We start from the raw sequence: 144,179 nt of genomic DNA on the forward strand, positions 1-144,179 counted from the left end.
TCCCTTTTGTGACTTTTTCCTGCCATTCTGCCCCACTATCGTCAGTTCTCCATACCGCAGCGGGGTGAGCTTTAACAATAGTAATCAGAGCTGGCCGGTCTCCTTCTCAGCCCCCCAGTGGCTTCCCCATGTTGTCGGGATAAGATCCAAAGTCCTTCCCAGGGGCCCCACGCCCTGGAAGACCTGGCCCTGCCTCTGTCTCACCTTACCCCTGAGCTCTCGCCTTCCCCTCTTGCTCCTCCGGGCAGACTGGCCTTCTCGCTGTCCCTTGAACCCTCTGGCTCAGGCCTGGCTCAGCCCGGGCTCTGCCTGGGGCACCGTCTGCCCCAGAGACTCTTCCCTCAGATCTCACACAGCTCCCCGCTCCCCACCGGCGTCCATCTCCGCTCTGTCTCCTCATTAGAGAGGCCTCTCCTGCCATAGCCTCTCCACCCCTCACTCCATCTGCGGACCCTGTCTGGTTCCTACGCGTGCGTGATGGTACGCATCACACAGGGCCCATTGCACGCGGGCTTCCTGCGGCCTCCTTCGCTAGAGTGCGCATGCTGAGGGCGGGCCTTCGTCGGTCGTACTCATTTCTGCATTCCCACAACCTAGAAGACTGACACATAGTAGGCATTCAATAAATGTGTTAAATAGATAAACCAATGATAAAACAATTATATAAATACTTGAAACATTTTATTTTCATTTAAAACACATACTTGGTAATTTATTTGCCAACATTTTGACCCAGGCCCAAAGCCTTTTCTTTGAGCCTGGTGCCCTCATTGGGGATCCTTGCTGTCTCCTTTTAACCTACATGTTATCTGCAATTTCAAATTTCAATTTCTTTGAAGTGGCATGAGATAGTAAAGACTTGAAAAGCACTTTCAGTACAGAATCCTTCCATATTCTTCTTATTTTCCCCTAATCTCCCCTACACTTACTTTAAAGCAAATCTTTAAGTCAACTTCCTTAATTGTGCCTTTTCAAATCATTCTATTTAGTTTTCAAAGAAACAGTTCTTTCTGTTTACACTCATTATATTGGTTTACATAATATTTAATTGGTCAACATATACAGTTAGATTACTTAAGTACAATAACGTGTATTACGGGTATAAACTGGTTTAGAACAAACACCACTCAACTCAGAGTCATGCCGGTGAACTGGAGAGCCGCCATGTGCACTGGGCCGTGGGCACCTGCCAGCCAGTTTGCTCCAGCCAGCCAGCTTAGAGGAGGTCAGAAAATAGAACTTCTTCTGTAGTATAAAAATCCCTGACACAAGCACATGGCCATTCTGATGGAAACTGATATGGACCCCACAGAGGAGAATAGGAAAAGCAAAATTAGGTCAGCTAACTGCTACGAGGATCCAAACAGCCTAGGCAAGAAATTTCCTTCTGTCCTCCTGGCCAAGAGTCCCACGTGAGAAGGAACTGAAGTTAGTATGAGAGCCATAATGAATGTTGGGTTTTGGTAAATAAAATTATCCTGTATCATTGGCTAGTAAACTGAACTTAGTTCTCATTCACTAGTCAGAATGACTGAACAGTCATTCTCAATTCCTTTGTGGTCCTTTAAATCCTGAATAAATTAATCCCGTCAGATATTTTTAAAGACAGACTTCTGACCCCAGAGTGAGCCTAACTTTTAACTCTCGCTTTCCCCACTTGGTAACATTTTATCCAACCCAGATGCTCAGTCACCCTGTTCTTCTGTTCATGTGTCACTGACGTGCTGATGGAGAACTTGGGCCTCAGCTGTGGATCTTGTCCAACAGCACTCCCCATCCTTCACTCAGTGAGACCCCCTTCCTAACGGCCCACGGCTGGGATCCTGGCCCTGTGGGGTAACTCTCACGCACACATTGGTCACGAGGTGTTATCATCCTCCCTGCTCCTCAGATGTACGGGCTTCAGAAGCCCAGCACCTTCTCTCTGCTGCACCCTGGTCCACCGCGTGCACCTTGGTTCAGATAGCCTAGGCAACTGTGGGATCGGTAACGAGCTCTGAAAGCAAAGTTAAATGTTCATGATCCTGCAGGCATTTTAGCTACAGCTTTCAAGGCAGCTTCAACTCCTTCTTTGGAATGAGAAGGATAAAGGTCAAGGCCAAGATCCTTTCCTTTTGGGCACTCACACGTATGTTGATGACACTTGCTTTCATCAAACCATAGCTATGGAGCAGACCCTCCCCTTTTCTGGTGCATTGGCAAGTCATTTTGTTAGATGCAGACGTGAGCTGGTTCTACTGTTTTGACTCACATTATGGGGTCCATTTCTGAATGACCTGATAATGGTGACATGCAAGAGAGACCTGGAAGCACACAGAAAGGGTCGTCCTGGTGGCAAACCCTGGACATGCCACGTAGACCCCGTTCATGAGTGAGAAGCGGCTGGGGAGGAAGATAGGCGCTTCCAGCCTGCCTGAAGGGCACATACCCTTCACAGACTTTCAAACCAGATGCCAGGCAACATTTAAACCATGTAACCACTTCCTCTGCTCTGAGTCATTTCTCATCATTTGGCTTCCTTTGGAGTTTACTTAAAGGGATAATATGCCGTACAGGCCAGTGCACATACATGGTCTGTTTGGCAGGTATGTTTTTCATTATAAATTAATAAGATGACGTTCAGGCCTCTCCATTTCACTCTCATCACGTGTCCATCTCTCAAGACCAATCACCTCAAGAGTTCTGACAAGACAGTCTCTGAACCTGTGAGGCTGAAGGCCAGATCCCAGAGTGAACACCTCTGCAAGGCTTCCCAACGTCTGGTCAGCCAGTCTAGCTGGTGAGGACACAGAGCAGTGGTTCCTAGCCCCGGTGCCTTGCTGTTTAAAAGGATATGGACACCCAGCCTCAGCCAAGATCAGTTAAAAGTAGAATCCTTGGAGGCGAGGCTGGGACAGTGGCTTTTCTTAAAAGCTTCCAGGAGATTCTCATGAACTGCCGGAGCTGAAAACCACTGGCTTAGTGTATGTCTCTTTCTAAGATGAAGACAGAGCCCGTGGATCCTGGAACCAATTTGAAAGGTCCTCTGATCTGGATTCTGCTAAGCACTTGTAATGTTCCTAGTTAACATCTACTGAGGGCCTAATAGGGGCCAAGCACCATGTTATATACAGTGTCTGAAACCTAAAAACAACCCTGTAAGGTAGATATCATTATCCTCATTTTTAAATGTTTTATTTTATGTTTTCGCTAAGAAAAGAGACTCAAAAGGTTAGGTAACTTGACCAAACCCCACACAGCTGATTAAGTAAAGAAGCCAGAATCTCAGTCCGGGTTTATCTGATTCCCAAGTCCAAGGTTTCCCCGGTATGCCATGTTGTCTCGTAGGCTTTAATGATCCTAGGAACTGTTATTCGAATGTTCGCATCAGTAGTGCGTTTTTCCAAAATTCCGTCCATAGAAAATCCAGGCTGGGAAGACGCTTTCTCCAGAGGCCATTGATGCGAAGATAACTGCCTGTGTTGAAGAGGCCCAACTCATTTATTATCGTAATCTGTTTCGTAGAACAGCAAACTAGAGGATAATTTTGAGCTAAATTACATTTGTGTTTTTAATCAAGGGGCCAAGGTTATTGATTACGTAATAACCCATCCTCTCTGTTTATTTTAATCCTTGAGAAAACAATAACTTCCCCCATTAAACTCACTCCGACCCTGATTTTGGAGACACCGCAGTGCCTGAATCTGACAAGACCCATGCGTGAACAATGGCATCAGGTACATAAAATATCGAAAGGGAGGGTCCTGTAATTGCAGAAGGAACTCCTGAGATATAAAGAACCCATGGCATCACCTTAAAAGCACTTGTGGGGAGAGGCCTCCCCTCTCTCACCACACCCCTAGGTGGATAGCCCTGTTCCTGAGTCATCAGAGGACAGGCTACACCAGCTCTTGGGTCCGTAACAAGTGCTGGGAGACCCAAGAGCTTGGCTGAGTTATCCAAACCCTGCCTCACGTGGAACTCTGCTGAAGTCACACATTGCTTTTATAAACCAGAGAATGAGGCTTCAGCAGTCAGGTCAACGATGACCACAGTGCTGGAGGACGGTATCCACAGTGTAGGTGCAGGAAGAATCCTCATAACAACACAGATTGATGCCCCATTCTGACGTTTTACTCAGCTTTATAAGTTTGTGATGATCTCTCCATTTTGCTCCCCTCGGGGCACTCCCAGCCTGAACCCTGAAATACTCTCCCATAGAAACAGCTGATAAATATGATGTTTAGCACGGTGCCTCAAGTTTCATGGAGGTTCATAAGTATTTGTTGAGTAAATGAGAGAGGTGGGGATGGAGGTGGCATGTCCCCAGGACGTTGGTAGGGACTTTTTAAACATTTATTGAATTATTGCATTATATAAATCTCACAACAATTCCCAAGTGAGGAAATTGAGCTCCAGAGAGCACATGGCTAATAAGTGGTGGATCCAATTTTCGAACCAGTTCTGTCTGCCTTCGAGCCTCATGCTCTCTTCTCTGTACCACTTACTAAGAGTATCCCAAGAGAGGACTTTTTGTCTGTCCAGAATGGTGGGCTCCAACCTTTGCCCAACTGTTCCCCTGTATAAGCTCTCGGGCTTGGCCCCTCAAGAGTCAGCTCAATACATTCAATCAATATCCATCTGTCTGCAGGGCACTGGGTCCTGCGCTGCCAGGGATGTGCTGGACATGGCCCAGCCCTCAGGGAGGTTGAAATCTGGTGGCCAGGCTAGCCCAGGTGCACAACTGCCAAGCTTGGCAGGTCAGGGGCGATGAAAGAAAGCAGTAATTACATCCAGCTGAAGAATCGGTGCGGCTTGGTGAAGCGGCTGGCGTTTGGGCCTTGAAGGAGGAGTGAGAAATGAGGGCACAGGAAACTGCATGCTCAAAGGCCTGAGAGCAGAAAAGCCAGGGACTCGGAGGGCGGTCTACTGTGCAGGCGTGTACTCCAGGCCCAGGTTCTCCTGGGTCCAAATCCCAGCTTTGCCACTTTGTTAGCAGTGTGACTTCGTCAGGAAGTCACTCCACATCTCCATTTCCTCCCTGTAAAATAAGAAGCAATTCTGTTTAACTTCAAGGTTCCTACCCTTTCCTCCACACCACTTATGAACAAGCTGGAGTTAGAGTGCCCACAGGAGGGAACCGTCCTGTGATGTGAGGGTAGAATGAGATCATGCACGTTACGTGCTAAGCCTGATTCCCGCACACAGAAGTGCTCCATAAATGTTAGCTGTTATTTTTATTATTTGAGGGTACATCAAGCAGTCTGATTTGACTGGAGGATAGAATATGGGTAGAAGCATCTTTCCACCCCCAGCACTTAGCACATTGCTTGGTACATATTAGACACTCATTATAACATAGTCCCTTAACCTCCTCTCTGACCCTTCCCAGTAAAACAGAGGTCATAACACCTATTCCAAGGGGTGGAGGTAAAGATTAAATGAGATGATATACCTGAAAGCATTCGGCATAATACCTGGCACATGGTAGGTGCTCAGGAAATGCTATGTGAATCAGAGTTCCTCCAGGGTTAACTCCAGGCCTTCTAGTCCTTTCTGAAGCAAGAAGGTACAAGTTTAGTATTTCTCAAACTAAAATCTAGGAAATGTGTGTTCCATGGGATGCTAATAGTGTTCTATGAAAAAAAATCAATGCCTGTATCCTCCTTTCTGAAATGTATTACAATAGTCATACAAGAAAAATATGAAATGTTCCTATATGGTTGTCAGTATTATTTTTCAATAAGGTGCAGCTAAGACATGGAGAACCACAGTGATTAAGACAGTAGGTCCTGAGAACAGGACTAGACAGGCAGATCAATGACACCAAAGAGAGGGCCCCAAATAGCCACAAGTTCATATGGGATTTCAGGACACGATAGAGATGGCACTTCATCTAATCAATGGGGAGAAGAGGTTTTATTCAATGAATGACATTGGAACAATGGGCTGTTTGATTTCCTTCTTCACTCCTTACATAAAATATTCTATGATGTGCACAGAAAACAGATGTAATAATTTTTGTCATTTTTTAAATTCCCACCTAATGAATATTCATACTTTTGCACTCAACAAAAAACTTGCTATGTTTAAGACACAGCAGTAAAGCCCCTCACGTTTAGGATTCCCAATGAATCAGCCACCCGACCTCACTCCGCATCACAAACTCATTCACATTTCAGGGCTCGTGCATTTGTCGTCTACTCCTGTGCCCAGAATGCTCCCCACCTAACTCTTTGCTGACGATTTCTCATCGTCCAAGTTCTGCTCAGATGTCGCCTCCTCAGAGAGGCCTTCTGTGTCCACCCAATCCACAGCAGGCCTCCCCCACTTCAGTCCTTCTAGCACATCGCCCTGTTCACTCCCTTCCTGCACATCACAGTAGCTAATCATTCTGTCTTGTTTGCCCCCATTAGAATGTACGTTCCATGAAGGCAGTCAGTCTCATTCACTTTTTTTTGTGTGTGTGTGTGAGGAAGATCAGTCTTGAGCTAACATCCATGCCAATCCTCCTCTTTTTGCTGAGGAAGACTGGCCCTGGGCTAACACCTGTGCCTATCTTCCTCCACTTTATGTGGGACGCCGCCACAGCATGGCCTGACAAGCAGTGCATCAGTGCGCGCCCGGGATCCAGGATCCGAACAGCGGAGGGTGTGCACTTAACCGCTATGCCACCGGGCCGGCCCCCCTCATTCACTTCTTTATTGCCTGGAATCATGCTGTGCACAAATTAAGTGCCCTATAAATATTTCTTGAATGAATCAAGGAATGAGTGACCCCCTTCAGTTTAAATATGTCCTGAATGACACCTTTTTTTCAAGGAGATTGACATATTTTTTCTACTTTTAACCATAATGGAACCCTCACTAACAAACCTGTTTCCAGTCTTCTGTTTTATTTTTAAATATCTACCCACCTGTGCTTGGTTTATCTCTTGTATATTTTGAGTTAAAGAAATTTTACTTACTGGAGGACTATATTTATATCTCCTTGAAAAGGCACTGATTTGTAACTTCAGCAAATAATATGTTGGCTGATTACATTTAATACTTTGACACCAAAAGATGACAGATATTGCTTCCAAACCAGTTTATTTATTGACTTTTGGATGCATTCATAGCCTGCGGGACCCACATTCAGTTCGTGGAGGACTGCCAAAGGGCAAAGGGGCTCTATCGGTCAGTGTTCCATCTACACAGATTGCAAAACGTGTGTGTCTGTGTGTGTGTGTGTGTTGCTTACTATATGCAAGGCAGCATGCCCTCTCCCTGCTTCTAATTTCTGTGCTCATAGCAGCATCAGACCCAGAGAGAATTATCCACTGGAAAGACTAATGACGAGTGACTGTGAAACTTCCTTACATTCTGTGACCAAGGCAAACACCTAAACTTGCTTCCAATGCCTTTGACTATTGGCATCTCCGAGGGCCAGAATTCCTTCCTTGGTATTTACCTTTTTCCTCTGTGCCTTCTGTTTTCGCCTTGAACTTTTAGTGAGAGGCATAACCAAAATACTTTTTTAAAATAAATATCCTGATATGCTCTGTAGATGACAGCTGTCTTCAACAAGGTCCAACAGAAAGGAAGTGTGATGTTGACTGTGGCATATTGTATTTTCCAAAGATGGCCACACAGTATCCCCAACCCACCTGCCCTTCTTGCAGTGTGACCCTGACATCCCTCCCACCACGTGAGGGAGTATGTGTCCACTTCCCTTGAATCTGGGCAGAGCTTTGGCGCTGCCTCAACCAACCTAGTATGTCAGAAGTGATGCTATGTGACTTCTGAGGGGAGATCATAAAAATGTCATGAACTTCTGCCTTGCTCTCCTGGGGTGCTTCTTAGAGTCCAGCTGCCATTCTGTAAGGAAGCCCAAGCTAGCCCATGTGGAGAAACTGTATGGACAGGCAAAGTGTAGATGTTCTAGGTGACAGCTCAGCTGAGGTCCTGCTTCAATCTTCAAACCCAAACACTAGCTGCCAGTCACTCCCAGCCTGGGGCCCCGATATCAGGAAGCAGAGACAGGCTGTGCCTGCTGTGTCCTGACTCAGACAATTTATGAGCATAACAAAATGGTTATGGTACACCATTCAATTTCAGGGTAGTTTGTTAGGCAGCTATATTACGTGGAAAACTGATTTAAGCTCCCACAGTTCATAATTTCAAGATGCTATCTAGATGGCCTATGAAACACCATGCTAACTTAGAATTTGAAACATTTAAAACAACCAAGCCCACTAAACAAGCATCCAGTGTATGGAAAATTAAATACCCATTAAGATGAACTGTAATGACAGAGGGATATGTTGGTGTATTTATTTAACATATTTTCCTTGAGCAACCCACCATGTGTCAGGAAAAAAGCAGTGGGCAGGACGTATTCGTTGCCCTAAAGGATCCTACAGTTTAAGGGGGAAGGACAGGGAAGTAAGTAGGCAATTACAATGCAGGAAGTAAATGCTAGAGGTATGCCCAAGGAAGCCAGGGACTCCCAGGCATGGAGCTCTGGGAGTTGGGAAGGCTTCCTACAGGTGATGAGAAGGTAGCTCAGCATGGCTGACACACTCAGGACAGACAGAGGGAATGCAGGTAAGAAACAACACAGAAGGGATAAAAAATCAGCAAACAGGAAATCTGAACAAGAGGTGACAAGAGAACCCCCTCTCCACCTCCACCTCCACCAACTATCCCTGGGGATAGCGTGTGGAGGAGGAAGGAGGTGCTGGCGGTGGTGCCAGGTTCCCAGCAAGGTGGGAGAGGTTTGAGCTATTTCTACTTACATACCACGGGTCCTGATGCTCTCATCAGGCTGAAGGACAGGGGGACATCCAGGTGGCCAAAATATGGATGGACACACACACACACACACACATATATATAAGGTAAATATACCAATATGGCAAGACTGGCTGTCTCTTGGTTGTGTGAATTATGGGTGAGTTTTTTCTTCGTTATATCATGTTTTGTGTTCTAAATTCTAATGAGAAAATATTGCTGCCATAACCAGGGAAGAAAAAGCAATGACAGTGATCACAAATAAAAATTTTAATCAGATCCTCCAAACACTGAATGTGCAAAGCGGGGGTAACCCCTTGCCTTTCACTTATTTCACTTCACTTGCTTTCTCCTCCCCTTCCCAGGCCAACTTCTTGAAAGAGCAGTTGACCCTAGCCCTCTCTACTTCCTCTTGCCCATTCACCCACATCTCTGCACCTGGCTTCCACTCTGCCACCCCACCCCAAGGTCAACGGTGACCTCCTTATTGTCAAATCCAAGGAGCATGTTTTTATCCTCATCTTACTTCATTCTCCAGCATTTGACACAGTTGACTACTCTCTCTTCCTGGTTTCTGTGCTAACATCCTCCTCCGGTTTTCTCTCTGCTGCCTTTCCTGTGTGCTTCTTGAGTTTCCTTCTCTCACCCCTCCAGTCTTCTCCAGGACATCATCGGGGTTCCACTCTACACCTTAATCTATATCTGCTTCCTGGGTGATCTCATCTAAATTAATGGTTTCAAATAGTGACTAACGACTCCCAAGTCCATCTCTAGCTCAACCCTCTCCCGAGTTCTTGCTCCAGACATTGAACTGCCTACTGGGCATCTCCATTTTGTCATATCGCAGGCACCTCAAGCTCAATAAGTTCAAAATCAAACATTATCACTCCCCCAAATTAATTCCTCCCATGCTCTCGAAGTGTAGGTGCCATTAACCATCTAACTACTCAACCAGCCAGAAATTAGGAAGTCCATTCATCCATTCATTCATTTATTCATTCACTATTCACTAGGCACCTATTCACTATTCACTAGGCACCTGTGGACAAGATGGACACATCCCTCACAGCCTTGTGCTCACAATTTAAAATCTAGGGAGGTGGGGCGGGTGGTTTGCCAGTGGTGGTGTGGGGGGCTGTAAGCCAGTAGACAGGTACACAAGCAGCTACCTTATAGTGTGGAAGTGCTGTAATGGAGCAAATGCTGGAGACTGTGGAAATGCTTAGGGGGGGAATCAAACCCTGATTTTGGAAGATCAAGAAAGACTTCCTTGAGGTGGTGACATAAGCTGAAACCTGAAGGATGACAGAGTTTCCAAGGTAAAGAAATTAGAGGGTGAGGAGGGAGTCTTACAGGCAGAGAAACAAGTGCAAATGCTTCAAATGCTTGGAGGAGAGAGAGAACATGCACATTATATTCCAGGGACTAAAAGTAAATCAGCATGGCAGAAGCCTAGATTTTGGGGAGAGAGAGAGAGAGAAAGAGAGAGAGAGAGAGAGAGTGTGTGTGTGTGTGCGTGTGTGTGTAGGGACGGGGTGGCAGTGATAAGAATGAGCCAAAAGGGTGGTCAGGAGCCAAATTATCAGGGACGTTGTCAAAGAAGTTGGATTTTACCCTGAGGAACATGGAACCGTTGAAGTGTTTAAGCAGATGAGCTCTTTCAGCAACTATTCAATAAATGAGTGCACTCTAAAAAGAGCCCTCAAGTTTCACTCTGGAGAATGAACTTACACAGGCCAAGACTAGAGGCCAAAAGGCTGATTAGGAGGCACAAGGTGATGGTGGCCCGGACCAGGGCCATGGACTAGAGATATCAGAAAGTAGATAGGTTGAGGAGAGTCATAGAAGGTAGTTCTGCTAGGACTTGGTGTCTGAATGTATGTTCAGGATGAAGATAAAGGAATGGAAGATGATTTTCAGCTTCTGACTTGTGCACATGGGTGAAAGATGGTGCCATGACTGAGTCAGGGAACACTGCAGGAAGGACGGGTCAGTGTTGGAGCAGGAGGGGGACTGAGCAAGTTGAGTTGGAGGTATCTGTGTAACAACTGTGGGGAACTGCCAAGGAGACACAACTGGATATATGGGCCTAGAACTCAGGGCATCTGGGCTAGAGGTAAAGATTTGGCATCAGATGATTGAAGCCATGGGAGTCGATGAGGTTGCCCCAGAAGAGTGTGAAGAGAAGGGAGCTAATGGCCTAGAAGAGAACGCTGAAGAACACCAACATTTGGGAGCAGAGCAGAATCCTTCTTCCTGCTGACTTCCACAGATAATTCTTCAATCACGTCCTAGAGATTCTACCTCAGTATCTTGTGTCCCAATCCCCCACCTCCATTCCCAATGCCATCACCTTGTTCATGCTCTCATGCCTTCTCAACTGGATTACTGCAATCTTCTCTTTCTGTTGGTCTTCTTCTAGTCAGGAGGAATCTACTTCTACACTGTTACTAAAATGATCTTCCCAAAACGTCATTCTGAGAAATTAGTCATCTACTTAAAATTCTTTAAAAATTCCCTATGTCCATTTTAGGAAAATCCAAATTCCTTAGCTTGATAAATTAGGCCTCATGGAATCAGAACCCCACCTTTCTTGCCTCTTATTGCCAACTCCATTCTTTGCTCTAGCCATACCAGCTATAATTCCCAAATATGTAATCTTTTCTGTGCCACTGTGCCTTCTCACAGTCTTCTTTATACCTAGAATGCCTCCCCCTCTACCCTCTCTTTGATCTAAACAACCTTACTTCTCCTTGAAAGCTCAGCTCAAGTGGCATTTCCCCTGGGAGGCCTTCCCTGCCCTGCAATGATTTAGATGCCTTCCTCTGTGTTCCCAGGTTATCTTCTTTATGGTCCCATTATGCCTCTCAACCCTCTGTATCATTGCAATTAACTATTGATTTGTCTGTTTCACTTCACTGAACTGCACATACCAAGTCTTATTCAACTTTGTGTTCTTGGAAACTGGCACACAGTATGCACTCAATAAATATGAATTGAATAAATATGTAATTGCTAAAATTTATCAAGCACTTTCAACATAATCCTCACAACACTATGAGGTAAGTAGATATCCACAATGATCTCCATTTTTTAGATGAGGACCTGAAGCACAGGGGTTTACTCAAGCTAACCCACGGAGTGGTGGGGCTGGGATGGGAAAGTGGTCTGCCTCCAGCACCTGTGCTCTTAACCACATTATGCTACCTCTACTAACTCCTTCTTCTGCACCCAAAGAACATTTTACTTGTATTTTGTCTTGTTTTTAAAACAAATGAACTCTTCTACATTGTAAGCTCCATGAGAACAGAAATTGCGTCCTAGTTAACTTTATATCCCTTGCATTAACTGATACGATGTTTTTCACTATGCTATGATGCTACTCACGGTTCTGGTGGTCTAGTGGTTAAGACTTGGGTTGTTTTCCAGGTCAAGGAACCACACCACTGTCTGTTGGTTGTCATACTGTGGTGACTGCATGTTGCTGTGATGCTGAAAGCTATGACACCAGAATTTCAAATACCAAAAGGGTCACCCATGGTGGACAGGTTTTAGTGGAGCTTCCAGACTAAGACAGACTAGGAAGAAGGACCTGGCCACCCACTTCCCAAAAACTGGCCATGAAAACCCTATCAACAGCAGCAGAGTATTGTCTGACATAGCACGAGAAGGTGAGAGGATGACGCATAAAGACCGGGCAGGGTCTCGAGGAGTCGGAATCAACTCGACGGCACTAACAACAAATCATGCTATTCAACAGGTACTTAATAACATCTATTCAAAAATATCTAAGAAATTAGTGTTGGGTTTCAGCCTAAATTTCTAGACAACACCATTTGAGGAACTGTTGCCAGGAAATGTACTAGGAGTATATTACATGTATCTCAATTCAGTTTTACAACATTCCTACCAGATAGTATTACTTTTGCCATTTTATAAATGAGGAATGTGGACTTAGGGAGGCTATGCAACTTGCTCAAGGTGGCAGGGCTGTGAAGGGCTGGCTCATTGTCTACTTAAAGTGTGTATGATCAGCTCGACATACGAAGGAGAAGGCAATCAACACTATGGTCACCAATTGATCATCAGTCCAGATCTAGCTTGGTGCCGGGAAAGATGCCAAGAGACCTGTGTCAGAGAAACCTGACACATTGCCAAAGCTATCTCTGACAATTCCCTTGGAGAGGCTGGTAGCAAATTTGATACCAATGAGCCATTGCACACCAGGTGGGGCTGGAAGACTGCACTGGAGTCACCCTACCTCCTGTGTGACTGCAACTCCTGCATCTAACAGAGAGTAGCATCCAGGTTCTGGGGCAGGTCCATCAGATTTCAGTAGACTGGCTTTAATCTATCCAGCAGTAAATTCACTTCACAAAACTTCTCTCCAAAAATTTTCAAGTTGTCTATGAACTGCATTTTTTTTTCTTGTCCTAAAGCCTCTCCAGGGTCCTTAAAATTTACCATCTTTCCACAGAGGAAAGGAAGTTGTTTCATGCCAGAGCAAATGATACAGATACAATTAACTTCCAGTAAAAACTTTCACAAGACAGCCAACATTCTTCAACATGAGGCTGCTAATTTTATCAATCTGTCCTCAGTTAAATGCCTCAAAATCACTGCAGACTTTGTAACACAGTCTCTGAGTTCACCAAAACAGTCATTATCTCAGAAGCACAACAGTCCTTTCAACTATTTACCTAATCTCAAGTTCCAATGTCAAAGCTTTGCACTGCGGCACGTGGCAGAGAGGCTGACAGGCATATCCTGAGCCCATGAATCCCAATGATGCACATGCCATCACGACTGGACCTCCCCAACCTGCCAGGCAATGTCAGTTTGTCAAAAGCAAATGCCTGTGCACAGACTGTGGGACATTCACACCGTGGAACACTAGGATCTAACCTCCAAGCCTGGTCCTCTCCCTGTGTTCTCAGCAAAAGGCTCCTCTAGCTCCCTGGTTGTACAAGCCAGAGAAATCTAGGAATCCTCCTTGCCATGCCTCTCTCCCTCATCCCCTGCTGGCCAGCCCACTGCCATGTCCTGTTACGCTGAGGCCTCATCACACACACTCTGGCCCCCTCCACACCACAGCCCAGGATTACCTTCTAAAAATACAAACCGCCCCACCGCTGCCTGCTTTGGCACAGGATCATAAACCTTACCTCAGTTTGTAACTTTATACTCAGTAATGTAAATTCATGTAATTTCAAATCAGTTCTAATCAACAGCTTAATATATACTAAAATGTAGAGTAAATATGACGTATAGAAATCCAGACACTACATTGCCCATACTTTGTGCTCACAATAGGAATTTAAAAAATACATCTGTTGAACACAGCGCAACAATTGATACGACTTTCAGAATGATAAATATATGTAATACTGGGGATACAGGTAAGATGCTTACTTGAAGTTATATCTTCTGAAGATTTCATTATTACATCTAATAATCTCATTTATTGACGTGCAATTTTGTAAGTCTACCTTCCTCCTCATTCTATCATCATTTTTTCTTCCTTAAAATAAGTACAAAACTCTGGCAGGTTATAAAAAACTAGCCGGTAAAAGTCCAGCCAACAAAATATTCATTTTTGCAGCATAAAATAAACACCATTTACAAAATAGTTTCTACTTGAAGGGAAAAGCTACCAGCAAGCAAGTTTCAGTAAGCAAGTTAAAAACAAAACAACCATTGCATTTATCATCCCAAAATGTGCATAGACAGTATATTACTGTCTTGTTTCTGGGCCTTGCGGTGAATGGCGAAAGACTTTGTGATGAACTGGCCGAGTGTAAGAAAATCAAAATTCCATTTTATTCTTCTGTAGTCTTATTCATAAAGGACCCAACGTGCACTTTCCAGGATTCGTTAGGTGAGTATTGCACAATCATGCGAGGTGAGTAGGTCATCCCTCAGTCACCTTTTAACACGTCTCCTATTAAGTTGACCATGATTCAGAGGTTCCTAAATCCAAAGAACCTGTATGTTGTTCAAAGGAAAGTATTTTGAGAGATAATGGCAAGTGCTTTATTTATGCAGGGTAGATTCACCCAAGGCCATCCTGCCTGCTCAAACCGAGGCAATACAAACTCAACTTCTGCCACCTTTGAAATCTGGAGACTGGTGTGTATTTTCCAACCCCCCTCCCTCTTTTCAAGTCATGGAATGGTGATGGGACGCTTCCCATCCTAATGACCAGTGGCAATCTCAATTCTTCCTATTGTAAATGATAGCACTCTACGTTCAACTATTTTAAAAGACAAAAGCCAGTGTGATGTAGAACTGTGAGCCCTAGAATACAAAATCCGGCTGGTGTTTACCCTCAGTCCTCACTGCCTCAACTAGGAAGAAGCCTAAGGTTATCTACGCACAACCTTCCAGCCGTCTAAGAACCCCACCTACAAACAGTCAAATGGCATCAGCTTAAAACTTTTTTTCCCTTTTCCTAGTTTTTATCTGTCACCATACATATATGCCCCTTTACCCCTCCCCCTCCCCCTCTGGTAACCAGTAATCTGTTCTTTATCCACGTGTTTATCTTCCACATGAGTGAAATCATACAGTGTTTGTCTTTCTGTCTGGCTTATTTCGCTTAGCATAATACCCTTAAGGTCCATCGATGTTGTCGCAAATGGCATGATTTTGTCTTTATGGCTGAGTAGTATTCCATTGTATATATATATATATATATATACCACATCTTTATTTCTTAGCCTGTCGCCTTCTCCTTCTGCTGAACAACCAGAAAGCTCTTTCTTGTACTTAATATGGCCTCTTTGCCCTTTCCACATCTCTGTTCCAATTCAACCCTAGAAGCAAAACATCCTCTAGATGGCAATCCTTCAAATACCTCATATAAGGACAAGTGTTCCATCCCCTCTTAAGTTTTCCGTGACCATTACTTAAATAATTTGTTTTGACAACGCTCCCATCACGTCAACTCCAGATTGGTAGTGACCTTAATAGAAACACGATCTAGAACTTCAGATGAGTTCAACCCAGGGAGTCCCAAACCTGGATGATTAGAATCACCCGGGAGCTTTTGAAAACTAGATTTCTCATCTCCAGGGAATCAAAATCTCTGGGGGTGGATCTCAGGAATCTGAACATTTGTAAAATTCCTTCAGTGATTCTGCTAATCATCCACATTTGGGAATGACTCATCAAATCAGTATAATGGGACTATTTTTTTTATCTTAAAAGCAAGTTTTGCTTGCTTGATAACAATTTTGAGGTATGAAGTTTTAATTAAGTCTTACATCAGAGTTTACAGGGCAAATCATTTATAGTAGGTGAGGAAATTTAAGAAAGGAAGCAATTATTAAGGTGAATTATAGTAAGTGGCATATGATACAGACTAATGTAAGCTTGTTTCCTCAGGAGTCAGGGGTCCATAGTGGCCACTTGAGTGGAATTTCTGAGAGTAATCTGGAGCCTTTCCTTAGGAAAACAAGGGGCAAAAAATAAGTATTTGAAGCTGGCTTAAAAATTCTATTACCAGGGCTGACCTGGTGGCGTAGTGGTTGGGTTCGCACATCCCCCTTCAGTGGCCCAGGGGCTCGTGGGTTCGGATCCCAGGTGCGGACCTGCACACTGCTCGTCGGGCCATGCTATGGTGGCATCCCACATATAAAACAGAGGAAGATCAGCAACGGATGTTAGCTCAGGGCCAATCTTCCTCATAAAAAAAAAAAATTCTATTACCAACCAGTATCATGAGTTAATATTCTTAAATTCCTATTATACTTAGTATTCCTAGTCTCTTTGACTGTTTTTGATTTCCAGATTCTCTCTTTGGGCCTAACAAAGAGAAGCTGACTGCATCTTCGTGATGTCAATCATACCTTTCTACTCCACATTTTTCCACCTATTCTCTATACTTGTGTATGTTTAAGTATACAGCTGATTTTCATAGCAATCTGTTTCCTTTGACTCCCTCTTAGATAGTAAATTCCTCAAGGGCAAAGACTATGCCTTCAACCTTCTTAATAGTGATCTACAGTGAGCATATAAGTATTGGTTATTTGTAACAATCTTTTGATATTCTCAAACTCTTCCAAAAAGTTGAAGAGGAGGGAACACTTCCTAACTCATTCTATAAGGCCAACATTACCCTGCTACCAAAGCCAGACAAAGACACTACAAGAAAACCACAGACCAGTATCCCTTATAAATATGCAAGCAAAAACTGTCAACAAAATACTAACAAACCAAATTCAGCATCATATTAAAAGGATTATACACCATGACCAAATGGGATTTATCCCCAGAATGCAAAGATGGTTCAACATATGAAAATCAATGACTGTAATACATCACTTTAAAAAAATGAAGCAAAAAGACCAACAGACCACATCTCAATGATACAGAAAAAGCATCTGAGAAAATTCTATACCCTTTCCTGATAAAAACACTCCAACTAGAAACAGATGGAAACTTCCTCGACATGATAAAGGCCATACATGAAAACCCCACAGCTATCATACTCAATGGTAAAGATTGAAAGCTTTTCCTCTAAGATCAGGAACAAGGAAAGGATGCCTGATTTCACCACTTTTATTCAATGTACTGGTAGTTCTGGCCAGAGCAATGAGGCAAGAAAAAGAAAGAAAAGGCAACCAAATTTGGAAAAGATGAAGTAAAATTATCTGTTTACAAATGACATGATCTTATATGTAGAAAATGCTAAAGCTTCCACCAAAAACTACTAGAATAAACAAATTCAGCAAAGTTGCAGGATATAAAATCAACACACAAAAATCAGTTGTGTTTCTATACACTAACAATGAAAAATCCAAAAAAGAAATTTAAGAAAACAATTCCATTTCCAATAGCATCAAAAAGAATAAAATACTTAGCAATAAACTTAACCAAGGAGGTGAAAGACTTGTATACTGAAAACTATAAAACATTGCTCAAAGAAATTAAAGATGACACAAATAAATGGGAAGACATCCTGTGTTCATGGATTGGAAGACTTAATATTGTTAAGATGACAATACTACCCAAAGTGGTCTACAGATTCAATGCAATCCCTATCAAAATCCCAACAGCAATTTTTGTATAAATAAAAAACCCATTGTAAAATTCATATGGAATTTCAAGGGACCCTGAAGAGCCAAAACACTCTTAAAAAAGAACTGCCAAGTTGGAGGCCTCACATTTCCCGATTTCAAAACTTACTACAAAGATACAGTAATAAACAGCATAGTACTGGCATAAGGACAGACATACTGACCCGTGGAATAGAGGCCAGAAATAAACCCTTGCATATATGGCCAAGTGATTTTTGACAACGGTGGCAAGATCATTCAATGGGGAAAGAACAGTCCTTTCAAGAAGTGGTACTGGAAAAACTGGATATCCACATACAAAAGAATGAACTTGGACCCTCACCTACACCATACACAAAAATTAACTCAAAATGGATCAAAGAACTAAATGTAAGAGCTAAAATTATAAAACTTTTAGAAGAAATCATAGAGGAAAAGCTTCATGACATCGGATTTGGTGATGATTTCTTGAATATGACACCAAAGGCATAGGCAGCAAAAGAAAAAATAGATAAATTGGATTGCAATAAAATTAAAAACTTTTGTGCAAAGGATACTATCCATAAGAGAAGACAACTCACAGAATGGGAGAAAATATTTACAAATTGTGTATCTGAAAAGCGATTAATATCTAGAACTTATAAAGAACTCCTACAAATAAACCACCCAATTTTAAAAAACAAACAACTCAATTTAAAAAAATGGATGAAGGACTTGAATAGACATTTATCCAAAGAAGATATACAAATGACCAATAAGCACATGAAATGATGCTTGACATCACTTATCAGGGAAATGCAAATCAAAACCACAATGTGATATCACCTCACACCAGTTGGGATGGCCACCAAACAAAAAAAAAACAAAACAGAAAATAACAAGTGTTGGCAAAAATATACAGAAACTGGAACCCTGGTGCATTGCTGGTGGGAATGTAAAGTGGTGCGGCCTTTGTGGAAAAAAGTATGGTAGTTCCTCAAAAAGTTAAACATAGAACCATATGATCCAGCAATTCCTAGTATATATCTAAGAGGAACCAAAATCAGGAACTCAGACAAATACTTGTACATCCATGTTCACAGCAGTACTCACAATAGCCAAAAGGTAGAAACAACCCAAACATCCATCAAGAGATGAACGGATAAATAAAATGTGGCATATATACACAATAGAATATTATTCAGTCTTAACAAGGAAGGAAATTCTGATGCATGCTACAAGTACATGGATGAATCTTGAAAACATTATGCTAAGTGAAATAAGCCAGATACAAAAGGACAAACCTCATATGATTGCCTTTATATGAAGTACCTAGAGCAGTCAAATTCATAAAGATATGAAGTAGAAGTTACTAGAGGCTGGGGGGGAGGGCGTGGAAATGGGGAGTTATTGTTTAATGGGTACAGAGTTTCTGTTTGGGAAGATGAAAAATTCTGGAAACGGACAGTGGTGACAGTTGCACAACACTGTGAATGTACTTAGTGTCATTTAATTGTACATTTAAAAGTGGTTAAAATGGTAAATTTTATGTTATGTGTATTTTCCACAATAAAAAAATATTTTGATAATGACGGCCATGGTTAAGAGCTTGGCAATCAAGTTATACCTATTAGAAACCTGGATCTACCACTTTTCAGCTGAATGACTTTGGGAAAATTACTTACCCTCTGAAGAGCCTTAGTTTCCTATTTTGTAAAATGAGGATATCACTACCCCACATAAAGGTTGTCATCAAGATTAACAACAACAAAAAAAGTAAAATGCTGAGTTTTGGGCCTATCACGCTATCAATTCAAAAATGATGGGTTGTTATTTTAGCAGCTCTGGAGATAAACAAGGTCGTAGATCATCATAGACAACACACAAGTGAAAAGAGGTGGAAAATAGCACACACAGGGACCAGGTAACAACGGGACCTGGAAAAGGGGAGCAGCAGTCTTGGCTTTTCAACAGTTCATGAGAAACCCTCTTGAATACAGAGAATTTCTTTTACTAAAAGTTCAATATGAAGTGTGTGATACAGATGCTTAGAAAAGAGAATTCGATCTTAGGTCCCCACTGACAGTCCAATTCATCTGTGACTGCACTTCTTCTAAGAACGCTCTCTCAGAGAGATGAATAAACAAGAGTGCTTCCAAGACAGGGTTCCCAAGAGTGACGAAGGGTGGATGACAGATCCTGGCAAGATAAGTAACTGTAAGTTACTCAACAATGGAACAGGCCTCAAATACTCAAGTACAGGTTGAATAATTACATGTTACAGGTTTTACAGGAGCAATTACTGTACTGGAAGGGAGGAGGAGTGCTAGAAATAATGACTTTTAAGTCTTTAAAAATCCCTCTAAGATTCTATGATTCTGAATGTAAACTTTTAAACTTGGGATTTGGGGCAAGACAATGCTACTACATAAAGACAAATGCAGGATGCGTGCTGATTAAATGCAGGCACACAGGGAATGCTGTTCTGGGAAAACCTCTTTGGATAACAAAATAACTTTTGAGCAAAAGCAGTAAGACAATTTCCAAAGTGTATACTTCTAATTCACAAATACATTTTAGGCAAAAAGGAAAAAACACACTGAAAAACCCACAAGCACAAATAAACCAACTTTAATAGATATTATTTTGTATTTATATAGTGCCTTCTTCAAGAACCTTAAATGCTTTACAGACATTATATCTAATTAATCCCCACAACAACCCTGTGAGGTAGGTATTACTCCCATTTTACAAGATAGGGAGACTGAAGCACAGAGAGGTTAAGTGACTTGCCCAAGGTCACACAGTTAAATTCACTGAAGAGCCAGGACCTGAGCGCCTTAGCCTCCCAGCTCCCAGTTAAATACCTCATGAGAGAATCTTTAATGAAAAGTATCTTTAAACAAAGTATCAAGAGTAGTATGTTATGAAAGTGAGGTCTCTCTACTGCCATCAAGGAAAGAAAAAACCCTATACTGATAGTTAGAGGCAACAAGACCCATATATTATACATTTTCTCTTTTTCCTTTTCCTAAAGTCTCATGGCTCCTGTCTTAAGCAAGCTTCTAAAGGTAAAGTTTCCAAGACAGAAGCCATATGACTTAGAAGTGAGACTTAATTTAGAATATTTACTTTCAGTTATGATAATTTATAGAAATTTTTATTCCAATATACAATATGGGACAGCCATCCCAACAAACATGTACACAATTAGAGAGCAATCAGCCACCATTTATAACTGAAACTCGCCCCTCATTTCAATCACAGGCAACCAACAGACAAGCTCACGGTGCCTTCTATATGGGTCACTTTTCTTACTATATCCGCATTTTCTCTCCAACCCTAACCCTATATGTTTTTAAAATATACTGAGTTTCTGCTAAGCTTCGAAACATTGTACATAGATGCAGCTGCACTAAGAGTAAAGGTCAATTGAGAACCATCACCCCAGAGTCCCTCCCCTGACAAATCATACTATTAAATATGGTGTGGATGTGAACAGTGTGTGACTACCACGGAACTCAATACAAATGCTATAACTTGCTTACTATGCAATTCAACCTTGGCTTTTACTGTATGTTTTAAATGCAAAATGTAAAAACAAACACAACATAGTTTTTTAATGCTGTACCTTTACGCAAATGACTTCATCTTTCTTTCTTAGACATGCTGTGGCCCCCAAGGAAAAACTGACTCCCCTTCACTGTTCTCTTCTCTGTAGTGAAAGCTGCAGAAATACAGCTTTAATTCCAAGACAATTTGGTTTAAGCCCTCAAAATAAAAAATGTATCCACTTCCATGCTATGACCTTCGCACATTCTTGGTTGTGACTCCCTGTGCAATGCTGGTAGATCAGGCAGGCTACGCAACTTGTACAAAACCATTCCAGCAGGGTATGGCTTTAGAAACTATACCTTAAAGAGCAATTTGTCAAAATACATTGCAATTTTCTCGCAGCACATCTGTTGAAACAGCCCAATTACCTAAGTGACCCTGTCAAAGATCTGTGCATGGAATGAATAGGTGAAGTCATTTCCTGAGCTAAAAGATACAGATAATAAATGTTAATAATAGCAGCAGACAAAAACATTCTTTTTTGTTGTTTTTCATATTTAACAGTATTAGTAAAATAAGTTTAGAAAATTACAGCAATTAAAAAAAAATTACTGCCTGAAAAGACTTTGATAAAAGAATACCCAAGGCCTGATTGCTATTATTTTGAATATATATTCAATTATTTTCTGCAAGTTACATTTGGCCACTGTCAGACAACTTACCGATGCATGGAAAAGTGTCAAATGCACTGGTTTACACAAATTTTACATTACATATATTACTTCTCAAAACTCCCAACAGAAAGAAGTCTTTAACAAACACAAAGTTTAACTTCTGAACATTCTTCCAGTAAGATTTATAAAGGTGGAGGAAAAAAACAAAAACTTGCTTTGTATGTTTCTGGTCTAGTTCATTAAAATTTAATATTCGAAGGGTTTTTAGCTAGCCACCCACCACAGGCTGCTGGGGTTATGATGATTAGTTCTTTCCGGGGTAAAGAACGGCATTTGAAAATAACATGACTGCTATGACATGAATTTTCCAAACACGGCTTCAACTTGAAACCTTGGAGTATCTGAGAATTCTAAAGACTGGTACACCACCACTGACCAGAATTTCTTTCATCATTCCAACAACTAGAGGGAATTTTTGATAGTTTTTTATTTTACTGAAATTAAAGCTGAATAAAACAACTGACTTATAAACTATAACAAAAGGACAAATATTTAGCCAGAGATATCAGTTCCTCCTGAAAAAGAATATTTACCTCCTCTCACTGCAATTTTTCTTAAGGTATCTTACAATTTAAAATAGAGTTTAAAATTCACCTTAAAAATAGAAACAAACAAAAGGACTAGTTAAACGGACAAAAGCTAATAAAAATATGCTCAAATTTACTGACAGAATCATGGGCACTTCATACAATACTTAGACTCTACCAGTTTTCAGTAAAATAAATAAGGAAAAAAATTATAATTACAAAGCCAGTCTTTCCCCTTGGGGAAACAAAAAGCCACTTTTGACCAATTGTTCCCTACATATACATATACTGTATATTATTATAAGCTTCTTCAGAGAAGCAAAACATATTTGTCCTCCTGACACTGGGTTCTAGTATCTGTTAGTTTTTTTACATCAGGAAGGCAATTGCAAGTGTTGGGCCCAAAAGTATTTCTGGTTTACGCTTGAAAAGACCACCGAATATTCATTCTTTCCATACATATTCAACACAGGCAAATTCATGCAGTGTGCTCAATATCATCTCCCTAAATTACCAATACAACCTAGCACAGATTCCTATTCTTTCAACTGCACCCCCAAGGAGTTCAAATCATTTTTGGTGCAATTAACAAAGAGAAAATGCACGTCAATTACTGGAAGGCTGTTTTACAAGAGGAGCTGGTATCTCTGATTTCACTTCCTTGTTGTATGGAACTGCGCAGACAGCATGATACCTGAGCAAAGAAATCAACTACCATGATAGGAAGAGTCTGTTAATCCATCGTCTTTGCTTTATTGTGTGCAAAGTGTGCTACTGCCCCCTGAGCTTCCTGCATTTCTCTTTTCTTGAAAAATCAGTGCTTGATCCTTTCCAAAATAACCAGAGAAGAAATGAGGCAGAAAGTATCTCTTCATCACGGTTCCCCCTCAGTCTCGAGACTGATAGAAAAGGATGTAACCAGACTCAGAGTTCTTTGAGATATCTGATGTCAACCCGTAGAATTCTTCAATAGCTTGTGCATCTATTTTCTGTGAGGCAAAATGTAAACATTAGTACATAAATGAGCTCTTTTAACTGCTTAAATACAGCAAAATCTTGAACATTTCTTAGAATCATGCCTTTCATGTTCTCATTTATAAAACAGCTCTGCACAACCAGAATGGTGTAAATAAAAAAGATCGATAATACCAACTACTGGCAAGAATATGGGGCAAGTGCAACTCGCATACACAGCTGGTGGGAATGTAAAATTGTACAGACACTCGGGGGAAAACGTTCAGCATTATCTTCTAAAGTGGAACATAACAACTACCCTTTGATCCAGCAATTCTATTTCTAGGGATAGGCTGAACTATATGAAACCACTAACTGTCAACCATTTGGCGCCTACAAAAATGCCTATTTCATATAGTCCAACCTAATATACACCCAAGAAAAATGAGTGCATATGTCCAGCAAAAATGTGCACAAGGATGATCAAGGCAGTTTTATTCACAATAGTCAATAATGGACAAAAGCCAAGCTTCTAACTTGGTATACTCATACAATGGAAAAATCACATAGCAATAAAAAGGAACTACTACTACTATAGGAAACAAGAATGAATTGCACAGATGCAATGATGAGTGAAAAAAGCCTGCCACAAAAGAAGTCATACTGAACAAGTCCATTTATATTAAAACACAAGCAAAATTAATCATAATGATAAAAGTCAAAACAGTGGGTTCCAGGGGACAGTGTATAGAGGGGAGAAAAGCTGAGGGTACTGACCAGGAAGAGGAACGGGGAGCTTGCTGGGGATGTACTATATTTTGATCTGGACGGTGGTTACAAGTCTGTGTGCATGTGTGCGCGTGTGTGCATTCACATGCAAAAATTCAAGTTACTGCTTAACATCTGTGTACTTTACAGTATGTGTGTTATAGGTCAGGATATTTATTTTTTAGTAATAGAGGACTTTTTTTAAAACTAGCTCTGCTGTTTAAAGCTCTCTCTTGTTTTATTCTAAACATTTTAAAGGTTAGCTGACCATTCAAGCATTGGGATTGGATATCAAGGAGTAAGAAGTAAGAATTAGACTACAATCTGAAGACCCAGACATTTGTCTGATATTCATCACCCGTCATATATGAATGAGAAGCTGAGAGAAAAAAACAAACAGTAAAATATATACATAACTTTGAAGAAAATAAGAAATTAAGAAACTACTTACTTCTACAATGTCGTCGTCAAACAACAGCCAAAAATCATGACTCTTAACTATTGCAATATAATGGCCTCGATTGGGACCACTAAAACAGAGAAAGAAAAGTTAACTTCATACAACATTTATTATTAATATTACTCTTCTATGCCCTAAATTTCATGTTATATAAAGTAGAAAAAGTGAAACAGATGAAAATACTCCTTATCTACTCTTTCCCAAAAAAGATAAAGCTGCATTGATTTGAACTGGCATTCTATTTTAAAATCAAACAATTAGTACTCTACTTTGAGAGATATAACCAGTATTCTATTTGTATAAAACTATACTATTAAAATTCTTTATTGTCTTAGTAATAATTTTTACATTATTATTTTTGGAAATTTTCAACTTTGCTTCTATGAAAGATTTAAATAAATTTTTCTAGCATTTTGGGGGGAGCAGGGGGGTCACAGCCAGAACGTGCTGAGTTAAACTACAAAATAACGCATGTACAATTATTTCTAAGTCTCACTCCCTTGGCAATAGTTTTTCTCTTGAGGAAAGATCCTATGTGATACTTGAAAAAGCAAAGATATCAAATCCATGGTTCTGAAATCAAGCTCTAACTTCAAAAACTTCTTTAAAAACAAATGACATTTTGTTAGTATAATTAGTGCTATCTTTAAGTACCCTACTCTTAGCACCATTATAATTATAATTGCCTCTGTATCTCATTTTAAACAAATCTGGAATACAAAAATCTAGAAAGGTGTAAAAATAAAGATGGGACTACTTCTTTTAAAAGAAATTCTTTGCTTTTTAAATGACATGGAAAAGATTTTAACATCTCCCAGTTTAAGAATGATTCATTATAAAAGCTTATATATAATTTTTAAATTAAATTATAATTCAATGACAATTATTATAGAATTTGAAATAATTTTTAACACAAATTATTGTTTATGGTGAATACTATTTTAAAAGTAGCAACCTCAGATATTAGAATAAGCCACCTCCCATGTTTCCTATATCTCAGATCCTCTGATCCTGTGGTAGAGATGAGTATCTCACGTGACAAAAATGACACAAACACGAGTTCTTTTTCTACAGAGGAAAACACCTCAAAATTTTCCTAAAAAACAGCTTTTGGGGGCCAGCCTGGTGGCGCAGCGATTAAGTTCGTGCACTCCACTTCACTGGCCTGGGGTTCACCAGTTCAGATGCCGGGCATGGACCTATTCACCACTCATCAAGCCATGCTGAGGCAGCGTCCCATACAGAAGAGCTACAACTCTACAACTATGTTACACAACCACGTACTAGGACTTTGGGGAGAAAAAAGAAAGGGGAAAAAAAAAAAAAACAGGAAGATTGGCAACAGATGTTAGCACAGTGCCAATCTTCCTCAAAAAGAAAAGCTTTCAATGCTAAAATAAGTCCATTTTCTTCATTTCTAAGGGATTCATCTAAAGAGTCTTATGTTTTATAGTGAGAGGGTAAGAAATGAAAAAAAAATGACTTTTTTTTAAGGGAGTGAAAATAAAGAAAAATCACAGAGAGGCTGAGGAATAGAGCCCGAGAGGTAAGGAGGCAGGTGGGTTGAAGACCAGTAGGTACAAGACTGAAAAGGCGAGGCAGCTTATTCCTCTGGCAAAGAGCTAGGTTGAAGAAGGGTAGAAAAAGTTAATTACAGAAACTAGTGATAAGATGAGGACTGAGGCTAAGAAACTTACACCCAAGGAAGTTGTTTATTAGAGATTTGCATTCTGACCATAAGACCCACTCAGTTCAAGACGCACGATGCCTACTGTGTGCACATGACTGTGCTGGCTGCTGCGGGGACTGGAAAGACACCAGCAGTTCAGTGGATAACTACTCCAAAAACACAGGACAGGGTAAAACAGGGTGTGAAAGCAGAGCCACAGGGGAAGTCAAACGGAGGAACCTCATCCAGGGAGCGCTGAGGAATCAAGAAAGGTTGGTGACACGGTGGAGTTGGGTTCTGAGATGGGCTTAAAGGATAGTGTTTAATAATTTAGCAAACATTTGTTGGAAATCTCTACGCCAGACAGCAGGGATACGAATGAGCGCACTGAACTGGCACAGACATGCTGAAAATGAGATTCCTCAACAGTCAAAGGATACGGGCAGATGTAAGCCCTCTATACTCTCATGTGAAGCATGTCTACAAATAAATCTTGCAAATAAATTGAAAAATGAGGAGAGGTTTTAAAATATTATCAGTGTTTTGTTAATGAACAAATTATTTCCTAACTTAAAAAGTGTCCATTCTCACAAAGGAAATAGACATATAAACTGATAAATAAATATAAGACAATGCAGGCAGTACATTATGGCTAGCAATATGCATCTAGTAGTCATGTGAATTCAGAGGCACAGTCCCAAATGGAGACTGAGGCTGCAGAGAAGAGCACCAAGACAGATGTCCTGCGAAGTTTAAAAGGCACAGGAGGGGACAAGAAAGAGGCATGAGGCAGTTACAGTGAGAGATGAGGAGGAAAGAGCAGGGAGGGGGCCTGGTTGTGATCTCAGAGTTCAAGATCTTGCAAGCAGAGCAATTCCAAAAGATCTAGCATAATTTAAGTAGAGTAAAACTGTCACTGAATTCGAGGAGGCTAAAGAATGGTAAAGTTAGAGTATGAAAAGGCAACATTATTATTGTTATTAAAACAGTAGCAGCAGCTAAGTGGTTTACATTTCCCTTTTGATCCTAACAATGGAGTGAGGTAGTTAACATTATTTACATTTTATAGAAGAGAAAACTGACATTCAGGAAGTTCTGTATGAAGTCACGCTGACCATAAATGGCAGAAATAGAACTGAAACCCAGGTTTTTCTGATTCTGGTCGGAATCACTACATCAAGTTATTTAAGTTATCTGACATTGTTTTCCTCCGTTCAGATAACTTTAGAAACAGAATGCTCCAAAAATGGAAAAGAAAGATAATTGCTGAGGATAAAAGACGGGGAGACAGGATGACACAGACAGCAGAACGCTGGGAGGGAAAGCTGAAGATGAGAAGGCTGGGACTGTTTAGTTGCATAAACCACACTGTTAGTACAAGTTTCCCAAAACCAGGAGGAAAAGGATGAGTGCTCTGTTTTAAAATTATTGCAGGAAATTCTAAACAGCCAATGAAGACTGTATGTTCCAAATTCAAATTTTTATGTGATGCTCTGCTCTTGTAGTTTGAGAATTTTTTGAGCTACTTTATGAATTAAGATACACAGAGTGAGATATCACACAAAATTGGCTAATAGGAAATAAGATTGGTAAAATCAGAAAACTTATCTTTTTTGTGTGTGTGTGTGTGAGGAAGATTAGCACTGAGCTAACATCCATTGCCAATCCTCCTCTTTTTTTCCTGAGGAAGATTGACCCTGGGCTACCATCTGTGCCCAGCTTCCGTGGGACGCCACCACAGCATGGCTTGACAAGTGGTGCATCGGTCCGCGAGCGGGATCCAAACCTGCGAACCCGGCGCTGTCGAAGTAGAGCGTGCGAACTTAACTGCTACGCCACCGGACTGGCCCCAGAAAACTTATCTTTGAAGATTATTTCCAAAGCCATTTTAAATGTTTTCCACAACCATTAACATGATGAACACAATCAGTTTATCTCAGAAACAATTTATTTTGCAAAATCTATTTAGGCAGCATCATTTTTACCAATGACCAAAAAAAAAAAAAGAAGAAAAGAAAAACTAACAGGCCTTAAAGTTCTCTTAGAGTAATATTTAAATAATATGAATAAAAATCAAACCCAGACAATAATATTTTAACACACAACAGTTTTAAGGAGGAAATGATAAAATGTATTGTAACTGAAACATCCATTTTGAAATAAACTTATCTTGATACTAAAGCACTGAAGGATAAAGAACCTCTAAAAGGTCCCCATTCACATCGCCCACAAACATCCTGAATGCGCACTGCTCTGCTGACCCAAACCCTCACCACCGTGTCCCACAGTTGCAATTACCTTCCACAGTGAACCACAACGGCAACAAGGTCGTACATTCTGTCAGGATTGGTTGCATCGCCTGAAGTGTTAAATAGACGAAGTTCTAAAGGAAAAACTACCCGGTAAGAAAGTTTTGTATATCGATGAAGTTGATCCATATACTTAAATCTTTTCAGGTGTAGAGCTAGAATCATGGGCAGTTTTTTAACTTTCATCCTATTAAAATAAACATGAAAACAAAATTTTATAAAAGATATTCACTATGTCCTTAAAAGAATTATCAAACTTTATGATTCAATTAACAAATAGTTAATGGTCAGTTTTAATAGCCCAGAATTGCCCACTTTTGCACATTTAAACCAATTATTTTTATATTGGCAAAGCAACATCCTGAATGTCCTAAGACTACCCCACCCCACCCATCATCACCGAAACACACAATTTGACTTGGCACTCGATATGGCTCCAAAACAGACAGAATGGCATCAGTCCTTTGGTAAGAAACCTTTATTTCTGAAATATAGGTCTCTTATGATAAGGCTAAATGCACATGATGCCTTGATCAATGGAGGAAAAACCAGTTCCTTAAAGCTGCTAATTCCTTCAGATGTGAGTGGAGACTGAAATCCATTTTTTCTATCAATCTATATAATTCAATAACAGACTAAGAATAGGAGACAAAGAGAAAAGCATTCAAGACCATTCCACTAAAGGTGTTCGCCAAAGATAAGAAATAACTCCACATTAGGAATATGACTACATGTATCCTATAAAGGAAGTAAAATAATCTGGAAATACAGCAGTTATGTTTTCAATTGTGAAACAGAGCCTATCCTTCACATTCTAAGTAATCTTTACCATGCCCTTAAATGCTCCTTCTCCCTGAGATTACCCCTGCACTCCTCCTTCAGCTAACAACAGTCTGTTCTTTACAGGCTCAGCCCGACTCCTCTACCATCTGGCACAGATACCTGCTCTCTTCAATCTTCCATCAGCACTTTACAGAATCACTTTCTATATGCAGTTTATTACACTATAAAATATTTAGATGATTATGGGTCTTTCTCTTCTTTTAGGGTCTGAACCCTTGGCAGGTAGAAATAATTTCTTTCATTTTATTTCTCCACTATCTAGCAACATGCCCGGCACATGAAGGATATTTGACAAATACTGCAGAACTAAATCCTGTATGTGTTCAGTGAAGCGAAACACTTCACATAATTAAAAAATGAAATTTACTAAGCCATTGCCTCCAATGAAGTAGAAAAAAATCATTTTATAGCATTATACTAAATCTGCGTTCCACAGATCTTGAATGTGGTGGGTAGCTTATTATTCTGGAAATATTTACTATTCTACTAACCCGGCCTTTGAAAAACATTAGCAAAAATAAACATAAACACTTAATCATTCCTGGAAAGCAATCTAGCAATACGAATTAAGAGCCTTTACTGCCTTTGCCTCAGTAATCCCGTTTCTGGAAATTAAATTAAATATATCATCTCAACTATAAGACTTCTGAGAAAAATTCACTTCTGGAGTTATTTTATATCATGAAAAACTGGGAAAATGCTAACTATTCAATAACAGGAAATGGTAAAATAAATTACAATACAAACATAACAGAATATTATACAATTTTACGCAACGTTGATGATGAAAGTTTCTAAATGGCATGGGAAAATACTTATGGAAAGTAAACAAGTCAAGATAGAAAATTATATACACAATAATCCAACTATCAAACATCAGATATTCGATTAAACTCACACAGAATTGCTAAAACAAACTCTTTCAAAACAACAAAAACAAAGTATCCTTTGAAAATTTCCTGAGAAGTGTAGATCCAGAAAAATTTTCTCAGCATTAAACGAATATCAGTGTAATAGATTGCAGTCAGTTAAGATTAGGAAGAGGAGACAGACGTGGCCTGGTGGTTAGGAAAAATGTGCTTTTAGAAACTAAGCAAGAGGGGCCGGCCCCGTGGCTTAGGGGTTAAGTGCGCGCGCTCCGCTGCTGGCGGCCCGGGTTTGGATCCAGGCGCGCACCGACGCACCGCTTCTCCGGCCATGCTGAGGCCGCGTCCCACATACAGCAACTAGAAGGATGTGCAGCTATGACATACAAGTAACTACTGGGGCTTTGGGGAAAAAATAAATAAATTAATTAATTAAAAAAAAAGAGAGAAACTAAGCAAGAGCAGAGGGGAAAAATAAGTCTAAATGGAGAAAAGAGAAAATATCTAAACGCTAGCTGATAAAACATGTTCGATCAGACATGAAAGATATGAATCCTACTGGCAGTGTTTCCTCCCAAAGGAGGAACTGTCAGCTACCACAAAGAAGCCAAACGCTTGTGGGGATAAACATGATAAAGTCAAACAAAATATTTGTGGACCTATATTCTAAAGATGAGGAGAGATATGTTACAAAATTTTCCTTGTATTGAAGTGGTTCAGGAAGAAAAGAAGAAAATTGCTTAGACACACATGCAAGGACTGTGAAATTTATTATGTAGATTTTGCAGCAGGTGAAAGAAGACGTTGATTTTCTGTTCAAAACACCAATTGTACCAATACATTGAAGAATTTATAGGATTCTGCTTTTCCTTCCATTCAAACTTGTATGGAGAGAGGTTACACTAGGGAGCTCTTGATCCATCATTGTTTTTAAAAAAGTTGTCTTAGAATGTTAATGTCTTCTACAAAAGACAAATGTGTTGAAGAAAACAATGGGAAGACAGAGAACATTTTTTTCCTTTTTTGGTTATAAAGTTTGAATTAAACATTGATTTTCATCTTCTGTAAACTGACTTATAAATCAATTTTCTACTTACATTTTTTAATGGCATTTATCCACTACAGAAACGATTAAAATTTGGATGAATTAACGTTACATATTTTCTTGCTTTTACATCTTTAAAACAATAAGTTGGGGCCGGCCCAGTCGTGCAAGTCGTTAAGTGCATGCGTTCCGCTGCGGTGGCCCGGGGTTCGCCAGTTTGGATCCCGGGGGGGTGCACCAACACACTGCTTGGCAAGCCATGTTGTGGTGGCATCCCATATGAAGTGGAGGAAGATGGACACAGATGCTAGCCCAGGGCCAGTCTTCCTCAGCAAAAAAAGAGGAGGATTGGCAAATGTTAGCACAGGGCTGATCTCCTCACACACACAAAAAAAAAAACCAATAAGTTATGTTCATTTTGCACTCTAACTTAAGAGGTGTTTACCTTTCTTGATAATACCTAATTATAACTTAAAAGTATAAAAAAAAGTAGAAGGGGGGCCAGCCCGGTGGCATAGTGGTTGACTTCACACGCTCTGCTTCGGTGGCCCAGGGTTCGTGGACCTACACACCGCTGGTTAAGCCATGCTCTGGTGGCATCCCACATACAAAATAGAGGAAGATTGGCATGGATGTTAACTCAGGGCCAGTATTCTTCAAGCAAAAAGAGGAAGATTGGCAACAGATGTTTGCTCAGGGCCAATTTTCCTCACCAAAAAAAAACCCAAAAAGTAGGATGGAAAAAGACATAAATACTAAAAAGGCAGCTGGCTTTGTCTGATACTAATATCAGACAAAGTAGACTTCAAGACAAGGAATATTACTAGAGATAAAGAGAGAGATTTCATAACAAAGTGGGCCAATTAATCAAGAAAACATAATCTTAGGGCCGGCCCCATGGCTTAGCAGTTAAGTGCGCGCGCTCTGCTACTGGCGGCCTGGGGTTCAGATCCCAGGTGCGCACCGACGCACCGCTTCTCCAGCCATGCTGAGGCCGCGTCCCACATACAGCAACTAGAAGGATGTGCAACTATGACATACAACTATCTGCTGGGGCTTTGGGGAAAAAAAGGAGGAAGATTGGTAATAGATGTTAGCTCAGAGCCAGTCTTCCTCAGCAAAAAGAGGAGGATTAGCATGGATGTTAGCTCAGGGCTGATCTCCCTCACAAAAAAAAAAGAAAGAAAAGAAATTGTCTAAAAAAAAAAAAACATAATCTTAAAAGTCTATGCTCCAAATATCAAAGATTCAAAATTTGATAGAATTAAAGAAATAAACAGATAAACACAAAGAGTTGAAGTCTTTAACAGACTTCTCTCACTAACAAAAAAATCAGTAAGAATAGGGAAGATACAAACAATCAAATTATGGGTCTAATTGATATTTACGGAACACTCCATCTCAAACAGCAGAACGTGCATTCTTCTCAAGTACAACTGGGACATTCACCAACATATTGGACAATGTAAGAAGTCTCAATAAATTCCAAAAGACTGAAACTACACGGTATGTTCTGTGACAAAAATAAAAAACAAAAAATATCCAGAAAACCACCAAAATATGGAAACTAAGCAACATACTTCAAATAATCCATGGGACAAAGAGAAAATCACAAGAGAAATTAGAATAGATTTTGAAATGGATGATAATGTAAATACAACATGTCAAAATTTGTGGGAATACAGCCAAAGCAGCATTTAGAGGTAAATTTATAGCTTTAAAATGTTCATATTATAAAAGAAAAAGGGTTTAAAATCGATAACCTAAGTCTCCAACTTAAGAAGCTAGAAAAAAAATGGCTAATGAAACCCAAAGCAAGCAGAAATAATAAAATAATAGAAAAGAAGAGAAATCAACAAAATAGAAAACAAAAACAATAGAGCATTTAAAGCTATAAACTTCTAGCAAGGCTAATCAAGGAAAAAGAAAGAGAAAACACAAGTAGTCAATATAAGAAATCAAAGATGGGCTATTACTATAGACTCTACAGACAATGAAAGGATAGTGAAGCACCATGGGTACCACCCAGCAATAGAAAGGAATAAACAACTGACACATGCAATGACGAACAGGCCTCAGGGGATTATGTTGAGTGAAGAAAGCCAATCTCAAAAGGTCATATACTGCATGATTCCATTTATAGAACATTCTCAAAATGACAAAATTGCAGAGATGGAAGGGACACTAGTGTTAGGAATGGGAGCAGCAGGGTGTTGTGTGTGCCTATGTATCAGGCACAGGGGAGATCAGGCACAAAGGAGACCGGACAGTTCTGTACCTTTACTGTTGTGGTGTTACACAAATCTACATATGATACAATTGACAGAACTACATAGACACACACACACACACACACACACACACACACGAGTACATGTAAAACTGGTGAAATCTGAATAAGTCTATGGATTGTATGAATGCCAATTTCCTGGCCTTGCTACTGTAGTCTAGTTATGTAAGATGTTACCTGTGGGAGATGCTAAGTGAAAGTGGTGCACGGGACCTCTCCTTACCATCTCTGTACCATTTTTAGAACCTTCTGTGAATCTATAATCATTTCAAAATAAGTTAAAAAAATTAAAAACAACAAAAAAATAAGGGAATATAATGAATAACATTATGATATTAGATAATTTAGATGAAATGGACAAATTCCTTTAAAAAACACAATTTACCAAAACAGAAGAAATAATAAAAAATCTAAATAGTTTTGTATCTATTTGTAATCAAAAATCTCCCTTTCAAAGGAAACAAACAGGACTTTTTCCTGTTTCAAAGGAAACAAACAAAATAGCATCACTGATGAATTCTACCAAGCATTTAAGAAAGAATACCTATCTTATACAAACTCTTTCATAAAAGAGGGAATGATCCCCAACTCATTTTTTAGCTCAGCATAAACCCAACACCAAAAGCTGACAATGGTATTACAAGTAAAATTACAGACTAATATTCCTCATATTTCAGACATGAAAATCATCAACAATACATAGCAAATTTAAGCCAGCAATATACAAACCCCACTTGGTGATGAAAGAATAGTTATACTAAATGAATTGATGATTTTTTTCTCAAGTTCTTTCTAAAAGTGAAATGGAAAGATTATACTCCTAAATTAATAAAGTAATAAATATGTAAAGTGCATTCACAATCATTAATTTATAGTGTATTTTTCCTTCTAAAGAAAAGCATCCTCACCTCAAATTTTCTACAAATTTTAGATCTCTGCAGAAAACTTATGCTGATTAACAATGTGATTTTTAAAAACAAGCATGTCCTCTTCCAACCTAGTCAAAGTATTCATCCATGAGACCAGGAATGAGTAGACTACAGATATTATTTTCTTAGCAAAAGTTTACTGTCCATATTATATACCACGTTACAGACTCAATGACTGCGGCAGCCACTATAACGAGAGAGGGTGGGGTTATGAGGAGGGAGCACAGCACATCTTCCCTATTTTGGGTCCTATTCCCCAGAAGCACACCGAGACACGAAGTCACGTGCCCGACATTTATCAAAGTAGTGCTCCCTGGGTGGAGTGAGGGAAGCAGGGAGGGGAAGGGGAGGGAGCCAGGGAGGGGTTCCATCTCAGGCAAAACCCCACGCAGCACAGCCTCAGCCTAGGCCCACAGGGGAACCCGGGACTGAATTTCACTGCAGATGTCTCTCCACCACAGCAAGTCAGCTGGGCTTCCACTTTTCACCTGTCAGTCATAGGCACAAAGGCCAGAGGTGAAAGAAATTCACAGAAACTTCCTTCTGCTGTAGCCCAAGGGGCATCCTCTAAAGAAGAGCCAGAAGTGAAAGCACTCCAAAGGAGTGGGGTGGGAGAGCTGACACAGTCTGCACCACTCCCTAACCAGAATGCTGGCTACTCAGCCGCAGGCAGCTGACCCCACCCACCATGGAATGTAGGCCCAGGATTCCACCGTGGTCTGCTGCTTTGATTTTTTTTTTTTTCCCCAATAGCCAGAAACCATTTTTTTAAGTAAAATTTCCCATTTGTATAAACTGCGTGAGCCAAGCAAAGAGGTCCACAGACTGAATTTGGCCCAGAGGGCACTAATTTGCCAACTCTGCCACAGAGAAATTTAATATCCCAGCACAAGCACATGAAAACTAAAATTCTGTTAGTAGAGAAGTCTTGACCACACAGAAAAACTTAATAACTGTACATATATAAAATTCTGCTCTTTTAAATTGTAATGTCAACAAGGACTAACTGGGGCAAGTGCGCTGAGGGGTGAGAGGGGAATATAATGCTATGACTAGATGTGAGGAAGATACTAGGTGACTGAGACGTGAGCGCTGAGAGGGAAGTCAGACAAGATGAGGGAACCTGACCTCCAGCATGTGTTACAAATGAAGGACAGGTCAGTGGATGGTTGAGGTCCACGGAGCGTCCCACCCAGCAGATGGCACAGAGCATAGGCACTATCTGGAGATGCTGCCAGGTATGCAACCAGGCACCATCAACCTGTCAAAAGACAGAAGGACCCAGACTAACCAGAAACACAGGTCAGATTCAGGACTATAATGGTGAGTGCTAGGATCCGCATCTTGACGTCCCCCTTTAAAATTCATACGCTGAAATCCAAATGCCCAACGTGATGGTATCAGTAAGTGGGGTCTTTGGGAGGTGCTTAGGTCATGAGGGTGGAGCCCTCGTGAAGGGGATCACTGTCTATATAAAAAAGGCACCAGAGACCTTGCTAGCACCATTCCACCACGTGAGGACACGGGGAGAAGGCACTGGCTATGAACCAGGAGGAGGGCCCTCACCAGAACGCGACATGCTGGTGCCTTGATCTTGGACTTCCCAGCCTCCAGAGTTGTGAGAAATACATTTCTGTTGTTTATAATCCACCCAGTCTACAGCATTTTTTTGTAGCAGCCTGAATGGACTAAGATAAGGTGTGTGTGCAAGGAGTGGTTGGGGATATCGACTACGAGGCAAATTCCTCTTGCTGAAAAGATCCTGCCATGATATTTACTATATAGGTAACCATGACAAGACCTGGATAAGGAGTAAGATACGGATCTAGTTATGAAAATGGATCAAAAGGGAAGGACTTGATTTCAGAAACAGGAAGACTCTTGATTACTAGATCTAGGGCAGATAGAGATGGACATGTGACCATGACAACTTGATGCTGAGTCACCTGGGCTTTGCATGAGTCTTCAATGTCTAGTAAAGACAGGATTGATTCTAGAAGTGGGCTAAGCTGAATATGGCACAGACAGAGCACAGGAAGTAAAGAGAGAGGAAGGATGTGTAGGCAAGGAGCCAGGCAGGTTGGCTCAGCTCCCAGTCCACTGTCACTCATCATCAGATCCCACTCTAAGTGAGAGAGGAGTGACAGAAATATTGCTCTTTAAAATCTTGGGCACCACTCCCACCCCAATGCCCAGAGGACAAGAAAATACTACCTGAAACACAGCCATCAAATCCTTCCTCATTCCAATTCCCCAGGGACATCACTCCACTTTTACCCATATGCTGTATCCTCCTGCTGGATAGAAGTATCTGATTGTTACATTCACATTTACTGAGCTAGTATTTTTCCTGGACAGTGCCATATATAGTTCAATAGGCATGCTACAGAAAAGGAGTCTATGTGTAAATAAATTCTGGAAAAAGCTAGATGAAAAGATAAATTTCTTCTATTCTGTGGACCTTCTCAGAGTCTACAATATAAAGCATGAATAAATAACTAAAAGAAATTCTATTATATAGCAAATTCACTTGATCATGGCACATTAGTAATCATTTCCAGAAATCATTCCTCAGTGTTCCCAGATTGAAACCTTTTTGTAAAAGAAGACGCTGTCTTAATATTAATACAAACATAGATATATTATGAATGCAAGTCGAACCACATGCATTTTTTTTATTATGGTAAAAAACAAGTAACATAAACTTTACCATCCTAACCCTCATTAAGTGTACAGTACAGTAGTGTTAGCTATAAGCACATTGTTGTGCAAAAGATCTCTAGAACTTGTTCATCTTGCAAACTGAAATTCATTCCATTGAACAATTCCCTTGTTCCCCTCCCTAGCAACCACCATTTTGCTTTCTGTTTCTAACAATATGACTACCTTAGATTCCTCTGATAACTGGAATCATACAGTATTTGTCTTTTTGTGACTGGCTCACTTCACTTAACATAATGTGCTCAAGGTTCATCCATGCTGTAGCACATGGCAGGATTTCCCTCTTTTTTAAGGCTGAATAATATCCCATTGTACGTATATACCACATTTTCTTTATCCACTCATCTGTCAATGGACATTTAAGTTGCTTCCACCTCTTAGTTATTGTGAAGAGTGCAGCAATGAACATGGAAGTGCATGTATCTCTTTGAGATCCTGTTTTCAATTCTTTTGGATATATACCTAGAAGTGAGAATGCTGGATCATATAGTAGTTCTATTTTTAATATTTTGAAGAACCTCCATACTGTTTTCCGTAGTAGCTGAACCATTTTACATTCCCACCAACAGCACACAAGGGTTCCAATTTCTCCACATCCTCACCAACACTTGTTCTCTTTTTTTGATAGTGGCCATGGTAACTGGTGTGAGTTTATATCTTATTGTGGTTTTGAATTGTATTTCCCTGATAATTGGTAATGTAGAGCATCATTTCATGTGCTTACTGGCTATTTGTATGTCTTCGTTGGAGAAATGTCTATTCAAGTCTTTGCCCACATTTTAATCAGGCGATTTGGTTTTTGTTGAGCATAGGAGTTCTTTTAACATTTTGGATAGTAACCTCTTATTAGATATCTGATTTTCAAATATTTTCTACCATTCTGTAAATATTCTGCAAATATTTTCTTCCACTCACGCCTTTTCACTCCGTTTACTGTTTCCTTTGCTGAGCGTAAGTTTTTGAGTTTAATATAGTCCCATTTGTCTATTTTTGCTTTTGCTGCTTGTGCTTCTGGTGTTATATTCAAGACATCATTGCCAAATTCAGTATCATGAAGCTTTTCCCCTATGTTTTTTTCTAAGAGTTTTATAGTTTCAGGTTTTATGTTTAGGTCTTTAATCCATTTTGAGTTAATTTTTATATATGGTATAAGATAAGGGTCCAACTTCATTCTTTTACATGTGGATATCCAGTTTTCCCAACAACATGTGTTGAAGAGACTTTCCTTTCTCTATTGTGTAGCCTTGGCACACTTGTTGAAGATTATTTGACCACATAAGCGAGGGTTTAATTCTGGGCTCTCTAATCTGTTCCATTGGTCTGTATGTCTGTCTTTATGCCAGTACCACACAGTTTTGATTACTGTCGCTTTGTAATATGTTAGGAAGTGTGAGGCTTCCAGCTTTGTTTTTCTTTCTCAAGACTGTTTTGGCTATTCAGAGTCCTTTAAGAATCCCCATATGAATTTTGGATGGTTTTCTTCTATTTCTTCAAAAAATGCCATTGAGATTTTGATAGGGATTGCATTCAATCTGTAGATGGCTTTGGGTAGTATGGCCATTTTAACAATATTAAGACTTCCAATTCAGGAACACAGGAAATCTTTCCATTTACTTGTATGTGGCTTCTTCAATTTCTTTCACAAACACTTGATAGTTTTTAGTGTACAAGTCTTTCACTTCCTTGGTTAAATTTATTCTCAAGTATTTTATTCTCTTTGATGCTATTGTAAATGGGGATTATTTCCTTAATTTTCTTTTCAGATTGTTCATTGTTAGTGTACAGAAATACAACTGGTTTTTGAGTGCTGATTTTGTATCCCGCACCTTTGCTGAATTTGTTTATTAGTTCTAACAAGGTGTTTTTCCTTTAATCTTTAGGGTTTTCTATATATAAGATCATGTCATCTGTGAACAGAGATAATGTGACCTCTTCCTTTCTGATTTGGATGCCTTTTATTTCTTTTTCTTGCCTAATTACTCTGGCTAAGACGTCCAGTACTATGTTGAAAAAAAGTGGCAAGAATAGGCATCCTTGTCTTGTTCCTCATCTTAGAGGAAACGCTTTCAGTTTTTCCACCATTGCGTATGATGTTAGCTGTGGGCTTTTCATACATGGCCTTCAATATGTTGAGGTAATTTCCTTCTATTCCTAGTTTGCTGAGTGTTTTCATCATGAAAGGGTGTTGAATTCTGTCAAATGCTTTTTCTGCATCCACTGAGATGATCGTGTGATTTTTGTCCTTCATCCAGATAGAAACCTTTTTAATTCAAATTGATTTTTGTTTCTTTAGTAAGAACTATGATCTCTATATCCAACACATGTTTATTCTGTTATCCTTAGACTAAAACTATAGACTTTTAGAGCTGGTAGGGACCTTAGAAGTCGACCTCTAAAGTGAGAAGTGAGACCCAAAGTGAGACCCAAAAAGACTAAATGACTTGCCCAGTAGCACACCGGAAGTTATCAAAAGGATTGATACTAGACCCTAGTAGAAAATAGATAATTTTCTGTATTGCTGTATTGCTCATGAACTTACACATAATTTACCTAAGGAAGTACTCTAAAAACTGTCTGAAAATATGTGTGGTGTGAGTGTATGTGTGTGTATATACATACAAAACATGTTCATCAAAGCACCACAACAGTGAAAATATGGCAACAATCTAAACCATTCGATTTAGACGATTGGTAGATTATGATATATCCATACAAAATATACTATGCAGCACCTTTTAAGAATGATATAAAAGTATATTTTCATTGACGTTTATAATTTATTAAGTGAAAAAGTTACAAAACTGGATAGAAAGTTTGATTCCATTTCAAGAATTACATGTGTACATACATATGCATTTAAAAAATCTAGGTCAGAGCCGGCCCCGTGGCATAGTGATTGAGTGCACGCACTCCGCTGCTGATGGCCCGGGTTTGGATCCCGGCCGTGCACCAACACACCACTTGTCGGGCCATGCTGTGTCAGCGTCCCATATAAAGTGGAGGAAGATGGGCACAGATGTTAGCTCAGGGCCAGTCTTCCTCAGCAAACAGAGGAGGACTGGCACGGATGTTGGCTCAGGGCTGATCTTCCTCACACACACACACACTCTAAATAAATAAACAAATAAATATTAAAAAAAAAAAATCTAGGTCATAGTGGCCAGCCTGGTGGCATAGTGGTTAAGTTCGTGTGCTCTGCTTCGTCGGGCTGGGATTTGCAGGTTTGGATCCCAGGCGCGGACCTACACACCACTTATCAAGCCATGCTGTGTCCCACATATAAAGTAGAGGAAGATGGGCACAGATGTTAGCTCAGGGCCAATCTTCCCCAGCAAAAAGAGGAGGACTGGCAATGAATGTTAGCTCAGGGCTAATCTTCCTCACCAAAAACATAAATAAATAAATAAAAATCTAGCATATATACAAAAATGTTAACTCTTTTATGAATAATGATTCTTAATTGATTTATACCTATCTATATTTTCTAATTTCTTTACAAAAAACATATATTCTTCATGTAATTTAATAAAAGATCTAATATTAAATAATATATTAAAATCTCATGGATGTCTTTAAAACAAAGAGCTTGACTCTGTAGACAATTCCTAATTACTCATGTATGGTTACTTGTCATTCTATGTGCTCATAGATGGGCCTTCCTCCTTGTAGCCAAAAAAGTTTGAGTTGCATTCCTCTTAGCTACATATAGTCCTTAACTCTAACTTCCTTAACCAACAGTCTTAGGTAATTTTTATGATATTTTCAGGATTAATCTAATACCATCAGCCCTCACGCTTATCTGAGGTGCTCCAGAGTAGTCTGCACTAATGAAAGGGAAAATTGAGTAATCTGTTTTGATCACTTGTGTCCATTCCCAAAAACACCTCCCTTCTTAGTAGATACATCTGGGTCCAAAACCAAAACAAAAATATAATCATTTAAAAATCTAAGTTCTTCCACTTCCCTTCATGAACATTTCAGTTTAACCATTAGATGGGGCAATATAAGGGAGACATCTGTGCAGGCAGGGGAGAGGGGAAGCCCAAGCAGAGTAAGGAGCACGCCCAGATGAGACAGAATCGTGTATGTGTGTACGCAGGGGAGGGGGGTGATAAGACTGGTTACCCACGGGGGCACTGACGAAATAAGCGAATATATAAAGATAAGGGGAGCCAATTTTTACTTCAAAGAAGGAAATTACAAACATTAAAAAGGGGAAAACTAGAATGAACCCTATGGTGTTGGCTGAAATTGGAGATATCGTGAGTTCATGGTTTTCCAATATAGACAGATCAACAGATGAGATAATACACATGTAAATATGCATATATGTATACACACACACAAACACCCTCTGTTCACAAAGGGGGCTCAGGAACAGTGACATCCCCATAACAATGGGTACACCTATACCAAGGTCCTGGTTTCTAAACATCATTCTCCCCCTAAAAGGAACCAGGGCTCCTTGGAGAAATGGCTGGTCCCAGGGTGGAGGCAAGGAAAGTACAAAATGAGCCTGGAACATCTTGTTCTACCAGAAAGTAGAGAAGTGCTCAAGAATGATGGGACATGTCAAAGAGACACAGGAGCCCGCTCGAAGGGGCTCCTGCTGGCTAAACCAGGGATAATCTGAACATGAAAATAAATAACAATGATAATGGATCATAACCCACTGAATAAAATAGGACTCCCTGAGTCTAAACTGAGATTTAAAAAATGAAAATAATTGCAAGTTTGATGAGGAATGCGGATGTCTACAATCTCAAAATACCTCCACACAAAATACTTATGAATTACAAATGAGGAAAAGCATAGCTTAACAGTGAAGAACGCTGGGAGACATCACCTTACTCTAGTGTTCACAGATAACAGCACCAGCAGGCATGTGCAGAAAAGAGAGAACACAGCAAGCTTCACACTAGCCTTACAAAGGCCAGCTTGCAGGGATGATCCTTGGGAAACATCTGGGAACTTGGATTTGGGGAGCGTTCCCACCATTTCCTAAATGATAAGTGTGTCTCAATGCGCCTAAATTGTTCATGCAAACAATATGGTTTATGCTGAACACCTACTTTCCTTCTGGGGGTCTGGAATTTTCTGTGTGCTAGGCAGAGGGTGCCTACATGACCAGCCCCCAATTAAAACCTTGGACACTGAATCTATAATGAGCGTCCCTGGTAGACAACACTTCTCCCATGTTGTCGCATTTGATGTTGGAGGAATTAAGTGTCTTGTGTGACTCCACTGAGATAGGACTCTTGGAGGCTTGCCTGGCTTTCCCCTTTGCTGACTGTGCTTTGCTACCTTTCTATGCAATAAATCTTAGCTGTGAGCACAACTATATGCTGAGTTCTGCAAGTCCTTCCAGGGCATCACCAAATCCAGGAGTGGTCTTGGGAACCCCTAATACATGAGACATATCAGAATCGTGTCCCACTTAAGAGGATACAATGAGAAGAACACAGCATCACTTCAGTGAGATTCCTGCCCAAAATACATAACCTGAACCTAATCATAAGAAAACATGAGCGTGAACATGTTTCATGAAAACATGTTCCTCAAAGAGGAACAATTCTACAAAATAATTTGTTATTTCTTAAAGTGTCAAGATTACTGAAGTCAAGAAAAGACTAAGGAATTATTCAAAATGTAAAAAGACTAAAGAGACATGAATACTAAATGTTATGTGTGATTCTGGCCTGGATCCTTTTTTCTATAAAGTACATTATTGGGACATCTGATGATGATAAAATAAGGTCTATGATAACGGTAACATGTCAGTGTTCCTTTCCTGATCTGAACGGATACACTACATAGGAAAACTTTCTTGTTGATAGTAAATAGCTACTCAAGTGTCCAGGATCATGGGACATCATATCAGGACCCTACTTTCAAATGGTTTAGGGTAAAAAAAAACATTCTTGGTACTGTTCATGCAACTTTTCTCTGAGTTTGAGATTGTTCCAAAATAAAAAGTAAAATAATAAGGATGATGATGATGATTCCATTTGTTGATACCCAAATCTAGTCCTTATAATAATATACTAAGAGAAGGTACAAAATCCTAGGTAGGAATAGCAGAAACAGGGTAGGGGTGAGGAAAGTACTTGCCCCCTCATCCTCCCTCACCAAGAAAAAAGTTTACATAATCAGGAGAGCTTCGAAGACAAACGTTTTAATGGCACTGGCTTAGGATAATTAAAGAATCACTGAACATAGAAAATCACCCAAGGGTCCAGAGCTGACTACTGTTTATCTAGTAACTACTTAATGAGTCTTAACCATTCGTGATAAAATTAAGAAGTTTTACTCATTGTAAATTTTCATAGATCACTTTCAGCTGGAAAAACCACCTGTAACATCCATTACCAAAGAATCACTAAAAAATTCCAAAAACACTAAATTACCGTTTGTGTGCTTCCTGTTTGCTGCGACATTCTTCACAGTAATATTTGTATTCACTGCATAGAGTTTCTGTGTTGCTAAAACCCCTGTGTAAAATTCAAAATAAATTTATTTTGTCTATACCAGAAAATCATGTACTCATTTAAAAATATTCTAAACCAAAGATATTCATGAAATTTCAAAATAAATAACTGTACACTTACCTTAAGCAGTGAGTAATTGATGTGTTTTGTTCCACGTCAACAGAAAGGTCTAAAAAATCTTCATCTTTGCTGCTTATCTGTAAAAATAGGAAATTACCTTTGATTTCTTTAAATATCAGTAAATCACTGTTCCAAAACGATAGAATTAAATGCATTCTATTATTAGTAGTAAGTATATGAAGAATTCTTTTTCCTAAGTTGAAAACTACTTGAGTAGGATTATCCAAAAGGACGCTGAGTAAGTGACTCTCATCATACGTAGAGGGACAGCACCATGCACACCTAGAGCTGAGGACTGGCAGAGGCTGGTATGACGCGCAATTCCATCACTTTCCAAAATCTTGGTGTTACTGTAAAGCATGAAACAAACTGTACCATAGACACTAATTCTTATAAAAACATACGCCAAGACTTAATGAGAATGCTTGGCAAAGGACATGACACCTGCACTGTCATATCATTTAAGAAAATAACTTAGCTCACGATGCCAAATTATAATCTTCATTTATGACCTTCTTTTATTTCTCCAAAAAAATCTAACATAAAGCTCTGTTTGACTTACAGGTAAATGTTATAAAAAATAAAGTTATTACTTATTCATTTGAATTGGATTGGGACAGAACTTTAGACAACAATTTCCTAGTATTCCTTCAATGACTCCATGCCCAAGGTGAGCATGCAATAAAAGACAGGTCTGACTCAGTTCCCTTGTGCCTCTCACCCACAACTCTACACCCAGTTGAGTAAATGCCTTCCTCTGTCAATACCACATCAATGTTATAAGCTCAAGTATCATTAATTTATGATAGATTATGTGGCTATATAAATTACAGATCTATGCAAATATGAGTAAACAGGAATACTATGTGTACAAGGTATCTAGTGCACTACAAGATAACTCATCTGGGTCTCAATAGATTCAGTGAAAAAGAGGGGGAAGAAAGGCAACTCAGAGAAAAGAGAACATGATGTGCGTAAGGAAAGATAAATAGCCCACTTTGATAGGAAAGTGAGCAGGGTGATAAGACATAGTATGGTAGAGGTAGGCCAAAGCCAGATCAGGCAGGGCCTTACATGTAGGCTAAAGAGAAAGATTGAAGAATCTGGTGTTTCTCAAAGTGAGATTTGTGGTTCTCAGACACTACCTCAGGGGTTTTCATTTTAAATTTTTATCTTTATGATAACATAAAAAATTGACATAAGGATATTCTGGATCATTTGGATATATCTGAGTTACTGTGTTTATACTGACAATTGTGTTGGTGCCAGGTGATCACCAACTGGGGCAGTATTTAACTTTTAAAAGTGTAAACACCTCTGGTTGTTGCTGGACTGCTTGCTATGTCCTAATGTCAGGTCACACCCAGGATCTGGAGATACGAGTCTAAAGATCAGTGAAGTCTAGGTGGGAGACCTGGACTGGGAAATCATCAGCACAAGTGGTAATGAAAGTGAATATGAGCCTCCCAATGCAGAGTGAGAAGCAGCCAAAAATGAAACCCTGGAGGACACCTACACTTAAAGAATAACGAGAAGAAGAAAAGCCAAGGGATGAGATCAAGAAGGAACCATCACAGAACAGAGAACACCAACAGAGGGTGTTGTTACAGAAACCAGCCTCCTACCCAACTGAGATATTAACAACTGCATTATTAAAATCTGCCATACAAGCACTGTCTCTTCCAAGAAGCCCACCCCAAACCTTCACAAACTTTCCCACTCCCACCTGGATTAGGTCTACTATTCTCCGGCTCCCATGGCATCTTGTGTTTACCTGAACCATACCACATTCTACTGGAATTGTCTGACTACTTATTGATCAGTCTGCACTACCCGATGAGTATCCTGAGGTCAGAAACTTTGTCTTATTCATCTTCTGCCAACCTCTACCCATCTTCTACCTGGCATAGTTAGTACTTAAATATTTGTGCAAAACTAAATGAAGAAATGATATACGTTCACTCTTGAGAAATTCTGAATTTCATCCCTCTAGCTTAGTTTGATAAAGACATAGTACTAATAATCATTTAATGAATCTGCAAGATGATGGTTTAGATTTTGAGGAAATATTCTCAAGTTATACCCTTAATTCTTGGGAGACTATCTGCAAATATATATTACAGGTCACAGGAGGATCTAGTGAAGAAAGGGCGGAAGGATCACTATCCATCCACTACAAATCAAATTAATAACATTTGAGCACTAACAAGAATTGCTGATACCACTTTCTCCTTCAAAAACATTTAATCCCCAGGGCTGGCCCCATGGCCTAGTGGTTAAGCTTGGTGCGCTCTGTTTTAGCAGCCCAGGTTCAGGTCTCCGGCACCAACCTACACCACTTGTCCAAGGCCATGCTGAGGCGGCGACCCACATACAAAATAGAGGAAGACTGGCACAGATGTTAGCTCAGGGAGACTCTTCCTCAAGCAAAAAGAGGAAGACTGGCAACAGATGTTAGCTCGGGGCAAATCTTCCTCAGCCAAAAAAAAAAAAAAAAAAAAAAATTTTAATCCTCATTCCCCATCACCCCCCAGTCTACAAAACAAACTTCAAAGGCCTTAGCATGGCATCCCAAACACCTCCACACAGGTCCTAAATCTACTTTGCCAGCTTCACTTATCACTCTATATCTCAACATGCTAAGCAAATTCACCTATTTTCTGTTGCATTGAAGAAGACTGAATTATATAACCTATTTTCTAACAGAGACCAAATTCCATTATACCAAACATCAATCAACTGCCAAATTCTCTGATTATACCTACTATTCCAATTGAAATAGTGCTCTAATAATTGGGCAATGTTTCCTAAAGCTTGGAATTCAGTTATGATAAAATTTTTCTTCGTAAGATACAGCTATAAAACTCATGTTAAAATAATTGAAGTTGATTAGATTGAATAAAGATGAATACTGAGCCCAATTTCCAACATCAAATATTTCCCAAACAAGCCATTAATGCAATTAACTGACAGCCATAGCAACGAACAAAACACACGCCAAAGAAATCCTTAATCTAACCCCAAAACACCGTCAGAGGCCTGTCAATGTATTCAAGCACTCAGTTACACCTCTTTCACTTGATCTCAAAGATGCTTGCCAATAAAAATATATTTAGAAAAGAGAATTTTATTCATTTACCAGTACTGTGTCCTTTATTGTTTAAAATTACACTATTCACAATGCTTGTTCTAGAAATGCCTGGTTATAGTTAAAAAGATCAACGCATAATCAACAGTCAATAGATCACTCATTGGTGTGGGTTATGATTCTATTTAAAGACCCTATCTTTTTCACTCATGGTTGAACCAAAAAGATCACTATTTGCTTAAAAAAAAAGAAGAAAGCAAGAAAGAAAACACAATACCATTTACATTAGCACCAAAAAAAAAAAAGTGCTTAGGTATAAATCTAACAAAACATGTACAAGATCAATATGAGGAAAACTACAAAACTCTAATGAAAGAAATCAAAAGATGTAAATAAATGTACAGTCCATGTTAATGGACAGGAAGACTCAATATCATCAAGATGTCAGTTCTTCACAACTTGACCTATAGATTCAACACAATCCCAATCAAAATCACAGCACATTATTTTGTGGATAATAAATCAGTTTCGAAAGTTTGTATGATTCTAAAATTCATAAGAAGAGGCAAAAGACCCAGAACAGGCAACACAATATTAAAGAAGAACCAAGCTGAAGGACTGACACTACCCAGCTTCAAGACTTAGTATAAAGCTACAGTAATCAAAACAGTGTGGTACTGGGGAAAGAATAGACAAATTGATCAATGGGACAGAAGAGAGAGCCTAAAAATAGACCCACACAAATATAGTTAACTGATCTTTCACAAAGGAGCAAAGGCAATTCAATGAAGAAAGGATAGTCTTTTCAATGAATGGTATTGGAACAACTGGACATTCACACACACAAAAAAATGAATCTGGACACAGACTTTACATCTTTCACAAAAATTAATTCAAAATGGAGTATAGTCCTAAATATAAAATGCAAAACTATGAAACTCCTAGAAGATTAACATAAGAGAGAATCTAGATGACCTTGGGTTTAGTAATGACTTTTTAGTCAACATCAAAAGTATTTGAAGAACACCAAAAGCATTTCTATGAAGTACCTTTATTAAAATTAAAATATTAAAATTAAAACATTAAAAACTTCTGATCTGCCAAAGACACTATTACGAGAATCAGAAGACAAGCCACAGACTGAGAGAAAATATTTGCAAAAACATATCTGATAAAAGACTAGTATCCAAAATATACAAAGAACTCTTAAAACTCAACAATAGGAAAATAACCCAATTTTAAAAATGGGCCAAAGACACCTCACTAAAGAAAATATACAGATGGCAAATAAGCACATGGAAAGATGCTCAACATCATATGTCATTAGGGAATTGCAAATTAAAACAACGAGATCCCACTACACACATACTAGAATAGCTAAAATCAACAACAGTGACAACACCAAATACTGACAAGGATATGGGGCAACAGGAACTCTCATTCACTGCTGGTGGGAATGCAAAATGGTACAGCCACTTTGGAGGACAGTTGGGCAGTTTCTTACATAACTAAACATACTCATGCCACATGATCCAGCAATTGTGTTTCTTTGTACTAACCAAAGGAGTTGAAAACTTATGTCCACGCAAAAATCTGCACGTGAATGTTTATAGCAGCTTTATTCATAACTATCAAAACTTGGAAGCAAGCTAGATGTCCTTCAGTAAGTGAATGGATAACTATGGTACATCCATACAATGGAATATAATTCAGCAATACAAAGAAATGAGCTACCAAGCTAGGAAAAGACATGGAGGAAATAAATATATGTTGCTAACTGAAAGAAGAAACTCTGAAAAGGCCACATACTCTATGATTTCAACTATATGACATTCTGGAAAAGGCAAAACTAGGGAGGTAGTAAAATAATCAGTGGTTGCCATGGGTTTAGGGAGGTGGGAGGGGTGAATACATGGAGCACAAAGGAGTTTTAGGGCAGTGAAACTATTCTGTATGATACTGTAATGACAGACATATGTCATTACATATTTATCAAAACAAATAGAACCATGGAACAGACAACACCTAGAGTGAACCCTAAAGTAAACTATGGATTTTAGTTAATAATAATATATGGATATTAGCCCATCAATTGCAACAAATGTACCTCACTAATGCAAGATGTTAATAATAGTGTAAAGTGGTGAGGAGGAGGTATTTGGGAACTCTCTGTACTTTCCACTCAATTTTTCTGAAGTCTATTAATTAAAAAAAAGACAGTTCCTTATGAGTCTCTGCCAGTGTTATCTGATTTAGTAAACCAAGTAGACTATGTTATTCTTCCAAACATCCATAAAATATTTCTCTTACTTTTCTTGCTTGTGAACTCTCTTTCCCAATGGACCATGCTACTCTCCTATGCTATTAAAAACTAGTAGTACAATTGTCATAGTAAAGACTGGATCAGGCAAATATCATCAGTGGATATTAAATCTTAGAGGCGATTTCGATGAGGAACAAGACTTTTGTGTCTCCCCAAAGACTGCCTACTAGTTACAGGGGCATAAAAACCAGTCATCATGAAGTGGAGAAAATGAACAACACCTAGAATGGGAGACCAAAATTAATTTCACCAGTGAGGAGCAGATGGATATTGTGTGCCTACATGTGATACCCTGAGAAAGACACAGCAATAACTATGAATTATTCCAGCCAAGAATGTATAACCTGCATCTAATTAGAAGGAAACATCAGACAAACTCAATATGAGGAACGTTAGATTAAAAAAAAAGAGGGGAGGGAGGGGGACATATTCTTTAAAAATGTATATGTCATAAAAGACAAAAAAGACTATGGAAATGTTCCAGATTAAAGGAGGCTAAAAAAAACATGATAACTATATACAATGCAAACTACTACTCAACTCTAAACTGGATTCTGTACTGAAGGGGAGGAAATGCTATAAAGGACATTATTGGCTCAAGTGGCAAAATTGGATAGTGGGAGGCCTCATTAAGTATGAGTTTAATCTTTCATTCCTCAAGTGAGAAATAAGATAACAAGGTAAGAATGTAACTGGAGTGCTGGGTTATCTGATCCTACATGTAATCAGTTTTCACGCTTCTTCCATACTGTTCATCTTTACAAAGGATCCAGCAAAGTAGGTATTTTCCTCTCCCTGAGTATACACAGTGTGCTTTAGTTTTTATTCCAACCATAAACAATAAACATAATTGTAGGAAAAGGAAAAACCATCAGTATAACTCCCTGACCTATAAGCTTCTGAAGAGCTTAACTAAGACACATTAATTTCCAGAACATGGCTCTATGGCCTCATATTTTGAAACGAAAGCCAATAGTTCAAACTGCGGTAAGTGTTCTTCTATCACCTCAAGTATTCACTGTTAATAAGCAGCATTATGAAAAAGCATAGATTCCTTTCAACTGACAAGTACATCTTTAACATTCATTTATATTATACCTAAGAATTACAACTTTCAAGTTCATCTCTCTCACTCATCCTCAAAGAACTTTTAATATAATGAATCAAATTTGTTCTATACAAAATTTTATGATATACTTACAGTTTCACAAGTAAGACATCTGGTTTCATTAGTTAATGTTCCCTGAAAGATCTCATGAACCCAAGTTGGGTCTGGTGTGCTGTTGTTATTTTCACTGTCAATATTACCATTAGGTAAACGGCCATTTTGTTTTTCCTGCTTTCGCTCTTCTTGTAAAATATCAGCAATTGTATTTAGCAGGTAATTTAAGAATTCATGGGCATCTTGCTGCATGTAGTTGTCAAAAAGCTCTAAAAATAAAAACATATTAGAGAATTATTTTAGAATTAAATAACTTCATTAAAAAACTAAATTTAATGCAGCATTATTCACCACAGCCAAGAAGTGGAAGCAACCCAAGTGTCCGTCCACTGATGATTGGATCAAGAAGATGTGGTATATATATATAACGGAATACTACTCAGCCATAAAAAAAGACAAAATCATCCCATTTGCAACAACATGGACGGACCTGGAGGGTATTATGTTAAGTGAAATAAGCCAGAAAGAGAAAGACAAACACCGTATGATCTCACTCATATATGGAATATAAACCAACACATGGACAGAGAAAACTGTAGTGTGGTTACCGGGGCAATGGGGGTAGCGGGTGGGCACAAGAGGTGAAGGGAGACATGTATATGCTGATGGACAAACAAAAATGTACCACCAAAAATTTCACAATGTTATAAACTATTAAAACATCAATAATAAATAAATAAATAAATAAATAAATAAAACAGTAACTGACAGTTTTTTTTTTTGGTGTACGGTTCTACAAATTTTAACACACGCATTGACTTATGCAACAACCACCACAATCAGGATACATAACAGTTCCATCGGCCCAAAACACTCCCTTGTTTTGTATTTATGTAAACACCATTTATTTATATAAATATACAAATATATTTATATAAACAAAATACCTGTTATATTTAAACTCGCATCTCATCCATAACCACTGGCAACAACAAAAAAAAACCTAAATTTAAAAAAGAATATCTAGGGCCGGCCCCGTGGCGTAGTGGTTAAGTGAGCACGCTCTGCTGCTGGCGGCCTGGGTTCAGATCCCGGGCACGGACTGACGCACTGCTTGTCAGGCTATGCTGTGGTGGCGTCCCATATAAAGTGGAGGAGGATGGGCATGGGTGTTAGCCCAGGGCCAGTCTTCCTCAGCAAAAAGAGGAGGATTGGCATGGATGTTAGCTCAGGGCAGATCTTCCTCACAAAAAAAAAAAAAGACTATCTAGGGGCTGGCCTGGTGGCGCAAGCAGTTAAGTGTGTGCACTCCGCTTTGGCGGCCTGGGGTTCGGAGGTTCGGATCCCGGGTGCACACCGACACACCGCTTGTTAAGCCATGCTGTGGCGGCGTCCCATATAAAGTAGAGGAAGGTGGGCACGGATGTTAGCTCAGGGCCAATCTTCCTCAAGAAAAAAAAGGGGGGGGGGAGGATTGCATCGGATGTTAGCTCAGGGCTAGTCCTCTTCACAAAAAAAAAAATATCTAGTATTCTAGCAGAACTAAGTACAAATGTTTGGTATTGTTAGTAATGTACAAGAAATAGATATATTTCTTATGTAAAATTATGACTGAGTTTAGGGAAAAGAAAGTTAAGACGAATGAGAATCTTTTTTTAAGAAAAACAATACTAACTGATTGATGAGAAAAGGGCAAAACTCATCCTCAAATATTTACATAACATACTGAGGAGATAAGAAACAACTGCTTTTCATTAGCTCATCTAATATTGTTCCACAAATATTACGACATGGCCATGTTTTAAAGTGGAAGCTGGACGACCTGTTGCCAATGCCAAACCAAAAGCAGGAAAACCACACAGAAAATTTGTTAAAATTATAAATTACTGGGCCATCCATCCTAGAGATTCTGATTTAGTAAGTCAGAGATGAGGCCCGGAACCTGGGACTTTTCAAAGCTCCGCCAGGTGACGCTGACGTGCAGTCAGGTTTAGGAAATAACAGTATCATGAATTACCTATTTAATCCACATAATCTCTAAGGCCCCTTCCAAACGTGAGATTGGATTTTATAACTCCATGAAACGTTCCCTGCAGCTACACAAATGAGCAAAGATGATGGAAATACTGACAGTTGCTAACATGAGCGCTTTACCCTGTGCTTAGCATTACACACCCCAAGACTGAAGAGGAAGGGCTTTAGAGGCAGCATCTCATTCGATCTTCTTAACAATCCTGTGATACTGTTACTAACGCTATTCTACAAATGAGGAAATGGGATCAGAGAGGGTAAAGTCATGCTGCTAGGAACAGCAGGGCCAGGACTCACACCAGGCAGTCTGGCTCCACCAAGCTGCATACCAAGGAGCACGCCAGTGGGACCGAGCCACTCAAGAGCACCCAGGGTTCAAGAAAACGCACTGAGAACATTACCGAGTTAGGACATTTTACCTTTAGATCTTCGATGCCCATGTGATAAATTCCAGAAAGATTACCGTTTATATTTCGTAAATGAAAGCATACAAATTTAGAAGAAAATTTAGGGAAAGCCTTTCTAAGATAAAATAAAGTATTACATCTTAGAAGAGCTACAGAAACGACTACATAAAATTAAGTTCTATGCATTAGAAATCACTTCAAAAGTTAGAAAGTGAAATCTGAAAATTATTAACATCTTCAACATATAAAGAGATTATACAAAAGAAAACACAAAGTGGGCAAAAGACTTGAAATCAACAATTTATAGAAACACAATTCAAAAGGTTAAGAAACATGAGGAAAACTTTCAACCCCAGGGTAATCTAAAAGATTTTGATTTTCCTGTCTGTAAAATGGAACACCATCTTCCTTGGCAAGGTTATTGTAAAAATAAAATGTAGACAAGTGAAAACATTCATTGTGGAGATATTTTGTTAAAAGAAAATAAAGAATAATTTTAATCTTGGTGTCAAAAAGACCTTTAAAAAGTATTACATTTAAGGTGCAGCTACTAGAGCAAGACTTTGGATTCACATTACAGTTCTACCTCTAATTATATGTAAGTCATAGGCAATCTACTTAACCTCTCTGTTGGATCTCAAATCAAACATAATGCAGCTGGAGCCATGCTTCATTTCTCTGCTCTAAGTTTGTTCTGAGGGGTTTGATTAGTCTTAAACAAATGCCCTATGTTATTTTTAAGAACAATAAAAGCCCTGAGTCTTAGGAGTTACTACATTAGCCTACGTGGATTTAACATCTAACTGATCTTTAATTTGATGTACTGTGCGTCCACTGGTTTCCACTCCATCTCTCTGGGACCAAGCCAAGTCGTGTCCAGAACCCTCAGACAGCTCTGCCACTGGACCAGTCTAGGCCAAAGCTAAGACAACTGAAGTCCATTACCTTTTAACCTTGCCTCTCAATCCAATAATCCTCTATCCCTGAAAATACTACTCCACCCTCAACCCCAGTCTCCTATCCTCTACTACTCTCATTCGCTTATTGTATCTTATTTCCTTACTCATCCTTGGGATTCTCTTCTTTTCCAACCCTTCCTGCTCTCTTCTAGGAACTGCTTTCTGTTCTAAACTCCCCATCTCTTCAACCTTTGACATTTTCTAGCTCCCTGCTGCCACTGCTAAACCATTACACTTTCACTTGCATATAAAACCTTTCCCTCAATCAAAAAAGCACTTAACATCTGGCCACACTACCCTTAACCCTCCTCCTTCTACAGTCATCTGCCAACCTGCCCTCATCCACTGATACCCTGATTCATGGTTTCTCTGTCCACCCTGACTCCTGCACTAACCTTGACACTTTCAGCGTCCAGGCAGCTTCCTTAAGGGCACGTGGACACTTTAAAAATCAAGAGCTCTCATCTCTCACTCACTCACCCATCCCCAGGTCACAAATCTAGAACCACTCACCTGAGGAGGTCCACTAAGATAAGGACTGGAAGGAAATTACGCTAGAGTTGATTAGGGGGCTTTAAAAAAGTAAAAATAAATTGGAAAAGTCATGGAGGAATCCAAAAAGAAGGATAATGGGGGAGGATCAGTAAAAAGGTTTTATGAAGACTGCTAAGGGCCTAGCTAAGGTGAGAGAGGAATAACTAACTCTGACAGATCTACATGCTGGCTCAATGCCACAATCTGAAGTTGTCTCATTGTTCCCTGTTAAATTATTTTAGCATATATCCGTGTTTTTCAAAATAATTACTTTTTTTGTCAAGCAAAAATGTGCAAACGCTTCTGTTTTTTAAAAACTTGAAACATCTTTTTTTTGGATGTTCTTTTAGCACAGAACAATGACTTCATCTTCACAGGACTACCTCAACTGACTTGAATGCTCTGGAAATGAGACGCAAAGTAAACCAGAAGATACTCTTTAAGTATTTTGTGGAAATATTTAAAATAATTTATAGTTCATTTTCTATATAGTGTACTAAGTATGCCAGAATCTTGCAGTCCCTAAGAGCAGCCACTACAGTTTTAAAAACATCAACCAGGACCACATAAACATCAAAACAACACCGACTAAATGGCCTCAGGACAATCCCTGTAAACTGTATTATATCTCATTTCTAAAATCTTGGTTTTCTTATGGTTTGCTTTCTTCTCTGCTAAGTAGCATAATGGGAAAGGTGGACTTCAGACTTGCTTTGGCACATTAAACAAATTCACTCATTCAACAAATATTTAGTAAGCACCTACTATGTGCCAGGAACTGGATTACGAGCTGGGAATACAATGGTGAGAAAAACAAATGGGCTCCCTCCATCATGGAACTGACAGTCTAGTGGGACAGACAGTTTCATTATCAATAAATGTATATGAAATGTATATAAACTGTTAAAGTCCTGATATAGCTACAACATTAATGCAAAAAAATTAAAACTAAATCACTGCTTAAAAGTAAGTTATGTTTTCTTCAAAATTCAGAAATAGCTATAGCTTTCATTACACAAAATGCTTTTTGGAGAAAAAGGAATGAAATGAATATGGGAAATTATTTACTCAAATCTATTTAATAGGTGTTATTTTTGAACAATCAAATTTCCTCACTTGAGGAAGACCAATACTTAAACATACACACATATATTTATATTTGTATCTCTCCACAGCACCTGAAACATTGCTACGGACACAGAGGTTCCTTGAGAACAGGACCCTTTCTATCTTATACACGGCTGTATCCTCAGCACTTAGAACCGTGCCCGCCACATATTAGATGTGCTTGACATTTTCTGAATGAATGAATGAACAGCAGGAGTTGAAACAACTAAAATGACATGAGAAAAATAAATTTGGCCCAACACAATTTGAACTACGGACATTGCTAACATTCGGTGAGTCGGAGCACACAGCTACAGATGCCAGCTAATCTAACTTTCAAGCCCAGCTTAAATGATCCCAAGGTCTCCAGGTGAGTCAACTCTTAACTAACATAGAATTAGATCACCAATCTGTGTTTTAATTCTTCTAAAATAATAGAGAGCCTATGGGAAGTTAGTAATTTTAAACACGCCTTCAGTTCTTACCTAGATAACCGCCAATAGCCTCCTGGCTGGTCTCCCCGCATCCTCTCATGCTGCCCACCCCCACCCTTTCCCATGGCCATGCCACACAGCAGGAGAGGGATCTGTTCCTAATGCACATCAGAACGTGCCACCCATCTGCTCAGATCCCATCTCCAATGGCTTCCTAATAAAATAAAAGTAAAACCCAAGTTCCAGGCCCCTGCCTTTCTCTCAAAAGTTTATCTTCAACTTACTCCGCTCCAGCCACGTTAATTTTCTTGCTGTCCTTCAAGCACTCAGGGCAACTGCAATTTCTGTTCTAGCTGCTTGGAACAACTTTGCCTCAGATCTTCAAATGGCTTGTTTCTCAGTTCAAATCTCTGCACTAATGTCACTCATCAACTCCCTCATTCTCTACCCCCTTTCCCTACTTTATTTTTCTTCACAGCAATGACACATTATATTACATAACTGTTTGTCTTCCCCACTAGAATCTCAGCTCCCTGAAGGCAGAGGTTTCGTCTTATTTCTATATCCCTAGGTCCCACACAGTGCCTGGCACTGTAGGAACTAAACACATAATAATCAATTCACACATTCAGTTAGTTTCCCATCATCAAAGATAACATATTTACAGAACAAGTGTTATCACACTGGGCTACAGTCCTCTCATGCCATGATTAGGTAACATGAATTGAACTTTTAAAAAAACAAAAATCCATTACTGATATTAAAACAGATTCTTTCCAAGGGATATCAAAATGATTAGTAATATAAAGCAATGGTGGTTAAAACAATATGGTGCTAACATCTACTGACAATATAGAACATGAAGTTTTTAACACAACATGGAAGGAAATTCATTTAAGAACAGCCCAACAGTGAAAGTTAGTGGAAATACTGAAATGGGCAACATACTTTCCAGAGATTTAAAACCAGCAAACAAAATCTCAGAAGGGATAACCTATTAAATCCTCTTTGCTTTGTATGCTCTTCTTTATATAATTATCAGGAAAAAAAATCAAAAGCCAAAAATATATTTCAAAATATACTTAACAAAAGCCAGCAGCATCAAATAATAAACAAGCTTTTCTACTAAACATTGTTTATGAAGTATAGAAAAATGAAACAAAACTTCTGAGAAAATGGGTTTGGAATATGCATTCTGGAACCAGTCTGATTCACCAAAGTATTTAAGAAGTCTACTGTGCATCAATTTACTCTGCCTAAACACACATAAAAAATTCAGAAAATACTGAACTATTAAAAAGTAATAAACACTGTAAAAATATCCCAGCTTTGACAAGCAAACATATAAAACCATAGATATTTAACAGCACGGAACTTTCAAAACACAGTAACTTGAACTCTGTTTAGCATGAGAGTCAATCTAAATTTTAAAAATCATTGTGTACTTAAAGATGATGTTATGGACTGCCTGCCTGTGTCCCTACAAAATTCCTATGTTGAAACCCTCATCCCCAGTGCGATGCTATTTGGAGATGAGGCTTTGGGAGGTAATTTAGGTCTTGAAGACTGAGATGAGCATCCTTACAGGAGAAGACCTGAGAGAGCTCGTTTCTTTCTCTCTTCGCCATCCGAGAAGACAGCAAGAAGGCAGCTATCTACTAAGCAGAAGAGGGCCCTCATCACACCCCGAATCTGCCAGCACCTTAACCATGGACCTCCCAAGCCTCCAGAACTGTGAGAAACAAATGTTGACTGTTCAAGCCACCCAGTCCACGGTGTTTTTGTTATAGGAGACAAACGAAGAGCACATGCAGCATATTAAACAATAAAGTCAAGAAAAGTGTGCTATTAAATGAAAAGAAAACAATGTGTGTTCTGAGTTTCATGTTTCTGATGCTGAACGTTCCTAAAGTACTAATGAAATCACTGAGAAAGGATGGCATGTTCACTATCATGCACGTGAATTTTCTACCAGGACAAAATTTTTAAAGTTTCATACCAATACAGACAAAAAGACTGAGAAGACTTGAACCACTCAGTCCACATTCTAATGGAGTTGTATTTGGCCTTCTTAAAAACAGAAAACACTATACAGATCTGTAATTTAAGAACGTAAATATGTATAGCCTTTATCGGAGAAATACAAAAAAGATGAATTTTTTTGAGTAATTAATCAACTGTTCTATATTTGTATATGGAGAAAATGAACAATATCTTTAACATGTGTATCAGATTCAAGAATAACAGCCTAAAGCCATATTATTTCAGCATCTTCTTACATTTTAGGAAACTAGATATGACTTAGGCTTCTCTCAATTCATGTGATAATGAACACTGTCAACTGAGTTAAGGGCAGGATTACCATCAGTGCATTTGATAACCAACCTTAAAGACTTCTCTAATCATATATCTGTGGGCATCTTTCTATCAGATATGTAACAGATCAAACTGAAAATACCACTCAATTTTATTTGTACAATGAATGAAATGCCTACACCAAACAAAACCCAGAATTCTACATGTTATTTAAATCCCATTTGAATTTTCTGAGGTAGCATACCATATTAGAACACTGAGCTTAGATGTCAGGGAGAAGTGTGGGACCCTGACAAGTTACCTTAACTTCTCTGAGCATCGATTATCTCATGTAAAGTGAGGTAATAATGTCTAACTTTTGGGCTTGCTGTGAAAATTAAATGAAAAATATTTTAAGAGAAAAAATGGAAGTGGGGCTTAATCAGTAGCTATTAAAAGAGGGTGGGGGTGGAGTTAAAACTATCTACCCAAAGCCAGAAAGTATGATTTATTGTTCTGGCTCTTTCCTTTCCTGGAGTGTGACTCCTGGCAAGTCTTTTAGCCTCTATTTTTTTCATGGCTAAAATGAAGGAAATAACATGCTCTCTACATCAGGTTATTGTAAGGATCATATGAGTTAACATACATGAAAGCATTATGAAAACAACAAATGAACAATAACGTGGGAAAAAAACACTTCATTCTTGATAGAAAAGCCAAGCAGACAAAAAAGAGAAATATATGATAATTTCTCTTTTCCTGGTACATAGAATTTGATCTTCGTATAACGTACTTCAAACATTAATCACACCTCATGTTAATTACTGTGTGACTATCTCCTCACTAAACCGGTACTTCTCTAAAAACAGGAACATCATCTTTGGTTTTCCAACAGCTAATATATCATCAGGCATCAAGTCAACACTTGCTGAATTGCAGTATGCTATATTGAACCTTCCTGTTACATACGTAATACATCAAGAAGTAGAAGAATTACCATTTTCTTTCCGTAATCTTGTTATGAACTTCTTAGGAGGAATTACTCCAACCTTTTTCTTCTGAGTGGCTATGCTATGGAAGAGATCTGCTAAGCATGTAAGAAGGTTCTCCTTCTTCCTAGGTTGACTCTTGTATGCTAGAACTTTTTCCCGAAATGGACGACAAAAATAAAGTGCTTGAAGAACTGAATTACAGTAGCAGGTATTCCCAAACTAGAATAGAAAAAAAAAAAAAAAAACTTTGTTAAATTTGGGGCAACACACTTTTAAAAGAATTTCCATGTGTATAGTTGAGAGAATAGAAAGAGAATATAGGGAATTTATGATCCTCATAAATTAAAAGGTATCTGAGAGCAGAAATTATTCTGACTGCAAAGTAGCCATTTTAACATTAATTGGAGGCTCTACGCATCAGTTCCAGGTTAAATTTGAAGGAAAATATATGCAATAAATTTGGCCTTTACGAAAACTGATTTAAAGAACTATATAGTTTAAATAGCAAGATTAGGTTTAGGATTTTCTTTTCTTTTTCAATTCTCGTTGTTATATAGTGTTGGTTGTATACGAAGCATTTTACATATTAAACATTTAAAAACATAACTCTCAAAAATTCTTTAAAAAAGCACAAAAGTGAGGTTTTCTATCAGGTTCCTAAGTGACATCCAAAAACTAAACAAAAACAAGATCCTCTGAAATGTTAGATTAAAAATCATTAATGTGACAGCCTAACAACCACTGAAATGCCAGGTCGTACTATTCTTGATATATCAGCAAGACACAGTCTTTGGCTCCAGAGTTAAATCCTGAACTATGTATCTATCTCTTGCTGGCCATGCGATCTGAAGTATATAACTACAGCTCACTGAACTTCAATTTCCTCCTCTTTAATAATAGAGGAAAATAATCCTGCCTTACAGAGAAGATGAGACATAGTTTTATAACCATTTATTGCCTTCCTTTTCCCTTCCCATTAATAGACACTGGCTCCCAAAGTCAGCTGATAAAACACCCAGAAGTCCATCAACGAGGATCTGGGGAGTACTTTGAAACTGTAAAAAAAAGAATGAGGACAATTCTCATTGTACTGCCATGGGGCGAGATAACATATATATATTAACTTAGACTGGGTAGAGACGAGTGTTTGAGAGTAGGCAATATCAAATGTATGTCCACAGACATGCACACGTTTGCTTATATTTAAAAACTAGGAAGGATAAATTAAAAGTGATTAAAAAAATGGTTATTTACAGAGAAAGAGGGGAAAAAATGGAGGGGAATAGAAAGTGAGATTCCTGTGCATGTACATTATAAAAAGATTACTTTGTACCAATTTTTTTAAACTAAATTAAATCATAAAAGAAAGAGAAAAAAAGAAATTCCTAAAATTGAAAACAAATAGAAATAAATAAAACCTAAACATATATCAAGTTGGTGGTAAAACTATACAGAGAAAAGAATTACATCAAGTGCCTTTAAAACACAGAAATTTTACTATACGTGCCTACTGCAGTACAGCCTAAGAATAAAAAGAACAAGGAAATCTTACACAGCATCCAGTAGTCACATTGTTAGAATTAATCTGTTGATACTGTTATTTTGAAACTACTATAGATATATTATAGGAGAAAGCAAGCAAGGAATTATGTTGATACCCTTAAGAACCAAAATTTTTAAAGTAAAGAAGAAAAGTTACAATAATAAAAATCAGAAGAGTAAAACCCCTGTAAACTTATATTGGAATTAGAAATATCAGTATAAACTCATGCCTTTTTGTACATCTTAAAGTGAGTGATTGTGTGCGTGTGTGTGTGTGTGTGTGTTTTCAAGTTCTGTCCACTGAAAAGGCCAGCAGCAGTAAGTTTCCCCTGCACTCAGATTGTGGTCTCAAAAAACCTCTTTCCCACAAAAAGGAACTAAGACACCTTGCAGATATGGCTACAGAAGGTCTGGGACAGGAAACGTACAAAGTACAAGATTAGCCTGGAATATCTTTTTGTGTGGATCCAAGAGCCAAATTTCTTTCTTTTTTTCTTTTTTGAGGAAGATTAGCCCTGAGCCAACCTCTGTTGCCAATCCTCCTCTTTTTTGCTGAGGAAGACTGGCCCTGGGCCCATCTTCCTTTACTTTATATGGGACGCTGCCACAGCATGGCTTGATTAGCAGTGCGTAGGTCCGTGCCCAGGATCCAAACCCACAAACCCCAGGCTGCCGAAGAGGAGTGCACGAACTTAACCACTACGCCACCGGGCTGGCCCCCAAGAGCCAACTTTCATCAAAAAGGATGACTGCAATGATAAAAGCACATCAACCACATAAAAATCTATGAATTCATAATGACATTAAAGGGCCGGCCCCGTGGCTTAGTGGTTAAGTGCGGGCGCTCCGCTACTGGCGGCCCAGGTTAGGATCCTGGGCGCGCACCGACGTACCGCTTCTTCAGCCATGCTGAGGTCGTGTCCCACATACTGCAACTAGAAGGATGTGCAACTATGACATACAACTATCTACTGGGGCTTTGGGGAAAAAAAAGGAGGAGGATTGGCAATAGATGTTAGCTCAGAGCCGGTCTTCCTCAGCAAAAGGAGGAGGATTGGCATGGATGTTAGCTCAGGGCTGATCCTCCTCACAAAAAAAATAATAATAATAATAATAATAATGACATTAAAAACAAAGAAACCTACATTAGTCTCCAAGAGAAGTTGTAAACTAATATATAAAAGGAAAGCATCAATGTTTTATCTTGTCCTTCTTCTAAGAACCATATTTCAGGGGGCACTAAATAGTTGATGAAGGAAATTCTTGTTTATAGCAGAATTCCAGATAATAAATTCAGAAGAAATGGTTGTAAATAATGGATTAGGCAATAATTATCCATGGATACTAAAAGCATTAGGTTAAAGGTTGATGGGGAACTCTAAAATGGAGGGCTCAGGCCTGAACCCTCAATGCTTCCAGCATCATTAAAAATGAACAACAAAACTTTTGTCTTGTGCTGTGATACACCAAGAAATATACAGCAACTCCTATGAAGTATTCCTGTCTTAAAAAACAAAACAAAACCACTCAACTTTAATCAACTGTCTAGATCTAACTACCAATTTACAAGATATTCAGGGAACAGAAGAACAAGCTAAACAATACCACAAAAAACGAATACGACACGAGACCCAGTGAAGATACATGACTTCCACATTCACACAGTCAGAGCCAAGAACTGATTTCATCAAGACAGATGCTTTAAAGGCTTTCCAGAGAAATGCTAAAAGAAGTATATTATAATGATGCGTTGATATTATTGGTCATAAATATAACTATGGATATACTTCAACAAAGCCTATCCAGGGGCTAAGTATACCTGCAGCAGAATAATATTACTAAGGTTAACTTACCAATTACTCAGCATTAATTAGTCTGAAAAATACCAGTATTTGTACCACAGTCTAATGACCCCAATGACAAACTATGGTTCTGTCAATTAAAGAGACAATCTCCACAATTTGGACATTTTTATTAAAGAATAAACAGGAGGAGACTCTACTAACTTCCACAGAGGAGGTAGACAGAAACAAAAGACAGCATCTCACAAGATATCAGAAAAAGTTGTGATAATGAGCTTGACCTACTTACAAAAAAGAAGCAAATGGGATAAGCTGAGGAATTAGAGGGAGTCTACATTTTGCAGAATGCTGCGAGTCAACCTCTTGCTCATCTTGCGAATATAAAGCAATAGGTAACACCATAATCAATTCTTTGAGGTCTTCTGTTATGGTCTTCTTTTACTTACCTTCATCAATCCCATTAAAGAAAAATTAAAGGTTGAAACTACCACAACGTCTCCAGAATAAGCTAACTTTCAATCTTATTCGTAACTCTGAAACTTAATTTCCTTGACTTTTAATAGTAAGTTTCATTCTAGTTCCTAAAATCTAAAAATATACCCTTCAAGTGCATAGCTTTCATGCAAAAGATTGTCTGGGATGATTTCCTCCACATTCTTATTTCTGAATGCTCAATTTCTAAAAAAGACATTGCTTTATGGTTGAAACACACCCCATGTTTTTTCAGCTGGCTCTGAAGATCAAAGCTATGACCAGGTTTAAAATCAGGGGAAACAAATTTTAAAAGGAGCCACCCTCAAGGTGGGATCATTGATTTTTCAATCACTTATTGAACACAATGACTTATCCTTGCTTTCTCTAATGCCTTTTTCTCTAAGTCTTAAAAAATGCCCCTCCACAAATATTAATCAAATCCCCATCAATAAGATCATTTTGAGTACACATCCCTAATATATGTATATTTATTTACAAATTATATATGCACGATATATTATGTACATTAAAAATACAACAAATATGATTAAGATGAAGCAAACATTTAAAATTTGTCTTACTATATTAACTTTTTTGTTTTCACCAAAAATTTTCAATCCTATTTACCAAATTTGTTTGAATTCATTTAAGTAATTATTTGCCTTGAGAGCAGCATAGCATGGTAACTACGTGCACAGGATCTGAAACCAAACCGTCTACGTTCAAGTCTGGTTCTGCTACCTGACCCTGGGAAATTACTAAACCATTCTGCTCATCAGTTTCCTCATCTGTAAATGGAGTTTATCAGTTTCCTCATCTGCAAATGGGGTTTATAACAGTGCCTACATCTTAAAATCTTGTAAAGAATTAAATGAATAATCTGCGTGAAACCCGTGGAACAATTCCTAGCACCTCATCATTACACAGTTAATTTTGAAACAATCTTTTTAAGCCATTTGTCCATTTTGAAGAATTAGATAACTGAAATTAAATCATATAATCTCTAAATCTACATTTAAATTATAATAGATATAACAGCATAAATGAATAAGACAGAGTGATGCTGTCAACTCCTTGGCACTATGGAACTTGAGTAACATAGGACCATTTCACACATGGATAGAGTATGGGTGCCAGTATCATCCATTTATTAAGAATTAGTAAAGCTTAATCTATCTTTCATTTTCAGATAAAAATAAACATTAGAAATTCTAATATTTCCTCCCATACCCCAATAGATCATCTCACATATTTCATTTGGAGACTACTTGTTTTAACCACCATTACGTCAACAGTGTTACCTTTAAAAAATGTTTTAAAATGTTTGAATGCTCCACTGTCCCCTATGCTGGAGGTTGGTAATGGTGCCTGTCCTATGAACATCCTTCTTCCTCCGACTGTAGTTTCTTGTTTAGGTGGCCCTGGTTTACACCACTATGCCGCACATTCTCCTACCCACCACCCTCACTACGGCCAAGTGGACCCAATCCAAAAGCGTCCTCCATATTCTAGTGGACACCCATTCCTCATCCCACACCCTCACTCCACTGTCCCATTCTTCCTAATAGGAACTGACATCTCCATGAAAATTTTGTAGGGTTGTCAATCACAAGCCCTTTCACAGACCCTGCAACAAAGTTGGGCTCTTGATCCAATCTACAACCTAGCCAGAGTACCTAGGCCAGAGTTCTTTTGTCAGGTTTGACATGAATGTTCTCTGGGATCTCCGATAATATAAGCCTCAAGGAGTCTACGGCCAACAGGGGAAGAGAAACTAAATGAGAATGAAATCAATGCAAAAGAAAACTGAACCAAGAGACATTTGCCTAATCAACTGTATGACCCACAAATGGAAAGAAAGTTTCATTTTTATTTCTCTCTCTCCTCCATAATGGTCCCTGTTCCTTGGATCTAGAATTCCAGCTAATGACTACTAGCAATTCAGGTTAAAAAGCCTTTTATAAAAGATGGTCTAGGAACATAATTGTAATTTTATAACAAAGATTTCAAGGGAAAAAATATCCCACAGTAGCATCACAAATAGATTTACTGAGCCCAACCTATGTGTTAGAAAATTGTGTTAGAAAATTAATATAGAACCATACAATAAAACAATGAAGAACGGCCATTTAAAAATGTATAGACTACACAAAAAGCAGGAAAGAGACATTACTACTTTAAATCACTCTCTACTATCCACTTTACTAAAATAAGTACTCATTAGCTACAAGACATAAGGGGAAAAGGCAATCTGGTTTATCAGATTAAAACAATTTATTTTCAAAGAATTTAGCTGACTATATAAACACCTGACATGTTAAGCGGGATATTTTACAGCAGGAGAAAGCTTCCAAAGGCTCCTTTGCCTACCCAAGATGGTCTCTGAATCCCCACATCACACTAGCATTTCTCCTCTGACTTCCAATAACATCAGAAATATTAATGTTTCTGTATGAGTCAAACCACTATGAAGTCCCCACTCTATGTACTACGCAAATTATAGTGATAGACATCAGAATTATCATTTAGAGTAAACTGCCATAAAAGCTATCATTTTTTAAAATATTTTTCCAAGATAAAAATATCTACAACTGAAAATAATGGAAAATAGGTTGTCATTAACAATGCTGAGAGTAACTACTGTTGAATTTTCTGCTAGGTTAATTAAACTGTGGTTATTTTTCTTTTCTCCATTAAAAAAAAAGTCTAATTTTCTAACTGCCCAAATATATGTACTATTTCCCAAAGGCAAGTGCTATTGAGTGATTCTACCACTCACTAGTCGCAAAAAGGGATCCAATCAGGCAGATCTAATAGGAACTCTTTTCGGTATAAGGTTTTTGTAAGAGCAATTAAAACGAACCTGGAAATGCACACTTAGCTAAGAACAGACTTATGAAAAGAAAATATAGGCGTGCCTCATTTTAACAAAATCCAATTGTTAGAAAAGATTAACCACAAAGTTTCTTAAAGCAGCTACATTTCAGTGTCGTTTACAACACTAACTACTTGGCAGACAGGTATAGGGTCAGGTAAAAAAAGTTAAAATGTTGATCTCTGAATTACCTAAGCCATCCTCCCCCACCTCCCAAGTTCCTACCTTAATTTTTTTTTTTTTTTTGAGGAAGATCAGCCCTGAGCTAACATCCATGCCAATCCTCCTCTTTTTGTTGAGGAAGACCGGCCCTGAGCTAACATCTGCTGCCAATCCTCCTCCTTTTTTTCCCTTTTTCTCCACAAAGCCCCAGTAGATAGTTGTATGTCATAGCTGCACATTCTGCTAGTTGCTGTATGTGGGACGCGGCCTCAGCCTGGCCAGACAAGCGGTGCGTCGGTGCGCACCCAGGATCCGAACCCAGGCCGCTAGCAGAGCACGCACACTTAACCACTAAGCCACAGGGCCGGCCCCCAACCTTAATTTTTAAGGGACTCCTACAAATAATGTGATAAGTCTACAAATAAAAAGAGAAGGAAAGAAACAAAAAGAGAAAGAGAAGAGTAATGATAATTTAGGGGCTGAAAAATAAGACTTATAGAAAAAGATTAAAGTACAGAACTCAAGTACAAAGTAGCCTGAAAGCATAAACCACAGAAAAAGTTAATCACTATACTAGTTCTGCTGCATCGACTCTGACCACTAATTTCTCTCTGAGTATAATGCAAGGTGTTCACCAACCTTTCATAGCTGGAGCCCTGGCCTCCTTAGAGATCTCAATTCTTCACCATAAGAACTAGGCACAGAGATCAGAAACTATATTTCTAGTCCTCAAATGAACCTCTGGAGGGGATGAAGACAGAGCTTCCTCCGATGGTCTCGAACCCACTTTACTCCCTCCTGCCTCTCTTCATTTTATTGACTCTGGGTTACTCAGCTTCAGGGAGAAGCACAAAAACTATCTTTTGAATTTAGATTGATCCGCAGGGAGTAATAAAAATGATATCTTCTTAGAAACTTTTTTGTTTTTACACAATTGACACTGGTATTTTGATACTGATATCATATTAAATTTAAAACAACATAGCAGAAAAAAATATTATAGAACTTTAGAACTCATTTTATATGATTTTACCTAGGATGTTGTTTTACTTGTTCTGAGGCTATCTGCAAAAAAAATTATACTTAGACACAAAATAGGGAGATTGAAATATTTATACGGGAGAAGGTTAAAGGTAAAACAGCCTTCAATATACAAATATATTGTTATAAAGTATAAATATATACTGTCCTAAAGAAGTGGGTTCTTCTGGGACACTATCAATGGACACAACTTTACTACAATCCAAGACACACGTTAGCTTTGGAGTCTGAACCAAGTAAGGGTGGAGCCATGGGGAAGTAGTGAGGAAAGTGAAGAAACGGGTGTGCCAGCCCCAGAATCTAAACGAGGCTCGACCACGGGACAACTCTGTATGTAAGCATGAATATTTTAGATAACAGAAGTAGAGGCCAGAGTTCTTGTTAAACAGAGAAATTAAATATATTCATTTAATTCTCCTCCCCATGAAACCTCAATAAAATGACCACAAAAGAACAAAGTAGGCAAAAACTCAAAAGGTCATAGAAGACAAACCACAGACTAGGGACGTCAGCGAACAGACAGGAGGATGGAGAAACAGCAGAAGCCCAAGAACCCGTAAGGGACAAATGAGAAACAAACTGACTCACCCTGAAGCAGTAGGATCTTTTTTCTTTTTAGGGGGGTGGGGTGGGGTGGGAGGATGACATCTAAAAACACAAGTCTGGTTACAAGTCTCTAAACTGACCATTTAGACCCGCAGGCACTTAACCTTTTTTCCAACTGCAGTTTAGTCTGCAGAGAAGTTGAACAGGAAACTCTGGGCGTAGGAACCCTAGAGGACAGCAGGGAGGCCTGAACAGGAAACAGGATTAAACACACCCTGAATTAAGACCCCCTAGACAGAGACTGAAGAGTCCTCCCAGAAGAAAATAAACAGCCCCAGAGAAAAGGCTGCAGATACTGACATCGGGGGTAGGAGGGAGGGGGCAGGGAGCTCTTTTTTTCAAAGCTTGTTTGCCAGGGGTCACCCGAGACTGAAACCCATGGTAGACAAGCTCCTCCCATAACACACAAAGCTCCAATCAGCTTTTTAGAATTTCACGTTTATGTATGAATGAAATTCAAGGAAAGCTTCCAATAGGAAAGACAGAGCTGAAAACGGGGCGGGGGAGCCGAGCACACAGGACAGACTCAGAAACAATCCAGTAATCATAAGAAAACCTCAGCAACAACTATAAATAATATCTTGAGAAAAATAACAGAAAATATTGCCTCCACAAAATAAGATCAAAAAATAAAAGTAACATTCTAAGAAATTAAAAATGCAATGAGCTGGACAAAAAAGTCAAAGAAATAGTCTAAAGTGTAGAATAGAAAGGCAGATGATCAAAAATGGGAGGAAAAAATAATAAAAATAAAGAATCAGTCTAAGTGTTTCAATATGCAACTAACAGTATATCAAAAAAGACATAACAGAGAAATTACATTGATAGGAAGAAAATTATCCAAATAATAGTGTCAGAAATGTTCTTGAACTGAGGAAAATGAACCATCAGTCTGAAAGGGTCCATAAATACCCAATGCAATAACAAGGGAGATCAAAACACATCACGAAATTTCAGAACGCTGTGGATAAGAGCATCCTAAAAGACTCCCAAAATTTTTTTGAAAGGGGAAAAAGGCCACATACAGAAGAAATTAAGAATGAGAATGGCACCAGCCCTCTCAACATCAACAGAACCAGAAAGCAATAGAGTAATCCCTTAAAAATTCTGAAGGAAGGTTATAACCTAGGATCTATATCTAGCTGTAACAATAACCAAAACATTTTTAAATATACAAGATCTCAAAGTTTATCTCCCATGCACACTTCCTAAAGAAGCTACTATAGACTGTGTTCCACAAAGCAAGGGAGAAAACCAGAAAGAAGACAGGATCTATAAATGAAAAGAAGTGAAGGGAATGCCCAGGGTGATGGAAAAAAGAACAGCAGGACAAAGGCTGCACAGGGATGCAGAGGGATGTCATGGGGAAAAGGAGACTTTACTTGGGCCAGCCCGGTGGCACAAGCGATTGAGTGCACGCGCTCCGCTGCGGCAGCATGGGGTTCGCCGGTTCAGATCCCGCGCGCGCGCCAACGCACTGCTTCTTAAGCCATGCTGTGGCAGCGTTCCATCTAGAGTGGAGGAAGATGGGCATGGGTGTTGGCCCAGGGCCAGTCTTCCTCAGCAAAAAAAGAGGAGGATTGGCAGATGTTAGCTCAGGGCCGATCTTCCTCACAAAAGAAAAAAAAAAGGAGACTTTACTTGATGGGTATGACTCAGTGGAAACTGATACTGAGGAGGTCTTTTTGGTTTTTTTAGTTCTGTTGAAGACTTTAGCAAGAATAAATGAAAATTAAGAACACGGAAAAATAAAGCAATGACTGAGTCCATATTGGGAGAATGGGGAAAGTGAAGTTGGGTAGAGACAGTGGTAGAAGAAAACTAAATTTCTTATCTACCATAACAGGAAGTCAATAGATTTTTTTTTTTAATAGCAGTATAAGCACTTTATTTAGAACGTAAGGGTAAATTCCAGAAAAAACAGCCATTGGTTTAATGAGCAGCTTCCTCTGGGGAAGGGCAGAAGACGGTGGAGACTGCTGATTCTTTGTTACAAGCTTTACACTTACAGAGACTGACAGAGATTCCCAAAGCCAAAGGAAACAGACACATCACTCTAACTGCTTTCCTCAAATCACACAAGATATCCATCCCATACATCATAATTCCATACTCGTATGTAGTGACACACCAATTCATTCAATATAACTTACTTTGTTACCTGTATTATCACCAACACATATATTTTAAAACACTCACCATGGATGCACCTAACAGTACAGTACAATAGCATAAACTACTACGACAATTAAATAACACAGATTCGTGGTGTTTTCTGATAATTCAGAAAAGAAACTTCTTCCAAAGTTTTAATAATTTGTAATTACTAGAATTACCTCCACAAGAATTGGGATGTATTTGTTCCCTATATTTTGCATTGTTATATCTATACTACTGGGACAATGCCAGGAGTAAATTGACAAAGACTACAATGGCATGGAGGCATTTGCAAAACTATATTTTTATCTGTACATTTGAACCACTTACATTTAGACATTTAAATAATTCTCAAAGAATCAAGGGATCATTTGGCTTAGGCCCTATGACATTTTGGTTATGAGAAAATTTTGACACAAAAATAGGAAAAATCAGGTTGACAAGTCAGAAACTGTTCTAAGTTGTTCAGGCAACTTTGTTTCCCTTCCATTACAGACAATTTTAAAATTCCAAATCAAGTTTCTTGGCATTAAGTCTACTGATACAAATGGACAATTCTCCTTTAATAAACCATGAAATGCATTCATCATTTTTAAAACTACTTCCAAACATGATTCTGAAAGCTAAGTATCAATGGATACTTACATTGACTAATCCAAAATAGTGCTCATTGACTGGAAACTGTTCTGGACCAATCTCTTTCTCTAATGCCGAGGCATTGGCGCCCTATAAAATGAAATACAGAAATCTTAGAATTTATAGTATTTTCATAACATTGTCACAATTATATAGGCATTACAGAGACATCCTTTAAAAAACTAGCTATAACTTACAGGTCTATAATTTCCCTATAATTACCTAACATTACTGAAAGAAAATAAAGGATGAGAGTGAAGAATAAAGGCTTTTAATAATATGACTAAAAACTAGTTTGCAGGAACTTGCTCACAGAACCAAAGCCTGGATCAAGGAATTACATTTATAACTTATTCCTCTTTTCTAAGTAATGAATTAAAGCCACTGTTGTATCATGTACTCTAATAGGAGTGTAATCTCATAGGAGCCATCTCAGAGAGCTGAAATTTTGTGAAATACACATCTAGTCAGTGACCTAACAATTCTTCAGAGGTAAATATCTGAAAAATTCTCACAAAGAGCTAAAGGTGACAAGAATGTTCACTGAAGCATCAGTGATGATTTGCACAGCTGACAGCAATCTAACTGGGCTATAAAATATGGGCTATAAATACATAGCATACTATGTAATAGAGTCAGAATAAACGAACTAGATTTACATACAAAAACACGAATATTTCTCAAAAACATAATGTTAAATAAAAAAAGAAAAAATGAGATTAAAAGAAAACACTACCACATATATATAAAACAGCACATGGCAAATGGGCAGGAAGAATGTACATTAAACATACTTGAGTGGGTGCTGGAAGAGGGCTGGGACTTGGAATTGGGGATGCAGGATAAGAAGGAAAAAAATAAAATGAAACCCAACAAAAGAACGGCCTTTGCACAGACAACACACGTGTATCATGGTCTCAGGAATATGATCAACTCAATTCTGTGCATCTGAGGTCCCTGAAGAAAAAGTTGAGGGAGTGGGGGGACACCAACTCCCTGCGCACAGGTACATACTACTAAATGGACTCGAAACGCAGTTTGAAAGGGAAATGAAAGCAATTCTGAAAACATGATAACTCTGGATATGTTTACTTGAAAATTCCCAAGAAAACACACTGATGCAACAAATGAATATAACTGATCTGCAGTTACTCACAAAACACCTGACCAGCACTCTGCAGGGGTGCATACAAGACAACACACACACTATGCCTCCTCAAGCACAGCGGAACGTGGTTACCACCACCTCAGTGCCCCGAAGCCCAGAGCTGCTGCTTCCTGGCTGAGCTCCAGTCCTGGACCAGGGAAACCCAGGCCTTCACTAGACCACGCGTCCTCAGCTTCCCGAAAGCTCAAGCCTGAAAGCAAGTCCTGATTAAAGGGACCTGGTGGGTTGACGGTCAAGTTGTGTCCAGCAAGGCATTTTCTCTCACATCCTCCAGCCATCCAGCACTTGTATATAGATATGACATAGTCTTTATTTTTTTAATTTAGGAATTACTTTTAGACTTTCTATAACACCTTGATACAATTACTAGTTTATAGATTCCATTTATTTCTAAATTTGGCTATCACTTAACTGTTTTATAACAACATCAGATACAATAATTACAGCAACTTCAAGGTCCACTGCACAAAACTGTCGTGGTGGGAATGTTGCAAGCCCCACTCCCCACTCCTCCAGCTCAAATATCCTGTCACGAAATTTCCTCCCGTATGTTGAAAACTATCAGTAAGTCCAGATGTTTACCACCTACTATAAGAATTCAAACTGATGTTGGTTTACTGAAACAAGTATAACCCCTTCTCCACAAAAAAGAAGAAAAGCAAAGGTGCTATTACCCAAAATACAACCTCACATATCTGTCTTCGTGGAAGGATTAAACGCCAGCATGCACACCGTGGGAGAGCATTTCTGGCCCTGAGGATGGACCCAGGAGAGAGTAACGTGTGCACACATCTCTCCAGTGTAACTCATCACATGCCACACACTGTGCATCCTACCACCCCAGACGTCCCCCTCATCCCCTATACACCACACACTTGCACACTGCTTAGAAAGCCCTTTCCCCCCCACACCTCTGGGTAGTTTTGACTATGGGTCAAGTTATTAGCCTCTCTGTGACTCAGTTTCCTAACTGTAAAAGGAAAATGTCACCAACTACTTTATAGAGTAGTTATAAATTAAATGAGTTCAAACTTTCGTGAAGACATCTGGCAGTGCCTGGTACATATGCTGGTGTCCCATAAATGTCAGTTCTCTTCTCCCCCTTCCCTTCAATTCCAAGAGGGAAAAAAAGCTACTCATTTAGCCAGTAATGTTAATAAATATGATCTGCCCCATGTAATAGCTAAGAAATAACATGAGAAGGAAAGAAAAATCAGAAGAAAAAAATGAGACAGCTATCATAAAAAAAAAAAATAGATGGTCTCCTCAGTCTGGCCAATTCCCCAAGGCAGCCCCGGGAGGTTTCATCACTGTACTCCCCAAAAGGCTAACGACAAAGTGTAACCACAATCCAGTTGGAGGCTGGGAAGAGGAGCTTAAGTGTGACAAAGTGGAAACAGCCACAGACCACTGTGATTTAACCTTTCTGGATTTAAGAATCTTTATTTGCAAAATACAAGGGTCAGTCTCCTCAGTGATTTTCAAAACCCCCAGCTCCAAGTTTATCTGTTGGGTTTTCAAGTAAGCTTTTACACAAATTAAGGTTTTCACAGCTAAATATGTTTGGAAAATTAAAAGACTAGTAGATAACTTGTAAAGACTCTTCTAACAACATTCTATCATTTCAAATCACTTTTATCAACACTTCTGAGGACATTAGTATACTAACACAAAACTCCAGGGAAGTCCAAGCCAACCACTATATGCTAAGCAACACAATTCAGCAGGGAGGGATTATGGTTACAGATGAGTTAGGGTAGCAGATTGAAACGCAAAGTAGAGAGAATGGACTTTACGATAATTCTAAATTAAGGTACACCAGAGTAAACTAGACCTTACTACGGTAGTGATGCTGTAGAGCAGATTCTGCGAATGTGCAGGGGGATATCCTTATGGCATGGATTCAAGTTTTTCCCTGCAGAAATGATCAGAGTACATTCCTACCTCTAGCAGAATTGCTAACTACAAAGGCAAAAAGTAGACTAAGCAACTCAGTTTCTGATGAGTGATTTTTTAATTGAAGTGTTTTCAACACTAGAGTTAGATATAACTAGTGAAAAACAACCACTAAGCCGAAAATTTGCTGTACAATTTTTAGCATCTTTAGACGAGTTCTCAAATATCATCCCTTGAAGATTTTGCTGAAGGCTGACAAACCCTATCATGTCAAATAATGGTCAGTTAAGCACCTCAAGATTTAAATTGAGCCTAGAACAAGTCAATATCCAAGAGGAATGGCTGTGAACAACTTTCCATTCCCACACTTGAGAAATATGATCCTGCTACAACTAAATGGTTTATGAAATCAGTGATTCTTCACTGGGATAAAGGAAAGAACTGGGGGCATGCTCAGAGAAGAATTTCTGCTCTCAAACTTTCACAGGTATCAGCACTCATTTGTTTCGTCTGAGCACATGACACGCACAGAAGGAAGACGACTTTTTTTCTGACTGTTCCCTCCCCATTTCTGGAACTTACACAAAAGATTATTTTAGATTCAGTACCCACTACTACAGAATTCATCATGAAGAAGCAATTAGATATTTATGACCCTCCTGATGAAAACAACCAAAAGATGGATGAATTTTAAAATTAAAAAATTATAATTTACTGAGCTGGTGAGAAAACGAGGAATCTGCAGAAACCAAAAAAGGAAGTGATGGGGAACCTTGGGAGATAAGCAAATGCCAAAGGCAGATTTCACACTGAGGGGATCTGCCAACACTAGCGACCTTGAGACTCTCTCCTGACAGCGGAATAGAATGGAGTACAGGAAACCAGCACCAAAACTTAGGGCCCACCCAAGACAGAGAGGGCAACAGGAGACCCCAGCACAACACTGGGATCCCAAAAGGGCTGCATCTTCAACATAAGAGGGAACAAGAAATAACCCTGTACCACAGAAGGAGACAGCCAGGAAACTTACCTGACTTGTCGTTGGCCCCAGGGGGAGGTTAAAAATCTTCCAAAAATTCAAGCCACAAGCCGCCCTCATGAAAGTTTGTGACCCAAATTCACACAACCTACATGATCTTAAAAAAAGAAAAAAACTCAAGCAGAACATGTAATTCAAAAAGATCCTGAGTTGATAGCGCCCTCTTTCACCCCACAACTAGCAGAATTACAAATTCACTCTAGAAGACAAATTCAGTCCAGTCCATAAAGAATTCCAAGAGATTTGAGTTTACAATCAAAAATCACATACATACACAAAAACAACAGGAAAATAAAGCACTACGAATAAAAGCCAGCAGAAGCACAGATAGCAGAATTAGACTCATAAGATATTATATATCAGAACTATTTCAGACATGACAGAAAACAAATGCTTAACAGGAACCAAGAAATTACAAAGCCTTGATTGTAAGAACAAAGATGAGACTCTGAAGCCTACGCAGATATTTTAACAGAACCAAATAAAACTTCTAAATATAAACATTACAATTGAAAGTAAAAACTTAATGGTTACTATGGAAACAGTAAAAAAAAAAAATCAGTGGTTGCCAGGAGGTGAGGAGAGGGATATCTAGGCAGAGCACAGAGCAATTTCAGGGCAGTGAAAATACTCTGTATTTTGCTGTAAGGATAAATACATGTCATTATACATTTGTTCAGACCCACAGAATGTACAAGTGAACCACAATGTAAACTATGGACTTCAGGTGATTATGATGTGTCAGTGCAGCTTCATCAGTTGTAACAAATGTTCCACTTTGGTGGGGATGGTGCTAATAGGGGGAGGCTCTACACACATGGGCACAGGGAGTATAGGGAAAATCTCTGTATGTTCCCCTCAATTTTGCTGTGAACCTAAAACTGCTCTAAAAAAAAAGAAAGTCTTAAAATAAATTATGAAAGAAAATCAGAAAAAGAAAAAACTCAATGGTTGTACTTAAGAAACAAGGTTAACATTGGGTAATATTTTTTACTCAACATTCCTGTCAATATAATGCTACTAATTGAAACTAAAGTTTTATTAAAAATAGGAAATGTTGGAGATGGTGGCCCAGTGGCATAGTGGTTAAGTTTGTGTGCTCTGCTTCAGCGGCCCAGGGTTCACAGGTTCAGATCCCGGGCGTGGACCTACACACCACTCATCAAGCCATGCTGTGGCGGCGTCCCACATACAAAATAGAGGAAGACTGGCACCGATGTTAGCTCGAACAATCTTTCTCAAGCAAAAAGAGGAAGACTGGCAACAGATGTTAGTTCAGGGGCAATTTTCCTCACCAAAAAAAAAAATAGGAAATGTTTTATGGAAAAGATTTCATTGAAGAATGGATTGATATGGATATAGAGCTGCGGTAGAGAGACCATGGTATACTAAAAATAGCACTGAACTAGCAAAGCTACAAACTTGAGTCTGGTCCTGGCCATGCCACTAACTAGCTGTAACAACTTGAGACAAAATGCTTCTCTCTCTGGACCTCGGTTAATCTCATATGTAAGATCTTGATATCTAACCTCCCATCCCCACATTTCTAGCAGTGTGTGAATCTACTGGCTCTTCCAATCCCACTGAAACATTAAGGATAAAATGTTGGATGGTCTATTAAAGGTCAAACATTAACAAAGTTATGAATAAAAGTTAGGATATAATATCACATCCTCAGAAACAGTCATCCGATATAAGAATGCAGGTCATGGAGTTAAGTGTCTCCTTAAACCTGCCTAGTATGAATTCTTAGAAAGCTAAGGAATGCTTCTTTTTCATGCCAAAAAATAACTATCCAAGTGAAAGAAGATTAAGTTGAAACTAAAAGGATATCTTTGATCTGTTAATATTTTGAAGATACCTTCTGAAATAGGAAAAAAAGCTGCTTCTGATTAAATAATTTTTACATAGTCAACCATGGAAAACACACATCTGACTGCCCTTCATCCTGCCATTATGAGAAAGATACAAATTACACAAAAGCAAACCGATAACCAGGAAATGTTCTCAATAAAGTTAAGGAAATCTCCACAATCTAAAGCTAGAATATGGTAAAAAATGGTATCTATGAAGACATGTTATTTTGAAAAGCTAATTATGTTCAGTATATACTGTTCAATAGGGAAAATACATTTTAGCAAGAAATAAAAAATGACGAAAATGCAAAAAGATGAGCATCTACTATCTAGAAAACATACTTATCAAGAATACTTCCTTTTTTATACCAGATAGTTATGGCAAACTATTAGTTTCCAGGCAACTTTCACTGTGTTTAATGCGGTCATGAAATATAATAAATATTAAAAAATACATTTTTCCCACTTTCATGTTTCAAGTCATATCTTAGAATCCAGCGTTTATCATTCCAAGTTTCATACTGACAAGGGTCAGATCACGTCAGTACCCTAAGGAGAACTGCCAAAATAGGCAGGAAAGGCTTCCTGAAGACGAGAGAAGCAAGAGGCCTTGGTAAACTAAGAAACGTTCTGGAGGCACAGGAAGAGCAGATACGAGGATGTGAACACAACAAGGAAGAAGTGAACATGAGCAATAAAAGGATGAATCCAAAGTACAGAAGATGTGGGCCGGCCCGGTGGCACAAGCGGTTAAGTTTGCGCGCTCCGCTGTGCTGGTTCAGATCCGGGGTACACACCGACACACCACTTGGCAAGCCATGCTGTGGCAGCGTCCCATATAAAGTAGAGGAAGATGGGCATGGATGTTAGCCCAGGGCCAGTCTTCCTCAGCAAAAAGAGGAGGATTGGCAGATGTTAGCTCAGGGCCGATCTTCCTCACAAAAAAAAAAAAAAAGGACAGAAGATGTAAGAAACAAGTTTCTATCTGTCAAATGAGAAAACGAAGAAGGGAAGGCTGAAAGCCCATAACTGTTCCCCTGGAAAACGTCGTGCCCATGAAACTGGATCAGATGACAAAAGTTTTTATGAAAAAACAAACCATTTCCAAACCCCAGGTTTCAGGCATCATAAAAACAGTCTCAAGGGGCCAGCCTGGTGGCTTTGGTGGCCAAGGGTTCGCAGGTTCGCATCCTGGGCACGGACCTACATGCTGCTCGTCAAGCCATGCTGTGGAGGCGTCCCACATACAAAAAAATAAGAGGACGACTGGCACAGATGTTAGCTCAGGGACAATCTTCCTTAAGCAAAAAGAGGAAGACTGCCACAGATGTTAGCTCAGGGCCAATCTTCCTCACCAAAAAACAGTCTCAAAGCAGTAGTCCTTCAGTAAAGGTAAAATTCACTAAGTAAGTGAGTATCTACTTCCTCCTCAGCCCTGTGTGAGTAGCTGTAGAACAGGATTTTCAAACTGCAGTACCTGTTAGTGGGTGGTGAGGTCAATTTAGTGGATCACAACTACATTTTCTTTTTCAGTAAAACAGAAAAGATCCCAGTACATCTCCCTACTAAGAGTAAATAACAATTTGTGAAACTTCTGTTCCAATATTTAAGTATGCATATATTAGGTCTAACTGTAAAACCTACTTCTCACTGTGGGGTGAGATCAAAAAAGTTTTGATATACGATGCTATAAGATTTTAAAAGGGTAAGAAAAAATTACAAAGTCATAATCCAATTGGGGAGTAGACAGTGAATAAAAATTAGCTTTTCATGATGACATACAGGTAGAAAATTATTAAAAAATAAATTTAAAATGACAGAGGAGGAAATACATATCTAGCTATGCTCCAGCATAGCATGTACTGGAGGGTGTCAGGACAGGACTAACACCAAGAGCTCGAGCATTCAGGAAAGGCTTCATAAAGAGGTGGAACTAAAAGAGCCAAGCCTTAAATGTTTCTTCAGAGGTATTTTCATTACAGCTTTTCATGTGGTGAAATGAGGGCCCTGAAGAACACGAGCAGACACTTACACACTCCAACCGCAGGCTGTACCACAGACGGAGGGAGGCCGGCACTCCCAGCCCGGTTCTAACATGAACTAGCTGACCACAGCGTCACCTGCACACATCACTCTGCTTCACTCTTCCCATCAGCAAGGGGACAGAGACCAGATTTATGGCGTCTACTGCAAATCTAAAATGCCACAATTCTAAAATAGTTAGCTGAAATACAGAATCACAAAGTGTGAATTTAGGGCAAGATATTTCACCCCTTTGAGCTCCAATTTCCTAAGCTTGCAAACCAGGGCAAACAACATTCTTATCACCACCTGTTTCTAAAAAATGTATAGGAGATGTTCACAACAATGCCTGGCACAGTAAGCACTCAACAAATAGTTCCTTTGCCCCTTCTTACTCCCACCATCAGATGAAACCCTGAAACAACTGAAATTCCCAAAGTTAACTGAGAAAGTATTTGAGGGTTCCCCACTGATGTGCAGTCATTCTGAGAATCTTGGCCTAGGCCCTCCACGGTGGCCTCCTCTGGTTTTAACTTGCCATCAAAGTTAAAATGTGCTCCACAGACGTACAAAGGACTCTTAGATTGACCCCAACTTAACACTGGCATTGCACCAGCACGGCATATCACAGAGGGCTGCAAAACACTGCCTGAGAGTGAGATCAGCACAAGCAAAGCCACCCTTGGTAAGAGAGGATACGGTACCAATGATACAAAACAGAACAGGGAGGTACAGCCTCCAACACCAACGGAGAAGTCAAAGCGTCTTGCTACCTCTGAGAGAAATGAAATACGATTCAACCAGTGATCAAGCTCCAACAACCACAGTCCTGGAGGGCCCTGGCCTCTATCATGATCACAGCTCTTCTGAAAGTCATCTGTGTAAGTTCCATGAAGGAGAAACCATATCAATTTATTTTCCAATGATGCGTGTGTATGTGTTTCCAATGTGTTCACGTGTACGTCCCATCCTCCCTCCTACCCTCCATACCACCCAAAAAATGTTCAACCCAACAGGGAAGACTTCTGGCAAGTTTTTAAAGTTTCCAAGAACAGAATTCTTCCCAGAAGAAATTAAAGCTTACTTTCTTCTTCAACTGCCACCACAGGAGCACACAACGTAACATACTACACTTGCAGAACTCCTCTTCTTAGCGATTCAGGAAAATTCAATTTTATGATTAATCACTGGCCAAACAACTGCAAACTTAAATTTCTCAGAAGACTGCACTTACGTAATCCTTTTCATCTAACAGTAATATACATACAAACATATCACGTAAGAAACAGAAGCTAAGCAACAAGTTACATATCTGAATCATTATTATAATTCAATGACCAAACCAAAAACAACAGGCATATAATTTCAACCTCCAGAAGTGCAAATATCCACTAGAAACTCAATGTTCCTGTCAGACGTGTTAAAAGCTACAATCTTCATATTATTTGATCTAATATCTTCAATGAAAAGTTTGGTTATATAATTCATGGTTAAATATGTGTCACTTATAGAGAATATTTATATGCAGAGAATAAAAGATTCAATTCACTAGATCTTTTAACTCAGTCAAGGAATGGAAAAGTGAGAACATTGACTTGATGCCAACAACACCACCACCCAGCTTTTGATTGATCTGTAAATGTTAAAGAGACAGTGAGTTACTGAAAAAAATCTCATTAATTCATCTCTGTCAGAAGGTAACAGTAGTGAGACTGGGCTTATTTAGCGAGAATTTCTCTGCTAGACCTTCCTATTTAGCTTAACAATAACACCAAAAAGAAAATTCTCAAATATGACCAAACTTCGCATGATGACATACTTAACAATATGAGCACAATGAATTTTACAAATCCTATTTTTCTACCAATACCAAAAACCTTTTCAAAAAAATTCATAAAATACTCTTGTAGATAAACATTTAAAACATAACCACATCTGAACTCCATTTCTGGCACCTTACCTATGACAAAAAAAGGGCGAGATTTGGTTTTCACAGCATCTCTGCACTACTTTCAACGCAGACAGTCACCTGCTTTGGCAAACAAATTACAAGAAATGCTTCATCATTTTAAGCTCTTTCTACTATATTCCTGACAGATTTTATATTATATTTTACCAAATAATGTTTCAGCTCTATAAGAAACAGGAAGTCCTGGACTGGTACAGGCGACCCCTCAGACACCTGACTTGGATAACTGATTTGTGTGATGATGCTCAATCAGAAAACGAGTGTTCAATGCTTTTCCAGTTATAAAAACATGAACAGTTCTATTTTTCCCAACTCCTATGTTATAGTATAATGAACTACTTGTAAAGTCCCTCACATTCCCGTGAAGAAAATCACTATACAGATAGAAGGTATCAAGTTGAAGTGAAATCAAAACTATGTAAATTATTGACTGGCTTAATTACTCTGTTACTACAACCACAGCTCATATTCTAGATTCCAGAGGTTAACTACTCCAGCTCACCCTAATAAAAAGTAAAATTATCAGCAAACTTAAATAGTTTTGTCAAATATAGAAAGGAACTAGCTGCAGTCGGCAACACACGCAGTCATGTCCAAAATATAACCAAGGGTGGAGTGCTGTCACAGAAGATGGCAGAGGGCAGAGTTCCAGAGGTCAGTCCCTTCACCAAAACCATTGATCTGAAAAATCCACCTGAATCAACTACTTCAGAACACTTACAACAACCAGGGGAGCAGTTAATGAAGGCAGAGGCTGCTGAACCTGCATACGACAGCGGAGTGCACAAACCAGCCACCACCCCCCGTCCCCAGGACCATGTTCCTAGAGCACTGGCTGGTGCCAGGGTGGGCAATGGGGACCCTGCCCTCAAACTTTGGGGAAGTGCGTTTGGGTCATTCTGGCAGAAGCACTTGTTTCTGCCCTCTTGGGCTGGATTTGGGGGGTTTTTTTTGGAGGCTGTGGGGAGATGCAGACATTTAAGTAAATCCCTGTCAGGTCACAAGCTGACCAGAGATAATGGAAGAGAAACTTCAGTGACCACACACAACAAACAACACAGGCTTTGGAAAATTAGTTTGAAAAAGTAAACAGATAACTGCAACTCTCAAAAGCAATCACTGAGGAGGGGGAGAATCTGATTTCCAGAGTCACCACATTATAATATTCAAACGGTCCAGTTCTCAAAAAAAAATTACAAAACATACAAAGAAACAAAAAACATAGCAATTTTGGAGGAAAAGAAGAATTTGAGAGAAACTGTCCCCGAGGAATGCCAGACATTGGAATTATTAGTCAAGGTTTTATTTATTTATTTTTTGTGTGTGTGAGGAAGATCAGCCCTGAGCTGACATCCATGCTAATCCTCCTCTTTTTGCTGAGGAAGACCAGCTCTGAGCTAACATCTATTGCCAATCCTCCTCCCTTTTTTTTCCCCCAAAGCCCCAGTAGATAGTTGTATGTCATAGTTGCACATCCTTCTAGTTGCTGTATGTGGGACGCGGCCTCAGCGTGGCCAGAGAAGCGGTGCGTCAGTGTGCGCCCAGGATCCGAACCCAGGCCGCCAGTAGCAGAGCACGTGCACTTAACCACTAAGCCACGGGGCGGGCCCTAGTCAAAGGTATTAGATCAGCTGTCTTAAATACACTCAAAGAACTAAAGGAAACAACAGACAAAGAACTAAAAGACATCAGGAGAATGCTGTATGAATAAATAGGGAATGTCAATCAAGAGATTATAATAATAAAAAAGAAACCAAATAGAAAATCTGGAATTAATAAGTACAATAGCTGAAATAAGAAGTTCACTAGAGGGGTTCAACAGCAGATTTGAGCAGGCAGGAGCAAGAATCAGTGCACTTGAAAATAAGGCAATTGAAAGTATCCAGGCTGAAAAGCACAATGAAAAAAGAATTTAGAAAAATGAACAGTCACTGAAGGACCTGTGGGACATCATCAAACATACCAACATATGCATCAGAGAATCTCTGAAGAAGGGAGAAAGAAAGGAGCGAGCAGGAAAAAAAATCTGAAGAAATAATGGCCCACAACTTCCCAAATTTGATGAAAGACCTCAATCTACACATCCAAAAAGTTCTACAAATTCCAAGAAGGAAAATCTCAAAGAGATCTACATATTATAGTCAAATTGTCAAAGGACAAAAACAGAGACTCTTGAAATCAGCAAAAGAGAAGCAACTCATCACAGACGAGGGCTCCCCAGCAAGATTAAGAGCCAGTTCTTCATCAGAAACCATAGATGCCAGAAGGCAGAGGGATGACATATTTAAAGTGCTGAAAGAGAAAAACTGTCAACCAATTCTATAACTGGCAAAACTATTCTTCATGAATGAAGGAGAAATTAAGACACTGCGAGATAAACCTAAGGGGACTCATTACTAGTAGACTTGCCCTACTAGAAATACTAAAGGGAAGTAAGCAAATTAAGCTCTTGTCATGGGAGCCCAGTGTAACATCCTTGACTCTTGATCACTTTTTTTTTTTTTGTGAGGAGATCAGCCCTGTGCTAACATCTGCCAATCCTCCTCTTTTTTTGCTGAGAAAGACTGGCCCTGGGCTAACATCCGTGCCCATCTTTCTCCACTTCATATGGGACGCCGCCAGAGCATGACTTGACAAGCAGTGCGTTGGTGCGCGCCCAGGATCCGAACCGGCGAACCCTGGGCTGCCACAGCAGAGCGCGCGCACTTAACAGCTTGCGCCACCGGGCCGGCCCCTTGATCACTTTTTTTTATTATGATAAAATATATAATGGAAAGTGTGCCATTTTAACTAATTTTAAGTGTACATTTCAGTGACAATTACGTTTGCCATGTTGTGCAACCATCGCCACTATCTAATTTCAAAACTTTTTTCATCACCCCGAACAGAAACTCTATAGCCATTGAGTAGTAACTCCCCATTCCCTCCTCTCTCGAAACCTTGCTGTCCTCTAATCTACTTTCTGTCTTCTATGAATTTGCCTATTATAGATGTTTCATGTAAGTGGAATCATACAATATTTGTCCTTTTGTGTCTGGCTTATTTTACCTAGCTGATGTTTTCAGCGTTCATCTATGTTGTAACATGAATCAGTACTTTATTTCTTTTTATGGCTGAAAAATATTCCATAATATTCAATTATCTTATTCCACATTTTGTTTATCCATTCATCTTTTGGTGGACATTTGGAGTTGTTTCTGCCTTTTGGCTATCATGAACAATGCTGATGTGTTGTCTACCTACTGAAATAACAAGAGGCTGAATGATACCCAATGTTTACGTGCGGCACTTCTTAAAAACGGAAGTAAAATTCATCTTTTAAAATAAACACAGATTTACGTATTTTAAACACAACTAGAATACAAATTTCAGTATGCAGGAAGAAATCAATGTTGGAGCTGAAGTGGAGGTTATGTTATCAAGGAGAAAGAGAGACACTTCAGATGTCCTCATCAGAAACTCAGCCCACACCAAAGCCAGTTTCATTCAGATCACTGTTCCAAGCGATAATCTCCAACAATGTTTTCTTAAATATTACATATAGAAATGGAAAAGAAATTTATATATCAATTATCTATTTCAGGAAATTTTTCAAATTTTATTCTAATTTATAAAAAAATAATTTTATTAGTCACACATTATGACTGAAATGTGTCACCACACCATAAATGAAAAGAACTACAGAAGCTCTCTTTATAGGGTTACTAAAGACCTATAGGACAGAACTTGGAGAGAGGCAACATGGTGGGAAGTGTTTTGATCAAAAGCAATTCAATTCTAAAATTTCTTTATCACATTTGGCTGCCCACCTAAGCTTACCTTCTGTTATATTCTGAAAAGTGACACAGAAAAAGAGGAGACGAGGTCTCCCCTATTCAATCACAGAGGGAGGAAAATAGGTTCAATGAGTTCAAGGTGAGAATACATATATCTACACGCCCAAAAACAAGGAGAACTTTCTTCCAAATCTCTCAGAAAAGAGGTTATACACATTTATTAATTATGCCTAGAGATGTGATCTCATCATTGTACATGATGAATGTTATAATAAATAAGCCTTTAAAAATCACTTTTATAAAGGAGAGAATAGGTCAGCAATCTGGGGTCTATTATGGGGGGATATTAGCAAACAAGCAAACAAAAAATCAACTGTCAATAATATATAAATAGAAATGTTATCCCAAGCCACAGTATCCACTGATGCCATCAAAAGTAAATTTAAAAATGCTGTACATAGAGATACATTTAAATGAAAGTATAGATGATATGCTCTGACAAACTATGCTAGATGTCACAAAAAATAACTAGAGATGAACAAAACAGATGTTAAAGATACCTATGAACAATTTGAATATGAATAAAATTCTATCATAAAATGAATAACATTTACAATTTATTTTTATCTCAAATCTCTATGTGTAACAAAATTTATAAATTAAATATAAGTAAGCCTTTATTTAGTATATCATCTAAATCCTTCAACATTTATATATTCAAACACTTAAATATTAAGGTTTATGAAATATATAAATCATAACATATCTGCTATTTTATTAAGACTTATAAGCATATATAAACACGTACTGCCAGAAGCAAGCTAGGGCAGGTGGTGGGGGTTGAGGGGCAGGTAGCAGAGGAAAATATGCTTTTCTTCACTCCCCAAGCTGGTTAAGACTATCTCATCCCAAAACATATGAACTTTGTTTTCATAGGGCTCCTCCTGTCTAGAATTCAGGCAGCAAGAATCCCTTTCACCACCCATTCTTCCCACCCGAGGCCTGAGTACCGTTGGGTTGTTACCTGAGGACTGTTCCCCACACAGATCAATTGTGAGAAAGCAGTTAGGAAGAGTGGGCAAGCTCCCACTGCCACAGGATTCTGAAATGACTGCTGATCTGAGATAAAACATTACTTTAAGCAGAACTCTAACTTTCTGTCACACTGCTGAGGGTGGGAGAGTTAGGGTGATTATAATTAAGCAAACTGGGGGCCGGCTGGTGGCGCAAGCGGTTAAGTTCGCATGCTCCGCTGCGGTGGCCCAGGGTTCACCGGTTCGGATCCCGGGCGCCCGCCGATGCACCACTTGTCAGGCCATGCTGTGGCGGCGTCCCATATAAAGTGGAGGAAGATGGGCACGGATGTTAGCCCAGGGCCAGTCTTCCTTGGCAAAAAGAGGAGGACTGGCAGATGTTAGCTCAGGGCTGATCCCCTCACAAAAATAAATAAATAAATAAAGCAAACTGTTTTCCATGTTCTATTTGATGTACTGCCTGCATTTCAAAAAACTATGACTGCTAGAGAAGCACCAAAAACTTCAAGGCTCCTAAGTCCAAGTCCTATAAATAACTAGATCAAAACAGACCTTAAGAAAGACCCCTTAGGTAGTTTCATAAAGTGAATTCTTCTTCAACGGAGAGAGTAAAGTAGATAAATAACTCATCCTAGGTTACTTTGTAGAGTCAATTCAAACTAAATTAGAGAATACAGAACTTTATGACTTCTAAGTGTATACAAATGTGTAGCTTTCCAAATAGCACCGGTAGCCTAGTGGTTAAGATTTGGTGCTCTCACCGCCGTGGCCTAGGTTCCCGTCCAGTCTGGGAACCACCATCTGTCGGTTGTCATACCATGGCGGCTGCGTGTTGCTGTGATGCTGAAAGTGATGCCACAGGTATTTCAAATACCAGCAGGTCACCCTGGGTGGAGAGGTTTCAGCAGAGCTTCCGGACTAAGACAGACTAGGAAGAAGGACCTGGCCACCCACTTCCAAAAACCTGGCTATGAAAACCCTATGAATAGCAGTGGAGCACTGTCTGATACAGTGTCGGGAGGTGAGAGGATGGCGCAGAGAGACCGGGCAGGTTCCACTCTGCTGTCCACAGGGTCACTAGGAGTCAGAGTCAGCTCAATGGCATTGTACTGACTACCCACTAGGCACCACTAGGACAAAACAATACATGGAATCTATGGTCCATATCCTCAAGAAACATACAATATAAAAGAGAAGAACCTAGATCACTCACAAAAAGTTAAATCACACTGTATTTAAATACATGATACCTGGGATTTGCCTCAAAACAATCTGGGAAGGTTTAAAGTAGGCAGGAACAAAAAGACACAAGGCTGGTCAAGAGCTGTCTTCTGCTGTAGCTCGTTGACAGGTACGTATGGTGGCACATAATACTATTTTGTCTACCTGAATATATGTTTTAGTTTTTCTATAATAAAAAAGATTAGGCTTGGTTAAAACAATATGTAATACATGATTAACTGCCAAATAACTGATATAGACAATAACCACATTAGTTCAGAAAGAGACAGCCCCTCACATAGAGTAATCACGCGAGAGAGGGTTAAATAAACCTCAGTCAGACTGAGACTTCTCACTGACGAGCCAGTGTGAACGCAGCATCCTGGGGGACAGAAAATCAAGTGGTGGGCAGGACCTGTGACTTGCTTCTAACCGAGAGAATGTGACAAAGGTGACAGGACGTCACTTCTGTGACTGTGCTACGTTACGGAAGACTCGGTATCCTCGCAGGCCTCCTCTGACTCACCGGCCCTGAAGCAGCAAGCTGCCGCCCGGGAGAGGGCTGAGGGAGAGGGCCACAGGGCGCGGCACTGCAGGCCATCTCAGCGCCAGGGGAGGGCGGTCTCCAAGCCACGGCCAGCGAAAAGCCAGAGCCCTCACTCCGTCTCACAACCGCAGGAAAACGAATCCTGCCAACACCCTGCACGGCCTTGGAAGCGGTCCATAGCCAGCTGAGACTCCAGATGAGAAGTGAGCTCTGTCCAACACGCCGTTGGCAGCCTTGCAGAGGGCACAGCTCACCCACAGAAGCTACTATATAATAAATGTGCGTTGGCTTAAGCCATTAAATTTGTGATAATTTGTTACATAGCATAGAAAAATAATACAATCATCCATTTACCTATAAACTTTTCTCTCATATTTTCAGTTCAAAAGCTCCACATTTGCCATATTTTGTGTAGTGTTTGCCCCTTTAGTTGTGCTATTACTTCTTTTGAGTTTAAAGAAATATTAACTCTAGGATCTGACAGAGAAATCCACGTTCACCCTCTAATAGGATGACCAGGTGTTCTGGTTTGCCTGAGACAGTCTGTGCCAGTTGTCACAGCATAATTAATAGCACACCTTTTCACTCCCAAAGTGCCCCAGTTTAGATAAATGATCACATTCTATATATTAATTATTATCTTTCTGGGCAAGATTATCTTATTCTTTTCAGTTTGCTCCTAGTGCATACACTTCATACCTCTAATCATTATAGTTAACATTTTGCTGGACTTTTCCCAGATTGATGATTTCTTTGGCAAAGAAGTTCAGCATACATATCAAAACACAATACCTAAGATGCAGACACACTTAACAGAGCCTGCCTTCCTTTACATCTGAATGGAGTATGATTAGTTTCTATAATGCTGATACACCCTATATTCCTACAACTCTGATGAGTTTCCAACAACGTATGGTACATACTTGTATAAAGCTGTTTTTAAAACAGTCAATCATATAAATTTCTTTCTGAATTTCTTTAGAAAGACAGAGTTCTCCTACAGCAATTTCATACATGCAAGTCCCACCTTAAATCCTATGTTATGCTATCCTATCCTATCCTATGCAGGTAGAATATAAATACAGGTGATGTCAGGTACAAGTGTTACCATGCACTTGCCTCCACTGATTCATTTATTTATTTTACAAACTTTTCTTATATGCTAATGTGTACTAGGTACATGCTAAGGACAGGGGATACTAAGTTGACCTATCCACACAGAAAAGGAAACTGAGGTTCCGCTTTTGTTGTTCACAGACTATTAATAAATAACTGATAGTGAAAAGGACATTCTACCATTCTTGTCCCTCAAAAAGGTTCTACTGATTACTGTAGAGTCTACTGTAATAAGGTAAAATCCAAATTAAAAGCTTGCTTCCTACTTGCAAAATATTTTACTAGTGTACTTACATTAAAAATCACAATGTGCAACATAAAAAGCTATTTACAGGGGCCGGCCCAGGGCGCAAGCGGTGAAGTGCGCGCGCACTGCTGCAGCGGCCCAGGGTTCGCCGGTTCACATCCCGGGTGCTCACCGACGCACCGCTTGGCAAGCCATGCTGTGGTGGCGTCCCATATAAAGTGGAGGAAGATGGGCGCGGATGTTACCCCAGGGCCAGTCTTCCTCAGCAAAAAGAGGAGGATTGGCAGACGTTAGCTCAGGACTGATCCTCCTCACACACACACACACAAAAAGCTATTTACAAAGCCCATTTACAGTTTCTCATCTAATATAATTCTAATCTTAAAAACAGAGTAGTTCGTTTAATACGTACACTATGATTTAGGCAGGGCACAATACAGAAAAAGTAGAAAAATTCATGTACTGTCCCTTCAGAGAGAAGATGGCGAGTGGTGACTGGGAGGGAACATGATAGTGGCTTCAGAAGTGCTGATAATGCTGTTTCTTAATACTGGAGCTGGTTCCATACGTGTATTTAGGCTTACACTTCTATGTCAAGCAAATCAGTGTAGTTATGAAAACACACAGAAAGCCAAGAGTTTTAGCATATGAAATCTTAGATGTACATCAACAAGGAATATTAATCAAACAAGTATTTTTTAGTGCTTATTATGTCCTATAGGCTATAGAGGGCACAATAACATTAATATTAAAATAATAATAGGTGCCATTAATTAAGTACCTATGACGGGCGAAGGACTGTATTAGGTGCTCTACATACATAATCTCATTTTATCTTCAAAACAACCCTTTTAGACATTATCTTAATTTTATAGATAACAAAACTGAAATCTTCGCTAAGTTAGCACTTTGAATCCTTAAAAGATTGGAAATTTAATGCTATTCTTTCTTCATATGTAAATAAAGCAATATCTAGATATAATAAATCCATTTTAAAAGACCTTAACTTGAAATTAAGTTTTTTTAATTGCAAAATGTTCAAGACAGCAGCAGATTTCACAATTATTTCCAAGTCAGTTGACAATGACTATTCAGCCAAAGCAACACACTAAAAACTACAGATTACTACTGAACTTCAAAAATACCACACAAGAATTTCTCAAAAGCCTTCTGCAGCTAGTTCAATTCAAAAGGAAGAAGATTCGAAGAAGTTCAGAAAAAAACTGTTAAATTTGATTTGAAAATATCAATGTAAGATTTTTTTTTTTTTAATTTCCTTGCTATGTCCACTAAAAGAGCCTTAAACCACAATACCCCGGTAGCAACGAGCACATCTAGAGCCCCCAGCTTGGTTTCTAAATACCGTCCTCCACTAAAAGGAACGAGGACACTTTAGAGGATGGCTGGTTGCAGGGCTGAGGAAAGGAAAGGACAAGATGAACCTAGAGTATCTTATACCAGAAAGTTAGGAAGTGCTCAAAGAATGGTGAAGATATGACAAAGGAAAAGAGGAGCCAGCTTGAAGTCTACTGGCCAAGTCAGGGAGAATCTGAGCACCAAAATTAATAATGATGACGGGCCGGCCCAGCGGCATAGTGGTTAAGTTCCCACACTCCGCTTCAGCGGCATGGGGATCGTGGGTTCGGATCCCAGGCATGGACCTACACACTGCTCATCAAGCCATGCTGTGGAAGCATCCAACATACAAAATAGAGAAGAACTGGCACAGATGTTAGCTCAGGAACAATCTTCCTCAAGCACAAAGAGGAAGATTGGCAACAGATGTTAGCTCATGGCCAATCTTCCTCACACACACAAAAAAATTAATAATAATGATAATGGATCATAATCTATCAAACAAAATGAAAGTCCATGCTGCTATAAACAAACACATAAATAAACAAACAGAAGGGAGGGAAACCTCTTTGTTACAGTAGAATCCAACTAATACATATAGAAGGAATGACAGTCCTAACACTAGCTACTGAAATTTGATGATGAGCAGTATATTTATAAAGTCTCAAAAATATCTCCCCCAAAATTAATTATAAAGTGAAACACAGTAACTTGACAGTGGAGAAACTTGGCAGAAAACCGCAACCAAACGATCAAAGCTAACATCACCAGTATTAGAAGAAACCAATATCATCGTATGCCTCCTATAAATAGGACACATCACTTCTGGGGTATTCCTGCTAAAAATGCATAAACTGAATCTAATCTTGAAGAAATATCAGCCAAACCCAAAGTGAGGAACAGTATACAAAATAACTGGCTTTTACGCCTCAAAAGGTGAATGTCAATAAAAACAAAGAAAGGCTGAAAAACAGTTATTAAGGGACACTAAAAAGAATGACAAATATACTGCATGATAATCTTTAATTTGATATTGGACATAATCAGGAAAATTGACTAAATTTAAAAATGGACTATAGTTAGATAACAGTATTGACTTTTTAAATTATACTGTGTTTATGAAAGAGAATATCCTTGTTCTTAAGAAATGCATGCAGAAGATTCTAAGAGTAAATTGGCATGACTCTCCAACTTATCCTCAAATGGTTCAGACAAAATCATGTGTATGTGTGTATTTATATACACACACATATTACACTACACATTTGCCAAGCAAATTTAGCAAAACGTAAACAATCGGAGAATCTAAGTAAAGGATATTTGGGAGTTCCTTGTACCATTTTTGCAACTTTTCTGTAAATTTGAAATTCTATCCAAAAGTCATAGTAGCAGCCAGTGAGGGGCTCTCAATGGCAAAATCTAGGATAATTTGAGCATCAAAAATGATTGTAATTATCAAACCAATTGTAACTGATTATAAAACACACAATAAATAAAAATCCATCATGGGGGTCGGCCCCGTGGCTTAGCGGTTAAGTGCGTGCGCTCCGCTGCTGGTGGCCCGGGTTCGGGTCCCGGGCGCGCCCTGACGCACCGCTTCTCCGGCCATGCTGAGGCCGCGTCCCACATACAGCAACTGGAGAGATGTGCAGCTATGACATACAACTATCTACTGGGGCTTTGGGGAAACAAAAAAAAAAAAATCTATCACGATATTCAAAAGAGGAAAAGAGAGTAAAAGAACAACAAAGGAAGAAAAGCTAATGCGCAGCACTGGTGCAGAGTGCCATACTGATTCCTTAATCGAAACACTGATCACTGAAGACTTAAGCATTTACTCTGCCTTTTCAGGAGTAATTATACTTCAGCTCCAGCTAATGAGAGAAAATTCTTTATAGAGAAATGCCTGCTAATAAAAATAGAAGGAATAACAGAATTAGAAAAATATCATTTTGCAAAACCCAAAGAAATAACTGAAACTGCCCTAATCATCAATGGGTACACTGTGGAACAGGATATGGGCAAAGGGCCAAATACCTCAGATTACCTGGTAAGTGCAAAGCAAAATATTTCACTTAATAATGGAGAGATCTGGTGGTTTCCACTTTAATGGAGATATCAAACAGCCTCACTAACAGTGACACAGTTGCCATCCTGTTCCACATGACATGTTGCAATATGAAATACATAACATCACTTATCAAGTATTCTTGTCAAAAATGTTCAACCTCAGTCTAATCAACCTTAAGACCTAATTTTTACTTTAGAGGAAACACAAGGGATGGAGGAGCAAATTAAAAGACACAAGGAAACATTAGACAAATCCATAAAGGGTCATCATTACATGAAACGACCTGTCTTGTCTGTTCAAAGTCAGTGTCATAGAGAAAAAAGAACTTGAGCGACTTTCAGATTTAAAAGACTACAGAGGGCCGGCCCCGTGGCTTAGCGGTTAAGCGCACGCACCCCGCTGCTGGCGGCCGGGGTTCGGATCCCGGGCGCGCACCGACACACCGCTTCTCTGGCCATGCTGAGGCTACTGGGGCTTTGGGAGAAAAATATAAATAAATTAAATTAAAAAAAAAAAAAAAGACTACAGAGACTAACACCAAATGTAAAGCATGAACCTTTATCAGACTGTTGTTCAAAAAACACAAGACCACAGAAGACATTTTTAAAACAACTGGGGCAACTGGAATATGGTCTAAATATCAGATGGTCTTAGAAAATTACCATTACTCTTCTTGGGTGAGCAAACGGAGTTGTTATGTAGAAGTCTGCCCTTATTTTTAGATGATCCACCTAGGGGCTGTCTACTTGGTCATTCCTTAGAATTCAATTCCTTCATGAAATACGTCTATGACTTTTAATCTAAAGGTTACATTTTTTTCATTAGAACCTAAATTAAGGAAGAGATGAAATAAGTATAAGTTAAGACTACCAAGAAAAGGCTCTTAATCCCCACAGGGCAGAAGTGCTCTGATGTGTCAGAGTTTCCAGTCACTGACCATCCCTGACATCAAGTGACACTGCCACCATGCTGGTCAGACCTTTCCCCAGGTTCTTGCCTTCCCCTTTCCACTCAGCTTGAAACTGCCCTAAATTTCAACTGGGGATTTTCACTTGCAGGAAGAAGGTAATGTGTAGACAAATCAAGAAAAGTACTATGTTATTAAAACTTATTTTGCTGATACAGGGAATTCTTAATTTGTGATTATGAGTACACAGTCAGCCATGAAAATACAGAGTTCCTAGTAGACACCTAAAGAGCTGAAGAAGGGAACAGATATTTACTGAACTGGACACTTAACAGACACCACCTTATTTACCCCTCCCAATAATCCTTAGAGTAGTATTTTTGAACAAGCAGTTGAGTAAGAGAGTTATAAACAAAAGTCTTCAGGGATTCGAATCCCAGCTCTACCAGCTTAATTACCGTATGACTTAGGAAAATTCCTTAAGCTATTTGTGCCTCAGTTTTCTTATCTATAAAAGATAACAATAGCTCCAACCTCACAGAGTTATTGTGGCAACTACATGAGTTAATATGTGTAAAGGGCTTAGAATAATGTCAGGCACACAGTAATACTACTTAATTGTTACACATGTTATTTTTGGTCCATTTTATAGATAAAATAAACTCAAGGGGTGAAGGTAATTTGCTCACGGTTGTAACTAATAAATGGCAGAGGGGAAAACTGAACATAGGCCTGTGTCAAATGCAGAGCTCCCACTCTTCCCTTCCTCCCCAAACGTCAGCTTCTCCTCAAATAACTATAAAAGTGTAAGATAATTCCCAGTGAGTTTTCTTCTTGAAGAATGGCAGGTGGCAAAGGACATGAAATTCTGAGCCACACTTTTTTCCATGTAGCCTCTATGAATGAACTAGTTGCCACAATGTTGAACTACATAACAGTCAGTGCTAAAACTATAGTAAACAATCTACAGTAGCCTGTGTGAACTATAGGAACCACCAGTGCTAAAACACACCTTATCCATTTGGCTAAGGAATTGAATTTATACACTATTTCTATGGGAAAACGAATAATGAGCTCCAATCAACTGACTTTAAAAAAGAATCTTTGGGGGCCGGCCCAACGGCATAGTGGTTAAGTTTGTGCACTCCACTTCGGTGGCCTGGGCTTTGCAGGTTCAGATCCCAGACACAGACCTACACAGCACTTATCAAGCCATGTTGTGGCGGCGTCCCATATAAAGTAGAGGAAGATGGGCACAGGTGTTAGCCCAGGGCCAATCTTCCTCAGCAAAAAGAGGAAGATTGACAACAGATGTTAGCACAGGGCTAATCTTCCTCACCAAAAAAAAAAAAAAAAAAAAGAAAAAAAGAATCTTTGGAAATCTATCTGTTAATTGAAGATTTCCTGCATAACCATTTTCTTCCAATGCTTGTTTAACAGTTTGGTAGCTTTTCAGAAGGAAGGACAAATTAATAACGTAAACTAGCTCCCACATAACTTCAATCTAAATTACTACATTGAAGGGCTTCATTTAGAATCTGCTCATCACTGTGAAATGTCATCTCAGATTTAGCTCCCCTGCAGCACTTGTCACTATAAAGGGCTAGTCCTAAGGATCCTATTAACTCCAAAACTCTTTCTTAAATCTATAACAGCAAACTTGTTATCAATAAAGAAAATGAGAAACAATGAAAACAAATACGTCTTGGTCTCCAAAAGACTGCAAAATAAATGTCTGATTTGAGAGCACTAGCATTAATAATTAACTCAATTACCCACAGGACAGTTAAAATAATATTTAATAATCCAAATTTTATTTTAAAAATCATGTATGAAAAAGAACAGGAGAACATACACAAATATGTTATCAATTACTAGAAATTGATTAATGGGTTGTAGGTGACTTTTAGTTTCTTCTTTACACATTTTTGTCCGTCACAAACATTTATTCCTTTTATAATCAGTAAAACAAAAAAATCTCTTTGTAACTAAAAGAAAATATTACACAGCTGTGCAAGGCTGAGGGTTGGAAGGGGACTGAGCAATTATGAAGAGGAGAAAAAATCAAGCAATTAGTTAACTACATCCATTTCTAAAAAATGTCAGCCATTATTAATAGATTAATGCAAAATTAAGTATAAATTCCACCACTGTAGAGCTCCAATGCTGGCTTGTAAGTGAGGTTAGAGGTATTTAATCTAGTTAGTCTAAAAGATACCTAAACTAACCAACTGCTACTCCCCTTAAAAAAATACAGTTCTTGGGCCAGCCCTGGCGGGCTAGTGGTTAAGTTCAGCACGCTCTGCTTTGGCAGCCCGGGTTCAGTTCCCGGGCACAGACCTACACCACTCGTCTGTCTGTGGCCATGTTGTGGCGGCAGCTCGCATGGAAAGAGGAAAATTGGCAGTGGATGTTAGCTCAGATGAATCTCCCTCAGCAAAAAAAAAAAAAACTACAGTTCTTTAATTCCCCACCTTGTTTCTGAAAGGACTCAAGATGGCAATACTCCTTTAACTCATCTGTTACGGGTTGAACTGTGTCCCCCAAAAAAGATATACTGAAGTCTTAATTCCCAGTAGCTCAGCTTGTGACCCTACTTAGACATAGGGTCTTTACAGAAGTAATCAAATTAAAATGAAGTCATTAATGTGAGCACTAATCCAATATGACTGGCATCCTTATAAAAAGGGGAAATTCACTCACACACACAGAGGGAAGACGATGTGAAGAGACACAGAGAAAAGATGGCCATCTACAAGCCAAGGAACACCTGAGGCTATCAGAAGCTAGAAGAGAGGCCCAGAACAGATCCTTCTCTAGCACCTTCAGAGGGCACATAGCCCTGTTGACATCTTGAATTTGGCCTTCTGGCCTCCAGAACTGATAGGCAATCAACTGCCCTTGTTCTAAGCTGCCCAGTCTGTGGTACTTGTTACAGAAGCCCTAGAAAACAAATACATCATCCTATAAACTCCATGCAGCTGCACATCCTCATATCCACTGCCCTTTTAAAGAGCTGGCACTGAACAATCTGTAAAATAAACATACAGTGAAACGACTCTACAGGCTCAACAATACACAATTCATGACAGGAATTCATACTATCATTTCATTTTACTTTGCTTCCAATTTTCTTATGAACGTCTTCTGTGAGAATGTTTGTAATATTTAACCATAGTAAAATATTCCCAGTTGAGACATAACAATTCGGAATTAATCTAATCATTCTGACTTACAAAGTTGATATAGTATACTATAACTGAAATGTCAAAATAAAAAAAAACAATACTTCCAACTGAAAGGTATAGGCTTTAGCATAAACCAGAATTTAAAAATATATCTATCATAAACACAAAGAGATCCGCAGACACACGACAGTTAAAATGCTGAAAGTCAAAGAAGAAAATCTTGAAAGCAAGACAAAAAGGATGAGTCACTTACAAGGGACCACTGAAAAGACCAACAGCTGACTTCTCAGCAGAAACAATGGCAGCACAAAGACAGCAGAGTAACATATTCAAAGTGCTCAAAGAAAAAAAATGCCAACCAAGAATACTAAATCTGGCAAAGCTTTCAAACTAAATGTGAAATAATGACTTTCCCAGACCCAAAAAAACTGACAGAATTTTTTGCTAGTAGACATGTCTCACAAGAAAGACTAAAGGAGGTTGGTCAGGCTGAAAGCAATTAGATAGTAATTTGAGTCCACATGAATAAAAAAAGAGGACCTATAATGGTAACTGCTTCACTACAAGGGATACTGTAAATACATTTTTTTTCCTCCTTTTTTCTCTTAACTGATTTAAAAAGCAATTGTGTAAAATAATATGTACGTAAATAAAGTATTGCTGGGCCTATAATATAAGGGCTTAGGAACTAAAGATGGTAAAGTACTAATTATAACAATGTATTGCTGAATTTATAACATTAATAGATGTACTATGTATAAAAATAATGCCACAAAAAGAGGGAAAAGGAAGAGATTTATATAAGAGTAACATTACAATATATCACTGGAATTATGTTAGTATAAATCTGAAGCTGATTCTCATAAGATGTATTTGATAAAACCTAGAACAACCAATAAATAAATAAATATAAATATATATATAGTGAAAAAATCAATAATGAATATAAAATGCTACATTAGAAAACACTCACTCAATGCAGAAGAAAGCAGTAAAGGGGGAAGGGAGGAGAAAAAAGACGAGTCAAGTAAGAAATTTATACAGTCTTGGCAACTGGATTCAAGCAGATTAAGGCAGATATTTCAAGGTGGGTGTCTTAGCGCAGACTGCTAGAATAAATTACCATACACTGGGTGGTTTAAACAACAAACATTTATTTCCCACAGTTCTGGAGGCTGAAAGTCCAAGATCAGGGTGCCAGCGCGGTCAGGCACACTGGTTACTTCTCACTGAATCCTCACCTGGTGGAAAGGGAAGGAGAGAGCTCTCTGGGGTCTCTTTTATAAGGACACTAATCCCATTCACGAGGGCTCCACCCTAATGACTTAATCACCTTCCAAAGGCCCAACCCCCTAATACATCACCTCAGCCATTTTCAACATATGAATTTGGGGGGGATACAAACATTCCATCTACAGTAGAGGTGACAGAAATGTTGTAAAATTGACTCTGGTGAGAGCTGCACAACTCTGCCAACAGACAAAAGTCACTGAATTGTCCACTTTAAACAGGCTGTCTGGTATGTGAACTATACCTCAATAAAGGTGTTTTAGGAAAAAAAGAGTATGTATGTCAACTTTCTGAATCTTTTTATACTCAACATTTAAAGCTTATTATATTCAAAACTCAAATTACTTTTCCAGTCTTCAATATAAATGTACAGTTGTTTACATAAAATGGATATATATGCCTATAAACATATTTAAAGTGATGGAATCTATTTTCTAGTTTCAAACAGTAAGTTCTGTAAAATCTAATAACAATAAACTACGCCAAAAATGGAAATGGCAAAAAAAAAAGGAAACGGCAAAAGTGAATATCTCCCTTCTATATCAGCAAAAAGCTGTGCCACAATCCATTAATTGGTATGTTAGAGTTACAGATCTTGTTAATGTTTGAGAATTAAACATTCAACCTTTCCCCTTCCACAGACCACCCTCACAGAGCTCATACACCCCCTTTTCTAATATTGTTCTCTGATTACCATGAATTTAAGTCTCATCTGCCCCAATAAAACTACATCTTCCTCAAGAAACCACTCTTGTGGCCACCAGTTCATCTCGCACAGTACTAGATGTAAATATTTCCTGGTTGTTCTTTCTTCTCTTAACATGTCTCTTCTTAATCTTTCCTGCTCTCTTCATTTTCCTCTAGACTCATGAGAAAAATGAGAAAATAAAGTCCCTAAATGTTTGAGTTTTTTGTTTCAACCTATTTCTCTTAAGTTTACTGAGATATCAAATCTATTTATGGTAGTTGTTTAACAACTGCACAACAAAAATCTTGTGAGATTTGGTCATCCTGAAGTTAGGATTTCTTCTAATATTATCTTTAAGCATTAAAAATCTATCTCATATCCTACAGGAATCTCCATATCTTTCCACTTTGCATAAGAAAAAATCCCAGGTACTCTTTCCTATCCTCTCTTCCTGAGGAGGCACACAGTGTTCTAAAAGTCTCTCCAAACCTAAAAGATTATCTTTTAATGAAACCCAGCTATCATATGAATTATTATAAACATAACAAAACATAAACAAAACATAAAAGGTTTTGATCCAATCCTAAAGTCCTAAAATATATTGTACATATTCTCTGTTGAGCAAGGCCGTATAGCATAGGTTTTATCCATTTTCATGACCTCTCATGCTACAAAACCTGTATTTACTAACTTATCAAAAGTTGTAAAAGTACTGGCAGCTAGTTTTCCTTGACGCTCCACTGCATCTTTACGTTTCTCCCACTGAGACTGGTGATGCCAACAGTACTCGAAGTAAAAATTCACATTTTGCTACTCCTACAATTGAAACAGATAATAACCACCTCTGAACATCCACTTAGTACAAAAGGTATATGTTTACTAATGCACTCAAACTCTTTTCCAATGCTTCACCACAGCCCAAAGTTCATTACAAGCACATCAGGTGGAATTTTTCAATTTTCTACATTTAACAGAATGCTGGTTTATTTTTTAAAGTTAAAAAATGTATACACACTTGTAGTAGCAGAAAAATAATAGCACCCTCCCCAATAGAATATGTTAAGTTACATGATGGGGGGAATTAAGGTTGCTTATCAACTGATCTTAAGATGGGAGGTTATCCTGGATTAACCAGATGGGCCCAAGGTAATCACAAGGGTCCTTGTAAGTGAAAGAGGGAGACAGAAAAGTGGCTGAGTGATGCAATGTGAGAAAGACGGACCAGCCACTGCTGGCGCTGTGAAAGGCAGACGGGGCCACTAGCCAAGGAATGCAGGCAGCCTCTAGACGCAGCAAACAGAGCCTCCAGGGAGGAATGCAGCTCTACCAACACCTTGATTTTAGCTCACTATGACCTGTTCCAAACATCTGACCTCTAGAACTGTAGGATAATAAATTTATGCTGTTTTAAGCCCCTAAAATTGTGGTAATTTGTAATAACATCAATAGGAAACTAATACATATGCAAATTTTCATTCATTTTAAACATTACAAATAGAAATAAATGCACTCGAATATCTCTAAAATTAGAAAGTTAAAATGACTACATCTGGTTAGCTCATCTAGTTTTCTGAATCATATGCTTAAGGATTTGAAGTTGCTTTAATTATAAGAGTAGTTAAGTATATGACTTCAAAATGAACATACTGAAAATGGAAAATAAAAGAAAAACTACTTTGTCAAGCATTAGCGTACAATCAGTCAAGTCTTATTATTCAGATGCAAGATTTTTCATTAGAACCCCATGTACTTATTCACTTGTAATATCACAAAATTATGTTTAGGCATGAAAAAAGTTAAACTTTATTTTAAAGCTTAGCCTGACTAAATTTATTATTTTTGGAGTACAATTACGAAAATATTCTGCATATGTAAGAAAGTTTACATCTATATAGCTTTAAATATAATATAAAGAATAAATCGGGCCGGCCCCGTGGCTTAGTGGTTAAGTGCGTGCGCTCTGCTGCTGGTGGCCCGGGTTCGGATCCCGGGCACACACCGACGCACTGCTCGTCTGGCCATGCTGAGGCCGCGTCCCACATACAGCAACTAGAAGGATGTGCAGCTATGACATACAACTATCTACTGGGGCTTTGGGGGAGAAAAAAAATAAATAAAATTATCAAAAAAAAAAAAAAAGAATAAATCTACATTCTCTCTAAATGTTTTTATAGTATTTCTTTAAAATAAAAAACTTATAAAAGCAGTTAAAATTCTATTCTGAACCCCTAATAAAATGCTGGATCTAGGCAATGATTATCAACAGCAGCTAAAAACCATTAGGTGCAAAGCTGCAGGAGGACTGCGTAACACAAGAGTCATGCCGACCCGACAACGCGTGTGCCTCCCCATGTGATGTACTAGGAAGTACACATCACCACCACCCACCTACTCACTCCTTTCACCCCTGCAAAAAAAAACCAAGGAATCTGGACCAAGCCTCTAGATCTACCAGTTTACAGAAAATACACAAGATGGAGGAATATGCTAAACACCACTAAGGGGATGCAATCAGCAAAATGTAGAAAATGGAAAAAGCTATGGGACAACCTGATTTCTTCATCAGACAAACTGTAATTTTAAAAAAGGGGTGGGAGACCCATCCTTAAGAGATTTAACAACCAAATGCAACGTACAGACCCAACTACATAAAATCATTTGAGACAATCAGGCAATTTCAACAATGATGAGATTGAGGGTATTAAGAAATGGTGGGGGAATGGGGGGTCGGGAAGTAAATGACATCGTGGCTGTATTTGGGAGGGGACTTTACACTTACACTAGCAGCAGGGTGGTCCAGCTGCACAAGCACTAGACTGAATCCAGAGAGAGCTCAGGCAGAATCCCAACCTCGGATCGTTAACTACGCAACTGCAGCCTGAAGTCATCTATCCGTCCATTTGTCCATTTCCTTATCTGTGAAACAGACTACTACTACCTACTGGCCCATGTCATAGATCTTACAGTTGTTCAGAAATAATGAAATAATGGTCTGAAATGTAAATAATGATATTGGTGAGGTTTCTTCACTTCAGGTATAGCCAGAAAAATATGTTCTGCATAAGTTATTTTTACTAATGACTGACCCATGGTAACCATTTTTGACTTTTTTCAATAAATTTTCTATGAAACCTCTGAGCCTTTTGCTTGGTAAGTTTTACATATAATAAGCTAAAAAATAGAGTGACACAGTTGAAATGGACCTAAGACTTTCAGACTTTTCTTCCCGTCACTACTATGGGAAGGAAAGACATTAGTGTTCTATTTATGATCTCTCCCACTTTCCTTTACCCAATGTTTCAAAAGTACTTCATTAACTCATCGTAGCAAAAATGAGTTCTATAAGCTACACATGGGATTATTATCAACATACATTTGCCCTTTTTTAAACTACCAACCTTTATAGATTTTTGCCTAAACCAATAAAAACCCAGTTTAACAAGTTTGAAGACAAAATTACTAAAACATTAAACTACTTAAGTAATTTTAATCACTAAACTCTAATTTATTTATTTCTTATTCTGTTTTCATTCAGGTTCTCATCTCTCCAAAGCCCTTTCCCTTTCCTCATTTTCCTTCAAATTTCCTTTCAAATCCCACCAAGCTCCCCTCTCCACCACTCCCAAAAGCCTTCTCCAGCTGGCCCAGGCTTCACTCTGAATGTCAACCTGTCGTCCATTTAAGCAACCTAACACACTTAGCATATCACGTCTATATCACTATTTACCTCGTTATACAGGTATCTGGTCTTCCCAACTAGACTGCAAGTCCTTTGAGGACAAGGACTGAAACAAACAGCTTTGCAGCTCTGGTGTCTAGTACATAAACCTACTTAATGGACACTCATTGATACTGATTATAAAAATGGACCTGATTTCTCCAATGGTGTTATGGGATAAACTATATCCCTAAATAAAGACATCTGAAGTCCTAACCCCCAGTACCTCAGTCCTAACCCCCAGTACCTCAGACTGTGACCTTATTTGGAAAGAGGGTCTTTACAGAGGTAATCAAGTTAAAGGCCATGAGGGAGGGCCCTAATCCAATGACTGGTGACCTTATAAAAAGGGGAAATGTGAAAAAGATCATACACCATGATCAAGTGGGATTTATACCAGGGACGCAGGGATGGTTCAACATCCGCAAATCAATCAACATGATACATCACATCAACAAAACAAAGAATAAAAACCACATGATCATCTCAATAGACGCAGAGAAGGCATTTGACAAGATACAACATCCATTTATGATAAAAACTCTCAATAAAATGGGAATAGAAGGAAAATACCTCAACATAATAAAGGCCATATATGACAAACCCACAGCCAACATCATACTCAACGGGGAAAGACTGAAAGCCATTCCTTTGAGAACAGGAACGAGGCAGGACTGCCCACTCTCACCACTCCTATTCAACATAGTACTGGAGGTTTTGGCCAGAGCAATTAGGCAAGAAAAAGGAATAAAAGGAATCCAAATAGGTAACGAAGAAGTGAAACTCTCACTATTTGCAGATGACATGATTGTATATACAGAAAACCCTAAAGAATCTGTTAGAAAACTATTAGAAACAATCAACAACTATAGCAAAGTTGCAGGGTACAAAATCAATCTACAAAAATCAGTTGCATTTCTGTATGCTAATAATGAACTAACAGAAAGAGAGCTCAAAAAGATAATACCATTTACAATTGCATCAAAAAGAATAAAATACCTAGGAATAAATCTTACCAAGGAGGTGAAGGACCTATACAATGAGAACTACAAGACATTATTGAAAGAAATCCATGATGACATAAAGAAATGGAAAGATATCCCATGCACGTGGATTGGAAGAATAAACATAGTTAAAATGTCTATATTACCTAAAGCACTCTACAGATTCAATGCAATCCCAATCAGAATCGCAATGACATTCTTCACAGAAATAGAAAAAAGAATACTAAAATTTATATGGGGCAACAAAAGACCCCGAATAGCTAAAGAAATCCTAAGAAAAAAGAAGAAAGCAGGAGGCATCACAATCCCTGACTTCAAAACATACTACAAAGCAATAGTAACCAAAACAGCATGGTACTGGTACAAAAATAGACACACAGATCAATGGAACAGAATTGAAAGCCCAGAAATAAAACCACACATATACGGACAGCTAATTTTCGACAAAGGTGCTAAGAACATGCAATGGAGAAAGGAAAGTCTCTTCAATAAATGGTGTTGGGAAAACTGGACAGCCACATGCAAAAGAATGAAAGTGGACCATGTGCTACCGCCATTCACAAAAATTAACTCAAAATGGATCAAAGACCTGAAGGTGAGACCTGAAACTATAAAACTCATAGAAGAAAATATAGGCAACACACTATTTGACATTGGTTTTAAAGGAATCTTTTCGGATGACATGCCTACCCAGACTAGGGAAACTAAAGAAAAAATAAACAAGTGGGACTTTATCAGATTAAAGAGCTTTTATAAGACTAATGAAACAAGAATCAAGACGAACAGACAACCAACCAGCTGGGAGAGAATATTTGCAAAACATACATCTGACAAGGGGTTGATCTCCATAATATATAAAGAACTCACACAACTGAACAACAAAAAAACAAACAACCTGATCAAAAAATGGGCAGAGGAAATGAAGAGACACTTCTCCAAGGAAGATATACAGATGGCCAATAGGCACATGAAAAGATGCTCAACATCACTAATCATCAGGGAAATGCAAATCAAAACAACACTAAGATACCACCTCACATCCGTTAGCATGGCTATAATCACCAAGACAAAAAACAACAAATGTTGGAGAGGATTCGGAGAAACAGGAACCCTCATACACAGCTGGTGGGAATGCAAATTGGTGCAGCCTCTATGGAAAACGGTATGGAGATTCCTCAAAGAATTAAAAATAGAGATGCCCTATGATCCAGCCATCCCACTACTGGGAATCTATCCAACAAACCTGAAATCAACAATCCAAAGAGGCTTATGCACCCCTATGTTCATTGCAGCATTATTCACCATAGCCAAGAAGTGGAAGCAACCTAAGTGTCCCTTGACTGATGACTGGATCAAGAAAATGTGGTATATATATACAATGGAATACTACTCAGCCATAAAAAAAGACAAAATCATCCCATTTGCAACAACATGGATGGGCCTGGAGCGTATTATGTTAAGTGAAATAAGCCAGAAAGAGAAAGACAAACACTGTATGATCTCACTCATATGTGGAATATAAACCAACACATGGACAGAGAAAACTGGACTGTGGTTACCAGGGGCGGTGGGGGGTGGGCACAAGGGGTGAAGGGAGTCATATATATGGTGATGGACAAACCAAAATGTACAACCTAAAAATTTCACAATGTTAGAAACCATTAAAACATCAATAAAAAAAAAAAAAAAAAAGGGGGAAATGTGGACCCAGAGACAGACATGTGCAGAAGGAAGATGATATAAAGAGACAGAGACACAGGGGAGAAGGGCAAGTGAAGATGAAGGCAGGGACTGGAGTGATGTGACTACACGCCGAAGACTGCCAGCAAACCACCCGACACTAGGAGAGAGGCAGAGAACTGACTCTCCTCACAGCCCTCCAAGAAACCAACTCTCCCAACTCCTTGATTTTGGACTTCTGGCCTCCAGAACTGTGAGACAATAAACTTCGGTTATTTTAAACCACACAGTTTTTGGTACTTTGTTTTGGCAGCCATAGGAAACTAAAACAATTGATGTTTAAGAAAGTGAAAACAGTATCTCATAACCAAACCTCTCTAATACGATAGACATTGAAGATAATGGAGAAATAAAATGAGCACAGTTCTGACCTAGAATGAAGCAACATAATGACAAAGAAAAATGTCCATTATACGTTAAGTGAAAGAGCAAGTAGCAAATAAATCTGTAGATTTAATGTGTGGGGTAGAAAAATCACACACACACACACACACACACACACGTCTGTATACGCACAGGCAACGTCTAGCCAGACACACATACACTTATATCAGCAATTAGCTTTTGGAAAGGGTCGCCCCTCCTTCTCTTTGTAGAAGATGGATTTTTTTACTTTACATAACTTTGTAATTTTTAAAATAATAAATGGTTTTTTTTAACTTTAAAGGTGTAGAATTAAAAGAAACTACTGTTTCTAAGATAATCAGATGTCATATTACTCTTTAACAATACACAGTTAAACCTGAGTGATTTAATCCACTTTTAATTTCCTCATTTTGATGGTCTAAAACAATTCATTAATTACTGAATTACAAAGGCATATCTACTACTCCATTTCTAAAAGTGACCACGTCATTATATCTCAGAGTCAATATTAAACATACATTGTTTGCAAAAATGACAGAAGGAAAATAAGATATTTACCAACCACTCCATGCTTACTGGCATACAATTCTGGAGGTTTTACAAATGTTCTATCATTAAATTTCATTTCTCAACTGAGCCACACCTATTCAGTCCAGACTTCTCCCCGTTACAGTACCAAGTGACATTTATAGAGGGCCTTGTTAACTGATATAAACCAAAAATGTACCCAAATATCCTAACTCTCTTTAATAATCCATTCTAGATTTATCATCTACAAATTTACCCAAATCCAAACCCTTCTACACCTTTATTTTTGAGATTCCAATTTGTGAAGTACCTAGCAACAGCACCACAAAGTAGCCACTCAATAAATGTTAGATCTCTATATAAATTCCTTGGGAAAGCTGAATATTACAGAAGTCACATTCAACTTTACAAGGTCTGCTAAGATGACCCAAGTCATCACTAACCAAAAAATGGCAAGAACATCACGATAAAGCCAAGGCTCTTAGCATGGAAATGGTATAATAACTACAACCCGGTTCCAGAAGTGAAAAGCAAAGATTGCAGGGAATTAAAGCCACTAACGACTGGGGTGAAAAACTCAACAAACAGAAGAGAGGCTTTAAGTACAGAAGGAAATAGAAATCCTCGAAATAGTAGGGCCACAGAATGCTCGGAAGGAGCAGTAACCTGAGAGAAGGCAACCACGCCGTCTTTAAAGAACAAAAATTATAAAACAAACTACAAACACAGAGAATAAAAAAGGCAACAGATCTCACGTGTATCTTTTAGTTAAAAAGGGAAATATACAATGTCTCCAAACAAGGGGACCACACAAATACGCAAGCGAGGTTATCAGGCTAAGGCTTGATTTTTATAGGGAAAAAAACAACGAGCAGCTGAACATCGCTTCCTTTCAGCTTTCTATTTGCTAAACTGATTGTCAAAGTCAAGGCATCTGCTTTAATCAGACAGGGCAACATGTCAGGTCTTTGTGAAGCTGGGTTCCCTGTGAGGGAGATATAAACCTCCTCAAACTAAAAAAAATGCAGGACAAACAAATGAAACCAGTAAACTAAAGGAACTAGTCAAAAAAAAAATGTGAACTATCTTTTGAAAGAAGCACATATGCAAATAATGACAACAAAAATAATAAATTTGCCTAGCAGAATCAAAGCACAGTATTTTTGGTTTTGTTTATGATCAATTATATCTAGTTTTGAGCCTTTGACATTTCAAAATAGTTCCAACTTTTGTTCACCTTTAAATAAATAACTCTTGACTTCCATCAGTCTGAGGAAATCATCAGTATTATACTCTTAAGTCCATCAAATAATGAATGGTGAAAACACTTGATTTCTATTCCTCACCTGTTCCTAGATGAACCAAAGTTTCATCACTCAAGGCTGTAAGTGTGAAACCTTCTAAACATTATATTCTGTTTTGCAGAAACAAGAATATCCTTCCTCTATTATTTCAAGACACACCTTCCTCATGCAAACTTTCAAGTACCAACTGCTATCCCCAAGGTACTACCTTAATCATCCTGCACATGAGTATCTTCACAAAGCAAATTAACCACCAGGGAATCTTTTCAACATCAGCAAAAAAAAAAAAACCCCAAAACTGTGGAACAATATTCTAGAAAAAAGGTAACTTGCAAAGATTTTTAGACTGAGATAATCACGTACAAAGCAGAATAAATATTTCTGTCTACAGGATCTCACGCTATAAACATATTTTCCATTCCAGAGAACAGAAGGCTTTTATTTTATTCTCTCCTTGCCCTAGGACTTTCTTCACTGCCTACTTTACTTGTACCTAGATGGGCTCTTTCTGTGATCCTAATTTGTGAGAACTACAAAAGTTCCCTTTTACAGAGATCCCTGAAAAACCCAGGTAGACCAATACTAAAGAAATTAACACAATTTACTCACTATAATTTTAGACCTTTAAAAAAAACTTTACTAGAAGGGAATTACAGGAAGTCTGCTGACATCAGAACTGCTCCCTCACAGCACAAATAATTTGGCAAAGAATTGAATGTCAATAAGAGAAACAAGCCCACAGATACCTTATTAGAAGAAAAGAAAACACTCTATGAACCATAAATTCATAGCACATTAAAAAGATTTTTTTTAAAAAGAATAATCTAAAACTTTGCTTCATCAATTGCCTGAGCATCCTAAGACCAGGATCACTGAAACACTCATTATCAAACTGAAATAACTACACTTTGTCAAAAGTAACTTGTGAGCCCTTTTATAACTCCCACAGTCCACAGCATCTTAATGGGCCTTCTATCCTTTCCGTATGAGGAAAGAGTCCCACAAATAATGATCATTTAATAATGATTTTAATTTACATTTATAGTACAAAGGACTCTCACATGTATCATCTTATTTCACATAAACTTTCTCATTGCATTTAATGGAGAAGTTATTACTCCATTCCACAGCTGAAATAGGTAAGTGGTCTATCCAGGCACAAACAACTAGTAAATGAAGTAGGACTCAAAGCTACACACACACAGAAAGCTTAGAAGTTAGGGACAAAAAATTCTCAAATTCTTGTTTAAAAAGGAAGGAAAAACAACTTTGTCTCAACCACAAAAGCTGAAACATGGTGGCTTATAGATATTGCCATGGATTTGGGAGTCAAGAAATCTGGACCTCATCCCTAATTGATGTGGGGATGATTTGAAACTTGTTTTTCCAATCTGCGAAAGTCAGGATAACATTACCTGAGCTTTCCTACGTCTAAATGGATCATCAAGATAACAGATATGAGAAAAAGCATGAGGCTAACCAAAAAGGAAAAGGACTAAGTGATTTTGAAATGATTTTGAAGTATCTCAAAAAGCTATCTATATATTGTTAGTTTTCTTAAGTGTGATAACAGTATTGTGTTGTTATATACACTGTCCTTTTGTTTTAGGGAGGTTTCTTGTTAAGCAATATTTTGTTTTTATCCAATCTGATAGTTCCTTCACTATAATATAGATAAATCTAATCCATTTAGATTTATTGTAATTATTGAAATAGAGCTTATTTCTTCAATTTTATTTTGGTTTTCTGTTTTGTTTTTGGTGTGGTTTTTTTGCATCTTGTTTTTCCTATTTTCCTGCCCTCAGAGTTTGAGTGATAAAGCTTAAATTTCTGCCGGTTTGGAAGCAAGAATACTCATTTCTTGTGTGGATGTATATTTATCCTTAATTTTTAATATGCATATATAACTTTAAATTTTCTAATATTGGGTTTTTTTGGGGGACAACACCTTTAACAGGTTTTAACTACCCACTGAATAGTCCTTCACCCCATCCCATCTTGTTACTGCCATTTTATTTAAAAAAAAAAAAATACAAGTAACTTTTTATCAATGTAATGAAATTTACCAACATATTTTTATCAACTCCATCGTTTCTTTATCTCCACAACTTTCCTCTGAACCTACATTTCCTCCGGCTAAATACATATTTTAATGAGAGTCAACAGTTAGTAAACTCACTTTGTACTTCTTGATCTGGCCCCTTCCTCCTCTCCAGCCTTATTTCTCCCAAGACCCTGTGCATGCCAAACCACCTTTATAGAACCTAAAAGTAGTACATTATCCCATGACTCTATACCTTTGCTCACATCTGGAATCCCATCTCTTCCAGTTCACACAATAAATGACTTCATTTCACAAAGTTCAAATCTCTTCCATGAAGCTTTTTCCCTGAACCCCTCTTCTCTCTCCCAGAGAAAAATAACCACTTTCTCTTTCACATATACTTACTATTACTTATATTAATAGGAAAACCATCTCATCACACTCATTTGTTTTACATGTCTATCCTCCTTCCCAACCTTTTTCTCATCATGGCACACAGCGAAAATAGTGTCTATACAGCCCACAGGAATATAGATAAGACTGCTCTCACCTGGATGTGACTGGTTAAGAGGCTCTGGTCAATCCGGATACCTCCTGGCTGCCCAGGGGCCACAAGGATTACTTTCTCAGCACAACTATAATCAGTTCAGGACACACTAAATGGGAAGCTCTGTAAGACCAGAGCTTTTCACAGTCATCTTTGTCTTCTCAGAACCCACATACAACCTGATATAATGTAGGTCTCCATTAACACTTACTGAGGAAAAGGTACTCTTCACACACAAAAAAAGTTATATTAGCTTAAAAAAAAATAAATCCTCCTTCTCCTCTCATGAAAAACACTTATTCACTATTAAGCAGAAGGCTAATTAGGTCACTAAAATAAAATCAAAGACAACAATACTCTAAGTCCATTAAAAGATACTATGATTTACACCACTATTCACAAGTAGGAAATGCATGGATGGTTCCCGCACCTATGAAGCATTTCAATAAGAACATCTGTCAGTTATCACTGAAATAAACATTCATTTCTTGTTTTAAGTTGGAAATAAATTTTTATTGGCATGCAGCTTTAGACATGTGGATTACTACAGATGGAGATTCTAAGCAAGCTTATACATCACTCTGTAAGACTACACGATTTTTAGAAAAAGTTAATGGTCTTTCTTACAGACAAGCAAGAGAAAAGCCTAAGCCAGTGAACACACAGGATTATGAAGAGCTAACGCACCTCATACAATCATGTCCTGTATTAAATATGTTATACTTTACATTATCATAAAATTCTTCTTGACTGTGTACTTTTGTAAAAGTAGTCAGACTTAATAGTTTTCCTTCCAAGACAAATTATGCATATAAAGTGTCTCTCTCATCTCCTTCTAATACAAATTCTGTGCATAAGATTTTAAATGATCAAATCTTATAAACAGGTATTTTCAACAATACTGTCTCTGATTGAGAGTTTTCAATTCAGCAACCCATAACTCTTCACAATATCTAGCATTTTCCCTTTTCTTCCAACACCTTAAAGTACTTTTTACAGATATTTAAATAATCCTCTTCCAGACCATGTGATGAGAGAGAGGCGGTTTTAGACAAAAGCAGGTTGGGTAGCTGCACTGTAGGCCAACAAGAGATGTTATTCCAGTAAAGGACAGAGGCATAAGGGAATTAAGTGCAATAATACAGCCCCAGTAAACAACAGGAAAATTTGAAAGGAAATAAGGCCTGACTTGAACACACATAACTCATTCTAACAATGACAAAAAGTTGCTGTGCTTTTTTTTCTTAAGTATAAAAAATAAGGTAAGATTTTTCTTCTAAAAATAGTATTGCCAACTTATCTAAACATCTAAAACATGTTTGAGAATGTCACAAATCAGACCATTTTATTCCCAGACAAAAGGAATAAAATCTCTTCCTACAAACTATTCAAAACAGAGAAGACCATCTACATTCTTAGTTTGTAATATTATAATCTAATCCACTAATTCAAAATAAGTTGATGCTTTCTCAGAGGCATATACTACTAATAAACTAATGTTTCTTATGATAAAAATGAACTGAAATAACTGCATTTCATAAAACAAATTTCAATTTGGGTTACTCGTATTTGTTGAGCTAACATTAACTAGTAGTGCCGATGAGTCCTTCATAACACACCAAGAGGAGCAAACCACTTCAGAAGGGTAATACAGTTGTGTGTCGCTTAACTGCGGGGATACTTTCTAAGAAATGCGGTGTTAGATGATTTCATCGTTGTGTGAACATCACAGAGCGCACTTACCGAACCTAGATGGTATAGCCTACTACACATCTAGGTTGTATGGCATAGCCTATTGCTCATAGGCTACAAACCTGTACAGCATGTTACTGTACTGAATACTGTAGGGAACTGCAACACGATGGGAAGTATTCTGGTATCTAAACATAGAAAAGATACAGTAAAAACAGAACATAAAAGATAAAAAATGGTGCACCTGTATAGGACACCTATCATGAATGGAGCCTGGGTGAGTCAGTGAGCGATGGGGAGTGAGTGTGGAGGTCTAGGACCTCACTGTACACTACTGTAGACTTGATAAACACTGCACACTTAGGCTACACTAAACTTTTTTAAAAATATTTTTCTTTCTTCATTAATAAATTAACCTTAGCTTACTGCTCTTTTTACTTTATAAACCTGTTAATTTTTTTTAACTTTTTGACTCTTGTAATAACACTTAGCTTAAAACAGAAACACATTGTACAGCTGTACAAAAATTCTCTTTATATCCTTATTCTATAAGCTTTTTTCTATTTTTAAACTTTTTTTTTTACTTTTTAAACTTTTTTATTAAAAACTAAAACACAAACACAGATCAGCCTACGCCTACAAAGGGTCAGGATCATCAGTATCACTGTCTTCCACCTCCATATCTTGTCCCACTGGAAGGTCTTCAGGGGCAATAACACGCATGGAGCTGTCATCTCCCAGGATAACAATGCCTTCTGGGCTGGCCTGGTGGCATAGTGGTTAAGTTCACGGGCTCCACTTCAGTGGCTCAAGGTTTGTGGGTTCGGATCCCAGACACAGACCTACACACCACTCATCAAGCCACAGTCTGGCAGTGTCCCACACACAAAATAGAGGAAGACAGGCACAGATGTTAGCTCAGGGACAATCTTCCTGACGAAAAAAAAAACAAAAAAAACAAAAAACACAATGCCTTCTTCTAGTATACCTGCTGAAGCACCTGCCTGAGGCTCTTCTTGAGGAGATATCACTCTTTTCAGAAATATGTCCATGGTGGTTTGTTTGATGTTTCTTTTTCTTCATCATAGATTTGCTTGTAAGCAGATAATGCACCACGAATACTCCTATTACTGAAAACCTACAGTGTTACAATGGTGACATCACTAGGCGATAGGAATTTCTGAGCTCCATCATAACCTTATGGGACCACCGTTGTCTATGCAGTCCGTCGTGGACTGAAATGTCCCTACACAGCGCATGACTATAATAGCTGCCAACGCTACAGAGCGATTACCTCAGGCCAGGTACCATTCTACCACCCTACAAACTAGGCATTATTTTATCTCCATTTACAGATAAGGAAAACGTGGCACAGAGAAGTAACTTGTCCAAGGTCACACTCACAGTTAGGGAAGTAAATGTGGAATGCCAAAAAAGGTAACCAGTTCAAATGTTTTTTCTTTTTTTTTTTTTTTTTTTGTGAGGAGATCAGCCCTGAGCTAACATCCGCCAATCCTCCTCTTTTTTTGCTGAGGAAGACGGCCCTGGGCTAACATCGGTGCCCATCTTCCTCCACTTTATATGGGACGCCGCCACAACATGGCCTACCAAGCAGTGCGTCGGTGCGCGCCCGGGATCCGAACCAGCGAACCCCGGGCCGCCGCAGCGGAGCGCGCGCACCTAACCGCTTGCGCCACCGGGCCGGCCCCTAAATGTTTTTTCTTTTAATGGTGTTGGCAAAAAAAAAAAATGTCAAAAATTTGTAAATAGGGGCCATCCCCGTGGCACAGTGGTTGAGTTCGGTGCATTCCGCTTTGGCAGCCAGGGTTCGCAGGTATGGATCCCAGGCATGGACCTCCACCACTCATCAGCCACGCTGTGGCGGCAACCCACATATAAAGTAGGGGAAGACTGGCACAGATGTTAGCTCAAGGCTAATCTTCCTCAGCAGAAAAAAAAAAAAAAAGAGTAAACAGCTATGTGGTTTACCCTCTTAATGAATAAAATGGTGATATCACTAACCTTCACTAAATGCTTTCAAAGGAAAAAAACTATATTACTTTGGACTTTAATTTTCCATAAATTCTATAACATTAAAAAAACTGGGAAACTAGGTATAATTCATATTTAAATATGTCTAACTCCATGCTCTTTATATTATCTAAAACACGATTAGAGTTTCCAAAATGATGATATCAATAACCATTTATAAGCTCTCAAAGGATCAGAGTACTGAGTTTTAGATAGGAAGGAATTTAGTTTAGAAAGAAACAAACAGGGCCGGCCCTGTGGCTTAGCGGTTAACTGCGCGTGCTCCGCTACTGGTGGCCCGGGTTTGGAATCCGGGCGCGCACCGACGCACCGCTTCTCCGGCCATGCTGACGCCACATCCCACATACAGCAACTAGAAGGATATGCAACTATGACATACAACTATCTACTGGGGCTTTGGGGAAAAAAAAAGGAGGAGGGTTGGCAATAGATGTTAGCTCAGAGCCGGTCTTCCTCAGCAAAAAGAGGAGCATTAGCATAGATGTTAGCTCAGGTCTGATCTTTCTCACAAAAAAAAAAAAAAAAGAAACAAACATACAAGGAGTATTTATTAGCATCTAATCCAATCCCTTTAATTTACAGATGAGAAAAATCAGCTTGGAAAGTTTTAAGAGACTTTCCCATATATACAGATCTAAATGTCAAAATCTGGACTAGAATTGACCTTCTGGTCCAACTGCTCTTTTTGATACACCATGCTGTAGGATACATAATAAAATATTGCATTAAATTCTGTAATTGAGCTACTGAAAGAGAAATCAGAACAGAATTAGATTACTTAAATCTGAAAAACGAAGGTTTCTGGAAAGGAATTAATGCTAAATAAACAAATGCTTAAATAATCTTTCCTGAAACAGTGCAAGTTTCATGAGAGCTAGAATAAATATGACTCTAAAGGCAGGAAGGAAGAACGAAACTTGTAAGTGACAAAATGGAGGTGGGCTCAATCCCTCGGGCTCCGTCAAAAGTGTAGAATCAAATAAGACAAGAACATGTGTTGTGATAAAGTCTGGCTGAAACCGGCCACATAGATTGTGTGGTAGGGTAAATAATCAACCTACTTTGAGATCTATTATAAAAAGATTAGCCAGAGGTGGAAGGAGAAAACCATCAGAAGGTAGGCGAAGCCATAGGATATAAAATAAGTCCAGCATCTTTACACACATTCCACATAATTGAAGTTGGAACTGAAACTACACTTGTTAAGCATATTAAAAGTTCCAAATCCCAATGGTCTTACCTTTATTTGTGATAACTAATAAAGGCCTAAGATTAGAATAAACCCACTATCTCATAAAATTCCATTCTACTAACTACATAACTTCATCCTCTAATAATCATTAAATAACCTGTCAATGACCTAGTAGCCCATCACTGTGCCTTACTGAGTTAACAATCTTGCCATATTATCATTTTAAAACATTACACTCTCCATGCTTATCCTGAAGGTGTACAAATTTCAAAATAAAATCGTTCATGGGGAAAACTGAAATGTAAAATTGTATCTAGGGTATAAGCTCAATGAACTTTTTTAAAAGACAAAATATGCTCTAGGAGATAAGTTCTTTTCTTTTTGCTTCCTTAAGAGTTCCCAAACTATTTTTTTATAGACTATTTGCCAAATTTTCTATAATGAGCATGTGTAATTTTTAATGTCCAAAATGTATTTTAGCCAAATTCAAAAGATCAGCAGGCTTAAATAAAACTTTGATAATACTTATTCTAAGTTCTCTAAGAACTATTCTAAGTTCTCTCCCCTAAGCCTCCTCAAATACATGCTCAAACATTCCTTATTAGTATTTAACCATTGTTATAATAGAAGACTCGTTTTTGATGTTTTCATCCCTTTTAAATTAACATTTACGATAAAAACAGCAAAATTAGATAAGTAAAAACAGCAATGGCAACTCACTTTGAAAGTTCCTATCATAGAAGCACTATTTTATTAATAGTAATAAAAATTAAATATTTTACCAATAAAACAATTACATCCATCCTATTCCTTGAGAAGGAACAAGGAATTTTATTATTCAACATAATATTTTGAGTATATGAAGAGGAGACTATCACCCCTCCTTCAACAAGGCACAGGCTTCGAGGGTCCCTTTCCTTTCTTTCTGGAGTGAAGATCGAGTGCGTTGACACACACACATCTTACTCTTACTGGGTGGCCTGGCCCAGGGAGACTCAAACATGACAGGACAAGCAGCCAGCTTCACCTGTGATTTCCTTCCATGAGGAGTTTCAAGTTTACCACGAGCAGGCTGCTCTGCTGGCTACAGGCTTTCTCGAAGTCAACCTCTCAGACCCACTGAGCAGCTAACCTGCAGCCTTGGCCTCCCTGACACCACGTTCTAATGGATCTACCTCACCCCCTGGGACAAGGGGTGGGCAAGGAGCCAGGCCAGTGCCACCCCATGATCTACCACCTTCCCCCTGCAATAATTTCTCCTTTACCTAGGCCCCCTCCCCAACAATTCCTTCCCAACCAGGACTCCTACAACCCAAACAGGAAAAGACCATAATTATCACAGTCGGAGCTCGCATTTATGAAGCCCCTACCACTGAGCTGACAGCAGCACCTCCTCCGTGTACCAGCCATGACCCATATTATCACTTTCTAGGCCTAGGCCACCAAAAGCTGCTCTACAACTTCCACCTCAATTTCAAAACACAGGCCCCCCTATATGTATTTGGCCACTTTTCCCATTCTTTCACAATTATTAAGTGAAAAATTAAATACTAGGTAGCTACTCTTTGGCAGGCCCTGAAGTCGGACGCCACTTCAGAGGCAAAACAAACATCAAGTGACACTGAAAAATGTATTATTCCATGGACAAACAACAAGAGGCATTTCTAGAGGAACCTCTATAAATTTATTCATTGCAATCTAAACATAATCACTTATTTGGGTCAGGCCACAACACAAACTTAAGAAAAACAAACATTACTAATTTTCACACGTAAGCAGAACAACAGTGATCTAGAATAAGACATATCTGAAGAGATTTGCCTTGAACAGAGTTACTCAACCCAATAAAGATATCGCTGATTTGCCCACGTACCTTACGTTGACAAATGAAAAAAAATTATGTAAACTTGATTAATTCCAATTCATCATCCACGCTTTCACAGCTGCTGATTCTCTGAGAAGCATCACTCTATTTAGGCTCAGCCCTCTTCTCTCCTCTCCACTCCATCTCATCCATGCTTAACCAAACTCACTTCCCTCAGATAGCCAGGAGGAGAATGAAGAACTCTGGGAAACTCTGTTATTGTATGCAGTAGTTAGTGCTCCACCAAACCGCAGAAATAAACGATAGTCATTCCCCTTAATGCCTTCAGAATCCAATAAGGCGATAAGAGAAAAATTTACAACACAGTAAGTATGATTAAGAGCTACCAAAATTACAAAAATGCTGTGAAATTCTATGAGGGGGGTGGAAGATGGGGATGGACAGGGTGGGATTATTCAGGTCAGTCTCCCTGCTTGAGACAGAGGCATGAACTCGCCAGACAAGGGTGAGGGGGGCGCTCACAGCCTAGAAAAATAGCATCTACCAAGGCTTGGAGGTAAATATCTTTGCTTTTCTTGATTGTTAATTTTGTAATTCTCAGATGAGCTGCAGTTTTCTTGAAAGAAAAGACTGCACATTACTTTGAGATGTTTAGCATTATTTTGGGAGCACATTAGAATTTATTTGAATATGAATATAGACACACCCAATTTTAACACTACTTCTGGAACAATCTCATTTGGCCAGGCAGATATTTCTGTATTTGCCAACAATACACACACACCACATACAATTAACGCACCTGAGTGGAAGCCCAAGGAAGAGCTTTGGAGTCCGACACTCTCGAGATCAGAACCCCACTTACTCAGTGTCTGACTTAGCAAATCTCTCTGTGCCTCATTTTCCTAATCTGATCACAGCACATATTATATTTATTAATAAGTTTACTTGAATATTGTTTGTCTCCCTCAACTAGAATGTACACACCATGAAAGCAAGGGCTGTCCTGATCTCTGCTGTATCCTCAGCACAGGCTCTAGCACTCAGTAGGTGCTAAAAGTATACCTGACATACTGGAGTGGAAGACTGGTCAGTAAAGAACGACACATCACTCCTGAAACCCCAGACTCCCACAGTGAACTATGACCTGACAATCTGTGCAGCTCAGCAATCTGGCAAGATCAGCACTTTCAAAGACTTAATTATCACATTCCTTTTAAAACAGATTAATAATTGGCTTATCTAAAAATAATCCAAATGAACCTTGGCAATCTTTTTAATATAGTCCCTTTAATATCAATGCTTTCCTGAAATGCAAATTGTGAGAAAAAAAACAAACATCCATTTGGGAAAATGGAAGTCTTCAATGATCCATTCAATATGATTTAATACTGTAGATTTTAACCCCACCTGATTTCAGCCATTTTTTATACTGTCCCTCTGCGTGCAGTACAGAATTTGCTTCTAAACCATCTTTCCGATCTGATTCACCACTCCTTAAAGTATATAAAATGTATATATAGGTATATAAATGTATATATACGCATATAAAGATACATAAAATGTACCGCCCTTAAACCGAAGATTGCTTGGGGATCTCCTACATGCAATCGGGTGCATAAAAAGGGCTAGTAAGACATAAAACAGAAGGAAAGATTTCAGAAGTCTTTAATAGCATAATCACTAGGCCCACGTTGCAAAGGATAACTTTCTTCTGTGACGGCTCATAATTATGATCCCTAGACGTAAGCTCATTAAGGAGCTAACGAAACGAATTTGCCCCATCGTGTGGAAGACTGTGGTCCTTCCGGCCAAGCACAAAAACACCAAGATTGAAACGCACGCACGTTTTGCTTAAATCGGAACTTTTCGACAGGCATTAGCACTTTTCCCTTAAAGTCTATTTAAAAGCCCCAATAAAACACACACAATAACCCTCGCAGTCAGTTCCTGCACAGAAATACTTTAAGCCACACAGAGATGTGGCTGGGGTATTAAAGTAAACAAACGACAGGAAAGCTTAAGCTGTTTTACAAGATTAACGTGGATTCCCAAAGACAAGACTGCCACCTGGACACATGGCTGGAAAAGGGAGAGCTCGTTCCTCTGAGAAAGAGTAGAAGATGGGAAAAATTTCAACAGCACTTATTTAAAGTTTCCACCTTCACACACACCCCCTTCCCCTCAGCAGCGGGTGGGGGACTCGGCCTCGCCAGAGGCGCGGGGAGAAAATGTGCACTTGACTTCCGTCCTCTCCTGGGCAGGAACGAGACCCTGCCTCCGGCCGGCAGCCCCCATCCCGGCCCAGGGACCCCTCCCGCCTGGCGCACCGCCGGACGGAAATGGACAGCGCGCCGCCCGCGTCCTTCCCCCTCCGACCCCAGCCCGGGCCGCGCTCCAGCCCCCGGGCGCCGCGCCTCTCCGCTCGGCCGGGGGCGCTGGCCCCGTGCCCGCCCCCGCCACGTCCAGCACGGCCACCCCCTCGCTAGTCACCCTCGCGCCGCGCCGGCTCGCCTACGCCTGGCCCCTTCCCGGGGCCGCTCATCCCCCGCGCTCCCCGCCCGCCCGCCGCCGTCCAACCGCCCCCGCCCGCCTCGCCGCCCCCCGCCCGGGCCGCGGGGCCCCGCGCTAGGCCCCGCGGGCGGCCCGGCGGACGGGCGGAGACCCGGGCTGCGCCGCCGGGCCGGCCGGCCGCCCGCCCGCGGGGGTCCCGGCCGTCCCCGGCCGCCCTCCCGACGCACCTACCATGGTACAGATGGAGGCGAATTTGGAGACTGTCATTAGGATTTCCATCCGCCCAGCGCCATCTTCCACCCAATCACAGCGGCGGCAGCGGGCGGGGGAGGAGGGGAGCCGGGCCGCCCGCTCGCACCGCAGCCCGCGGGCGGACCCCGAGCCGCCGCGGACCCGCGCACCGAGCCTGCTCTGCCGCCGCTGCCGTCGTCACCCCCGGCGCTCCGGCACTCCCCGCCCCGGGCCCCAGCCCCCGCCTGCCGGCCGCCCGCCCCTGGCTCCTCCCCGGCGCAGGGCGCAGCCGCTGCCTCGGGGCCCGCGCCTGCCCGCGAAGCCGCCCGCCGCACACTCCGCCCAGCGCGCTGGGGAGCGGGCTCCGCCGGGGCCCTAATGCCCGGCCTGCCCGGCAGCGGCGCGGCCCCGCGGCGCGCCCCGCCCACCGGCCGCGCGGCCCCGCGGCCCCGCCCACCCCTGCGCACGCCGCCCCGGCCCTGGAGCGCGCGAGCCGGGAAACTCCGGCGCCCGCCCCACTCCGAGCTCGAGCGGGGCGGGGGCTCGGCGGGCGCCGCCTCCTGCCCGCGTCCCTCGCGGTCCTAGAGCCCGTGGGCCGACTCAGCCCTGGCTGCGAGAGGGGCCCCGGGGGAGGCTCCAGTCGCTGCAGGGTAGGCGGCAGCCGTCTGGTTCAATGCTGGAAGGGACTGACCCGCAGCCTCTGCCGAAGGCGCGGGGACAGCTAGTCCCCACTTCGAAACGAAAACGGAGACCATGGTCTGGATAATTCTGGGAGCGGTGGAAAGAAACCTGCTTCTATATGGTTAAAATAGGTTAAAATAACCCGGGTAATGCAATGTCCCAAACACTTAAAATGTAAAGTGGTTTCTGTTTACATATGTTGGGTGAATCACCTGGGTCAAAACACCATAACGGCGAAAGTCAAATTAATAGAATAAAAATGAAAGAGATAAGAAACTATGTATGTTTAGCTCTTTGAATTAAGAAGAAAGGTAAGTAATGGAGCAGAGGGACGAAGCTGCCTTCCCGCCTGCCTTTTGGCCATAAATTTAGAAAATGTTTATAAATAGAGTATCTAAGTATATTTGTTCTTAAAGTTGAGTTGCAAAATAGGGAAGATTTGCACTCAGCAGTGACGATGATATTACCAGAGACAAGAAGTCTCGCAAGTGAGAAAAACGTACTGTGAGAAAGTCTTAACCCAGTGTTAGCTAGTGGGATAGCCCCTCTTTTCGAGGTTTGTAAAATTCTTCATTGCACCCTGCTCTTTGTGTCAGGCAGCTTAGCTTGATTTCTTCCTGTTTGAGAAAGTCGTTCAAGCTAGTAGAATAACTTTATAAATTATTATGTTAGAAAGCTTGTGGTATTTCTCAATTGGTGAACTGTAATGATGGGGTGCTTTTTGGAGTTCCACCATTTCAGTGGGGCTGAGGGCCTGAATTCAGACAAAGCTCCAAAATCAGATATGCCTTACCTCACAGATTCAAAGCATTCAAAAAACAAAACACAGCATTCAAATAAAATTTAGGTGAAAAATAGATTTCTGGTACATGAATGCTGTTTCCATAGTGATTTCCATTATAAGCTTGCTTGGGGAAAAAAATTGCAAATAGAATATAGCCAAGTCCCAGAGCAGCTGTCCTGGTTCTCCAGGCACCTGCCTCCACGGAAGCTGGGGCCCTCCCTCTTTGCCCTGATACCCAAGCGGGTGGCTAGGACCATGTGCTTCACTGCCACACATTCAGCTGTATGGAGTGCTTGCCTCCCTGTTGCCCTCCCTAGACTTAGAAGTATCACCCACCTGAGTTCTTTCTTGCTGTGTTCCATCCTGCTTAGATCTCCAGAGCCTGCCTGGGCCCCATACCAGTGTCACCACGGCCCTGGATCCTATCTGTCTCACCTACTTGGATAAATGTCTGTTGTCATCCTGTCCTCCCCACTTGCTATTCTGTTCCAGCAAACAGGTCTAATGTGCCAGAATTTGAGCCCTGCCTCCGTCTATGCTGCCCACCAACATGCCTCCTTGTCTGTGAATCCTAAAAAGTCACAGGAACAGAGGCCACCAGCTTCACACATAAGTTTATAGAAGAATGAGTCCTATTTAAAATGGATTTCTAATAGAATTATCTGGAATTGTGTCTAGTTGGTGTTATAGCTGTCTAACTTTGCAGGTGAGATCCTAATTGCAGAACCTCACAATGCCTCGTGTCCTGAGCCTAAGGTTGACTGAAGAGGCATGAGCGTAAGAGAGATTCCTCTGTGTGCTGGGCACTGTACTGGGGGTTTTACCATATGTAATGCAGTTGAAGATAAGGTTTGGCTGCAACACCACATTTTGCACCCAGAGCTGGGAATAGGTCATCTGGGCTTAGAACACAGCTTTTACCTGCAACTGTATCAGTTTTACAAAGAACTTCATTGTGCCTAGGGAAAGATGGGTTTGTGTACAACTGACTTCTTTTGGGCCTTCCTGAGTGGGTAAACTACAAAATATACTCAGATAACTTCATGGACTGAGGAAGTAAACAAACTGGGGCCAAGCTTAATCCATTCGGTCAGCCTACTGTTTTAAAATTGATTCATTTGAATACTTTTACACAATCCTGTACTGTCCAGTTCCTCGCAGGCCGCTTCATGTTTTCTGTTACTCATCCTGTCTCCCGTTAACCACACGTCACTTCTTGTGTTTCTGCCACCTCTCTTCTCCCTGAAGGAATTCGGTTTTGTACCAGCTAACAGAAATGACTGAAATGCCTGTGTTGTGGGGGTTGGGGGGAGTGTGGGGCGGGGGCGTAAGACATCCATAATGACAGGTAGTGCTTATTGAGGACTTGTCTGTGCACCAAGCATTTTATGAAGTCCTCATAACAACCCAGTGACGTATTTCCCCATTTTCTAGGTGAGAAAAGGCACAGAGATAACTTACCCAAGGTTGCACAACTAGTAAGCGATGGAACCAGGATTTGAACCTAGCTCCAGAGGCCACACTTGCATCCACTCTGCTATACCAGCTCGTGTTCAAGTACCTCATTTTGATTCTAGTGGGATGAGGTTGAGAGGCACTGACTCCTTAGGGACCCACATGCAGATTTTAGCTATAAAATATACTCAAATAGTATTTCTTTGTCTCAGTTTCCTCATCTGGAAAATAAAGGTAATGATTATGTCTACCTCAGAGGGGTGTAACGAGGATAAAACATGGAGGTGTGTTTAGAATAGTGCCCATCACTCAACACAAACTGGAGAGCTCTGAATGGCCAAAGTCAACAGTTTTAAAGTCAGAGTGGGCAAACACAGCCCTCAGGCTGTCAGTTTATGCCCTCAGATTGAATGAGCCTCTGCTGTGTGCCAGGCACCTAATTAGTACTTCAGATGCGTTCTCTAATGTAACCTTCCAGTGCCCCTGGAGCTCCATCATCCATGCTCATTTTACCACTTTCACCATGACGCTGCTCAGCCTGTGCAGAGCACGGTCCACACTCACACACTCTGACTGTGAAACTCATGATCTCTCCCCTTCTTTCCCCTGCCCTTTGACAGCTGAATGAACCAACCTTCTTGGTGGCTTTAATTAACATCATCCAGCTGTCCAGAGGTAGATGTTAATCAACACAGTGATGTTCTTCTGTTGGTTTGAATCAACAGACCAGTGATTGACTTTTCAAGGCTGACTTCCCGTTCAGAGGATAGTCGAGTCATCTGCACAATGGATGTATGACTTTGATTTGCTGGGGAGGATGGTGTATAGCTAATATATCTAAAACTTTGTCATTATTTAAATCTAGGTTTAAAAGAGAAGGACCAAAGGCATAGCCATATTATACTCTGTTTAAAACTGAAATCTGAGTTCGTTCATTAAAACAAGTATCTGTTGATCACCTACTGATGAATAAGAAAAATCTTTGCCCTCAGGGAGCACACAGTCCATTGGGGTAGACAGATGATTTTTATGGAAAATGAGCTGATAAAATGAAGGACCAACTGCTGTCAGCTCTAAGTGGGGTGGGACTAGCTCTACCTGCAGGGGGGACAAGCTGAGGGCAGCTTCACCAACTGGAAGAATAGGATGAACAGTGATGGGGGAGGGGAAGGCAGTGGTCTCTGGGGCAGAGGGAAAGTCACGCACAGACACTGAGGAAGCCTGGAATATGTCTAAGGCTGCAGCACAGGCATGTTGCAGGGAGTTTGGAGAAGAGTGTGGAATGTTAAGGGGGCATTGTGACCCACAGTGACACCAGCAAAGCTCATGGTCTCTGGGATCTCTACTGTCATATCCCCATCACTAATAAATGGTAGTATCAGCCTACCTTAAAACCTGTTCCTCGTTCTTCATAATCTTAATTTGGATTCCCAGTCCTGCAATTTGTTCAGACTAAACATGGCAGAGAATTTCAAGGAGACATCAAACTAACAGGTCTATAACTGGGGAGAAAACCTTGACTTCTGGTGAGTGCCGAAGTAAGCCAGAATACTTTCTATGTGTACTTAGCTCTTTATTTAGCAAGGTCTGACTAGAGGAGACTACCCACTTGCTGGGGAGGAGGATGCAATCATTCAGCTGTTTGGAACAAGTTCAGAAGTTGCTGAGCTTAACTTGAGAAGGGGACACCTTTTCAGATGCTATCATTAGCCACCCCTTTCTTCTGTGAAAAGAAGAGAACAGAGAGAGAGAGACATAAAGTGTAGAACGCACGGACAACCTTGGATACAAGCATGATCCATTCTGGTCATGCAATTATTCAGCAAAGTATATCTGAATTGCATTGTTTTTAGTCAATACATATCTGTTGAGTACCTCCTACTTGTTAGGGCTTGTGCTAGACACCTAAGGAACAAGAGTCCTTCCTTCAAAAAGTTTGCCATCTAGTTGAGAGAGAAGACATGTAAATAAATCACTTTAAGTTAGGTAAGTGCCAATTGTGTGATTTATAGTATTACAAGGGTCTGGTGAAGCAAGTGATTGTTTCTTCTTTACATCATCAAGAATTCCTACCACATCCTAGAGTCAGGTCACCTGATCTAAAGGGAAAAGTTAAAAAATCTCAAAGAGTAACAATTAAATCTTTTAATAAATTATTAAAGAAAAATGTCTTCATATTTAAAATGGGTATAATAATATTATCTACCTCCTGGAGTTATTTTGAGGATTCAATTAGCTAACACTTGTTAAGTACTTGAAACAGCACCTGACGCCTAAGGAGCAGACATGTCTGTTGTTCGCCTCCTCCTCCTCCTCCTTCCTGTCTTTCCAGCTTCATCTCATACTCCTCCCCCTTCATTCACTCTGTTCCTGTCATACTTGCCTCCATTTTGTTCCTCAAACACCAGCAAGCTCCAGGGCACCTCTGAGCATTTGCACTGGCCATTCCTTCTCCCTGAAATGCTCTCCCTCCTTCACGTGGTAGGTCTCAACTACGGGTCACCTCCTTTAGGAAGCCTGCCCTGCCTCCTCTCAGGGTGAGCTCCACGAGAACTGGAACCTTGTCTGTTTGTGGAGCTCTATTGCCAGTGCTGGGAAGGAATAGTAAGTGCTCAAGAAGTGCTTGTTACTGAATGAACTGACTGATAAGCACCTACACTCTATATCCAGCTCCAGAGCCAATAAAAATAAAATAATTCAGAAACGTACAGTGGTTTTATCCTGACTAATCAACACAGTAATTTTGACACTAACAGACACTCTGCAGCTTTTGATTCTCTTCAGGTTGGAGTTTCCCATTTTCACCTCAGCATTTGCTCAGCTCTAGTGAGAAAGTTCACCAGAAAAAAAAAATTTAAAAATTAGAAATTGTAACATCCTCTAGACTCCAAAAAGTCTCCAGCACCTGTGTCCAACTTCCCCAATCATAACTCTGATTTTCTTTGTTGTGCCTTTAGGTTTTTTCCTATGGAGACAGCCTCTTCCTTCATCCTGCCCTCTCCCTACTACCTACTGGTCAGATTTTTCAGGGTGGTTTTTCAACATGCTTTACCAGAGTTTACCCATCTGCTTGGAGTTTGTATTGTAAAAGTTTGGCACTAACTTGTGGTTTTACTGTCAGATTTGCATCTTAGCACCCACGGGGCCTCCTTGCTGTGTGACCTTAATTGGCCCACCCCGGGTACCTAGTGAGGGTGGTGTGCCGCTTGGGGGTTTCCTGAAACATTCAAGCTCTCTCATCAGTTGAGAGAAACAAGTATGGCTTCCTCTTCTTCTTTTTAAAAAATACTCTATTAAACTAGCCAAGCATAGCAATGTTAAACAAAAGCAAAAATTCCAAAATATATTTAGCATAAAGAAACTCCTGTCAAATACACAAGAAACTGTTAACGGTGATTTCCTGAGACTGAGGAAGTGGGAATGGGTGAATTGGGGGACAAGATGGAAAAGACCATTTTTACTGTATACTTTTTTATGCTTTTTGAGTTTTGACCCATGCAACTATATAACTCTTTCAAAAATTAAGCAGATTGAATATTTTTAACACTTAAAGAAATGACATATTTATGTGACAATATTTTTGAATTACTAGGCGCAATCTAAAACTTTTTCTTTTTAAAAGTAACTTATCAGTGTGAGGCTAGTTTAATTCTGGTTCCACTCTGCCTAAAGAGCACATGCACTTGAACCCTGACACTTCCTTCAGACTCCCTTAGGGCTCTTCCTGGCTGTCTTCATTGCTCAGACTCTCCTAGTAAAGAAAGACAACATGAATTAAACGGAAAGCTTTTATTTGCCTGCTTTAAGAGGGCTATCCGTGGGTTGTTTTTCCTGCTCTATCAAAAGGAAGAAGTTGTGGGGAAGTGAGAGATGGGAAGAAGGGAAGTGAACCCAGACATTCCTCACTGTTCTCACATTCCTGGCGCTCCATCCTCAAGGCCCAAACAGAAAAGAGATGCAGTGATCACAGTCCATTATGTGGTCACAGCCCAGCAGCAGTAACAGTCCCATCCACAGAGCAGCCCTGTAGCTGGCTTTTCCCCAGCAGAGGAATAGTGCTCGTCTCTTAGGCACTTGTGCATCGTAACCTTCTCTCAGGTTTTTTCGTAGGATTTTTTTTGCTTTAGCCTTTCCCAGTTGGCTCTTGTCAATTCTACCAGGCGTGGTATGCACGAAATTTACTTTTTTTTAAACAACAATGACACACAGAAGCAGATACATCTGCTTTCTGGGACAAACCTTGAGGATACACAAATGAGAGGTTATACCAGAATTTCTTTGAATAGGTCTTCCAGGTAATTGGGAAATGCATGTCATCTCTCCACGGCTCAAGCCTGGGGCTGCTTCTCCTGACAACCTGGGCACGCAGTGTCCCTAGAGCCACTTCCTCCTTCCCTTTCCTGCCTGTAAGAAGCAAGGAGGTTTTTTATTTTAAGGATTCTGTTGTTTATCATTACTGGGAAATAGGAAGTAGACAACAAAAATAATGAATAAAGGAAAGACAAATTTTATAAAGCTCTATAGCAGTAGTGGTTGACCCCTGAATTACTAGAGGATTTCAAGGTAAGAATTAGGGCATCAGAAGGCTTGGCTGAATCTTGGTTATCCTGAAGAAGCTCCTAACCCTCTAAGCTCCAGTTTCCTCATAATACAAAGGAGAAGACCCCTACTCCATCAAGTCATTGGGAGGATTAAATGATACACTGCACATAAGTACTCGGAACTTCAGTAGGCCCACAGGATGAATGAGATCAAAAGAATGTATGGTTGTTCACCTGGAATCTTTACTCCTCTCCTCGGCAAAGATAATTCATTCAGAATAGCGTGTGATGATTCAAAAAGCAGTGAATTCACAATAGCCAAATGTGGAAACAACCCAAGTGTCCATCCACAGAAAAATGGATAAAACAAAATGTGGTAAATATATGCAATGGAATATTATTCAGACTGAAAAAGAAATAAAGTACTGACACATGCTACAGCATGGGTGAACCTTGAAGACAATATGGTAAGTGAAATAAGTCAGTCACAAAAGGACAAATACTGTATGATGCCCTTATATGAGGTACCTAGAGCAGTCAAATTCATAGAGACAGAAAATAGAATGGTGGTTGCCAGGGGCTGGGAGAAAAAGGAGAATGGAGAGTTAGTGTTTAATGGATACAAAGTTTCTCTTGAGGATGATAAAAAAGTTTTGGGTATAGATAGTGGTAGTGGTTGTACAACAATGTGAATGTACTTAATGCCATTCAACAGTACACTTAAAAATGGTTAAAATGGTAAATTTAATGTTATGTATATTTTACCACAAAAAATAGTAATAAAAAAAACTCATCAATGACTTGTAGACAAAACAGAATGCAAATTTGTTAATTTATTCTGAGTTGCTTTCTCCTCTGGGCACCCAGAGCGCTGATCGCCTCCATTAGATTGACTTGCCTCAGATTCATCTCCGGCCACCCCATCTACCTCTCCACGCTTAGAGGGCGTGTCTTATTAGTTCTTCCATGGATCTACCCAGGGATCCCCTGCTGCATTCTGAAGCACGACTAGGAGGTGTGGAGGGTACAAATGCATGAGGCATGCCTGTGGCTCAGCTAGGTCTCGATACCTGCTTCCTTGACTGTCTGCTTCAATACTTCTCCTTCATGGGCTCCCTGGTCCCCACAAAGCACCTTCTGCTTTTGTGGAAAAGAAGCAGTCCTTCTTTTCCATCTGCGCTGATCCCTGTGGATTTAGTAACTCAGCTTTTGGATTGGCTACTTGCTCAGCACTTGGTCGCTGCAAGATTCAGCTTCCTGCATCTGCTCCCTGTCCCCTTGCAGAGTCTGCCAAGCAGCTGAGGTCATTTTCTGCTTGTCACTATCCTATGGAAAAGGAGAGCAGAAGCTACCAGTTACCCAGGCTGGAAACTTGAGCATCATCCATATCTTGTTTCCCTCACCTCCTGCCCCTCCATGCAGCCCAGTCAATTCCATCTCAGGAATACCTGGTATATGTATTTCGTTCTGAACTTGCCCTCTCCCATACCGCTTGAGATCAGGGACCCATGATTCCCCAGTGAGCCGCTGCACCCGCCTTCTGTCTGGTCTCTCTCCTCTAGTCTGTGCCCCTCTAGGCCTTTCTCTACGTGCCTGCCAAAGCTGTTGTCCCTAGATGCAGATCTGGTCATGGTTCTCTCCTGCTGAGAAAGCTCCACAGGCCCCCAAAGCTGGGGGACCAAGTTGAAGTTCTTTGCCTGCCAGAAGAGGGCCCTCACACTCCGACCCCCACCCCCACTCCAGCCCCAGCCCCTTCTCCAGCTGCGCCACGCTCCCTATTCCAACACACCAGAGTTCTGGCCTTTTTCCAGGTTCTTCCACCATCCTCTGCCTTTTCCCAGATTGTTCCTTCTGCCAAGAGTGACCGTATGGCCTGGTTTGCACGTAACAGTCTCTGTTTACACCTGTTGTTCAGTGTAATAATTAATAGCCTCCCTTTCACTCTCCAAAGTGTCCTGGTTTGGGCAACAAGTTATGTGGTCAGATTACATTTGCCCTAATTCTTCACCTGGCAAATCTCTGCTCCTCTTCCACCATCGGCTCTTGTCAGAGGTGCTGACATACAGCGCCCAAGTCCTACAGCGGAAATTCGCTGCTACTTCAGTGTGCCCTTGGCCTTTTATGTAGAACTTCATGACAGTGTCTACCATGGGGTATTGTCAGGGGATTGTTTACCTCTCTGTCTTCCCTATGAGACTTCCTGAGTCTTGTATATCTTTTCATTCCCAGCACTCAGAAGAGTCCCTGACATGTAGTAGGTGTACAATTAAAGTCTGCTGAAGAGGAAAGAAAAAAATGAATTTATTTACTAAGTGAGAACTATGTGCCAGGCAGTGTTCTAGGTTCTTGGGAAAGCAGATGAACATCCACGTTCTCATGGAGTTTACATTTAAGTGGAGGGAACACACATAAGTTAATTTCTGAATAAGTCACTGGTGAGGGTCTAGGTACGAGACTTCCTTCGACTAAGCAGGCTCACACCTGGAGCTGGGGCTATGGGTCAGCTCCCCTTGAGGCACGAGGCTGTCTGAGGGATGAGGGCCACACTGGCCAAAACAAGCATTCTGTCAGAAAGGAAGAAGCAAAGTGATGATGAAAGAGAGATGCTACCATGCTGGCTTTGAAGATGGAGGAAGGGAGCCACAAACCAAGGAATGTGGGTGGCCTCTCAAAGCTGGAAATGGCAAGAAAATGCATCTCTTTCTAGAGTCTCCATATAGGAATGCAGCCCTGGGGGTACCTTGATTTTAGCCCAGTGTCAGACTTTTGACCTCCAAAACTATAAGATAATAAATTTGTATTATTCTAGAAAAAAAAAAAAAAAAAAGAATGGTAGAAGCAAGGATCAGATGCTGGGTAAACAGTGTCCATTTGGGGTAGAATTTCAGGAACAATTCACTTCTGGGCCAGAGTTGCCTCTGGTAATGTCTTCTGTCAATCCTGTCAATGTACCTCTGGGACAGTATGCTTAACCTCATTTGAAGATAATTTGGAATGTTATTGTAAAGTCTTGGATGAATGGCTCCCATGGCACATACCACATTAGAGCCTGTTGTTCATATTTGTACGTGGTCAAGATCAGTCAACCTTGTCATGAAAACTTTCCTGACCATTGCTGCTACCCAACTTTTGCATCAAGCACCACCAGTAATGATTTTTAGTCATCATAATATCAAATCTGTAGAAAAATATACCCAGAGAGATTGCTACCATTCAAATATTAAAATAAAAACACATACAGATATAGGGGCTAGCCCCGTGGCCTGGTGGTTAAGTTTGGCACGCTCTGCTTTGGCAGCCTGGGTTCGGTTCCTGGATGCAGACCTACACCACTCATCGGCAGCCATGCTGTGGTGGCGACCCACATACAAAAGAGAAGAAGATTGGCACAGATGTTAGCTAGGGGTTAATCTTCCTCAAGCAAAATGAGGAAGATTGACAACAAATGTTAGCTCAGGGTGAATCTTCCTCAGCAAAAAAAAACACACATACAGACACAAAAATGGCAATATGGTCTGTTCTGTGGACATAGTTCCAACAGAAGCAAGGCACCCCGGAAAGTTAATCTCCACGCAAGGTCTCTATAGAATTAGTCCCCACCCTGGAAAGCCCTAAATTCCTTTCCTCCTGGATCTGTTATTAAATGGTTTGAGAAAGTCTCAATCCTCTAACCAAAATCATATCAGAGAAAATTTTTTCTCACTGTTTTTTTCCTTAAGAGATGATGGAGTAGCAAGTTTATGGATGAGAATATCAAGTAGGCATTTTGATGATGCTGATAATGAACTTGGCTGGAGAAAATGGGAACTGGATCAGAAAATACTGAATAAATCCTTCTGTGCTCTCTCCTTTTAACACCTGAGTCAAAGCAACCCATCCTGTTTTCTGCAATGCTGCGTTCGTGTTCCGATGAGGCAGGACCCTGCTCAAGCCAAGGAGCCATTATCTGTTTTAACTGAAAGATGTCACTCTTAATCTGCCTCTTTTATTCCATGCCATCACTCTGATTTAAATTTCCTGCTTCCAATACTGTAGTAGATTTCTTCTTTCTTCTCTTTTTTTTTTCCACTTTTTATTATAGAAATTTTCAAACATAAAAAAAAGTAGAGAGACTAGTAACATGAATCCAATTTACTCATCACCTAGTTTTTTACATAAAATTTACGTATAGTAAAAATCATGGATTTTCAGTGTACAATGTATTTTAATAAATGTATACACCTGTTTAATTGCTACCCCCAATGAATATATAGAACATTCCCATCACCCCAGAAAGTTCCTTTGCCCTTCCCCAGCCTTAGCAGTTATCAATACATGGCCATGCTTGTTTCATCTGTACCCCCACCCCACAACCCCCAGGATGATTTTGAGGCAAATCCAGACATCGTATTATTTTACCTGTAAAAATTTCCTTATGTTTCTCTAAAAGATAACCAAAATATTATTTTGAATAATAATGAACAATGATTCCTTCGCATTATCAAATATCCAGTCTGCATCTACATTTCCCCAATTCTCTTTTAATAGATTTAGAATTGGTTTCTTCACCTTTAATCTGTCCCATTGATTTTGAAAACCACTCCAGATTAACATTTCCAGTCCACCATCATGATTATGCACTAACTGAGTACTCCCTAGTCTAGCAGAACCTGGACTCAATATACAACTTTCCCATTTAAATTTCCAATATTCCTTTTCATGCAGCTTACCCTTCAGCAAAAGTAAACTAGCTTTTGTATGAATAAACCTTGTTTCTCTACCTCTGAGAATTTGATTATGAGTCTCTTCCCTCCACCTTGCCCACAAATGTTCATTAAAGAAATATTTGAACACCAACTAGGCACCAGGGACTAGTTAGTGGCTATGGAATCAGTAGTCAGCAAGACAAACAGAGTTCCTGCCCTCAGGGAGATTATGGCCTCCTCTCCTTTCTACTTGTTGGGATCCCATTCACTTTAAGATAAAGTCCAAATGTCATCTCTTCTGTGAAGTCTGCCCGGGTCTCTTCAGGCAGAAATATTCTCTTGCTCCTCTAAAACTCCTGCTTTCCTTCATTTGCACCCGTCCTAGAGTACATCCCACATAAGGAATTGGAACATAAGACAGGTAGAGATAATAACTTCATCTTTGTAGTACCTTCAACATCTAAGGAAAACATGGTGAATGAAGTAGTGAATGAATGAATGAATACTATGTTAAGAGCAGTTATCAAAAAAAATCACCCACCAACTGTCAAATCTGAACCAACTGTTTAAGAAAACATATATTTGAGATATTCTCAGCTCGATACAGGTGATTGCAGTGCTTTGAGGACATTTGGGAGAAAAAGTCCATTTATGAAGCAATCGGGAATTGGCCTGGAGATTGAGAGGATATGCCTTCAAGTCTTCCATCTTTCACTTATCTTATTCCATTGTGGTATGTTTCTGAACTTGGCACATGGAACTAAAATGCTGATTTTCTGCAGTCAGAAATCCTTAAAAATACTCCTCTGTCATTACAAAAATTTGAAAACATAAAAAAGGATTTATCCTTCTTTAGAAGAAAATTAGAATCACCATAATACACCAGTCAGACAAAATCACTGTTAACATTTTGCTGTATTTCCTTTCTGTCTTTTTTCTCTGCAAATAGAAAAAGGGTCTGTTCTGGAGTGCTGGGTTTCCCGTTGGTGCTGAGCATGGATGCACTGACAGAGGAGAACCTTTTGTTTTCCGTATTAAAGCAGTGCGGACTTCATCTCCTCTCCATTCTGCCCTTCTTCACTGATTGATGGCTCTCTCTTTTTTTTTCCCCTACATTTTATTCTAGCTCTTCCCCCACTGAACCCAGAGTTCTGGTCTTGTGACCCTAATTTGAGTCTTCATTCGAATCGCTGGTCCCAATATCATGTCCCTGATCAGAATATCAGAGCCCTGTCACTTCAAATCTGTTCACCTCACCTCCTTCGCTCTAAAACCAAGTTCCTCGACCACATCTGATTTTTATCATACTTTATTTTTTTTCGCTTATAAGCATTTTCCCATGGCATTTAAAAGCCTTTGTAAATTGAAATTGAATGGTTGCATATTATTCTCTTTAATGTTTGACCATTATTATCTTAGTCAGTCTCTTAATATTGACCTTGTGTTAGTTTCAATTTGTCATTATTATGAATAACATTCTGATGAATATCTTTGTAAATAAATCTTTACCCATATGTCAGATTGCTTTCTTAAGTCAGATACGTAGAAATAAACAAATTGACACAAAATGCGGCATAAAAACATTTGATACATATTGCTAATGTGATTTCTAGAGAGAATGTATAAACTTATACTCCCACTGACAAAATGTAAGCATGTCTGTCTGGTTGCATTGTCGTCAACATTGTGCATTATTGTTAAAATAGAGAACAAAAGAGAACTTAGGAATACAAAGGAGCTTTCTCAGTGTAATCAAGAGCATCTCTGAAAAATGTAAACTGGCATCATACTTAATGGTGACAGACCGAATGTTCTCCCCCTAAGATCAGAAACAAAGCAAGGACGTCCATTCCCACCATTTCTATTCAACTGTGTATTATTTTTAAATATTTGCTAATATGAGATATTAAAAATCATTGTGCATTTTAATTTGCATATCTTTGTTTTCTTTTCTTACCTTTATTAACAATTTGCATTTCCTCTTTTGTGAATTAGCTATCTGTAGTCTTTGCCCATGCTTCTGTTGGTGTTCTAAGGCTTTTTAAGTTATTTCTGTGAGCTTTGTGTATTTTTGTCTTGCATATTTATTTCCACAAATTTGTAGTTTGCTTTTTCTTTTTTGAACGCCATATTTTTGCCATAGAGAAGTTCATTTTATTTTATTTTTTGCTATCAAAACTTTTGAATTTGTCTCTTTTTAAATTGCTTTTATGCTCAACTGTTTCTTATAGTACTGCATGGTTCCACAGAAACTATACTGTTTCTATATTCAAGGACTAGTTGAGTAGCTCATAGTCCTATTATTTTGATAAGCAATTTTCTGATGAAAAGTAGTTCTTATGTCCTGCAACTGGTGTTATTTGTGTCATTATAGTCCATCGACAGGAAAAAAAATGGCTCAGAGAATCTAATTTGCAATATTGGCTCGAAATTATAATGTGTAGAATTTATACTCAGTTCTGAGTCATGTTTTCATTTATAAAATTCAATTAAAGGGATAGTGAGGTTGATATTCAAGAATCATAGAAGAGCATAAAAATTTATGATAGAATCTTGCAGGGAAGGATAGTTTAATTTGGACTGAAAGTTCATCTTACTCATTGTTCAAAATGGAAATGGAGAAGTGTTCTCCAGTTCAAGAGTAGCTAAAGAGTAAGGAGAATAAATAAGAACAGTTATTTTCACATGCCATCAATCAATGGAGTTTATTGAGTATATTGAGTATTGAATTTTCCAGAAGCTGTTAGTCTAAAAGGGGATGATTTTTCAATGTTAGTCTGTCAGGTTATAAAAGTGACACTGAAGAATCTTTTATTTGATTTTATTTGTAGCTTAACTCATGCGTACTATCTCCAGGTTAATAGCTGATAAATTACTGTATTTTTATTACACCTCATATTCTTTTGTCTCATAAAGAGTTTGGATGTGAGTCCATAAGAAGAGATGTACCTCAGAGTAACTGCTTTCCAGAATTAGTATAAGCATGTGATGAATAAGATTTTTACGATACCAAAATCCTCAACATAAAAGGAAAGTCCAGATGAAGCAATTCAAGACAATAATTTAGACAAAAGTACAAAAAAGAGTCCTGGATTACTGAACTTCAAAAAGAATTCATCTATCAATCACAATTTCAAAATACATGAAAGGGAAGAAAATTGCATTAAACAGCACGGCTGAAAGGTGCTCTGAACGTGTAGAGGCCGCAGCACAGTTAGAGCCCCTGATGGATATTCTGCTTCCTCTAAGCCCAGTTCATTCCAGTCTTTCTAGCATTTGCTCTCTGTACCAGCACAGTGCCTGCAAACAGCAGGGACTCAATAAATGAGCTATTATGAATACCTTTTTGGTAAGTCCTTGGGGAATAGAATCAGCATTCAAAAGAGTACCAAGAGGGTGGGCTCTGGGGCCAGGCTGTCCAGATACAAATCCTGCATCTGCTGTTTACCAACTGTGTGAACTTGAACATGGGTACTTAACCTCTGAGTGTCAGTTTACTCTCATTTAAGGTGAAAATCATAGGTTTGTGTCAAGATTAAATGAGACAAGCCGTAAAAAATATACCTGGTATACAGTAAGCATTTGGTATATTTGAGCTATTCATACACAGAGGAAAGACAAGCACAACCGTCTGAATATTTCCTGTCTATATCATCTTATGCAAGTGTACGATACATGTATATGCACACAAAATATATATAAACCCATTCTAAGGACCATTGAATCAGTTAGGATTCGATTTAGCTCCTTGAAATAAATAAATACCCCTTACCCCTATACACCCAAACCAGCCGTTTAGAAAAATAGACATTAATTTCTCTCACACGTAAAATAAGCCAGAAGGTAGTAGCCCAGGGCTGCTCTAATGGATATATAATTGTCTGGATCCAGGCTCCTTTCCTTGTACTGCTCCTCCCTCCTTAGTGAGCTGCCTCATGATTCTGGGAGGTTGCTTGACCTCTACCATCTGATCTCCTTTTCCAGGCAGTGGGAAGGAGAAAGGGGGAGGAAAATGGGCCTGCTCCTACCCTTTAAAACTATTTGTCAGTAGTGACATCCAACACTTCCAGTAACATTCCGTTGGCCAGAACTTGATCTGAGTCTCGTCAAGCTACAAGGAAGGCTAGGCAATAGTTTTTATTCTGAGTAGTCCTATGCCTAGCCAATAATTGGGGGTTCTGGTACAACAAAGGAGGGAAGGGATATTAGGGAGGAAAATAGTGTTCCCTACCACAGCCTAGTGGATAACAAACTGGCTCTGAGCGAGAAACATAATGATAATATTCAAGAGAAATGAGGGCAACCCCAAGATTTATGTATTTGCTTATTTATCTGTTAGGCGGCAATTGGCAACGGTTTATTTTATTGTGTTTATGCTTCATTCCTAAGTATCATAACAAAGATTATGTTCTCAGCCCTCCTAGAAATGCTTACCAGAGTATCCTTCCCACTGCGACCTCCAGGGCTTAAAGGCCCTCGAGGGAAAGCACTTGGGGAGGATTTCAAAGAAAAGCCACCAGATGACTAACAGCTCAAGACAATAAGACCTCAGACGGACCTTTAAGAAATGGGCAACAGAAATAAACCTACACATCTATGGACAGCTAATCTTTGACAAAGGAGCCAACAACATACAACGGAGAAAAGAAAGTCTCTTCAACAAATGGTGTTGGGAAAACTGGATAGCCACATGCAAAAAAATGAAAGTAGATCCTTACCTTACACCATACATAAAAATTAACTCCAAATGGATTAAAGACTTGAATGTAAGACCTGAAACTATGAAACTTCTGGAAGAAAACATAGGCAGTATGCTCTTCGACATCGGTCTTAGCAACATATTTTCAAGCACCATGTCTGACTGGGCAAGAGAAACAATAGAAAAAATAAACAAATGGGACTATATCAAACTAAAAAGCTTCTGCACAGCAAAGGAAACCATCAACAAAACGAAAAGACAACCTAACAATTGGGAGAAGATATTTGCAAACCATACATCTGATAAGGGGTTCATCTCCAAAATATATAAAGAACTCATGCATCTCAACAACAAAAAAACTACCAACCCAATTAAAAAACGGGCAAAAGACCTGAACAGACATTTCTCCAAAGAAGATGTACAGATGGCCAACAGACATATGAAAAGATGTTCAAAATCATTAACTATCAGGGAAATGCAAATCAAAACTACAATGAGATATCACCTCACGCCTGTCAGAATGGCTATAATTAACAAGACAGGAAACAACATGTGTTGGAGAGGATGTGGAGAGAAGGGAACTCTCATACACTGCTGGTGGGAGTGCAAACTGGTGCAGCCACTATGGAAAACAGTATGGAGATTCCTCAAAAAATCAAGGATATAACTACCATATGATCCAGCTATTCAACTGCTGGGTATTTATCCAAAGAACTTGAAAACACCAATGCGTAAAGATACACGCACCCCTGTGTTCATTGCAGCGTTATTCACAATAGCCAAGACTTGGAAGCAACCTAAGTGCCCACCAAGGGACAAATGGATAAAGAAGGTGTGGTATATATACACAATGGAATACTACTCAGCCATAAGAAACGATGAAATCCAGCCATTTGTGACAACATGGATGGACATTGAGAGTATTATGCAAAGTGAAATAAGTCAGAGGGAAAAGGTCAAATACCATATGATTTCCTTCATTAAGTAGTAGATAATAACAACAATAAACAAACACATAGAGACAGAGATTGGACTGGTGGTTACCAGAGGGGAAGGGGGGAGGGAGGAGGGTGAAAGGGATAATTCGGCACATGTGTGTGTTGATGGGTTGTAATTAGTATTTGGGTGGTGAACATGACGTAATCTATGCAGAAATAGAAGTATAATGATGTACATCTGAAATTTATACAATGTTATAAACCAATGTTACTGCAATGAACAAAAAATTAAAATAAAAAAAAAGAAATGGGCAAGAGTCAGCCAGGAAAAGAAATGGCTAGAGGGTGACTAAATAATGGTGTCCTGCTATGTAAAGGAATCTGATACAGATGAGGAGAGGGAGGAGGAGGAGGATCAGGAGGATGGCCAGCTCTTCATTTCCACTAAGGACTGAAGATAAAAGGGAACAGAAGTGACTGAGGGTGACATATAAGAAGAAATGTGCTGACAGGGATGGCTGTTAAAATACTGCATGTGGAGATTATACATTGACATCTCTGAACACTGAGATATTTGAATACACTCCTCCCTGAAGGCAGGGGTTGGGGGATTGGAGGCGCAGGGCACAGGTAGAGAGCAGGTGAATGACTGGAACATCAATGGTTTCCTTCCCTGTGCCTCATGGAATATTCCCTCATGGAATAACTATGTTTTGGAGTTCAGAAAAAGGATACTATGTTGATTTGAAAGATAAGTTCTGGTTTTGCATGTATATAAAAAAAATAACTACACAATATCAGTATATTGCAAAATAGAGCCTACAAGAAGAGAGGAATGAATTTTCTATGTTTTAAGATACCATTTTTTTAAATTATGAAAGTAATACAGTGGCTTTCCAGTCAAGATGGTACAGTAAGATGCACTTCATCCTCTGCAAACACTAAGCAATGCCAAACAAAATATACAAAGAGAAAATTAAAAAGATATAGCATGGCTCAGAAAGGAGATGATTACTCACGCGGACCAGAAACAGAAGACAAACGGTAAGAGCGGAGGGAGGCAGAGGCGGAAACTGGGACTTGTGGCCTTGGGTCTCAAAACAGGCAGTGGTAGCTGAGAATCTGGCTCCTCCAAAGTGCTCCACTGAGACTGAAGACCAAAGCCACACTCACCGCTGAAGGCAGAGGCTGGGTGTAAAATCTCCTTCCTCCTCTTTTCCCTTCCCCGTTTCCAAATCCCACTCCCCAGGGGAAACCACTTTTCCTTTTGAGCTCCTCTGATGGCTACTCAGTAGATGAGGACATTACAGCATGTGCCGGTCTTTTTGCTTCTCCTCCCCTTTCCCTACTTCGGTTCGAGTCTGCCATTGTTCTCACATTTCATTCTGATCTATAACTGTAATTAAGTCCTTTGTGCTTTGTATATAGGTTCATTGCAATAACAAGTAATGCGGCTGAACCCACAGAAAAAGGAAAAGTATCCTACGTCATTAAATCTGTGTCATGATTAAATAGGATATTTTTCCAAATTCTATATATAGCTCAGAATCATATCCTGTTTTAGTTAGCTTCCCATTTGGATCATGTCTTTCTTGTATAGCATTTGTTTTCCCCGAAGTTTCTAATTTCCTTTCGCGCCTGTGTGGGTGTGTGTGTATGTGTGTGTGTGTGTATTTATATGTAATTATTGAAATGTCTTCGCTTTCTCACTAAGTACTTCCAGATTCTTAAATATGCATTATGTGTAATGAAACCTATTTTCTTCTTAAAGATATTCTTCCTGGAGCCCTTTCACTTCCTGTTTCAATTTGAGCTGACAGCTGTCCAGGCCTGTTACACAAATGACCCCCTGCGGTTTTTCTTCAATGATTTCCTGGGCTAGTTCCCTTAGTTTTTATATTCAGTCTCCCTCTTTCTTGGACTCCTTCTCAGTTTGAGAAGACTACATCCTCAATTAATTTTTTTCAGAAAGGGTATATGTGGAGGTAAACTTCGTGTGTGCTTAACATTTTTATTTTGTCCTCACCTTACTTGTTTGATTGGATATAGGATTCTAGGTTGAAGTAATTTTTCCTTATAAATTTTGAGTTATTGCTCCATTGTCTTTTAGCAACCAATGTTGCTTTAGACATATCTGATGCCAATTTAGTCCTCATTTCCATGTGAGAAACTTTTCTTTCCTCTCTCCAAAATTTTAGGGTTTTTCTTTTTAACCTTGGCATTCTGACCTTTCACCAGAATATGTCTAAGTGTTGCTATAAATATGTCATCCTCCACCCTCACCAGAATAGGAGGTGGGCGAGAAGTTTTTTCAACCTGAACACCTGAATTTTTCTTCAGTTTAGGGAAATTATCTTCTTTTATTTCTTTAAATATTTTCTCTTCATTCCCTATTCTCTCCTCCCAGAACTCCTAATGGATAGATATTGAATCCTCTATATTTCTTAACTTTCCCTCATTATTGCTCCATATTTTGGACTATCTCTCTGTCCATATCTTCCAGATCACTATTTGATCTTTTACTTCATTCAGTCCTTCTATCTTGAGTTTTCATTTTAACAATCATGTTTTGAATTTTTGAGAATTTTTAATTTTCTGAGTGTTCTTTTTTCATGACCATCTGTTTCTATTCTTTTTTTCAATAGACAAATAGTATGTTTTTTGGAGCTTGGATTAGAAAGGTTTTTTTTTAAAGTTCTGTTTCTTGTATTATGTCCCCCACTCTCTAAAACAATGCATTCTATTTGTTCAAATTGGTTCAAATTCTTTCACAGCATTAGTTTCTTTTAAATGTCTTACAATTTTGATTGACATGGCTTATGAATGATGGGATATATTGATTTTCACAGGCCACTTACCCGAGTTTCCTTTGCCCAAAAGGGCCTCTCCCTCACCCTCTCCTACCTTCACCCTCATCAGAATGGGAGGTGAGTAAGAAGTCGCTGTGTAAACAGGTGTGTGCACTCCTCAGGCAGGATTCTCAGAATTGCCAGAATAAATAAGAATCTCCCCTGAATGGAGTAGCCAGCCCTGGTGGTCTAGTGCTTAAGATTCAGCACTCTCCCTGCCACGGCCAGGGGTGGTTGCCACACCACCATCTGTTGGTTGTCATACTGTGTGTTGCTGTAATGCTGAAAGCTATGCCACCAGTATTTCAAATTTCAGCTTTCAGCAGAGCTGACAGACTAGGAAGAAGGACCTGGCCACTCACTGCTGAAAAAGTTGGCCGTGAAAACCCTATGAATAGCAGCGGAGCGCTGTCTGATATAGCGCCGGAAGGTGAGAGGATGGCGCAAAAAGACCGGGCAGGGCTCCTGGACGCATCAATAACAATTGACTGTGGCTTCTCGTGGGAGGACCTGAGTCCCTCAGCACCTGCTCCACCTTAATCTGCAGCCCCACACCTTCACCATAGCTTTTACGTTGCTGGATGAGGGGTTCACAGGGCTGTAGCTGGGGCAGATGGTGCTGCTCCAAATATTTCATGGAGAAGGAGGGACTAACTGACAGAGCCATTCTATAGATGGTCCTTCTATTCATCACTCCTTCTCTCCGACCTTGCTGACTCTGAGTCTGGGACTCTCTCCAGAGTTCTGCCAGGAAAAGCAGCTACTACTTCCACAGTGGCCTGGGGTTACCATTTTGTTCTGCTCTGATCCCATCTATTTTCTGTCTTTCGGTTTTTTTTTGTGAGGAAGATCGGTCCTGAGCTAACGTCTGCCAATCCTCCTCTTTTTTTTGCTGGGGAAGCCTGGCCCTGGGCTAAAATCCATGCCCATCTTCCTCCACTTTATATGGGACGCCGCCACAGCATGGCTTGACAAGTGGTGCGTTGGCGCACGCCCCGGATCCGAACCAGCGAACCCCGGGCTGCCGCAGCAGAGTGCGCGCACCTAACTGCTTGCGCCACCAGCCGGCCCTCCATCTACATTCTATCTTTTATAAATGTTTGAATATCTTGTCTGTGGATGGTGCTTTCTTGTTTTCAAGGCTCCCATATTTTTCCACTTTCTATATCCTTTCCCATTTCACTGGGATCTGCTCGGCTTTGGGGTTACAACTGGGAAGAAAACAGTCCCTCCTCACGTGGAGTTTATGTTCTTGAGCAGTAAATGAGTAAGTACGGTGAACAGACAGTAAGTGCTGCAGGCGGGACTCCCTAACCAGACGTAAGGGGAAGCAAGGCCTGTGAAGGAAAGGGTGTCTAAGCTGAAATCTGAAGAATGAACAGGTATTATGTCTGGGCAAGAGGCGGGTGTGGCCAGAATAGAGAGAAGGGAGGAAAAGCATTCCAGCCTGAAGGAACAGCATGTGAACAAGTGGAATCCCTGCAGGGGAGAGTGACCAGCTGCACAAAGTGTCTGTAAACGTCCTTGTGCCTCACGGTACAGGATGGGCCCACACGAGCTGCCTCTGATGGCTGCCCAACCTGCTCACTTAAGACCTTCCCTTTCCTGTGTTTTTCTTACAAAGGACAAAGGAAATCAGTGTCTATAAAGGGCTTCTGCTGGAAATGCTCATGCGTATTATCTCCCTGATTCTCTCAGTAGTCCAGTGAGACAGGCATTATCAACACCAGTTTGGAAGTAAGGAAACTAAGGCTCCGAGAGTCTAAGTAACTTGCCCAAGGCCACACAGCCAATACTGCGGTTTTAATCAGTTGGGGCATCTCTAAAGCCCACATGCTTTCCTACACTGAGTGCCAATAACTTTTTTTCCCCATATTTTTATTGTAGTGAAATACACATAACACAAAATTTATCATCTTAGCCATTTTTAAGTGTACAGTTGAGTGGCTTTAAGTACATTCATACTTTTGTGCAACTATTACCACCATCCATCTCCAGAACTCTTTTCATCTTGCAAAACTGAAACTCTGTCCCCATTAAACAACAGCTCCCCATTCCCCCTCTCCCCAGCCCCTGGCAACCACCATTCTACTTTCTGTCTTTGTGAGTTTGACTATTCTAGGTACCTCATATCTTTGTAATCGTGCAGTATTTGCCTTTTTGTGACTGGCTTATTTCACTTAACATAATGTCCTCCAGGTTCTTCCACAGGTGCCAATATCTTTTTAATACCCTGTACCTCCTGATAATCTCCAAAAGGAAGAATGTCCCCCCGCCTGAGCTGAAAGGGGGAGGAATTAGGTTGTGATAAAACTCCACATTATTAAGGAGACTGCTGAAACTGTGATGAATCTGCAGAGGACACTAGAATTTTCAAAATCTCAAATCCTGCACTCACTAGCGTATATGCTTTCTGTCTCACTGTGTATTAAACAGCAAGAAAGTGCATCATATACTGGCAGTATAACTTTAGTCAATTTGACCCAGAGAGCTTCCTGCCCAGGGACATGCCTCCTCAGTTCTATGCCTGAGAAAGGAACCTTCCCTTAACATTGGAGCCGGATCCATTTATCAAGTGTGCACTATGTCATGTGCCAGTGTGGTGGATGGTTTCCATCTGCATCACCAGACCCGACCTCTACCTTCTCCACTCAGCCTTGTGTCCCACAGGCTGACCTGTAGGATTGGCTTTCAGTTGGATTTGGCTAATTGGAGGCACCAGCAGGAGACTGGAGGGTGGGTGTGAGATTGGCATATTTATTACCCTGGCTTTCTCTCAGCAGGGTTGCTGTGGGTTGGCTGCTCCAAAGGCAATACTTTCTGGCACCTAGTATGCAGCTAATGACCTAGAAAATGCTTTTACTATCACCCTTCTCTATCAGCAAAAAAAATTAAAGGTAGTTTGCCCTTGCATGTGAAGGGCACTATGTCTTAACCATCCAGCTCAGGGCTAAATCAAATCCTGCCATCGTCATACAATCTGGAGAGACTTGTTTGTCTTGATATTCTATAGAACATCACACTGACGGCATCATGCTAACTGGATCCAAGGAGCGCAGGTGGCAAGCACCCTAGGTGCACTGGTAAAACACATGTGTGCCGAGGAGTTTGGAGATAACCCCCTCGGAAGTCCAGGGGCTGCTACACCAGTGAGGTTTCTAGGGGGTCCAGTGGTCTGGGGCATGTTGGGATAGCTCCCTGTGCAAGTGAGAGACAGTTGTTGCACCTTGCCCCACATACCACGTAGGAGACTCAACACTTAGTGAGTTTCTTTGGATTTTAGAGGCAACTTAAACCATATTTTGGTGTTCTGCTCTGACCTAATTACTGAGTAACTTACAAGGCTACCAGTTTTGGGTGGCAGAGGGTATGAAGAGGTTCTGAAATAAGTCCAGGCTTCATTACAAGCAGTCTGACCAGCAGACCTAATAGAGGGGAAGAATCTGTGGCAGACAGAGATGCTATAGGGGGACCCTAGCGAGACCCAATAAGGCCCAAGTAAAGTCAACTACTGACAACTATTTCTCACTTGAAAAGCAGCTCCTGGACTGTCTGAGAGCCCCAGCAGAGACTGAACATCTGACCCTGCTTCGCAAATGACCATGTGAGTTAAACTGCTCATCATGACCTGGACACTCTCAGCAGCATTCATTGTAAAGTGTAAATGATATATATGTCACGAAACTCTGGCAGATCTGGAAGCACAAAGAAACTTCAGGGTTGGGTGGTTTAGGCTCCCATGGTTCCTCTTCCTACTGCTTCGTTGCACCTCTCTCAACACATGCTGCTGGCCTAATAGGGAGATCCCTATAGCCACTTATAGAGGAGGAAAAAGTGGGGGCCAGATTTATTAATGGATGTGCATAGTGTGATGGAACCAGACAGAAGTGATGAGCTGCTAAACTACAGCCCCACTCAGGGATGACCTGAAAAAGAGTGAAAGTCAATCTTCCCAGTGGGTGGAGCTTCAGGTATCACATCTGGTTTATTTTGTATGGAAGGAAAGATGTTCTGAGGTATGATCATCTAACTCATGAGCAGTGATTAACAGTTCACCAGGTGGTTTAGGGATTTGGAAAAAAATCGTTTGTTTGATGACAAGGAGATCTAGGGGAGAGGTATGTGGATGGACTTTTGGAATGTGCATGGAATGTGAAGATATTTATATCCCAGGTAAATGCCCACCAGAGCATCCACTGTGAAGGAGGCTCTCAATAATTGTATTGGTCAGTTCGGGCTGCCATAATAAAATTCCACAGACCGGGTGGGTGGCTTAAACAACAGACATTTATTTTCTCACAGTTTTGGAGGCTGAATGTCCAAGACCAATTTGCCATGAGGGTTGGTTTCTGGTGAGACGTCTCCTCCTGACTTGCAGAAGGCCGCCTTCTCTCTGTGTCCTCACCTGGCCTTTCCTCTGGCGTGTGTATAGACAGAGCTCCCTGATGTCTCTTCCTCTTTTTTTTCCCCATAATTCCTCATTTCTATTTATTTATTAAATTTTTTCCAGTTTTATTAAGATACAATTGACATATCTTCCTCTTCTTATAAGGACAACAGTCCTATTGGGTTAGGGCCCCACCCTATGGCCTCACTTAACCTTAATTACCTCCTTAATGCTCTATCTCCAAATAGGAAGACTGGGGGGTTAGGGTTTCAACATATGAATTTTCAACATATGAATTCAGCCCATAACAATAATC

At 39.6% G+C, this 144,179-nt stretch overlaps 1 protein-coding gene across 2 annotated transcripts; it reads right to left on the reverse strand.

Annotated features, from left to right (window-relative positions):
- Nucleotides 1-20,406: 20,406 nt before the first annotated feature.
- USP12 (ubiquitin specific peptidase 12) lies at nucleotides 20,407-119,038 on the reverse strand. 2 transcript variants are annotated; one of them, XM_058547890.1, is made up of 9 exons: nucleotides 118,845-119,038; nucleotides 70,706-70,786; nucleotides 59,407-59,620; nucleotides 50,682-50,911; nucleotides 44,070-44,146; nucleotides 43,869-43,952; nucleotides 28,757-28,954; nucleotides 24,781-24,859; nucleotides 20,407-23,596 (listed from the first exon to the last, which is right to left on the reverse strand). In XM_058547890.1, exons 1-9 carry the CDS (start codon nucleotides 118,890-118,892, stop codon nucleotides 23,495-23,497), a joined length of 1,113 nt encoding a protein of 370 aa, XP_058403873.1. In that variant the 5' UTR covers nucleotides 118,893-119,038; the 3' UTR covers nucleotides 20,407-23,494. The 2 variants fall into 2 exon arrangements, with proteins under 2 accessions (XP_058403873.1, XP_058403874.1); XM_058547891.1 differs by lacking the exons at nucleotides 59,407-59,620; nucleotides 118,845-119,038.
- Nucleotides 119,039-144,179: the final 25,141 nt, after the last annotated feature.

This window comes from Diceros bicornis, chromosome 9, assembly GCF_020826845.1.
Source record: "Diceros bicornis minor isolate mBicDic1 chromosome 9, mDicBic1.mat.cur, whole genome shotgun sequence".
Classification (NCBI taxonomy): Eukaryota; Metazoa; Chordata; class Mammalia; order Perissodactyla; family Rhinocerotidae; genus Diceros; species Diceros bicornis.

Excerpts from the sequence above, each read along its gene's own strand:
- USP12 (XM_058547890.1), bottom strand. The coding sequence starts at position 118,892 with ATGGAAATCCTAATGACAGTCTCCAAATTCGCCTCCATCTGTACCATG. Across the intron at positions 50,912-59,406 it reads AAGATTACGGAAAGAAAATG|AGCTTTTTGACAACTACATG; the intron begins GTAATTCTTCTA and ends TTTTATTTTTAG. Across the intron at positions 43,953-44,069 it reads TCAATTACTCACTGCTTAAG|GGGTTTTAGCAACACAGAAA; the intron begins GTAAGTGTACAG and ends AATTTTACACAG.